This window comes from Emydura macquarii, unplaced genomic scaffold, assembly GCF_026122565.2.
Source record: "Emydura macquarii macquarii isolate MOO-44397 ecotype Brisbane River unplaced genomic scaffold, CSIRO-AGI_Emac_v2 contig_3603, whole genome shotgun sequence".
Lineage (NCBI taxonomy): Eukaryota > Metazoa > Chordata > Testudines > Chelidae > Emydura > Emydura macquarii.
The window spans coordinates 9,330,677-9,474,855 of record NW_027133740.1 but is presented as its reverse complement, the minus strand read 5'-3'; the positions used below and the strand labels follow the sequence as shown (position 1 = coordinate 9,474,855).

The following is a 144,179-nucleotide window of genomic DNA, read 5'->3' as shown; positions in this document are numbered from 1 at the left end:
CCATATGTATTTTAAAGTAGAGTCCAATGTAGTAAATATTTCACTGCGGATCTATTTTGTGATTGTTTTGTAGGAATATGTAAAGCACAGTGTAATGGCCCAAGGATGCTCTGTAACAATAGAGTATGGCAGTAATAGTTTTCTCCAGCACCCTGTATAGAACTGTACTTATCTTCTAACCATTTCTCGTTTCATTGAATTTTTGTTTTTCATGAGAGCTTCTGCTGTTGCCAGCCATCCTCAAATTCAGACCTTGGGCTGGTAAAGCTGACTGAAGAATTGTCTCTTTTCGCCATTTCTTGAATCGGGCAACATCAGAGATGGTATTACTCTTCGTACTTGCCTTCTGCCTTGTTTGTCACCTCCTGTCTTTTTTTGATATTCAGTGGGGAGAAAGCCAATGTATGCTATGAAAGTTTCCCTAACGGGGGACTCCTCATCATACTACCAGAAACATCCCGCTTTATGGGGACACAAATCAGATTAGCAGATATTCGCTGATACTGCCCTCCAAATCTCCCTCTTTCACTGAGATGAGTTTTTCAAAATCTGTTAAAAACAAGGTTGTTCTTTTCTGCCAAGAACAGAATCAGAAGGGAATTCTTCGAAGTAATCTTGTATATGAGCATTTAGGGCTTGAGCCAAAATCTACTGAAGGAAAGACCTCCCATTGACATAGACTTCAGCAGACTTTGGATCAGGCCTTTACAAAATAAGAAGTTCAAATAGGATTGTGTGTCCTGCTGCTATGTTGAAGCCCCAGATCAATAACTAAGCAATACATCTTAGAGTTCTCTATTACCTTCATCTTATTTTCACACCGATGGTAAAAGCTTTCATTTCAACAACCTCCTCAAGGGCTCCAATATTTAATGACCTAAATGTACCTTTAAAACAACAGGATTATTGCAAAACCAGAATTAATTGCACATAACAACCCAATTGTATTTGTAAGATAACTTTTCTCATCTATCTTCATATTATCCCACTTGTGCAGCTGTAATACTCAGAGACAAAAAACATTCAACTCTGTAAACACAGCTGTACAGGTTAAATCCATGATCATTTTTATTTAAAACAACCAGAGAAAGCTCAGGATTGTCAGTCCTTAGCTGAGAATTTAAGGGGGAGGGGAACAACCAGTTTTCACTTGGAAGTGACACTTTTTACAAGTACATTTGGATACTCTCCAATTTTTTCTCTGTAATATGTAGAATCCTTCATAAAATACAGAATGAAAATAGTTTCTCATACCTATTTAAATAAAACCAAAGAAAATGGATCAGGTTTCTAAAGACAATTAACAATGTTAATTGACACCTACTTATTTTAGTTTTATCAGTAGCAAAAATGGGCTCATACTGTGAAATTCCACTTGCGAAAAGATTGTTAATTATTTCTTAAAGATGTAATTCAGTGTAATTTGAAGCAAACTATATTTGCACTTGGTAAAATAACATCATAATTATGTAGCACATTTCAACCAAATCAACCGCGCCCCAACCTGCTTTATGCTGTATAGGCCAAATTTGAAAGTAGCGATGCCTAAAATACTCTTGCAAGAAATGAATGTGCCCCCACCCACAAATCATGTTGCTCATTGAGTTCCTACCACTGCAAATTGGACCTCCACCTAGATTCCTTCTGCAGGAGAACAGGTTGTGTTTGAGTGCAGACAACTATTGTAAGGTGGCCCAAGGGAGAGACTAGAACAGTTATTAACTACCTCTCAGTAGAAAAGCTCAGTTACCTTTGGTTCTGCTCAGGCTTACTCCCCAGGAAAGACCCAGTAAAATTCTGTACTTACAGATGTGGAGAACTACTGCTGCTGAGGTTATGATGTCAAAATGGCTGTTTACCAATTGAATTTTGCATGATCCTCCCATTGAAGAACTTGTATTTCTTTTCTTTGTGAGTTTTGCTTTCTTTGTATTTTTTACCCAATATCGTGTTTTCCCATGGACTGATCCTAGAAAGATACAAGTGACTCTTTTTGGCCAAAATTTAAATGCAAAAACAAAATGATAGGCATCTATTTTGTCTCCTCATTTAGTTTCTATTTCTATCCTTTGCCTGCTATGTTCTCATGCATTCAGAGAGTCACACCTTTAAGACAAGTCCATTGTGTCCAAATATGATGATTAAGTGTCAGGATATACAGCACATATGTATAGCTATATTTGGCTTTTGTTTCAGTAACCATATGCTACATGACTACATATAGTCTCATAGGGCCTTATCAGAAGTCTACTGAAGTCAGTAGAAAGAGTCTCATTGACTTCAATGGGCTTTAGATCAGGCCCATAGGTCATTTTACACACGAATAATAAAATGGCTACTAATCATTCAAGTATGAGGCTTGATGCTTAGCAAAAAAAATCTAATGATTGCAAAACTCTTCGTAGTGAATGAGAGATGTTTTCTTTCACTAAGATATCATGAGAGAAAGCACTTGTAGACCATTTTTCAAGACTCCAGTCCACCCTCCTAAAGAGTCAGCTCTTTTCCTTGTGACTATAATTGGGCAGAGAAAGATAATTGTTTCGTAGAGGACTTCAACATTTGGAACAAACCCCCAACATTTTGAAGTTCTCTGAAAAAGGGAATGGAGTCGCAGCTCTGGGGCCCTGGAAGCCTACACCAGAGCTGTAGACCTGGAGCTCCCGGCTTCCAAGGAACTGGGCGGGTGAGCTAGCAGGAAACTTGGCAGTCGGGTTTTCATTGGAACTTTGGCAAAAATCAAACCATCTCTGTGAAATGATTTGATTCTGCCAAATCAGAACATTTTGAGAAAATAATGTTTTGTTGGAATTTTTTCGACCAGCACTACTTTCCTTCCCAAATCATTGTCATTCTATTAAGAAATATTAAATATGATTAACCTATTACCTGATCTACAACCTCTTTATATTATAGGTCTACAAAGAGAATGTGCTGTAAAGGAGTGTCCCTTTATTGCTTTGGAACCACATCAACATGTCCTAGTAATAATTACTAAGAGCCCCCACTTCTGATGCATCTGGCCTGACTGAAGCTATAATTGCTCCCAAGGCTACACGCTAGTGAAATATTTACAAGAGTACATAAATGCCATTCACCTGGCTTATATGCCTGTAAAGGGGTATTATAATTGGAACAATTCCACCTCTTTGTCTTCAGATGCTTCTGAAAAAAATCAGCTTCCTCCCAAATGAAGTCTACTAGGCCAGCTGTTCTGCACAGGGTGGAAGGATATTCTGGCAGTTCTCCAAGCATACATTTATAACTCTCCTGATATGGCCAGAAAATAGCAAAGTTTCTGAAAATATCAGAATCTGCAATCTTGTTGAGCCCAGAGATTTTGCTGAGGAGCATTTGGAGAATGATTAAGGCAAGATATGTGCTCACATTGCAGTGGTTCAACCGGGATGATTTTTTTTAGCACTTTTTTTCATTTCCTAGGAAAATATTAAAACTTGTGGATATTGGGCATGATTCAGAGGTTACTTACCACAGAGTAAATCAGAAGCTACTGCACTGAAATCACTGGAATTTCTCTGAGATTAGAATGAGATCCATTATATTTAAAGATGCTGCTCACCACAATAAATACTTATCACTTACACCATGTTCTGCACAAACATAATCTTATCTACCAAAAAATGCTGTTAATTTTAATCTATTTTGCTCATGTTTTGTTGACGTTATGTAGCATTTCTAATAATCTCATGTAAGAATATAACCTTTATATACATTTTTAAAAGGTTATAGTTTCATGATATTACATTCAGGAAGTTATTCAAGCCAAAGGAGGACATGGGTACAGTTTAAATTTATTATTAAATTTATTATGTTATTATGCCTTACACAGTCCATGTTACAAGAGTCATTAAAGATTTAAACATTTAGGAGTACACTATATTTTCTCAGAGATTTACGCATAATACTTGTGCATTAAGAACAAATATAAACCCTTAGAATGACAGGTAATAAATTGCACGAATATTATGGTTATGATAGGAGGAACAGTGTCGTCTAAAAATATATTGCTAAAGCAGCATACAATTTGTCAGGAAGTGATCCAATTACACATAGTTTTAAAATACTTATCAAAGTAACACATACCACACTATGGCTCATTTTTGGGGAAGGAATGTGGCCTAGTGAATAAGCAGTGTTTCTCAACCTTTTTGATATCACAGATCAGCTTACCACTTTCCTAAACTGTGTCAGGGATATCTCAGGGACCAGCAAGGAAGCTGCCACAGACTGGTGCCAGTCATCAGACCGGTCATTGAGAAACACTGAAATAGAGCACTTGTACTCAGATCACCTGAGTTCTGCTCCCAGCTCTTCCACTGGCCTGCTGTGGCAGTTTGTCTCTCTTCTCAGTTATAATGTACATAAACAGTAATATAATGGGGAAAATAGAAAGTATAATCAAACTTAACCCCTTTATAAAGCGTTTTGAGATCTACTGATGAAAAGAAAGCTAGGTAGTATTATAACATAGGGATGGTGTGGCATGGCCTGTGGGGCTCCAGGAGGAATTCCGTGCAAAGACATTGCAGCTTTGCCTCTTGAGGAAGTACATGATTTTCTGACAGAAAATGCAGTTTTGCAAAATTAACATTTTCTGTGGGAAAACTTCTATTTTGCCCCCAATTTTTTTTTTTGATTTTCCATCGGTCAACCAACCACAATGAAACATTTTCATTCGGGTAATGCAGAAATGTTTCATTCTGATCAAAAATGAAGAAATGAAACATTTAAAAAATTCCAAATAAAAATGGTTTGGAATTTCTGTTCCACAATAAATAAATACATACATACATAAAAAGAACCAACTTTGTCTTGATTTGGGATGAAAACAAATGTTTCAAAAAATACACCCAAGTACACCACTGCAAACTTCCTTTTGATAAACGACTTACATGTTTACAGAGTCCTCATGGTCTTCCATAACAAATACAGCTTGCTCTGTGAGGTTAGGAGACAGCTCTCCCTCAAAAATGGGGGCTGCGTTTTCCTTTAGAAGATCATCCTCTTCTTCCCTTTGACCCACATTTTCTTTTTTTTCTTTTTTTTGCTCTCCTTTGGGGTGGCAAGGAGCATTTTCAATCTGCCAGCGCTCTTCCTGATAAGATTGAGCAGAGAGTATTATAAAGCCATTCAGAACTAAAAATATTTCTTACTACTTTTTTTTTTTAAACTCCCTTTCATAATAGAAGTGCCCCCCAGATGCAATGTTTTAAGACAGCTATTGATTTTCATCATTTCCTACACACTGATGTGAGCAACTCGTCCCAAGTATCCAGATCTATATTATTACATTACAGTAGCTCATAGAGACTACACCCAAAATCAGACTCTCATTGTGCTAGGCGCTGTACAAACACACAGACACTGCCTTGAAAAACTAACAATTTGAGCTAGTTTGACAAAATTTTCCCCCATCAGAAAATATAATTTAGTTTCTTGTGAGAAAAGCATATACTCTGATTAAATTTTTCACATTGCTGATGAGAAAAATTGAAGACTCATTTCAACATGTCAGATCATTTCTATCAAAAAGTCAGTGTTCTCTTTCAACATTTCTGATTTGAAACTTTTCATTTCACAAAACTTTCTGATATTTTGACTCCTTGTTTTTATTTGGAACAGATACTAATGTCAAAATGTCAATTTTTCCCACAAAAGGGAAAACATCTATTTTCCAAACACCTCTACTAACAAACTAATCAGACACTTGTAACATTTTTAATGCTGTAGGTAATGAAGGAACAAGTGACTGTGATGGGGTGGATAAATCCCATACTGGAGAGTTATGGGCGCAGGTACAACTCTGGGCCCAAGAAGCCCCACCCCACCAGGCCTACTCCAGTTGGAGGAGGGACCTCAAAGGGAGTGTCTTCAGCACAGCAAGGTGACAGGCAGAAAGAGGCAGATCTGCACTCACTGCTGCAGAGGGACTACACCAGAAGGCATCCCCATGGGGATGTCTACTGCACAGAGCCAGGAATCCCTAGCCTGCTGAGACCCCCAGATTGCCAGGGATAGCCACCAGCCACGACGCACCCTGAGGAGATTGCAGAGCAGTAGGAATGAAGGGACTCAGGGGAGAGTGTTGGATCACCGGTAGCAGATTCCTGCTTTACCGGGCTCAAGAGGACCCTGCGTTGGAACCTGGTGGAGTGGGAGGACCCAGGTTCCCCTACCCCTATATTGCTAGGTGGGACTGCTGCCATGGACTCTTACTACTAAGTGGAGAAGCTCGCCCCACTCACAGTGACTAAATGTGATATATTATTAAATCGTTATTTGTTGTTATTAGATCTATGGCGGTTTCCACAACGTTCCATCTATTCTTCTTAGAAGATATGTCTCCATGATTCAGATATTATCTACTGGAGATGAAACATGACTTCAGGACTGGTGGTAGGTAAGAAAAAGTAAGTGGTGACTAGAGCTGGGCAATAAACAGTTTTCCTGCCCCACAAAAGTTTTCCAAATTAGGCAAAACAGGGACTTGAGCCTTGGTCTCCCTAACCATTTTCTCTCTAGCCCATTGACACAAAGCTGCACAGCTTCAAGAGGAGAGATTGAGAGAATCCCGACGTAGAATAGCAAGTAGTCCAATACTTAAGGCAATCACCTGGGTTGCGCAAGACCCAAATTCAAATCCCTGCTACAAATTAGCTATTGGGAGGAGGGGATTATCTTTCTCACTTGTTTTGACCAGAAATTCCACCCGGGCCTTAAAAAGCCTTCCCAACAAAAGTTGTGTCAAAACACAGACATTTCCATGAAATGTTTTATCATTTTCCAACTAAAAATCATTTTGTCAGGAAATTCCTGACCAGCCCCAGTAGTGACTGTAACCAAGCATTTTGAACTTAAATAAAAAAGTGTGGATAACTTCCTAGCTACATGTACGTTTTCATTTTCATTCTGTTTTCCCAAGGTAAGAATTCAAGTAGAAATGCCAAAATCTGAAGAGAAAAACTGTTCAAGATATTTTTGTCTTGTACAGAAATAGCAAACACAGTTAAATTGAATTGCAGACTTCCAGGGGACTGCTCTGACAGTACAGAAGTTGATGTTGAGGACCAGCAGTGAAGCAGTTAATTAAAAAGTCATCTCCCTGGAAGTGAAGCATTCTGTGTCAGCCAGCACTACACCCATAACAGTTGCTAAGAGAAGTATTTCTACCTGGCCAAATATTCCAATTGTTGTACCATACACATCACTAAGAGCAATACTGCAGTCTGAAGAGGAGGAGAGGATGAGTAGGCAACTGCTTCATACACAGGTCTCCAGATAAGTAACACAGTCATCGTGTGGCTGAAATGATCCTATCAAGGGAGGTGGCTGGGTTACCTTATTCTCACTGGAACTAAGGCAGTAGTCCTGGTGAAAAAAAAATGGCAGAGGAAGGGGGATGGTTTGGATCTCTAGATCTTCTGAGCAGGCTCCATGGGTGGCTGTGTGTGACTGAAGGAAGGGAAAACCCTGCCCTTGAAAGGATGATGGGAACAAATCTCCACAAGATATCCTTCCCCCTGGTTTTAAAGAAAAATATGACACTTCTGACAATCAGGCTTTGTATTATTTGTGTAGCTATCGGCACCCCAGGGTCTTATCCAACACCCACTGAAATCCATGGCAAGACTCCCACTGACTTCAATGGGTACCTTAGGCCCCAAGTTTGAAAATGTTGGTCCATCTTTTTCCTTCGTTAGAAAATGGGTAAAACCCAACTTATTTGCATGTATCCTAACAAATTGAAAAACAAAGAGAGAGTCCAATACTTTCCCTGTACCTGTATATGCCATATTTTCACCCATCCAGCTAGATCCCCTGTTATGAGGTATTGGCTCATTTTATCAATGGTCATGATAATGGATCCAACGCCACTGTGGGCTTCAAACTCTGCCATGAGTTGGCTTTTCAGAGTATTCCAAAACCTAACATAGCCAGCACCTCCACCAGCTGGATTATTTAAATATATTCAAATTATTTAAATTTACTGTCAATATGCATTTTGGGCAAATTAATTCAGATGAAAACAAGAATGGATACAAAACAAAAGAACATTCTTTGTTTGAAAGATATTCTAAACATGCTATAGGAGAAATATTGTCAGGTCTTAATTGACGGGAAAGAAGGAAAGGAAACTGTGAAAGCAATAATCAGTTATCACTTTTAATAAAAAGCCTTTCCAAGTACTGTTGTTCAATATGGGCAAAGTAAGTAAAGCCTAGATTCTACTGTGTAGAAATTACTTTACAGTACCTGTCACTGAAATATTCTTTCTAGCTTCTAGGAAGAAAAGCTTTGTAATAGTATTGTTGCACTCCGTGTCAGAGTCACAGAAGTCAGCTACAGACACTGTATGTCTTCTAGAGGATATTCTTCGAGCAGAACTAAGTAAGAGATGTTCCCTAATATAGTCAATAAAAGGAATTTATGTTTATAAGCAGACATCTCAAAATACTTGCCATCTGATTTTTTCCATGTTTATTTATGTTACTTTATGAATTCAAGATGAACCTTTGAAGAGGATGTTCAAACTATTAAGACTATTAATATGAGCCAAATTCTGCCATCCTTACTCTTGGTGAGCAGTATCTTACCCTGCAAGCTGACCTTTGGATTTCAATAGCACTATCCACACAATAAGGTATTACTCAGCAGTAAAAGTGGTGGATTCTGGCTCTATGAGATTTCCAGTTAGTCTCCTCTCTAATAAGCACAAAATATTGTGACTAGCTCATTTTCTATTGCCAGTAGCTGGATCAATGTTTTGCATACATAGTCTGTATTATGAACAAACACCTATCTGAATGGAAATTTTTCCCAATTATGGGGCCAGATCCTCAGAAGGTATGAAATGACACAGCTCTATTCAAGGTTTTGGAGATGTGCCAATTTAGCCTGTCTGAGCATCTGACCCAGGATCTCTGCAGAATGTTTGCTGAACAGCAGAACCATTAAGAGTCACTTAGCTGTAGTATGATCTGCATCGTCTGGACCTGATCTTCAGCTGATTAAATTCAATGTGGCTCCATTGACTTCAATGCAGCTGTGCCAATTTACATCAGTTTAAGATCTGCTCCTCTGAAGTTTAGACCTTTGAAAGTTCAGAAAGCTCTTATTGTTCCTTTGGCATATCTATCAAAGATTTTAAGCATTCTCACTTTGAAATGTTTTGCTCATCACAAAGCAACAGTCCACTAGATGTACCTTGCAGTGGATTACTAATTCCTTTCCTATGGCCCTGCTGAGTAGCATATGTGAAAGTGAGAAATGAATTTCAAGTCATGATATATATGTCAGTATTTATTCCCCCATAAACTTGGAAGAAACTTAAGGAAATCTAAATAAGAACTATAGAAGGTGTTTGCCAAGCCATTTTCCTTATACACAGATGTGCACCACTATAAAATGTACTACAGATTAGAGTGGGGAATAATTATAGATTTCCAACTGGCATGGGCTGAATATATGTTATGCAACTAGTCTGTGCAGACTATCAACCCAATGAAGTTTTCAGGTTCTGAGTAGCCTCAAGGGTAGCGGCCTTTGCAAAACTCAGCTGGTATTATGTATTATCCAACATTGAACAAGGCAAAAATTAAAGGAATACTGCTGCCTGCTGAAGGAATAATATAAAAATCTGTGACAATAAACAGAAGCAATCACCCTGAGAGCTATAGAGAACATGCTAAACTGAAGAAAGCAAGCACAACCTCAAGGCTGCTTTCTGTCAGTCTGACAAAACAAAGGTGTAAATAATCCCCCTAATCTCCACTCAATTATCAGTAATTTAGTGGCACACTTAGTATTATATGCACAGGCAAACAGTATGTACATTTTGCCTAGAGCTTGAAAGCAATGCTGCTTCAATAAGATGCTCACTCACCAGATTTGGATTTCAGAGATCTTTGGGGATCCAGGTACATTTTAAGATAGGCATTTTCTGTACTGTTATTCCAGACAACAATTTCACCACCACAGCTCCCTGCATTAGACAAAGAAAAGACAACACATTGTTAAACTCATGAGCCAAATCTTGATCTTTCAGGCAGCTAGAATTATTTTGTTGCCAACACAGTAATATTTTCATTTTGAATGTGATAGGTCACATTAAAAGAATTAGCAGTGCTTGTATTCTCCTATGGGTCTGTAACCTTTCAAAGTTACATTCTCTCATACAGAAGTTGCTGTAAAGGGGACATTTTTCTGGTTTTATAGAAAAGCAGGCCATGGAGAAACTGACAGGTTTGCCCTGATTTGACAAACTGAGCTGTTTCCCATACATTGGCCCTGATGCTATTCTCATTTCCACTGGTGTAATTCACAGGCAGTCACTGGAGATACATCTGTATGAGATCATTGTAGGGCAGTGTCTACAATTGGGGCTGAGCTAGCAACTCATCGAGCTAGTGCACTAAAAATAGTAACATAGCCACAGTAACATGGGCAGTGGCAAGTGATGACATGGGCTAACTGCGGTCGCTCACATGCGTACCCATGGCCACATTACTATTTTCAGCTCGCTAGCTCATTGAGAGCTAGTGTGAGTTTCTCTACCCAGCTGGGAATCACACCCCTAGCTCCAAATGTAGACATGGCTTAAGTGAGATCAGAAATCAAGCCCGTTGCATTATAGTGCTTATCTCAGGCAGTTGTTAGTGAGATTGGACAAGACTACTTATTAAAATTTGAAATAGTCAGAGCACTGTCTTAATCTCCTTTCCCCAGTGGAAGAATAAAGCGTAAATAAAACAAAATAACCGATATATAGTTTTACCTAATTTTTAAAAAAGCCTTCCTTTTTGTCCATGTATTTTATGTAAGGACGGAGACACGGCACTTTCCTATCACTTCCCAGTAGCTCACTGACTATGTTGTTTGCTCTCAGATACAGTATTGGAAGCTTTTCATTTCCAGTCCACTCATATGATTTCCTTTGTTCATTAACTCAAGATAGGCCATGGAGGAGATGTTTGAATTTGGTTTAGCCTAAGGTTAGTGCTGGTTCAAAGCCAAATTAGAGCTAGTTTGAGATTGGGAGATGCCAAAATCTTGAGAGCTGATATTATATTTTCAGGCAGCCTGGGTTTAAATATTACAAGATTAGCTGCTCTGACAACATTTCTGCCACATACAAACCAATACATAAATAATTAAATAAAATAAAAATAGATCTGTCTCCCAGCTTTTGATCTAACTGATAATTAAACTGTTGGTTTGGACCCAGTAATTTGATTCAGAGCCTTTTCTCAACTCTTTGCACTCAACCATCTTCCCCCCTGGACTGGAAAGGGGTTCATTTAAGGTTCTGGCTTATATCTAGTAGCAATAAGAGCTTTTACCATCTGAGGATTATTTAGTGGCTTGTGACCTCACTCAGATTGTATTCTAGTAAGCAGAAGTCCAAATCACAAAGCTTACACTTTTTAGCCATCTCAGATATTGCCCATGCTAGGGACAGAGGTCTTCAGCCTCCAGGGATATCTATTCAGTATTCTTCACAAGCACCAGCTTCAAGAGGAGCTAAACCCTGCAGCCTCTCTCAGTCCTCATGCAATAAGCATGACTATCAGTGACATTTAAACCTGAGATCTTCAGCACGAGCCCCAGCCACTTGAGTTAAGGAGTAATTCCTTTAGCTGTTTGTAAGTAGCAGGCTGATACTGAGGATAGTCACTGGAGGCAGACAGTCATATAGACTAAACCAGCAAATGACACTTGATAAATTCCCACTGAATTCAGTTGAAGAATACGTCTCTATGCCACCATATTTCAAGAAATTAATATAACTGTGCCCCTTCCTCAAATAAAGGACCCACAACATTCTATTGTATGTAAATTTTGGTAAACTAAACAATTTATTCTCAACATTTTCCTATTATTTAGGTCCTGAACACTCCAATCACCACCTCCACAGAACTACCATTGAATCCAGGATAATGGGCCTCCTTTTATAAGTATTTTCATGCTTTGGTACATGAAAAATATACAGTTTTAATCATTCCGCTCTGAGATGAAAAATATGGGGCTGATTGTCGTCTCGTTTTCTCCAGTGAGAGTCAAATATAACCCAATTGAAATATACTGGCATAAAACAGACGAGAACCAGGCTCAGTGTGCTTTTGCCTGTCTCCTTAAGAAGTTCAAATTTGTTCACATCTTGTAGCTCATATACCTCAGCCAGCAGCATATTAGCTACGCCAGCCCATGCAGTAATAGAGTCGGTCTTGCATAATAATCATGTCCCCAAATCCCAATTTCAGTATGATATATTAGGCAATAAATATTAGGCTACCTGTAAACTAGAGTATGTGGTGGTAAAAATGCAGCACACAGGATGTCATCTTGGTGCTGTACTCCTCCTTTCCATTTTGCAGGCAGGATAAAAAATTGAGTCAAGGTTGCTCAGTCGGAAGACAGTAATTATCCTAATAAAAGAGACATACTTTAAAAAAAAAAAAAAAAAAAAAGTAAAAAGCATAAGTAAACCTAGTCATCTCTGACCACTTCAAAAAATACCATTGATATGTTTTAATATGATCATTTATTCTAATAATATTGAGTGGACTTTTTTAAAAGCTCTGTCCTTATGCTTTCCTTTTGCCACTGAAATTCTTCTGTTTTACAGTTCAAGTATACTACTTTCAGCAGCTATTGTTCTCTCACTCTGCCAAAACAGAATGCTTAATCTGCTCCATCATAGCACATACTGTTCCCTGCAGTGTCAGTATTAAAGGAATATATTCTCTACCCAGAGCTGAGACATGATGAAAACATTTTGCTGATTCTAGAAAGTGTGGAAAAATACAATAAAATAAAATGAAATTTCAAAATCTTCAGGTTGTCAAAAATTCCAAAAAACATTGAATGTCATCTTCTCTCTCAAGACCTCACTTAAAATCTTTCACAGTAAGAATTACACTTCCACATCTTCCAGTTGAAGATGCAGCAAGAACGAATCAAAACTGATGTCCACATTCTAAATGAAGAAATCAGTCCTAAAGTCGGTGAGAATTTTACCATTCATTCCATTGTGGTCAGCATCACACGAAGTGTCACAATTTGCAATAATGCAAAATCCATGCATTTCTTGTTTAGGTCAAGTTTTGTGTGTGGTCACTAGTCTTTGTGACCAAGGTACTATATGTTCTACATCAGTTAATATCAAAATATAATTCACTTCTCCTTCCCGGTGACAGAGCAAATGCTCTTCTTAAGGACCTGTGTTGGCTTTGATTAATACAATAGAGTGTAAGAAGGCCTCCACTAAATCTATTTCACTTAGGTTCACAGATTGGATCTGACCCAGGTGAAGGTTTGTGACAGAGAACTGTACTGGGATGATGACTTCTTGAGTAAAAAAGTTCTTGATGGTGACAGTTTTTCTTGGCCAGACGACTGCAGCTGAAGATAAATGTAGTACAACATCATACCACCTATGGGACAGTGACATAAGATTCATATCACAGCATCATTTCCACCAACTACAGCCCAACTCCAAGGGATTCCACACAGGTAAATCCCTGCACCCACACAGAGCTTGAAGAAAACCAAAGAGGCTTCCCTGGAGGCAAGGCTGCCCTCAGGCAGAGCTCTTTGTGGCTGGTGGGAGGAGATGAGCATGCTCCGTATCTCCAGCTTCTGTTTAGCCACAGTCTGGGAGGGAACAAACTGAACCAGCTAACAAAAGCTCCTGCTCCCAAGCATCACAGTCAGAGGTTCCATTTTGTTAGGTTAGCACCACTGCCTTGTCTATCAGAGGGGCGATGGCGTATTGATCGTCTTTGAAGATAATCAATCGTCTACAAAAAGATTTGAGAAAGGCGATACGAGATATATAATTCAGTTAATCTCTGCCAACCAGAAGTGGAGTGTGGGGGCAGGCATTGTAACAAAAACCTTGTCATTCTCTTCCAGAAAGTGATGATCATCAGAAAAAGACACTGACCTGAAAGTGATGGACTCAACAGGCTGCTAGAAAATAAGCCATGCCACCTTTAACTGAGGTGCAAGTCTTTCAGTCCTGTCTAATTAATAGATAGTAACAACAAGATTTATCTTGATTGCATGAGGCTTTGCGTAGCACCCACCGTAGACATGTTTTATTCTGCTTAAGTATATTTACACAGATTTTTTTTTATTTCCAATGCCAAATAAAATATGCTTTATTTAAGAATGCTGGAATCATTGGCTTCTGGTAGAGAAAACTCACCAATAGGACATTCCTGAGAAAAGGAAACCAACACAGTATCTGCTATGCCCCTGTTGTCTCAGAAGCCTGGACACAGGGAGTCCATTCTCAGAGAGATGCTGACAGGATGCTGGCCATTTAGAGCAAGTGGAAAGCCTAAAAGCCAGAAGGAGCACTAGCCTCTGGAGATCTCAGGTAACAAAGCTGAATACTTGCCTGCTAACCCTTGTAAACAAAGTGGGGACAGCTAGTTGCCAAATGAAAATGATGCAATACTACCTATGCACTAAACTCATTTAGTTCTCTGTGGTCCACTATAAATATCACTACAATTCAGAGTTAGAATTGGATTTGAGTCACTAATGAGCAATGATTGCTTCGCTAGCTTGTGTGAGCAGCATCAGTTTTTGTAAGGTAAATTTATGTTTCTAGACTGAGCCCCAGGACATGAACAATGGGAAGTCTTAATATTAAAAGGCACTTTTCCCTTCTTTATTCAGAACATTGCTGCTGAATATGATGTGTTTGTGGTCATTAGTGTGGATTTTCTTTCTGGCTCTATAGCTGTTAAAAGTCAAAAAAATATATTTGGTTCTTAGAGTTTCAAAGGGGATGTAAAGACACAAAAAACAATTTATTCCATCCTATTCCCAATCCATTAGCATAATTCTACAGTGAACAATTGCTCTATAAATTACCTCCTTAGGTATAGTAGTATCTGTATTATCTGAGTTTTCAAATTTATGGACAGAAAGTTTCCAAATTATGTACTATTATAATTTATCCTAGCATCTGCATACTGTCTGGATGCAGAAAAGAAAATATCTTTTATATTTTTTTAACTTTTCCAGAAGCTTAAGCAACTCTAAAGAATATTTTTCCACTAGCAAAAAGCAAGGGGAATAACACTTTATAAGATCAAGCAAGGCTAAAACTGAGGTTAGTCTGTGCATAAGGCACTAATTTTACAATGGTCTCAATGTGGACAGAACTTAGATTCCAAATGGGATTCAGCTTGACTTTTAAGGATCCATCATTGCGATGCCATTGCAGAATTGGGGCCCTAGTTTGCAAGAGAAACAGCAAGTAATTTCCCCAGCTGTGCTGCATCTTTTAAGCAGCACAGTCTTTCTCCACTGATGGCAACTCAATTTGAGAAAAGATTTAGATCTGGCTGCACAACTACTCAGTGAGATACCATGCTTGGGAAAAATTAGACTTTGATAGATTTTTATCTCCAGAAACTGAGGCAAAGCGTACATTTTAAGAATTTATCTCTTCCCGCATTTTTTAATAATGTATACAGTACCTGTCCCAGCCTGTAACTAATATTGTCCTCTTTAGTACCATGATCTGGGAGATATCAACTGCTTGGTCTCTTCCAACATTGAGTTTATGATGACAGTGTCCATTGAAATCCCAAATCGTCAATTAAAAATAAATAAAGTATCCATAACCTCTCAGCATAGGCAAAGCAGAAAATCATCTGGTATTTTAAGGATCAATGAAGGAATAAATCTGTTGGGTCAGATTTGCCTCCTACCCTGATGTAAAGCAGAAGTAACTGCATTGAAAACAATTCAGTTATGATGTCATAAAACTAGTTTAAGGAAAGAATCACACCCTAGGATATAATAGTAAATAAATAATATATACCAGTATAAACTACCTTTACGCTGATATAACTGCACCCCACACTGGGCTTTAATCAGTCAAGGCCAACACTATAGATCAATACACGTCCAAATTTCAGTGCAGACTCTGGGAGTCATGCTAGGAATGTGTTTATTATTTTTAGCTTCATCTTCCCATATTCCAACCCAAGCAGTCAAGGAAGTAACATGACAAATCAATACAGTACATTTTGTTTTGTTAACCAGAGAGGTTACCTTTTTTGGGAGATGCTCAAATGCCAAATATACCTTGAATGAAATACCTGAGATGGACAAAAACTGGAATAATGGATTAATAATAATTGCAATGCAAAATTGCCCACCACTCTCCTCAAAATCTCCCAGATTTTGGCAGAGTTTGGTTCAGATTCTAGAATTTGTGGCTTTGTCCTATCTCTATAATGGATCAGAAATCCAAACATTCGATTTGGATCTGAACTTTGTGACTGGGGCCCATCTCTACCAAAGACACAAATAAGAAGTAACCAAAGCTGAGAGACAGCATGGCACAGAGCATAGGGCACTGGAGTGGGACCTAGGAGACGCGGATTCTATTGCCGGCTCTCCACTGAATTTCTGCGCTACCTTTGGTAAGTCTTTTCTGTTTCCCCTCCCACTCTTTGTCTTCTCTATTTAGATTGTGTCTCTCCAGAACAGGGTCCTTTCCCATATTTTGTGTTTGCACAGTGCCTAGCACAACAAGGCCCCAATCTCAATTGGGACCTCGAGGAGCTACTGTAATATAATAAATAGTTAAGTCTGACTAATTACGTCAAAATTAGCCAAGTCTGGAGAAATTGTTTCTCAGGTTGATGATTTTCAGCAACTTCAGCCAATAAAATAGGAAGAGCCAGAAATCAGTTTGGCCAACCTATTAAGTTTTTTAAATGGAGTGAATTTAGTGTGCATTAAAGTGAAGAACCAACAGCAGTGGCTTCAAACCTGTCATAATGCTGGCCAGTGTTCTGTCAATACATCTGTATCCTGATCTACAGCATACACCCTTGATATTCAACACAAGAATCTCTCTTTAGGAGAAACTAAAGCACCAGTTATTAAATTTTATGGTGATTTTGTGATGTGGTCAAATTCTCACTGAGATTATGAGGGAGATTTAAAATTCATTTTAATTTTCAGTATACCAAAATTTGAATTGATGTGTCCAGGGCTGAAAGGCTAGTGTTTTAACTAACCTAGCCATCATTTCAAAATAGTTGTTTTACAGTTACAATGCATGGCTACCATAATAGTATTCCCTTGTGTAATGACAAGTGAGTGCTCCAAGAAAAGCAATGGGAATGATTGTCTGCTGATTAAGGCAGTAAGGGCTATGTGCTGCAGAGAGTCAGGGAATGTAATGTAACTACTTGGAAGGAAGGAAGGGAGGTAACAAAGCACTGTTTGTATCTCAAGTGTTAGACAAGCAATTAAATGTAACTGCATTTTCCTAACAGCATTAGGATTTCAACATCTAGTTGCTGAGTTCATCCCATTTCCTCTTTAACAAGGCCAATGGAAAAACCAGCCATCGTTTAGTAGCGAGTGTTTTGGCACATTGTATCTGTGTGGAAAAGACTGCAATGGAAGCAAATAGTTTGAAATGTTTTCTCCTCACACCTTTACTGTTCCATCTGTGCTCCCAGTTAAGAGCCTGGTCTCAGTTGCATCCCGTGTCATAGTGCTGATCTCAGCATTGCCATGGCAACCAGTAAACTGTTTGATTTTCTGCCCAGTGTCTGTCAGCCAGAAGGTAACGGTAGAGCCTATATCTGAGCTGATTACCTAGGGGAAAAGCAGAAATTGAGATGGAATTTAAAATCTCTCTCACCCTCTCAGTCAGTCAGTCTGTCTGTCTGTGTGTATATATATATTCGTTACAATAATCTCATGCATATGTGCACTGCACTTATATAATTAGCAACATCTGAAATGCAAATCAGATAATTTTTTGCATTGATTTTCCCCCATCTTTTCCCTTTCATCTAATTAAAAGCTTTATCATTCCCCCCAGTCAAAGTTTATGGGCAGGTCTGTTCCTTGCATCGACAGCTATTTCCAATTAGCCAAAGGGCAATGATCGGGAAGACAGGTGACCAGCTCCTTCAAGAGACAATATCCCAAGTTACATGAAGGAACTAGAAGTGTTCTCAGCAGGGATGAAACAAGTCACTCTCACGTCCACAGCCCTCCAGCTTGGAATCCTGAAGGCACGCTCGACAGAAGGCTTTGTGCTATGTGGTCAAATAAATCTTCCCTGCTTATTTTCAGGGAACTGATCCACTTAGTAATGGATCTTTAAAACTACATCTATGGAAGGGAAAATAGTTTAGGGAAGCTTTCAGAATACATTAGCCTCAATTTAGAATTCAGTAGTGAGACCAGACATAAATTAGGAAGAAGTCAATTTGAACAAATTATGGTTATTTCTTTTTTGTCTCTTTTGGTGTGTGGCATGTTAAATTGCTCAAGAGAAGCACAAACTCTTACTTCCATTTGCTGTATACTTACTATTGGGTGAAATCTTCAGTCCTTACCTCAGTCATAATTCAAGCAAGATTCCCACTGAAGTCAATGGGAGTTTTGCCTGAAAAAAAGCATTCTGGGATTTACGTTTTTTTTTAAAAAAAACCTTTGATGGTCATCATTAAAGACGTTAAGGTTCACCAACAGTTACCACACTAGTATCGCTGTTATATCCCTATTCTTAAAATAAGAAATAATTAGGGTATCTCAGTCAAGCATGGTAACTGTTAGCAAGTGGTCAATTTTTAAATGGCACCCACTGTATATATACGCACACGGTTTTTTTTAATCCCTTCCATGTGTAAATTAATACACACTAATTGCTGGGATTCAGTCATTCTTCACTCTTTTCAAAATAATTTTCCTCTTGGTTAAAGTCAGATACTCAGAAAGATAGCTGACTATTTCAGCTAGGAAGGAATCCAATTCCTCCCCCAGAAACTGCTAATCAATGAGTTCTTAGCAATCTTAACAACAAAATCAAATTTCTTTCATGATGCAATTCAAATTTCAAGAGGTTCAAAGAAAGGGTCCCACTATCAGACCTGCCAGCACCTGTGGAAATTTTATATCAGCTACTTATTTTTGATCAGAACACCCTCTGACCACAAACACAATGAAGTAGAACTTCTGCACAGCTCATGTTTTCTGACCTTAAATCATTATGGAATTATTCCAAGGCAGGTTTTTTTGTTAGTTCCTAATAGTTTTTATTAGGTAAAATAAATAAATAGATAAATGGATAGATAATGAACTCCCTTGATTGTTTAAAAATATATATATATATATATATATATATATATATATATATATATATAAATCTACTGGTACTTTCCCTTCAAATTTTAGTAATTAAATGAGGCTTTTTTGTTGAGATGCAATATACTGCATACTCATTGCCTTAAATTAATTATGTTGCTCATGTCCTTAAAAGCATCATCCCAAATGAGACCCAGATTGAACTCTTAGTATTACCAAGTCTGCTTTGAATATAATTTCTGCTATTTGCCTATGTTATTCTAAACTCTTACTCTATTATCTAAGGAGACCTAGGCAATTTAAGTAAGGAACATGAGACAAGAGAGTCTAGCAGTTAAGATATAGGACTTGCAGTTAAAAAATGTAAATTCTGTTGCTGGCTTTGACTCTGCCTTACTGTATGACTTTAGGGGTGTCCCGCAACTTCAGTGCCTCAGTTTCCCCATCTGTAGGATGGAGTTAATAATACCTACTTACTTCATGAGGCTTCCTTAGTGCACTGAGATGATTTGATGAAGGACACTGTAGAAGCAGAAAATATTATATTAATATTAGATATGGCCAGAGGAGGCGAGACATTGGATGTGAGGCTCACCAGTCACAATTCAAGACAAAGTCAAGGCCGGGGGTAGGAGGTCAAACTCTCATGAGAGAGTCTTGTGAGATTTCATCCCCCAACTAGACAAATCTAACAGGATCACTTGATCTCAGAAGAGTTTCCTCTTAATCTTGGGAGAATGACTGCAGCCAATTGATTACAGCAATGGTCAATCAGGACCTGCAAGCAGGACCCAGACAGTTTAAGATCTGACCAAGAACCAGAATTTGAATCCAGTTATTTGCATTTGACACCCCGCTTGCCTATCCCTTCCAAAAGCACAAGGTGCTTTGGACTAAAGGCTTTGGTTTTAGTCCATCTCTAATTAGTTGTATTTGTTTTAAGTAATCAGCAGGCTATACACATAACTAGCCAAACACTGATGCACAGGCCAGTAACTTGCACTTGATCTCAGGGAAATGTTATATTTTGCACTACTAACGGACCAGTTTTGCTATATATGCTAGTAACTGCTAAGCACGATGCACTTTTTTTGGCTACTTCTCTGCATATAGGTGTTAAAATAATACATGACATAAGACAATAAAATCATCGCATGAGTGCAGGCCTCAGATGTGTTCTCAAGCAGAATGTGTTTATTTCTAGATCCTTATGACCATGCATCCATGAGTGTTGTTAGACATATTGAGTTTAAGGAGTTCAGTAGGAACTACTTGAGGATGAAGGCCCTGTGATAAGGTCACAGGGCCAGGCAATATCAGGACTAAGGTTAGAATTCAGGAATCCTAAGTTTCCCAGTCTCCTGCTCTATCTAAGGTACTTATATGAACCCCATTATTATAATATCCAGGCATCTCACAATCTTTGACATTTATCCTTACAACACCCCTATGAGACTGGAAAGTGATATTATCCCCATTTTACAGATGGGGAACTGAGACCCAGAGAAACTAAGAGCTGGATGCACAAAAGGCGTTAGATGTTGTGACACTGAGTCCCCAGAAAATCACTGCAATCCACAAAGACAGAATTAGGTGCCTAATCTCCTACAGACTGAATGGGGAGACACAGGCACCTTAGACTGCAATTCACAAAAGTCAGCATGCTAAGCAGAGAGGTGCCTGGCTTACACTAGCCAGTGGAAGATGCAAACCAGAGAGGGGCATGCTAAGTGCCACCCCTCTCATGGAGGCAGGTACTTAAGTTCTGGCAGCAGGGAGGTGCCTAGCTATGCTTGTGATTCACAGCTGGCAACCCTCTTTGGAGTTAGGTGCCTATGCCATTTTAGCAAGAAGCTGGAGGAGGAGTTCCCTTGTAATTTTAGCTCAGTGGTTAGGGTACTCATCTAGGATGTAGGGGAACCCTGATTCAAGTCCCCCTTCCACTGAGGTAGCAAAGGGCTTTGAACTAAGATCTACCATCTCTCCGGTGAGTGCTCTAACCATTGGGATATGGCATGGTCTGATGTGGGGTTCCCTCAGTCTCTCCTGTTGAAGCTGTTGGACTATGGTTAAATAATTAGAGTCATTGGAGCTGGAAGACTGGATTCTGGGTGAGTGCTCTAACCCCCAGTCTAGAGAGTCATTTGCATGCTTGCGCTGCCTCTCTCTCACTGCCCCAAATTACTTTTTACTACAGCTTGAAAGCATAGTAATCCAAGCCATCCTCTGGGACTGTCACTGCACCATAGCAGTATACAGGGGAGGTCACTGCAGGACAAGCTGGTACACTGTAGATTCACAGCCTGGCTTGCCCCACAGTAACCTCTTGTGGAGAAAAGCCCTAGCAGTGGAAGGGGAAACAGAAACACAGATTTGCCCAAGATCTCTTAGCAAGTCTGTGGTAGAACTAGGAGTTGAATCAAGTTTCCTGAGTTCCATGCTGGTGACTCATCCACTTAAACCACACTGCCACCCCTTTCTAGTTGGCATATATCCCTTGCATCGCTCTGTCTATGCTATGGGTATTTAATCTGTAATAATTATTTTGGAATTAGATAAACTTAGAGGGAAAATATATTACCTACCTCAGAGGTTTGTTCTGAGGATAAAAGGTGATCCAGTGCACCAAAACTATGATGTACCAAGTATTATTACCACTCCCAAAGTGAGCATGCATGACCCACACTTTTATGCCTTAGACATACATTTCCCAGAAAGCCTGCATCATAAAGGAATACACCCCCCTTTTCTCCTTTCTCCATTTCTCATGGTTCACAGAAGCTTTCAAAAATTAATTGCTTAACTGAAAACATGTGCTGCTAAATTGGCACAGACTGCTTCTTTCAAAAACATGCACCTTAAGGCTAGGTGGATATATATACTGGGGGCTTGTTTAGCAGCTGGATCCAGCAACTGTGAGCTTCAACAGGGAAATACAAAGACTACTGAAGACCTTTACAAAGCCCTTTGTTAGAACAGGGATCTCCTCTTCCTGCACCTGTCTTTTCTCTGTGGACCTCACCAATCATTATTTCACTCCTCCCATCTTTCCTAGCCCTGCCTTTCTCCTCTAGAATCCTCGTTCCAGTTTCTAGCTGTGCTTTTCTAATGCCTCCTCTCTCTCACACACACACACCCTGATTCCCTAGCTTGCCCAATGCCTAATACCCAGAGAGAATTCTAAGGCACTCCCTTTCTCTAGTGCCAGTGCAGCTGGTATTCCTCACCAGCCAGTAGCGATGTCATGAGACACAAACTATGTAGCTTTGTTTGTGCTGTCGCTACTCAGTATTTTTCTTAATAATAAAAATCTCTTTTTGTAGTATTTTACCGTATCCTAAATGTTTTGGAAACTTAAAACACAAAACACACGCTTCATTCCCCACTGAAGTGCAACTACCTTGAGGGTGAAAACATGGCCTCCTGTTTAACAACACACAGTCACAATGCACAACTGTTTAACAAAGGAAATGAAGAGTATGTCAGCCAATTGAAAACTTGAGAGGAATTTAGGTAGGCAGACTGCAATGAGCATAGTTGGAAGCTGGCCAGGATATGCAGCCTTAAGACCCTACTCTTTCAAAAAGCACCACGAGTTTTCCAATGATTACAAGAGGTCAGGACTTCAGTTTCACATCTTCAAGCAAAGCACCTTTAGCAGCACATTTCTCCCTAACTCCAAGCTGAGGCATCGCTTTAGTACTGGTTCAAGGACCATCCACTGAGTGACCAACACTATTCCTTCCTCACCCAGCCAAATTCTGCTTGGCTTGTGAGGTCTGACTGGATCACAGCACAAGAAGGTATGACAGAGGGCTCCGACTGCCTTAAGATCTCAATCCTGCAATTCACTGGGCATGGTGGACTGCTGAATCCACATGGAGCCCCATAGACTTCCAGCAGGGCTTCACACCTGCACAGCAGTCCACTTCCATGCTACAGATTGCAGGGTCAGGCCATAAGTGATTATCCTGCTTCACTTTAACTCCTAGAGTTTGGAAGGAACTCTGGAGTGCCCATCTCACACATTAGTCTTGCTGATCTAAATACACGCCATATTTTTCAATGAAAGCATTAAAGTGCACCATAAATTATCCAGTGCAGCTGAATTAGACTGGTCACCTGCATAAACTGATTTTGCAATCAAATTTGGCCCCATGAGTCGTATTTTAAAAAGTAATTGTATGCAAAGGACTTTTTGTAAACACGCAAGCTTCTAGTAAAAGAGGAAATCTGCAATACTTCCCTAATGATAATATAATAATCTAGGTTCCCTTAGACTGGGTGGGTTTCTAAAGCTTGAACAAACACACACAATTATTTTTAACATAAATTCAGTGTCTGTTCCACCAAAGTGGGATGTTTTTTATTGTTTAATTTACAGCATGGGTTGTTTCTTTGACAGCATGCAGGAAAGCTGCTTTCCCCCCACCCAGTCAGGCTATTGCTATCATGTTCCTGCTACCATATCATACAAACACTCATTTGTACCAAACAAATGATTACAGTCCAAAACCATGATGATCTGTTAATACCCCATATCATACCATTATATGCTCTGAGATTTGCCTTAGCTGAATCTCATTCTGTAGATATAAAGTGCTGGTTGGGCAGAGCTTAGGAAAATCTGTCACAGAGACATTTCCCTGTATAGTAACCATGGATCTTCATTGAGATGCAGGTAGTGCTCTGATACCAGAGACTGCAGTGCATCATTAAAGTACTGTGAAGACAAACAACACTCTCACTGCATACCAAGTGGTATTACATTTAACTGGATCATTTTATTATGAATACATCCAGGTCTGCCAGTGTAAGCCACTTTGTGTAAAATGTTCTGGCGAAAATGGATCTTCACTAATTACATTTCATGCATATTTCAGAACTATCTCAGGGATACTGTAAGGTGGAATAAGGAGAAATTTTATAACCAAGTTCATTTGCAATTGGCAGTCATACCAGGACTAGCCTACATCAGAGATAACCCTAGAACATTTCACTATAGTGGTTTTATTTTTATCATTGGTGTTCCTTAGAAATGCTGGGTACACTGATATTTCATATCACTTAACACTGAACCTTTATTAGAAACCAAACCACTCTTCAATGTGATGGAAAGCTTAAGGAAGTTTCCAGTTAAATTAAATTGTTGGAATACTAGAACACCCTTTGTTGGAACAGTCCTTTGTTGGAAAGTCATACAAAAATCATAATTAGCTCACTTCAGGTATGAAATAATTTTCTTTCCAAAGTAAATGGTCTTTTGCTCTCCATCTCTAATTTAACTTTCTGAAATAAAATTAAGAAAATCACCTTTTAGTGACACACATTTTCAAGTTCCTTATCAGGAAAATGCAGAAAGGTTCTTTATTTTCCCCCCCTTTATCTGATTAAAGACTGAATTGTAAAGAACACAAGTAACCGGTTTCCCATGACTTGTGACTTTTCTACTGGTCTCCTGCTTCATTTCCAACAACATCAGCTGGTTATTAAATGAGATAAAAAGCCGTCTGTGAGCTTCATTAAAATAAAGGGTGGATTGGAAGTCCAGACTCTTTGGAAATGAGCCAGCAATCCTCTGGATGCACAGTTGATGCTGAATATCCCAGATCCTTAACATCTGTGCATATAATGATGAAGAAATCACACATCTCAATTTTTTTTCTTCAGAATGCATTGCAATGATTACTGTGTGCAGTGATAGGTCTGGCTAGCTTAATTTTCCTTATTAACATCTACCACCAAATACAAGACGAAAGAAGACATCTCTGTTCAGTTTATTCTACCATGGGTTGTCAGGGAGTATTTTGTTTTATTATTATTTGTATTATAACCAAGGTCAGGGCCCTATTGTACCAGTCATTGTACAAATACATGAGACAACCTTTGTGCTGAGGAGTTTTCAGTCTAGACAGACAAGACAGACAAAGGGTGAGGGGGAAACAGAGGCGAAGTGACTTATCCAAGGTTTTACATCACTGTAACTCCTTTGGTTCCTGGTTTATAATGGTGCAGTTGAGAGGAGAATCAGAGCCACTATTATCTAAAAATCTCTGGCAGTTACCCATAGAAAAACAATTAGTGAGTCAGAATAGTCAGAACAAGGTTGAAACATCAACTTAGCTGTGCCTATGTTTTGCTAGTGTCCCCAGGGAGTTGGAAGTGCTACATATGAGCTTCACATCCACTAAAGCAGGTTAGGAGTAGTTACAATAAAAATTTATCTCATAGAACTGTATGAGTGTTGACACAAGAGAATAACTGCTTAGCAGCAAATGTTATGGTCTGTTGTGTATATAAATAAATAGGTATTTTTATGCCATTATTTACCTGGTAGACTGTAAAGGCTCATTATAAATATACAACAGCTATAGCTAATAAGAAATGGTCCATTCTAGAGGAGGAGAACAGGGGACTGTTTTTTAATATTCTTGAAAGCATAAAGCAGCAATATATCAGTAAGTGTATGCAGACAAGTAGTTGCTATGCAAGCTTCTTCAAACAGCATTGCCAATGCACTTTCCTTGGTGTGTCCCACTGACCTGGCTCTTTTTGCACTGGGCCTCTCACCAGAAGCAAAGAGTAACAAATGTGCCAAGTTAAAGCCCCTCTTCAGAGCTATCAGCACTGTACAGTCATTAGAAGTACATCCAAACTCACTGAGCCTAAAGTTCTCATCAATTTAAAAAACCCAAGCACTGGGTGACCCAATTATTTAAATGTGGTCACAGAAGTGGGGCACATCCCAAAACACTACCAGAAAATGAGTAGGCAAAAACATCAAATTTAAAATACAGAGACAAGAAAGAAACAAGTCCACCAGGGGAAGAATGAGTAGCCACGAAGCACTAGGGCCTGGAGGGCTGTCATCTTGACCCATTCTGGTAAATCCTAGTTGGAATCCTTGAATATTCCCATACTGAATCTGTTCCGTGGATATGGAGCTTCTGGTTCCAGGTCTGCGATCAAAGCACAATTCACAAGCCATACATTGATTCAAGTGTTAAAAACACATGACTTTGTGTGGCTTATAACAAGTCCAGTGTATCTCCATGTCTTATTCATTACAAAGCATGATGCAATCAGTGATTCAGAACTCTCTTGTGCTGTCAGAATTCTGCCTTTTAAAATGGTGAATTTTCTCTCTTTGCATCCCACTTACCCCACATAACATCAGAAGGTAGAAGTTTGTTGTGGTTTCTGCTGGCAGTAAACCAGAGTGTGCTCTTGGTAACAGAGGGGCTATGTTGTTTATTGTAAAGACATAGAGACTGTATTACTGTAGAGAACGTATTACCATACATTCATCAAAGTGAAATAGATGTATTGCCAAGAACAACATGCACTGCTCTGTATATAGCATAATGATTTAGCAATTAAAGAAAAAACACAGTTTTAACACTGCAGTTGAAAGAGATACAGTGGTGTTTAGTATTGGTGCTGGCCTTATTTGTTCAGCTCAGGTTTTGATCAGGAGATCCTTTCCTACCTTTATAATGACAAACCTGGATCACAAGCTCAAATTAACATTAGAGAAATGTTGAGTGTGAAAATAAACTAGGGCCTGTCTACATTTAAAACACTGTAGCGTAGACACCACCTACACTGATAGGATAGATAATGCACCTCCCTGAGAGCATAGACCCAACTTCCCATTGACACAGGTAATCCACCTCCCTGAGAGGTGGTAGCTAGGTTGACATAATTCTTTCTTCAATTTAGCACTGTCTATATGGGGGCTTATATCAGCTTAACTACATTGCTCAGGAATGTGGGTTTTTTCACACCTCTGAGTGACATAGTTGGTTTGACCTAATTTTCTAGTGTAGACCAGCCCTACAACACTCATCGTGGACCAGGTTTTAAAGAGAGCTCAGCACCCATAACTGGGGTCATATTTTCAGAACAGCTCAGCTCTCAGTTAGGCACCAAAATAAATGGCCAGATTCTCAAAGCAGTTCAGGATGTTGGGTGTGGAGCTTTTTTGATAATCGAATCATGTCACAATGGGAGCTGCTGCACCATTTCTGAAAATGTTCCAGTTGTGTGTTGAACACTTGAAAATCTGGCCCTGTAGAGCCAATTCTGTTTGCCAAAAGAAGAACTGTGGAATCGGGCCCTGTAGGCAATTTCTATATTTACCTTGTCCTTTGAGAAGCTGAAAAGCTGTTTTCGTTCAGTAATGAACTGAACAGCTATTACACTGGCTGAATGGTCTTGAAGAACTCCAGCAGGTTTTGAGGTGACGTAGGGGTTCCAGAGGCAAACTCGGTGATTGATGCCGGCAGTAGCTGTTCACAATCACAAAGCAAAATAGATTAAAACCAAAAGTACTCTTGAAAAGAGATTTTATTTCAATTAATAATGAAGAAACTGCCATTTCTCTGAAACACACAGTGATAATACCTTTGATAAATGAGAATTTGTTTGTTTAGGTTTCAAGTGAGTATGTGAGAATGGTAGTGACTGCAATAATTAATAATGCAGAACAGTTTCCATTGTAATCCCATCTGTAGTTACTCAGAACTTCCCTACATTTGCACTTTTCAAGCAGAAATTTCTCTTATACCCTTCCCCCCCAGCTGATTTGTCTTCCACATCATACACCAGAAATATAAAACATCATCACATAAATATAAAACACTAGGACTCAGCCATTTGTTTTTGCAAGCAGTAGGCATACAGATGAAGAAAATGCCTATACACGTACACACACACAGTGTACAATCCTAGATCTTTTCTTGGTCCCTTATGCTTTACTATAGAACATAAATTAGTAGTTTTTTTTAAAACATACCAATTAACTTGAGTCGAGAGTGGAAGTCAAAAGCATTAATTCCCTGGACAATGTTGAAGGATGTAGCTGTAAAATGAGGCTTTAATTTTTCTCTCCAAGCCAGCACCAATGTGCTAATATAACTGGTTATACTGAAAATAAAGGCATCTAAAGTGCTACAGGACTCTCGTTGTTTTTGCTGTATAAAGACTAACACGGCTACCCCTCTGGAACTTTTCACCATGGAAAGCACTGAATTTAGCTGTATGATGTGGAAATCTACCAACTTAATGAAAAAAAACTCACACAGATACAGACAGACATCATCTTCCTCTCCAAGTGCAAACAAATGGACATCATACCAAATGGACTAAAAGTGAAAAATCCCTTACAATCAACATATTGTACAGACTATGGTGAGAGATTGTGTCACACACACTCAAAAAACTATGGAACCACCTGATCAGCATTCTGTACAGCAAACAGGAGAAGATCAAGAAAGAACTCTCAATGCTGGATAATCTCATGAAAGGCCAAACTTCCACAGAAACTTCCATGTGATTGATCTTTACAAAAACAAGACGGGCCATTTACAACACTCACTTCGCTTCTCTACAGAGGAAAAAGGATTCTAAACTACCTAAACTTCTACATGCCACAAGAGACCACAACTGCGATACCCTTGACTCATCCAACAATATTGTAAATCTATCCAGCTATACACTTAACCCAGCAGAAGAGTCCGTCTTATCTCGGGGACTCTCTTTCTGCCCCACCACCCCCACACACACGATACAATTCACAAGGAGAAGGAGGCGCGAGCAGATATATTTGCAAGGATCTTTGACCTAATTTTTATTCTTTCTAGGAGTTGATAATGGGGTTTGCCTCCTAGAGGAAACCCCAGTTAATAAATTACTGAGGTATGTCTATACTGACGGTGGCAAAGTCGCCGCCGCCAGATCGTTCTTTCTGGATCAATTGAGCGGTCAGTGTAGGCCCGCTCAATCGATCAGGAAGTTGACTGAGTAAAGCCACCCCCTCAAGTAGCGTAGAGCTGCATGCAGTGAAGACAGTGTGCAGAAGGGAAGCACAGCAGTCGACGGGAGTTACGCAAGTTACTCTGCGTAGTTTGCATAACTCCCGTCGACTGCTGCCGAATCTCCAGGTAAGTGTAGACCAGGGCTAAGTCTGATGCTTCTTGGCCCCATCGTCTAATTCCCTAGAGAAACCAGAGCCAGCAACTCCTTGGGAATATCTAGTTTAAGATTCCAGGAACCCACCTGGAGGCTTCTGTTGGAATCCATGGCCCTGACAACTCCAGCAGTTCCTCAGATTAGCAGGTGCTTGGCCTCTTCTTGCAGGATTGATGTGAAGCCTGAGAGGGGGCTTGTTAAGCCAATTGGCTAGGACATAGAGTTCTATTATCCAAACTACTTCTTCCATGGTGCCAGAGTTATGTTAGTCAACCCAGCTTTGCATATTCAGTGTCAGAATGTCCATCTATTGTTCCAGTGCAGTGGAGTCCAATAGGTCTCCAACTGAAAGAGTTCTGATATGGAACTACTGAGAGGCCCAGTCCATCCTTCAGGCTCCAAGCTATGGTAGGGACTCAGGAAGAAAAGGTCTGACCAGAACTGTACCAGTAGGCCACAGAAGATACCCCTATTCAGCCTCATACTGTCACCTATATAGCCTCGTGCTCTTTGGCCATATAATCTTCCAGAGCTCTCTGGTGGCAGGGTGTTGAACGTCTAACGCAGCAGCTCCTAGAACCACTAATGTTGTTGCATTACCTGCTGCTCTTGTGCTAGTTATTTGATTATATCCCTCTCTCATTCTATTCCTGGCACCCAGCTGTAACAAGACTAAGGCAGAACTTTAAAAGAAGAACTTCACAGGTTTGAGCACAAAGTACCCTGCCTGAGTTGGGGGGCTTATTGCAACTATTCTAGTTTAATCCCAACTGACAACAAACATGATCTGCTGGCCCCATTAAAGTCAATGGGAGCGCTGACACAGACTTCAGTGGGGCCAGAATCACACTGCACCCCACCTTGGTGAAAGTCTCTAGCCAGACAGTCCAGGTAGTTTTCCAAGTAAACTCAGAAAATGCAAAATTCATAAACCATACAAGATCACACCTGTGCTTTCCCCCAAAACTCTCTGCCCCGGCTTCTGGTTCCTGTATGTCAGTCTCTTCCATTTTTTAAGGTGCTTAGTCAAAATGGCCTCAGCTGTACCTAATGAACAAATTAGCCGGTGGTAACCCCCTGAGCTGTCTCTGATGCTGCCTGGATATTAACTCCTCAGTGCCCCAGGCTGTTTATTATTTTGCAGGGCCTGGCCCTAGGGACACTACTAGGGCAGGGGTCCCGGTGGCATCAAAAGACCTGTAAACCCCATCACAAACCTCTTGACATAAAAGGAACAGTTATTAAAAAGAGAACCAGGTTGAAGTTACATGGATACTGGCAACCACTACTGCTTCCCTCTCTTCACCATGAATTCAGGTGCAAAGATGAACTGTGTTCAGCAAAAAGCCTTCAAGAGAAAAATAATTCTCCCAGCATTAGCGATACTCATTACTAATACAGATACAATACCAGTTTCCTGGTTGGATTCCCTAGACATGCAATTAGCAATGGTTTCTAGATGCAAGTGGACCATCAGCTTTTACTGATGAATATAATTACAGCATACAGCATGGGATTTTAGTAAGCTTTCATCATTGTTCAGATTCGGTACCTTGTTTGATCCAGTCTTTATAATGAAGTTTATGCTTTAATGTATAGCAGCATGTGTGATACCCAGAGACCAGCTCCTGCCAACTAATGGTCACTGTTGCTTCTTCACCTTCAGGGGAGCTAGCTGGTTGTTCAAACAAGATCAGAGTGGTGGTAAAGGAAATGGCTTGAACCTGAGGAAAAGAAAGAACGAACTTTTATTTAACACAAAAGATGGGGAGGGAGAATCTCCAGACCCCATACCAAACACAGGCAGGAAGAGGTTAAGAACATTCTCTGCCTGCAGACAGTAAACGCATCACTCATCGGTGAGAAATATCAATTGCCGAGTGACAGCCTCCCCTCACCCACTCAGCAGCTGTAGTTAATGAGGGCAAGCATGAGTATAAAGGGCAGGGAGTGGAAAGGAGGAGATGAACTTGGAATTTCAAGGGACTAACAATAGAATAGTAGCATTAAGATGTCTGAAAGACCAAAATCTCTTGCAAATATGAGGAAGGAAGAGAGAGGCCCTAAAGATAAAGTACTTTTAGACTTGTTTATATTATGTTTATGGATTGTGCCTTTTTTTTTCTCCAGTTGATTTGATTTAAGCCACTGTTGGCTAAGTCAAGGACTGACCAAAGCTGCTCAAAGTGGGGTTTTGTATAAGGTTTTGACAACACGCTAGCAAAATTGAATACAGTATGAAGTCTGTCTTATTATAAATTCATAACTTGCAGATTTGTGTTTTAGTATCATTGCTATGCCTATCTTCTTTAATGAAGCTGCAAGGATTTGCTTATGAGCAGAGATTAAAAGCCATACTATACACATTGAGCTCTATGTGACAAATAAGGGGGTGACAAATCTAAAAATAATTGTCAGGAGTAAGCACATAGGCTGGAAAAAGACTGTTTAGTGTGGTGTAGGGCGTTTGACTATGAGTAATGGGATGCAACTGAGACAACTTATTCTGAATAGTAGGAAAAACTCCTTAATAGTGAGGCTGTGGCTTTAATCTTTCAAACTATGGTGTAGGAATCACATCGTTGGACAAAATAGTAGAAAATGCACTGTCGGGAATAACTTTATGCCATCAGGAGGTCTTTTCTGTCTCTGATCTAAGATTTTATAACATAGCAATAAATCTGTATTCTGCCTTTTCATATGTAATACTATGCATAGTATAATAGTGTGCTACTGGGATTTTTTTCTTTTTAATAGTGTCATTCACGTTAGTGTTCTGTTCAATAACGGGCCTGCTTTCTGACTTTATCAGTCCCTACCTTTTTAGACTGTTAATATCCAAACAAATCCATGGTGAAAATTCCATAACTACCCAACAAAGTATAATGATGATACAATGATATGATTCAGTTGCTAAACAAAGTTTCCTGCTGAGAAATAGGGAACTCTGTGCCAGTCTTTTAGTCTTGTTTATACCATACTTGCCTGTCCAGAGACATCCTCTAATGTTAGAATAGCTTCATTTCCATCACGAGGATTATACCAACAGTCCATACCTATCACTGTTCCCTGCAGGCCATGCAGCCTGTACTGACAAGACAACCCTTGCTTGGAACTCAGATCATAGAAGCAGATCTCTTTGCTGGTAAAAGCAACAGCTATCTGAAGGAAGCAGAACGGGGACAGGGAAGAGTAATGGTGCTAGATTAAACATTTAAAATATCCTTTAACGTAGAACAGGTTATATATAAACTTTAATGAACTGATCAAAATTATAGCAAAACAAGTGTTGCAACAAAAATATTCCAATTTTCTGGGAATATTACAGCCTACATTTAAAACTCCTTTAGGTTCCATTTCTGTATTCTAGCAATCAAATTGGCTGCGAGGAATGTTCATTCCAAAAGTTAATTTTAAATTCAAAATTGCAAGCATTATGATTATGTAAACCTCATGCTAAGAATTACAACCATCCAGTCACAGCAGGTAGCAGAGATGATTCAAACTTCCTCTCAGTAAAACTATGTGCTCAGGCTATTGCCAATCAGCATAAGGTCCTTATATCCCTGCTCTAGCCTGTGCCAGGACTAAGACAGAGAATCAGGGAGCCGAGAGAGTTCCACATTAGGCCGTACCCAGTAGGAGCTGAATGTAGCAGGGGATCTGCCCCCACCGAATGACCTATGGGTTCAATCAAAACAGCTTCAATTTTTGTATATCAAATACTTACCACAAACTGCTTGCAAATGAGCTATGGACCAAGGTTTATTTGCAAAAATGATTTAATGTATCATTTTGACTATAGATTAAATGTGAGAAAGCTGTGATGTGTCATGACAATTCAGGAACTGAACAAAAGGTTACACTTTTCAAGGAAATTGTAAGTTATTCATCCAGCCCTACCCAAGATATAACTAGTTAAAATACATATGAATGTACTGCATGCAAATCTAGTGACCGATTTTCACACTCTCACTGACCCTACCCGTATCTGAGCATTGGATTGGTTATCCCCAGAACACCTGCCTTCATAAATTTCACTAAGCTTTATTAGGGGCTATCATTCTTAGATAAAGTAATCATATGGGCCTTCATTTAATAGAAAGCATGTGACTAGTCTATGGTTAGTGTTCAGGGATATATTGCTTGTCTACACCTACAGCGCAGAAGCAGCACAGCTGCAGCAGTGCCACTATAGTGCTTAGTGAAGATGCTCCCTATGCTATCAGGAGAAGCTCTCCCGTTGACATAGCACTGTCTACCCCAGGATTGCGGTCATTTTCGCTGTTCAGAGTGTGGATTTTCCATATCTCTGAGTGACATAGTTACACCAACATAAGTGTGTAGTGTAGACCAGGACTTGTCTCTCAGTGCTTGAAATACCATAGGTTGAAAGCAACGAGGAAGCATGTGCAATTTTCAGCAAGACTTACAGACAGAGAGGGAATACTAGTGTTTTTGAACAGTGTTCCTTCTGACTGATCTAAGGCACTACAGAGGGAGCGCTTTCAAACTCTCCTTGACATAAGAATGTCAGGTATGGGATGGGCCATAAGAGTGAATGGGATTGGAATAGAGGAGATGTCTGACTCTCTGAAGGTCACAGAAGACACCCCAGGACCTAATGACATGAGTGGAACTTCCTTAAATGGTGTAACCTGGTGGGAGAGGAGATAGATGGAGTTACTGAGAAAGCTGCTGGAAGACGTGGATATTTTACTCCTTATCTACATGTCTGTTTTGTTGCTATGTTTTCCCAAGCTTATGACTGTGTATCTTTCCCTTAATGAAGATTTTCTTGTTTCTACACAGTCTGTGCATGTGTGAGTGTGGAAGTTCTGCCTGCTAAAGCCACCCAGGAAGGTCCATTTAGTTTCCCTGGGTGCTGGTTTGAGTAGGTTTACTTATTCGTCCAGAGTACAGAGTTATTTGTACAGACTCTGAACCCAGAACTTTTGACTGACATTGCCCACTTGACAAAAATGAAACACTCATCATCATTTCTCATGCTATGCCTGTCTAGTGACTAAGCAGAGAACTTCAGTGGTTATCAATGTGATATTTTACAAATACTAACAGACTCTTTAAAAAAAAAGGGGGGAGGGAGGGTTTATATCTTGTTTACATTTGCTAGTGAGACCAGCGTTGTCACCCACAGATCTTTCAGCTTGACAGCTTCTGTAGTGATCTGCAGAGTTCGCTGTAGCTTTAAGTTTTCTCCCCAGACTACCAGCAATCCATTTCTACTTAGTCAGGTAACAGCTGGAGCCTTTCAAAAAGTTTCTTTTTGAATAATATCTTTGTGGGTGGGTAAAAGAAGTTGGAGATTCTTCCACTGGCGGATGACGGATGAGCTTGTTCGCTCGTCTTTCTCATTAAGATCTAAAAGCATGAAAGAGGTCACTTTGTCCCAGTCAATGTCACTATCTCGGGTCACATTTATCTTATCAAACAGATCACCAAATTCTTCTTTAGTACTGGATCTGATCTCTGCAGACGTTTGCTCCATGAACTGTTCTCTACTCATCACCACTGACTCATTTAAACCTGGAGGCTTCAAAAAGTACCAAGTGAGACAACAGTAACTGCACCGGTGCCCCCTTGCTAACAAACTTAAACATGGATTTGCCACCGAGAAAATAGTAGTTTTATTCATGGTATCGAAAGGCACATTTAATCAATAATAATAATTATTTTACAAAACCTGAGCAAAGGAGTGTGTCCCTTCACAAAAGCCTTGTACATATTTTAACAATATAATATCTGTATAACACACCACACTGACAACCTTGGAGTCCAAAGTTCTCTAGACATCTAGCATGAAATTTTCCTTTGTGCAGAGGACCAACCACAAGGCCCATGCACCACTCAATCCTTGTAGCTGTATGCACAGGGGTGATTATCAACCCCCATACCCCCGCTAAAAAGCTGCTGAGACTGGCAACAAAGGTGCTAATTAGTACCAATTATAATGGTGTGTTTTGAATTGTGGACACCTTGCCCAGAAACTCTTCTCATATGAACTATTGAATAGCTGTCAGATGGTAATGATTTTTAGTCACTGGGCTGGATTTGACCTGGTGAGCTTGGCTGGAAGACTCTGCATCTTATTATACTAATCTCCTTAGCCATTCAGTCTACTCTGCATATTTTTTTCTTATTCCATTAATTATCTCATGCTAACAAGTGTACTTATATTTTTTTTAAAAGGAGCTATGAACACAATGCCTCATGCAGACTCACTGTTATAATTAGTAACTGAAAAAAACTAGCAGATGCTGACACTCCAGTTTTTATATTAAGTAAAAAGATTGAAAAAAAAAACCCCCAAAAAAGTAAATTCATGATAACTTTGTGGAAAATCAGGTTTAATTAAGTCTCCATTTACATCCCATTAGCATTTCATTGTTATCTAGCTTGTTTTTCCATGTCTTACATTAATGACACACTATTCTTGCACTGGGATACCTACCATACCTCAGCTGGTTATGCTTTCAGCTTAGGGAAGATTGATTTTAGCAGTTTAGAAGTGAAAAGTTCTATATCCCATTCCCAATCTTGGGAACAATTGCATTTCCCAGCATCAGATATTTACATCTTAATGTAATACTAAAACAGGAGCTAATTTAACCATTTCCCACTGCAATGTGTTTAGCATCAAGATATTGCCATGTAAATGAGACAGCCACCTTCAGGGATATGTTTTGCATGTAACCAATTTGGTCTCAATTCACTGAGATGTTATACATGCCATAAGAAAGAGTTTGCTTCTTTTTTAGCATGGGACTCTCAGAATATCAGCCATCCCTGCAGGGAATCACACTGCTTAGAAATTTAAAGTTGCAGTACGGAAATAGTTACACACACTTTATTTAAAGAGTATTGAATATAAAAAAAATTTTTTAAAAGATTCACTGGAGTCTTTTATTTCAAGATTTTCATTTTAATCCTGATTCTGCAAACTCATAGGCACGTGCTCAATTTTAAGAACATGAGTAGTTACATGAGCTTAAGTGTTTTCAGAATCAGGATAAATTATCTACTGAGGTGCCCCAGTTAAAAGGATTGTTCCATATGCCCTTTATTGATATGCTTTCCTTTTCTTTCCCCCCATCTTTTGATACTGTGCTTCTCTAGTCAATTTCATTCAATTACTAAATATATTTTTAATGAATAAGTACATCAGAATCACTGCCAGCTACTGTGACTAGCTTCTCAAGTAGATTGATATGTTGTTCCAGCACAGACACACCAGTTTATCTTACTCCTCCACTATTTTCACCTTTCAGTGAAGATAGTATGCTAATGAAATATCGTAAGGCGGTAGACTGCATGTAACTAGACTGCAGGTTGATGGAAGGGTGAGGGGTTTATTTTGGTTTGTTTTTTTCCTTCCCACATCAGTGGTTTTACTTGTTTGTTAAAGTTTCAATTATATCATTTTCTGGGTGGGTTTCTGCCTAAGATTCCAGGGTAACACGGTCTTTGAAGTATTCATGGAATCAAACTGTGTGGTTTTTTTCTTAAGGAGAAGCAGTTTGGTCTAGTAAGCGGTGCATGGTCTAGTAGATAGAATCTAGGTTTCTTGAGTCCAAATCCAGTGTTCTCTTTCCCTCTCTGCCAATGACCACAGACAAGTCCCTTTGCCTCTTTCCCCTCCCACCCTCTATCTTTTCTATTTAATTTGTAAACTGTCTGAAAAAAGGACCGTCTCACTGTGTTTGTACAGCACTTAGCACAATGGGACCACAATCTTAGTTTGGACCGTAATATATATTAGTTTGCTACCGTAATATATCTTAACAATCTTAGTAACAATCTTAGTTTGCTACCGTAATATATCTTAACAATCTTAGTAACAATCTTAGTTTGCTACCGTAATATATATTAAAAAATTCTATATATTTGACATTTAACACAGAGCAATTTAACAATCTTTTACATTTAACAATCTTAGTTTGCTACCGTAATATATATTAAAAAATTCTATATATTTTACATTTAGCACAGAGCACAGAGAGATTTTTTTTTCATTTAAACATTGAGAGCTCACATCATATTCTTAAAGAATATGAATAGTTTTTAAAAGAGAGAGATGAGAGAGGAACATAATTGCAGGAAAAGACCATTTTTCTCAAGAAACCTTCATCAGTGGGAGGAGCGAGAAGCTAAAAAGCACCGGCCAAGTCCAGTAGCTGGTGCTTGTACAGAATTCTTATTTAAGTGAATTGGTAAATTCAAGTGAGATCTTCACCCCTGCTCTGGCATCTTTACATCACATAAAAGGTTGGTGCACTCTGAAGGGGCCCTAAGAGCCCCAGTTCCAGGTATGGGTCCTTTTTCTTCTACATGTTGAAGCTAGAGACATTGAATGAATGAATAATTTTATCTATCTAGGCAGTTGGTTGACACCAGAAGGTTCTATCAGCGAAGAAGTCGCACACCAGATCAGTCTTGCATCAATGGCATTTCAGCATCTTCAAAGGCCTCAACTGGGTAGCAGGATGCTGTGTGACAACTAAGATAGGAATGTTCAATGCAGTAGTGATGATTATTGCAATATATGGAGCAGAAATTATGGCCATTATCAACTGAGGAGAGGAAACTAAACAGGTTTCAGTGTCAAAAGTTACAGTGGATCTGTTAGTTTGGTTTTGTCACAAACAAGGCAATACTTAGCTGATCCCAGCAAGTGGCTGTTGAGAACAAGATGACTGAAATGGCAGGGTGATGTCCAACGTGCAGAAGGTATGCTTTTACAGGTTTATAAAGCTGAGGTTGAAGGAAGTAGAGAATGAGGCTGACCACAAATGAGGTTGGAAGATGCAATTTTGAGGGATTTAAGAAGCATAAACCCTCTGTCACCGTTCAGGGCAACTGCATCTCAGTGGCAAGACTACTCACTGCTTTTCTTGGGTGGAGATCCACATCTCTCTCCTTTCTGACCAGGGCTGCACACTTCCATGCCTTCACTATATTAATCCCAGCAGAGACAGGCTGTCCACGCAGCCCTGCTTGCTTTCTCTTCAGAGATGTTAACAGTGTGACTGCCCACAGTTTTAGTTACCAAACAGCTCTTTCTGTGCTCTTTCTATTTTATTCTTAAGGTAAAAGCACTGCAGGGAAAACATATTAAAAATAATAGCAGAACCTACAAAGCTTACCAGACATTGCCAGTAAGCTTACCAGACATCACACCAACTCTTGCATGGGCTTTGGCAGTCCTTCAACACCCCATCTAGGGCTTTCCTTTGCGGTCATGAGTCCAACACAGCTTCAGCTCAGAACAAGCACACTCATAACATGTTTAGTCTATCCTTGATGCAGTTCAGGGGTCTCTGATTTGGAGTTCCCAGAATGAGGTAATTAGTAGACAATGGATTTTCCTCCCCAGGGAATAGCTTCAAAAGGGTGATTTGAAGGGGGTCATTTGCATTTCCTTTGCCCCCTGGTACTTCCTAGGAAATCTACTTCATGGTTATCGTTTCAAAAAGCCCTTTGAAGTTCCCAACTCTTTACACAGATTGCATTAGTCTATCTCCTAGAGAAGATGCATACACACACTAACACAGACCCAGTTGCATTTTTAATACACTGGACTCAGACTAATTCAATAAGCTTTAACTTAACTCACTGAAGTTCAGTCAGGTTGTTGCAGGAAAGTGTCAATCTGTCGTACCCTCCCATACTGACTCTTGCCAAAGGAAGAAGACTTGCAAAGAACTGTTCAAGATGGAAGTCCATTCTACATGCCATCATGGCTACATCATAGCCCTGTGAATTTGCTGCTGCCAGCCGTGGGGGGATTCCCCTGGTGCAGGCACTGCAGAAGATAGCTATAAGGCTGCCTTTTGAGGACCCCTGGGGATATAAGAGTGGGCGCTAGACAGGCATGTCAGTGTGAGATGGGAGGGTTGTGTCAGGTTGGAGTTGCAGAGTACACCTGCTTCTTCCCCTGGGCTGTGAGTTCTGTGCTGGCCCCCTTAGAAGCACAGCACAGAATTTCACCCTGCAGGTGTAAAATTCCTGCAGATTTGAGCCTACATCTTCTTCTCATTAGTCGCTTCATTGACTTCTTCTGGCAACACAGTTCATATGGGAGCCTGTGTCTGCTCGCCAGTTGAAATGAGCTTTCTGTCTTACTCCTAAGTGTCATATAGATGACACCACGTCATTTTTGAATGTTTTCCCTGCTGAAAATGATTTCCCTTTTTGGAAATTACCACTGATACTTATTATGTTAAAGGCTTTTATTCAACACCATCTCTTTAAAAGTTTGGCAGGCTCATTGGCCCTCCAAGTCTTGTCTTTATGGCACCTATAAAATCCTGCCTGTGTGCCTTCCTGGGGAAAGAAGTTTTATTAATATATTTTATTGCAGCAGTGCCTACAGTCCCTGACTGAGACCAGGGCCACACTGCTCTGGGCGTTGTGCAAAACACAGCAGGTGGCAGCCCTTGCTCCAAAAAGCTCACAGCAGAGGTTCTCAAGCTTGTCACGCCATCAGCAGAAGGGGTTATGACAACCCCTAGTGTATGAAGGATGTCATTTTACTCCGCAAAGCGTGACCTGGCATGTATGGTGCATGCGAGATCATGATGCACAGAAAATGCCATTTTGCGCTATAACATGGCATCCTTCATGCAGCGTGACCTTGCAAGTATGGTGCGTGTGAGGCCATTTTGCTATTCAGAATGGCATCCTCCATCCATGCAACGGGGTCCAAGTAGGAAATAATTCATTAAAATGGGGTTGTGCCAACAAAAAGTTTGGGAACCTTTGACTTACAGTCTAAAGAGAGAGAGGAAGCAAGCATCATTAGCTCCTATTTTATGGATGGGGAACTGAGGCACAATGAAATTAAGTTATTTGACCAAGGCCGTGCAGGAATTTTATAGTAGCGAACTCAGATCGTGAGTCCCCGTTCAGTGCCTTAACCACAAGACTATCTATCCTTCCTCTCTGCAAGAGTGTCAGCACCTACTGAAGTTAGTATTCAGATGGTGGCTAGTGTGCTGGGAATCCTTAGGAACTGCCAGAGACAGTCATTCTCTTGTACAGGTGTCATTTTTTAAAAATAATAATAATATGGAGATATAATAACTTTATGGCACACATATCTAGAAGTATGGCAGTGCAGAGCATACATATACATTTATTTTAAAAGTATATAACTTGTGTTCTTAAAGATCTGCATTAAATACATATTCATGTTCTGCACTGCAGTTCTCTCCTAAGTATCTATCCCAGCAATTACATTTTAATGTTAATATTAGTTATAAATTCTAGCAGCCAAAAAAAAGTGCTACTTGGCAATCTATAGCTATCATATCCAATTGTGTCACACATGATGTTATCTGCTTTGACTTCACTGAACGACTTTAAAATAGGAAATAAATCCTGTGATACTACACTGATTAGCTGCCACTATCAAGAAAAGGGCTTTGATTTTTCTCACAAGGAAGAGAGTAGGGGGGGAAAAAATGAACTGCTGTGCTAGGTGCTCAACAGGTGATCTTAGTGTTTTTATATCAGTGTTTGCGGTTTGGCATTTTTTAAAAAAATGCCACGACAATGTCCATCTTGATCTGAATATCGCATATTGACACTGGTAAGGTGGGATTTTCAAAGCTCCTAACTCTGGCTTTATTGAAATCAATGATCTCATTGGCTTTAACAAGAGAAGAGTTAGACTAACACCGGGGTTTATTCAAGGCTCTGTCATTGACTGCAATGAGACTACTCATTTAGGGACTGATCCTACTCCCAATAAAGTCAACAGCAAAATTACCATTGACCTCAGTAGTACAGGATCTGGGTCAAATGGAGCTGGTCCACATTTCTTCTGACATTGAAAAATTACCTTTTATTTTTCAAAAATGAAAACATTTCCAAAAAATCGTCAACTATTTCAGAATGTTTTGTTTTGCTCAACCTCTTTTATGCACATTTTTATCAAAAACGTTACTGCGTTTTCATTTACCAAAATCATTTAGATAATAATTTCTATAATGGTTTTAATAAAGAAATGGTTGAAATATTTCACAAAACATTCTGAAAAAACAAAATCTGGGTCCTGTTTGATCCCTGCAAAGCATTAACAACTTGAAATTGAGACTTTTTTTCAGAAAAATGAGGGGCAAGGGGGCAGGTTTAGCAGTTCTACTTGTTGAGTGTGGTATTACGCAGTGTGAGCATGAGTATTGGATTATCTCTAAGAGATAATCATGGGAGCAATGTATCCTATTGGTCTAGATATGGGACTCTGAGTCTGGAAACCTGGGTTCTAATGCGGACATGGCCAATCAAACTGGGTGCTGTTTTACTAAAAGAAAGCAGTGACACTCAAAGTTTCAGTTTTTGTAAGGTAAGTTTTTAAAATATTTTTTTGTTAATTAGATCATTTAAAACAACATTCCAAATTTCTCATTTCTGGGGTCCACTAATGGTAAAGTTGATTTTTTAAATTTTTTTTTTTTTGGTCCTACTTCACATCGTCAAGTGGGACATGTTAAAATTGCAGCCTCACTGAATGCAGATTCTGAAAGACAGTGAAAGATTTCTAGGCATGTCATCTATGACAGATGTAAATCATGTGGGGTTCCCAAACTCCATTCTAACAGATCAAGTATAAAATACTTATAAAACTAAAGTCCTCCACCTTTTGCTACTGTTGCTGTTGCATTCAACAAAAGAAGTTGGGTTTCCCAATTGAAAAATTTTGAGACCTGTATGGCCTTTTTGCTGTGGGCAAAGAGGTCACCTTCAACAATGTGGCAGTATTTTACAATTGATACCAAAAAATCATTTTAAGTTCCACCTGCATTAAACTATAATGCCAAGCCCATAAAAAGGGTACACAGACACACACACACAGAGTTAGAACATTATTAAAGTTGCAAAGTCAAGCATTCAAAAATTAATAAGAGTCAGAGTTAAGATTGCATGGACGTGGGAAATTTCAGCTACAACAGTTAAAGTTTGACAAAAAGTTATAAGCAACTGAAAGGAGGGTCTTATAATGGAAAGTGTTGTGCAACCTTAACTATTGGGGAATCTACTAGCACCACTTATGTGTGTGCATACTGGAATATGAATTAGAAGCCTGTGCTATCATCCTGTTTTCTCTGAAGTCTGTAGCAATATTCCCATTGATTTTAGTGGGTACTGGGTTTGCATTAGGTATTTTTGTGTATAAAAATTAATGGATTGCACTCATGTCATAGGAATAATACAAACCTGTAATTTTGGAAACAGGGAATAAGGCAAGATAGTAGATAACCTAGAGAATCAAACAAGACTATTTGGGAGGATTCAGATAGGAAGAGAAAATGAATGTAAAGGCTAGTGTTTATATTCATTGTTAAGTAATTTTTCCCTGCAAGTTATTTTGATGAATATGTGTGGCCAGAAGTACTAATAATTGAGTGAATGTATTTGTAAGTATAATTTGTCATAGTAAAAATTTAATTGGGTTGAAATTTGCTTCTGTATCACTCCCAGAAAGTTCTAAGGCATGTTTTTAGATGGATATAAAATTACACAATTAGACTTAACAGAAAATTACAACCCTCTACAAATTGTGTTCCAGAAATGTGATTCAGAGTGACAGATAGTTTGGAGATAAACAGACATGATGGTTCGTTGCAGCTAGACCATACCCATAGTAAAGTCCATGTATTTTAAGCAGGTTAGGTGATGCACCATTCCATTTGTTACCAAAAATTAGGCTCAAAGGACAGTGACTGATAGTCTGGAGAGAAATAGAAATTGTAGTTCTTAGGCTGAACACACACAAAAGAAAACCCAGTGACTGCCACTATGAAAATAAATGGTAGTTTGCAGGTGTATGTTGCACAAAATGAACTCCATCCATTTTAAGCAGTCTCGAAGGCCACAAGAGCAGAACAACTGGAAACAAATACGAAGCCTGTGCTAAAAATGATGCCCCTCAGGTAAAACTATTGCATAGCACAGCACGGCTATAGACAAGAAGGGGATCTAAATGCAGTCCACTCCATCTCCCCTGAACATTAGACCCAAAGGCCACAAATGCTGTTTGCCTTAAAAGTAAAAACCACACTCAGAGGCAACTTCATATCCTGTGAAGCTACAACCAACAATTTTCTATTGCAATCACTAAATAAATGCTCTCTAACCTGTAAAGATGCTTGTACTTGATCCTTGTTTGTCTCTGCATTGCATTTCATATGTGCAATGTATATTCTGCATTGAAGGAAATGGTAGCTGTGCACTGTTTATTTAAAGTGGCATCTTCTTGTGTGTGTCAATATTGGTAATTGGCAAATGAAGAGCAATGACAGACAAATTATTTTAATCCCCATAAAGCATGCAGGGCGATCACTGAGCATGTCCTGTTGGCTCAATGTGCCTGCAGATGAAGCACTAGTGTGAAGTCATCTGTAATACTTGACATCTCAATAAGTGATGATTGGCCAAATAGAGCTTTAGATATCTAATTATTCCATTGTGTCAGGCAGGTGCTTTAAATTGGGTCCAATGAACTATGTGGTTACTATAGCTTTCTCTGCTAATACCTACTGCTTCCATATGTATCATAATATATCTTTGCAGGAAATTACAGCAGCATTGCTTGCATGTTCATGAGAAGTACCTCCAGACAGAAGAGGAATCAACAGGTTGCTCCTCTGCTTCATCCTCAGGCGGTATTATTGCTTGTATTTCATAAAATAAAGTTCTGCTGTGCCAGAAGCAAAAGTAGAAGTCTTGTTCCTACAATCTAATGAAGTGGGCAAAACATATTTCCTCTCTGAAAAGTTTAACTCAGATCAACTGTGGAGTTCTGAGTTAGATATTAAGTGGCAGGAAACATTTCTGTGCAAATGAAATGGGTTCTGGAGCAGTTTACCTGAAAACGTCCGTTATTCACAGCAGTATATAAATGGTAAGTAAGACTCAGTTCATATTTTTTTCTTCTTCAGCACTTAGATTTCAGAGAGACCTATTCAAGTAGGTTTAGAATATTTGCTGCTCTTAGAGAGATATTCAGGTATGAATCTCCTCTCATTTAAACCAGTTTCACCATGGTATATTCCTGCCAACTTCACCAGAGTTACTCCAGATTCACACCATTTTAAGTGAAAGGAGAATTAAACTGTACAAAAAATAAGCATGGGTATTTTCCGTTTTGCTGTGTCACAGAGCTCTCTCTTCTTTGGGCTACTTTGTCACTTTATCCCCCACTCCCCGTAATTATAGTATCTGAGTTCCTTAATGAATTTAGCCTCTCAGAACCAAGAATAACCCTCCGATTTCCCAAATCCCAATCCAGGGCCTTACAGCACAAGCCCACCCATACCTAATTCTGTCTCTGCTTTATGGATGCAGCCCATATTTATTGTGAGGGCTTGTCTACATGATGCAGCAAAGCACTCTACAGCAGTGTGATTTGTAGCATGCTCTAACTGGCCCATATAGATTCTGCTGGCACACTCTAAAAGGTACTGAAAAGAGCACACCAGCAGGGTCTACTCAGGGCAGTTAGAGAGTTCTACAACTCACACCCCTGTAGAGCACACATGTTGACAAGCCCTATGACTCTGCTGTATGAATGCAGCTCCTGTGCAGATTATTGATGACAAGTGCTTTTGACCCAAGAGAACATATTTTAGAATTGAGAAAAGCTATTCTGAGGACAAGAAAACACTGAATCTAAGATGGAACTCTGAACAACTCTATATTTTCCCCACATCAACCTTTTTGTTCCCTCTTAACTCTTCATCTCCTAAATCCCTATGTCTGTCATAATTTTGAACCTGATAGTTTATCAGCACACCCTTAGAAGTATGTCAGTACCACTTCTTAATCAGCTGGGGAGCTGGGAGGTAACCCTCTCTCCAGCTGATTGGCAGGGATATTCCACTGAGAAACTGTGAGCCTGGATGGAGGCTCAAACCTCAGTGCCTTGTATAGCAGTGAAGAGTGTTGTCTTGCTGTCTCAAAGCAATTAGGCCACTCCAAATGTCATCATTTTCCATGGAAATGTTTTGCCTCGTGCACTCCAACAAGAGATCTCATGATTAGAGAGAGACTGAAAAGATAGACTGATGCAATTTACGCAGGCATAATCTGGAGTAACAGTAAATCCTGAGACCACTGTAGTCTGTGGAGATACTCCAATCTTATGCTAGTAAAACTGACATCAGAACCTCCCACAGCCTACAGAGCTCAATTAGATTTAGGAGCAAATGAAGACAGATTAAATGACTGCCATAAATCACAAGATGATTGTGTGACATTTCAGTTCCAAATGGGCAGAAATCTCATGAGATCGGGTATCTTCATATGACTTCCACCATTTACTCATGGTATTTTGGTTGCATTTTAACCAGAAAACAGGCCCCTTCCACTTCCAGATTCAACACAGCCCCAAAACAGGTGGGGTGGATTCTAAGACAGGGATTTAAATCTGAGCCTCAGAATCAGACTGAAACTGGAAGAGGTTCAAGATCATCTAAGTTTCTGATTTTGCCCTATCTCTAATTGCGGTCAGCATTTGTCTGAGTCATCTCTGCCCAGATAAGCAGCATGGCTTCCTGCAGAGCAGTGCTAGGTCAATGGCCCACTGGTTGCTTACAGCTAGATTTGTATTGTGTCATGTTAAATATGTTCAGAGTTTTATTGAAAGCTGCTCCTGGTAAAGTAAGATAAACCTTTCTTGATTGCCTCCATTTTAGGAAGTGAGATTATTGGGAGTGTTGCCCCTTCTTCCCAGATAGCAATCTGTTATTCCTGATTACTTCCCCCCCACACACACACTTGACTAGTATTTCTAACCTTGGATTCACACCCAACGAAGAGAATGTTGTCTGTTTTTAACCTCCTTGTGCAGACACAGACACAAACACACACACTTTTTCTTATACCATGTGGCAATGTAAACATCATTGAAAATGCTTTCTATATGTCAGGGGTGGCCAAACTTACTGATCCTGGTAACTCCCTCCCCGCTGGGCAGAATCCCCTAGCCCCACCACTTTGCTGCAAGGAAGAAGCTCGGAGCTCCCCACCCCAGTCTTGTAGGCAGCGTATTGGGGAGGCACAGCGGGGTCTCCAGGAGCCGCACTTTAACCATAAATGAGCCTCATGCAGCTCACAAGCCAGTCTGCTATATGTCCTTGATAAGTAAAATCCTTTCAATTAGTATTTTAACTGGGAAATTCACTTACCATAAAAATCTCCTGTATTTTCATAAAATCATAAACACTTAGTCTGTTTTTAAGTTGTTCTACAAAACATTTTTCATTACTGCAGTGTCTTCTATTCTGAGGTCAGACACCCAGCACTGGGCTGGGAGTCATTAAATGAAAGATGTGTGTAGCTCATGTTAGATTCACTTTGATTAACCTCTTCTGGCACTTCTGACTCGTACCTTGCTCAGCATTTGTCCTTTAAGAAGATTTTTTTTTTTAAAGTTTATTTTGTAGAAATCCAATAGCTTGAATTCTGAGACAATGTATGTGAAGAGTGAAAGGAGGAAAAGATCAATTTAAATAAACCAATAAAAACAATTTAAACTCTTTGACTTTGAACTTTATTTCATAAAATATCAGACTATTAAAGATACTCTCTAGCACTCTATTTATAAGGTACAATTGACCTGGCTTCCTGTGATTGTAACTAATGCAGAAAGCAAGTTTACAAACATTTCTATTTGATATCTAAAGATGCATTAGAAAGTCAGCTATTGAAAATACATTTTACTTACCTCGTTGTTAATGTGATATTTAATGGTGTGATTATAGTTCCATTATCTTTGCTGAACACATTTGGTAAGCTCTACAATTTTTTTTTTTTTTTTTTTTTTTTTTTTTTTTTTTAACTCTCAAGTAAAGAGTTTAAACTAAAGGAACATTCAGAGTCCTTTGCTTTTCTTATTCTTGGTGCTTACAAATGTTTCCTGGCAACATACACAAAGATAGCTAAGCTTCCTTCCCTCCCCTCCTCTGGTTATTGGTCAAAACGGAGGTGTTTGCCTAAGAGGGCTATTTGCAAGCATAACTAGAAGCACAGTATAGCTATGAATGGCAGTGGCACCCTTTAATCAAATGTACTATAAAACCCTCCTGTAAAAGTGACTTTTTGTATAGTACAGCGTAAGTTTTGTTTTAAGTGAATCAGCCTTTATAAAACACTATACTGCAAATTTGGAGCCCGACCTTGCAAATCCTCACTGTGCCTGGCAGCGAGAGCAATCTCATTGATTTCAGTTGAGTTTCACCAGGTAATAAATGATGCAGCTTGACAAAAACAGTGGGCAGAATTTGACCTTTTATCCAATGTTTGGGTTTAGATCCCAACTATTGCAGGGTAGTACTCAAGAGACCTGTATCAGGATTGGATCCCCATGTGCAAGGTGCTGGGTAAGCACAAAGGTAGACAATGTTCCTCTGCCCTAGAGTGTGCAGTCTATGGGTACGTCTAGACTGCAAAAAAGAAAAACACACAAAAACAAACTGAGGCAGCAGGACATGAGTCAACAGACTCACAAGGCTGATGCTATGGGACTAAAAATAGTGCAGTCAGGCTTAGGCTGGAGCCTGGGGTCTGAGACCCACCCTTCATTGGGTTCCAGAACCCCGGCTCCAGCCTGAACCCAAACATCTACACTGACAAGCAATTTATGCAAGGTGTAAATCAACTATACACAATTTTATATGCATTTTAGATATGTGCATAACTTGATATGGGTTGTTTTTTTTTTTTTTGGGGGGGGGGGGGGGGAGTAGGCATTGTTTGTATGTAATTACATTGACTTTCACCAAAGTGGGTCTTAGTCTGTGTTTCCTTGCAGGCATCAGGCAAAAGTACATCTTTACAAGGTATTTGAAGGAGAAAGTGGTAGGGCTCTTCCTGATTAATTCTGGAATGATGTTCCAGTCATAAGCCTTTTTGCCACAAGAGTATCTAGCTACCTTGGACTGACCCTCCACCAGCCAGCCAGCATTTTAAAGATGCTTTACATCAACAGCATGGCAAAAACACCAGTTAACACAGGAGAGAATCTAGGCCCTTTTTGAGCTTGAGATGCTCAGACAACTCCTTTTGGGAAAACTGTGTTCATGTTTTGTACTGCACCATAGCTGACTAATGAACTTTAAAGTACCACCAAATTAGACTCAAGTAGTCCAGTGTATTGGAACATCTGAAATAGTCACCATAGAGCCTGATGTAACATTTGGAACCTTCTACCCAACACTTATTCTAGGGCTCCTGCATCTCTATGAAAAACAACAATCTGCGTCCCTCACCACTGCCACCAGACCACTTGCACTTACTGAAAAATTTGCTCCCTGTAAAGGTGTGATGCCTGCAACATAGAAACAACTCATCTTTCCTAAGATCACTCTTCTTCATGGAAAAGGGTACATATGAAGCTAATTTTAATGTATAATGGATATACATTTAAGAATGTAATTTGGTGAACAAAGTCAGCTCTGTGTGCACGCATACGTAAATATATAGGTAAAAATAAAGAGTACTGGAATTCAGTGCTCAAACTTGAAATGCTTTGGCCAGTAATAAATAAAATGACATGTGAATTGGTGTTGTGTAAGGTCCTTCCCAAACTAAAATTAGCAGTGTACCTAGTCCTGTTTGCCAACAGTCTCTGCAATTCAAAAACAAAAAAATCTGCTAATTAGCTGTCACTGTTGGGATGTAAAGAAGTGCTCACTAGGATGCTTGTTACGTATTTTAGCTTTTCTTGAAACAAACCAGATTTGACAAATTACCTGTGTAATTTCTCAGCAACATGAATGTAAGCCCATTGCAGCACCTTGCCTTTAATTTTTTTTTTTTTTTTTTTAAACAAACAGCTACTTTTGGGTCCTTTGTTTTGTCTTTGTGATTTTATAAAAAATGAGTAAGATACTAAACTTCCAAAGTTTAACAATTGATCATACATTTCAAAAAAGTTTGTTCTTAGATTGAAAAGGTGAGGAAAGCTCTTTTTTTTTTTTTTTTTAATTAAAAAGGTGTGATTTAAAATGCCACTCACTTAAAGCACCCATATAATTTTCTTTTACTTCTTACATCTAGTGTATATTATTCAATTATAGGGAAACAGGTTACACTTTTGTTCACATACAAATAGACAAACTAACAGATGTAAACTATTTATTGAATATTTGCCACCAATATTGTTAAATACATAGTCTTGCAGTTTTTCGCTTTCAAGTTAAAATATCAGAAACTGAACACCAAATATTTACAATTCTTATAAGGAATGTTACATAATGACACATTAAGGCGTAAATTCTTTTGGCTTATAATTCTGAAAAGAATGATAATAGCAAAGTGATGCAAAATCTTCATCGTGAGATTATGATTAAGCTACAATGTTTTACAAAAATATGGTGTAAGATGGCAATAATCCCATTCAAAATCCTGCATTATGTCCCTTCAAGAGGGATTGATAATTTATACAGTCAAAACTTTAAAATTTACATATAAAGGTATCCTATCCACCATTGAAAAGTACAACTTTCAACATATACAGTTTTCAGGCCACAGTTTTGAAGGTTTGGAGTATCAAGTTGGTTTGATGAATTAGTCGGTTGGCACTTATGAACACATTTATTGCCCTGTTATAAGAAAAGAAACATATTTCAACACCAAGAAGGTAATTTCAGACAAACAGGGACTGCTTCAGAAATACTTTATGCAATAAATTGTAGTACTAAACCTGGAGAATTGTACATGCATCTCGGCACAGCAAAACATCACAATGAAGCACATTCAGATGTTTTGCAGTATAGCAGCTTACATTCAATTTACAGCTGGTGGGTGACTAGATATCACAGTCTTGCATGCCTTACCCATGCAAACAACACTAGCAGTTGATGGGAGGATCTTCAATGCTTGTGGCTCCTGAAAATTTACTTTAAAAACCCAAAGCTAGCCAGAGAAGAGTGGAACAGTGGTCACCGAAGGCCTTATTTTTAGAAGTGGTGAGCCCTCAACTCCAGCTGACATTAACAGGAGTGGATGTTGACTCATTTGCCATTAAATCCCTCATTCCCATACAACAGGACACCTACACTGTGTTGCTTCAGCATTGCTCAGTTATCTTTAATTTAAAAGAAAAAAAAAAAAAAAAAAAAGAGACCAAGAATAAGGTGAATGCAGATGTGATTTTTCATCTCCCTAATCCACAACTGTCAGATTGCTGTCATCTTGTTTGTTTTATTGCTGCACTTTTTTTGGTGCCCTTTTAAAAAAATCCTAGCATTGGCTCTGCCCTGATTTAAGATTATCAGATGAAAGGCACTACAACAGTGTAAATTATTTAGTGTTTCGGTCTGATAGCTTTTCTTAATCATCATCATCATTCCAGGTTTCCAGTTTCCCACACTAATTTTGCCTTTTAACACTTGTGTAACTCTGTTACTTTCAAATGTATTTTAATTATTAATATTATGGTGTATTCCTATACTAGAAGACCCTTACAAAGTTGAAGTAAAATCATTAGCAGATTGCTGCAGTTTATAACTCCTGACTGATTTCTGATTATTATCGGAAGTTTGCTATTTCTCAAGTTTGCTGGGTGTTCGTCACATCCCTAGTAAAGACATAAGAATCCTGCTATTCAGAAGTCCACTTTTAACCCTGAAACTTCAACACTGTACTGCAGTCACCATTTTCAGGCTGGTGACAGGATTTCCCCACAACGTCTGCCAGTGCCACTCTTAATATCAATTCAAAAACAAAGATTCAACCACGTTTAAATACCAAGAATGATTCTCCCTTTCCTCTTAAGGTAGTTGAAACACAGTTCACCACAGGTATAACCATTCAGCTCACCTAAAACATACTGCAGACTCTGCATGAATATTAAAGATTCCATGTACTTGTGTGCATGTGTGTAATAAGAGAAATTTTGGCCAAACATCTCTATAAAATCTAATCAACAGTAGGAATTTGCCCTTATGTCCTTGCCCAAAATTTCTCCTCTTCTCTTACTGGTTTGCTGGCTTCATCTAACTGGTACTATATTTATATTATCTGAAAAGTACTTTGAGACACTGCAATATGAACAAAATTTTCTAAATGTAAACTATTAGGGTCCTGCATCATTGTGGTGGATGTCAGTTCTACCATTAATTTCAAAAGGGAGCAGGATCAGTCCCTCAATGGAACCAGGGGAGGTGACCACTGGTGGTTTGAGGACAATTTTCCTCCTGTAATGGTGCAATGTCTCTACAATGCTCTCAGCTTTGTTCACTTTGAGACAACAGAATGGAAAATGAAAGCTGGCTCTTCCTGCATGAAGATAGAGAAGCAAAACCAGTAGGTTGTAGATTCCATCTGCCTCCAGGAGATATATTGGACTATGAAATCAGATCTTCTTCCAAAACAGTATGTGACAGTCAAATACAATCGCACAAGTGGATTCCAAAACACAAAAGACATAAACCTTGATGGCCTGTTTTTTGGGTGGGTTTTTTTTTTTTTTTTAAGATGGAAAATTGGAGGGCACATAAAAAATGTAGACATCTATATTCAAACTGCCATTCACAAACCACTAGTTATAAACATTAAACATCTGTGCAGATTTTTAATTGGCTTACCTTACTATTGTCCTGTTCTCATAGCTACATATACTATAGAAAGTGAATCACAATATTCAAAATTACACACCTGATTGCTTTGTCTTCATTTTTAAATATTCATGGGTTTATTCTCTCTTTACAGACACATGAAGATAGAAATGAAGATAGACAAATGCCAAGGCCATATGAGGCCAAGTAATTTAACAACACATAAAAGGAAAACAAATTTGTTGTTCTGAAGCTGCATTCAAAAGCATACTTACTTTCCATCTTTAAAATAGGTTTTCAGAGTATCACTGAAACTTTTGGAGTATTTTACAAACTCTTTCTTTTGGTGCTCAAGTGCCTAAAAATATACAAACCGCCATTAAACCAAAAATCTCATTCAGTATCTTCACTGAACAACATACCTATAGTAACTAATCAGCAACAAGCTACAAAGGACTACGGCGCAAAAACAGAAAGAGCAAATTAAAAACAAGCAGATCTGGGAATTCAAACCAATTAGAAAGGGAAAGATAAGTGATAATGAATTTTTAAGCTTCTTGTCAGACATTTCCACAAAATGAAACATTTATACCTTAATGTATCATTTAAAATATTGTAACAGTGACATATCTATACATATTAAAAACCCATGCATATTGGAAGAAACAAACAGGAAAAAAAAGTTTATGGCCTTCGTGACAAATTTGAGTTTATTACTCCTGATCTTTTTCCTTTTCAGTTGTATTTTCCTTCTGTCTTGTCAATGGCTAGCTAAATTCAACTACTCACCCTTTCACTATAAGAACTGAAGATCTTTTATATTTATATTTAATAGTAATAACACAATGCTACATGCAAATCTTAATTCACGTACCCTCCGGTTCTGGTATTGATATTTCTTGAAGACATTATTTACTGTGTCAAGAAGTTCCTTTATCGCACTGGCGATGTCCCTGTTTGGTAATAAAAGGATAATTATAACCTTTTAATATTAGCCTAATTTAATGCTGAATTTTAATCAATTCAAGGAAAAAATCATATCAAACTTATTTCTAAAGTATTGTCTACTTTATAGAATGAATTTTAGACATGATGCAATAAGACCAAATGCAAAGAACTAATTAGATCATATAGTACTTAAATCTAACTTAAGTTTAATGTGCTCTTTATATGCTGAAAGCTAGCATCTACCCAATAATATGGAAACCTATGTTAAACAATACTATATACTTACTTGTTTTAACAGTAAGGACCAAACTGTGTCTTCAGATACACACACACAGCTCCTAGCAACTTGAGGGGTAGTTACATGTGTGGATGTAATAGCAGAATTAGATCCTTAGTGTTTGTTTCAAATATGAAAAAAATAATCCATTATGGACCTTATACTTTGGATATCAATGGGCTCAGAACAGTTAGGGATTCCTTGTAGCTTGCCCAGTCACATAAAAAAAAAAAAATTAAACCAGCTGGAAGAACCAGCTTATTCGCAAAAAGTCCCTTTGAAAGCAATTTGATGACACTAGCTCACACAGAGGACTAATGCGTACAACAGTATCTCGTTTCGCAGGATTTAAAATCAATTTGAAACAAGACCACCTAACATCCCTCTGACTGTACTAAGAGTGGTCAGAAGAGAGTAGTTACTGCATTGTGCCACCTTCTTTATATCAAAACTCTATAACAGTGTGACTATTTTAGAAGCACTATTAGATAAAATGTAAAAAATTATACTTAATATGCAATTTTACTATCATCTTTCCAAAATAAAAAATAATGCATTTTAGGATGTTTATAATCCCATTCCCTAGTCACGGAGCAGAATGCAGAGATCTAGGTACTCTTCTGATAGCCTGTAGCACTCTAGTTCCTTCTTGAGAAATTACTGACATTTGTATCATCAGTGCAGAACAGTGGATCCAAAATTCATTGAAAGTAGCCCAGTAAATCAAGTTTAAGTTTTTGCATGGATATGACATCTTTGTCTGACCCTTTTTGTTTCATGTTTAACATTAGCGGTTTTCAGTTACATAACTGTTCCCTTCAGCTTGTGAATTTCAAGCAAACACAAGCCTGAAGTAGTGTTGGGACATGAACAAATCTTCCTCCCCCCCCCTCCATCTCTTCTCTTTTATAAAAAGCAAAGACACTGCCTCAACCCTTTTATTGAAATTTCAAGCTCTAAAAGTGAACACTGCTATACTGTAAGACAAGTGCTTGGGAAAAAACAAATCAAGCCTCCATAGGTTATGGAAACAGAAATTAAGAATTGTTAACAAACACAATAAGCCAACCCTGTTTATAAAGGCAGGAGTTTTCAGACAGTACAGTACAGTACAGAAGTTGCAGTACAAATGTGGGCATGCATATGCCAATCAGCATCAAGAAAATTTCACACATATACTATAGTAAGTTGTGTTTGTGGGGGGGAGGGAGGGGAATAAACTCCTGATATTTGGATACAATAGTACATTTAACCTGGATACAAGATATTACAGCAACATGTACGGAAAGCCCCAAAACAAAGAAAATTCAGTTCTAAGATGTATTACACAAACCCCTCTAAAAATCTCTTACCAGCCAGTACTGCTTCTCTATGCATTCAAAATCCACATCAAACAGCTAACAAAAGCAAGTAATCAAAACATGAATTGTACAAGTTAGATAGCATTATAATAAAATACTGGGATAACTAATGTAACTATATATTCAAACCATTTTCAAATAAGCTGTACCTTTTGCTAAGTTAATAATGCTTTATGTGCTAAGAGATATTACACTTCATGGACATTAACTAACTAATCCACACAACAGGTGAGGCTTGGTCTACACTGATGGCAGCAGTCGACAGGAGATACACAAGCTACGTTATGTGGCTTGCGTATCTCCCATTGACGTAATTATGTTCACGTAGCACGACGTCTTCACGGCACTGCATCAACAGGAGACACCCTCTCATCGATACAGTCTTACTCCTTTCAGGGAGGTGGATTAATGGAGTCAACCAGAGAGCGCTCTCCAATTCACAGAGCGGGTCTGTGTACACAGACTGAAAACTTGATGCTGATGGGCATATGCATGCCCACATTTGTACTGCAGCTTTTGTACTGTACTGGCTGAAAACTCCTGCCTTTATAAACAGGGTTGGCTTATTGTGTTTATTAACAATTCTAATTTCTGTTTCCATAACCTATGGGGGTTTGATTTGTTCTTCCCAAGCGCTTGTCTTGCAGTATAGCAGTGTTCACTTTTAGAGCTTGAAATCTCAATCAAAGGGTTGAGGCAGTGTCTTTGCTTTTTTATAAGAGAGAGAAGTTGGAGGGGGGAAGGAAGATTTGTTCATGCCCCAACACTACTTCAGGCTTGTGTTTGCTCGAAATTCACAAGCTGAAGGGAACAGTTATGTAACTGAAAACTGCTAATGTTAAGCATGAAACATGTGCACAGACCTGCTCAACTGATGCCACTGCATCGATCCCTGATGCCGGGGCACTGAAGACATACCCTGAGTGTCTTGCCTAAGACCACAGAACAAATCAATGCCATGGTAGTAACGTTTCTAATCTCATGTATTTACAAATTAGCTACATAATCAATCTTATACTGTAAATCACAATACTAATAAATATTTTATTATTACTATGACACAGTTTCTATGCGTAAGTGTAACGATGTGTGATAAATACCTTCAGGATATTCCAACTGAACTACTTTTTAAATATATAAGCAAAATTGGTTGCAGTTTAATTTTTCAGGATCATGGAAACAAAAGTCCTATTTAGCCACAGAACAAGTGCAGCACAAGCAAAAGCAGTGCAAATTATCACAATGCCCCAGTGCTTCTTCCATATACTATATAGAGATGCGATGTATGCTCCCCAACTCCTGCTTACAGTTGGCAATAGATATAGAGAGCCAGGCACCAGTCATGCACTCTGAACAGGCTGGCCCATTCCTCTAGAGGAGCACAGTACTGCCAAAAGCTCGAGGAGCATTAAGAGTACCATATCACATCACTAAAACACATATTGCCTTAATATCCAAGTCAATGCCTCCAGCTCGATCTTCAGAAAAATAGAGAATGCAGCACTCACTTGATTGTCTGAAGGAATCTCACTCTATCATTGATCTCATCTGGAATCTTACTGAGAATCTGTTTAAGTGCTCGTGCCTTTTCATTTAGGTCTTGGAATTCTGGCTCTGGCCTTTCAATCATATACTCTGAGAAGTAAAAAAAAAATATTACAAGAATCTATTAGTTACCCTCATGTATATTTCTAGTTACTCTGTGAATATTGCGGTCATAAAATTCCATCAATACTTCAAAGATGTATTTTAAAAAAGAGCTACTCAGACCGACACTAGACAAGAAATTGCAATGGATTTCTCTATCGGTAGGAGCACAGTCAGTTATAAATGCCTTTACTTACTTTTATCAACTCAGTCAACAAAAACAGAACATTCATTATTTTAATGTGATTTACAAAAAACATAATCCCGGGACAATCCACTGAATGAAATGACTGCATTGTGCTAATCCAGTTCAATATTAAAAAAGATTATCCAATGGAGTGAAACCCTCTCAAAAGTGAATTTCTGGTTCCATTGGGGGGGAAAAACCCACCACCCACCATGTCAGAAATTGCATTTTGCCTCCTGACTTGGGGAAAAGACAGATTTCATGCTATATTGAGTGAATAACATGCACATACAGTCTAATAATTTATATAATTTTCACTGCAAAGGTGAATTATGTCTTTACAATTACAGAGCACAATAAATATGAAAGTTAAATTACTGTGTCCAATAAAATACCCAAGCCACCAAAAGTGCTCATTATAACAGGGTTTTTGCTATATTCAAACAGGATTTTAAAAAATGCTTATTATTATTAGGGTATTCACTACAGCAGGAAGTACAGGATTCACCTGTACTTCCAATATTAAGTCCAGAAACTGTGACAGCCTTTCTATGCTAATTTTCAGATTTCATGTAACATTTGTCTCAGAAAACAGCATCATAAGGTAGGCTTATACCCATCAATATCAGAGAACATGGATGTAAATGCAATTCCCAACTCCCATTCTTATAGATGATAAATACCTTCTACGTCATCTGCTGCCATACGCAGGAGAGATTCTGTAAAGTTCACTTCTACGCTTTTTTTCTCCAGAATTTTCATAATGATGTCTTGTGTGAGACCTGGATTTTCTTTTTCAGCCTATATTACAAAGAACATTTTGATTATGAAATATTTAGGACTTGAGTGACATTTTAAAGCAAAGCTGGATTTCAGTGGGACAATAGACCGAACATGCAAAATCAAATTATTAGGAATTGAGGAAGTTGAATAGGCTCATAACAGCAGACCAGTTTGTAAAGCATTCTTCCATGATGGCATCCATTTTTTTGAGCCACTGCGTTTTTGCATCAGCAATTTTGCTCAGCAAGTCATTCCACCCATTTCCATGGAAAAAGTACTTATGGGTATCTCACACTCTCCCTTTCCCTTTTTGGTTTTACCCTCTGAATAAAAACTGAAAACATTAAAATTATGTTGACATTGAAGGCAAGAAGACATTTTATATACTTCTATTTAATCCCTCTCAACCATATTCTTTTCAGGTTACACAGATACTGTAATTTTCAATTGGTCCACATAACTCTCACATATCACTAATATTACTTCTTCATAGCTTTCAAATGCTTCAATGTTTCTTTTAACAGAGTGTCAGTAACAGAAGATGACACTCTGAGGGTTTCACAAAAGATCTGCATAATCCCATAACTAGTGTTATGTACAGCTATTGCTCCTTCTTGTATTTTAATGATTTTCCACTACTCGTGTTTACTTTAGTCCCTACCACCAACTATTACAATATATCCCCATTATAAAGGGATTGTTATTTAAACACAGAATCCTTAAATTTAAATATTCATTTAATTACACAAAAATACTATTACCCCTTGAGTCTTATTCTATATTTCACGTTGCTACATGAATTAAGATATACTTTAGATTTGTATTTTTGTTCTTTCAAAATCATTACTACATAATATTCAAACATCTTAAAAGAACACAGTCCTAAGAAATTAAGTACACAAAGCAGAACTCCCTAAAAAAGATGAAACAAAAAATGAGATGTTTTTACACTGAACTATTCTAAGTACATAAGATGTTAATTATACTTTTATCCACATAATCAATACATCTTTTCTATATACTGCTAAATGTATAATTTTATTTTGAACTAATTTCTCTCAACTGCAGCCTAGACATGCACTACTTTCTTATTATACGAGTCAACTGTTCTAATATTTTCTTGTCTGACAGTTGGATTTAATGTTTTTGTATATCTGCTAATTTTTCCATTTACCTTACTGATCAGTTTCTCCTCTTAGTCTTTGCATTATACCTTTACTGTAGGATTTTATGCTAGTCACATCATGTTTGTTTCTCTCAACAGCATGTTGCACTATGCAGCGCTGATAGTGAGTCGAAACTTCCGTGCCTGTCCATAACTCCATTCCAATATCAGAATACATAGCTTTGAACCCATATACCAGCTTGGATTTAATTAGAACTCAAGAAAGAATAACTGGAAAGCTTTTAGACTAGAAATAGAGAGGAAAAAGATTATGGGCTGGTCTACACTAGAGAGTGGAGAGTGTACAGACTAAAATGCTCCTCCCACAGATGTAATTCCCCTGCTATGCTGACATAAAACCACCTCAATGAAAGGACAGTTTATGTCATCTTAGTTAGGGCGATGTAATGTCAATGTAGACACTGCTTCCCTTACATCAGCTGTGGGGCTGTCATTCTTATCAACTTGTGTCAAGCTTGGCAAGGAAGTCCCCTGGAGAGTTGAGCAACTGGACTCCGCTCCCAGCTTGGAGCAGGGCGAGAAGCCCAGGCGCTTCTCCACTTCCCCCGGAAGCTGGGGCAGCCTTTTGAAATTGACAAAGCTGCCAGGGTACAACACTGAGCAGGCGGGAACGAGGAAGCCCCGGCTGACTTCTCCCAGCTGGAATGGGGAGGGGGAAGGCTGGGGCTGGTTACCAGTGGGGAGTGGGGCAGCCCATCAGAAGCCTGTGGGATTCCTGGCAGGGAACAGGGATTGGGCTCTCAGATCCCCACACTGCCCCTCTTAGGTTGGTGGAAGTTCTCCTGGTGAGGATGCACTCACCGACCCAAGGAGGCCAGTGTGGATATCAGCCACCATAATAATTATTGCAGTGGCTGTAAGTTGACCTATGTTAAGTCGACTTATTTTTCTAGTCGAGACAAGGCCTAACTGTAATTCTATTTTTCTGAATATATTATCTTGCAAGATTGTCACTCCTACGTCATAAGGGTTTCTTGTTTTGTGTTTTGGTTTGGTTTTTTGGACCTTGAGCGCAGTTGTAATCCTCTGGTTTGCTGGGGAGCACGCAGAACACTTTGGTATTGTAAACCTATTAGGTTAGTTTCAAGAGGAAGCCAAGTCTGCATCAACATTGGCAGTGCTGGCACTCAATCTCAGAACTCAGTAGTCTTAGCTGATGGACTTTAGCTTTGAGGATTTACTCTTCAAAGCATTCTGGCCAGCCTCGGTACTGGACTCACAGTAGTCTCCTGGGGGATATCTCAAAGGGAGCCTGAAGGTATTCCCCCATTTCTTCAGTGTTTGACATGACATCCACAGTCACATGTGGCAAACCTGCACATTAGAATTGATTTAGAGCAAGTCAGCACAAACAAACATGGTCACTAGCTTTTTGACACTGGTCCGTTGTGCAGTGACAAGGTTGGAACCCATGATCATCTTCCTTCCTCGGATGTCTCACTTAAACTAAAGGGGAAAAAAAGCACCAGTATGCTGTACCTCTAAAGGCATTGAGGAAATCACTGAACAAACATATATAGAACAAATGCTTAGACAGATATATGCATTGAGCTGGAAGGTGTTGAGGCGTCTAACAATGTGATGCCAGAGCATCTAGACTCAAGTGCTGATATACACAAAACAATGCTGACACTGGAACATTGCAAAATTTAGTAGAGAACACTGAAGTAATGCTGAGACTCTGATCAAAAAGAAAAAATGAATGTTAGAATGCCAAAAAGTGCCAGGCACTAGACTGGTGACTCCTGGCACCAACAATTTTTTTTTTAAAAAGGTATTAAGTCACCTCATTAAAATTTTTCAAAAATACAATCACCATATCAGACCTGACTGAAAGTCAGGGTTATTGCAGGTAGATAACAATGTTTTATTGGCTAGGATCTCATGAAAACTGGAGAAATGACTGGCTCAAGCCCAGTGTCCTCTAAGGAGCTATTTATACTAGTTCATCCTCTACCCTGCTACTGGTACCCACAGGATCAGAGAACTTTCAAAGCTAGTAAACTTGCAGTCTTGTATTAAAGAGCTAAGTAGCATAAAGAGACCATCAAGATTACATTTATAAATGTATAGTTCTCCCCCAACAATAGAGAATATCCACGCAACTTTGTAAATCCTGCACAGAATGGACTCTTTAAATATGAATTAAATCTGTGTGTGCGTGCGTGCCCGATTACCTTGACTTATCAAATGCTCTTACTTCCACTGTATATCTTTTATGTGATTGCCAATGACAAGGGATGGCTTACAGCATTCTGGACAGCAGAGCACATTCTAAAAACTCTATATCAAGTGAAGTCTCTCACTCTTTAGTTGTATTTTTTGAGGTAATACTTTCATGCTACATTTGCTGCTAACAAGCAATAGCAATGGTATTGTATCAATGTGCTGTACTTCTGTGAGGATGTCTACACTGCACACTAAGCCCAGACTGACTCAAGATCCCCTTCTGTCCACACACAAATCAATCTGACTGCTTATTTATATGGTTTTATAGCACAACATACATATGTAGTTCTCTACAGAAAACACAAAAAGGCCTCACGCAGAAAAGTTTGTAGTTTAATGCCTTCTTTATAATCACTGCAATTTTCCCTCTCCATATACATACTTGTTTAACCAGGAAATTCCATGTCATTCCAAAATACATCTACAGAGCCAGTCAAAGAGCAGCTGAACTTTAATGAAGTCAAACCAAGACCCCAACGAAATGTGTACAGCAATAAGAGTTGTCTCATTGATGAAAATAAGTCTTCAGGCCACTAGATATCTATGTTTCAGAGCAGAAATCAAGTACTATTTATAATCTACGTAGACATCAGTTGCCTGAGACGCAAGTGATGTCATTCACCAACAGTTCCTCCTATATACAACATGATAGGATGACACCAGAAACTGAATCTTAATTTGCTATGTTCAGAAGGAACACTTAGTTTGCAGTAGCTAGTTAAAGAAATATGCCCTTGATTCTAGCATAAATTAATGGTTGTGTACTAATGATCTTAAATGCATTAATCAAACTAAGTCCAACTGCAGAGTTGAAATTTCAAGAAGGCAATTAAATTTAAAAAGTTTAAGTAGATTATAGAACATATTCCTACATTAAATTGCACTGCACTAAGTATTTTTATGGAGAAAACAATGCATTTTTAGTTTATCATAGACTGCAGTACACACTGTAAACAGTTACACTAGAGTTGATCTTAAAAAGTACACTTAGCTTTCATATTATAGAAGCACAACAACAAAAGTCAAGGACCTTTATGTATTTCTGTTCAGTGGATCTTTGGATTTTTTGTTTCTTTCCTTTCTGTATAGAATTTTGTGCAGCTATTATAAAAAAAATCTTTAGTTTTCTTTTTATTTTATATCTGAGGCAAGTAGAAGGGCCAAAGCTACCTTAAATATATAATTCTTACCTGATCAGGGACAATTCCATTTCCCTACTTTTTACCCCTTTTTCTCTCCTAGAGGCAGTTCCCTGTGGTTCTGTCATTACCTTTTATCAATCAGCATGAAAAACTGGGTATCAGTCTAAAATTTTAAAAGTCAGTTTTTGGTCAAAAAATTATAAAGTTGCATGAACATTCTCTATTGTTGTGGGAGAAGCATAAAGAGAACATCTGTAAAGAACTACAGAGTGAGTGAAAACCTGGCCCTTGTTCCAGCCCCTTTATGCCACATAAAAAGGATTGGAGTGGTGTAAACAGCCCTCAAAGTCCCATGCACAGTTGTGGGGAAGATTATCCCAGCACAGCAACAGCAGAAGGCAGCCATAAAATTACTTCCAAAGGACATCACCTCAGTTGGATCCAGTCTGTAGTAGGACAATAATGGGATACTTCACACCAGTAAAATTGAGTTGCATATTTTTACTCCACAAGCTCCTGGGCAGCTCCAGGGAGGCTACTATAACCCAGACAGACCCCACTGCACCCACCAGAACAGCCCAGATTCAGGTGGGTACATAGGTGGTTTAAAGTCACTCCCTAGGCTGTGAATTGTGCTAAACCTCTTAGGATATGTGTACACTAAGCCTGGGTCTGTGGGATCCGGGCTTTTGGACTCAAATATTCCAAGCCCATGCTTTAGCAGCCACACTGCATTGTAAACCTGGCTTTACATTTGCTGGACCCAGGTCTCTCAGCCTTGCTAACATATCCATACTGCACTACACAGTCCTGTGACCTGAGCCCACACTGTAAAATAGACAAGGCTTGGACCTGAGTCACAGCAGAACTTGGGTTCTGACTCATCCCCTAGCAGGTTTCTAGGACTCAGGTCCTGAGTCAGACTGATTTGTGTGGGCAGAACTGGGGCTTGAGTAAGAGCCCAGTCTTAGTGTGCAGTGCAGACATACCCTGAGAGGCACAGCAGAGAATCTCATCCCTACGGCACAGGAAATATGTTTTAATTTTCAACATTGTTTTTTCCATCTTAATTTCAGGCAAGATTTCATCAGTATAATCTATACAAGCAGTAAAGTTGACTATTTTAGAGCTGGAGGCAGGGGTTGCAGATGAGAACCACACACAAAAGGAGGAAAACTCAAGGCGGTTCCTTGTAGCATTTCTACTGAAATGATTGGTCTGTCTTAAGCAATGAACAGAGCATTCAGAACTCACAATCCACCCATCTCCTACTGTAAATTTAAAGTGAAATAGCAGTCAACAATAGGTCTTTACCAATGATGATTTTTACAAGTATCTTCTACTAAGGTTTTTGTATCAATTAGAGGTGCTTAATATCAGTGCATTTAGCAATTACACAACATAACCCCCTCTCTCCCATGTGTTCAGTACAGTACAACACAAACTTTTAAAATCACTTAATCATACAAGTTTGAGACAGCCTAATCCAGCAAGAAAACCATTAGTTTTTCCAAAGAAGTGGAAGCTGGGTACTCTTCTTGTAGGTTATTTGATTCTTACCAAATATAGCTTCTAAAACAAGATGGCACAAATAAAGCAAGAAAGCTGAAAACACATTTAAACTGTGTGTCAAACATTTATAGTGTTTGAGTGAGATATAACTTTTAATTATTCTTTATTAGTTTCTCACCTTAATAAAGGCTGCTCTCAGAGTCTGAGCTGCAGATAGATTTACTCGCTCTAGCTGCAATGAAAGTTTAGAATTATTAGTAACACTAATTTCATCAGAACAAGAAAAGTCTGTAATCACCTTTGAACCTCTGTTTGGCCTTCTCTGCCGTAATGGGAAAGATGGAACAAAAAAGTGGGTTGTCTCATTTGAGGGACAGAGACTTGGACATTTGACCATTAAGGAGAAGGGAATATTTTGATCATTGTTGTCCCAAAATAAGCTTTAAAAACAATGGATAAGGCAGGAGTGCTGATTCTGCACTGTGTGCTCCTGAAGTCAGAGAATCTGATCCAAAGACAGAAGGAGTTTGACCAAAACCTGGACCCCCCAAAACAAGTCTGAACTACCTCCAATATTAGCAGGAAGAGACATGGCCCAGATTGGGGAAAAAGATGTCATAATTAAGAACTAAATTTAATCTTACAATATAGAAGGTTACATTTTAGATTCAAATTATGACCCAAAATGTTTTAATTGAGCCATTATAAAAATACAGCATTCACTCTGTGTAAAGCAAGTTCCTGCCAACCTCAAGGACATCACTTAAGCTGAATCTGGTCCATACTGGGAAGATAATGGGATACTTCAAATCAGTAAAGCTGGGTTGCATACTGTTATTGAAACAATATTAAGTATTAGCACACGTTGCTCTCTTATGAACTTGTATAGTGCAAAAATTCATTCTGAATTGTGAACAGTGATCACAAAGGATTACTTGACAAAATTTAGCATACTCATGAAGACTACACAGTGTATCGTGCAGTAGTAGGAATATTCATAATACTTAATCTTCTAGGGAAAACTAAGCCATGGAAAAGGTTAATTCTTTTCATCTTATTCTAATAAACTTTAAAAGTCAGCAAAAATTACACATGCCAGTAACAAGTTTTTTGTTGTTGTTTGTTTTTTTCAAAGTTTCAATTCATGCATTTGTATTGTCTATATTTATTTCTACCAGTGTTAACATTGTCCTGGGATCATTATTTCCTCAACAAGATAAGCCTTACCCATTAATTGAGACCACAGATTCACAGGACAAATACAGATACTCAGCAGTTTTACATTTTAGACAATTTAATTGTTGAAACGTCTGCTTTCACAGATTTCAAGGCAAATAGGGAGCATTATGATAATCTTGTCTGAACTCCTACATAAAATAGGCCCAAAGAACCTCACCCAATAGCTTCTGCATCACACTTATATCCTCTGTTTGAGCTATAGCATACCTTTAAAAGGTATCTAATTTGATTTAAAGACATCAAATGATGGAGAATCCATCACATTCCCTAGGTAAACTCTTACAAAAAATAATTAGCCTCAAAGTTAAAAATTTGCCTTTTATTTTTAGTTTGAATTTGTATAGCTTTGATGTCCAAACTCATCATGGCTGTTTTTGTTAAATTAAAGGGCCTCTCCTACTCCTGGATCTGTCCTCCTCATGCAGGCATTTGTACACTGTGTTCGCATCACTTCACAACTTTAGATAAATTAAAAAGACTGAATTTATTATGCCTCACTATAAGGCATGTTTTGAGCTCTGATATCATTCTTGTAGCTTTCTGCTGAACCCTTTCCAATTTTTCAGCATCTTTTTTGAAGTGTGGACTCCAGAATTGAACACAGTATTCCAGCAACTGTGTCACTAATGCTACGTACAGAGGTAATGCCACATCCCTATTTCTACTGGATATTCCCCTGGTTATCCTCTTAGCTTAGCATGTTCATTCTCTTAGCTACAATATCACACTGGGAAATCATATGAACTATTGTCAACTATGACCACTACATTCTTTTCAGTATAGCTACATTCCAGGATAGCATCCCATCCTGTAAGACCTATGTTCTTTGTTCCTAGATGTAGGACCCTGAATTTTGCTGTATTAAAACAAATGTTGTTCAAATGGGCTAACCTTGCCAAGCGATCCAGGTTGGTCCATATACCTAAGGATACAGACTCTGACTTTCCGTGACTTCTGGGGCTGCTGCCGAAAAGCGGACTGGTGGGGCTGCCCACTGGAGCAGCAGGGCTGGAGCAGCTGCAAGCCCCTGCACCTCTGTTTTCCCTCCCTCCCCCATGGTAGCTTTAGTAACAGTCATGGACAGGTTTCGGTTTCTGTGAATTTTCATTTATTGCCTGGGACCTGTCCCCGACTTTCACTAAAATACATGAGTTAGAATCTTAACCTTATATATTACTGTTTCTATCTTATTTATCACTCCAATTTTTGTGTCATCTGCCAATTTTACCAGTAATGATTTTATTTTTCCCTCTAGATCATTGATAAAAGCACTGAGTAGTTTTGGCCCAAGAACAGATCATTGCATGACCCCACGAGAAATGCCACACCTTTGAGATGACAATTCCCCATTTAGTTACTTTTTGCAATCTATCAGTTAACCAATTTTCCATCAATTTAACATTGACTCCATTAATTTTGAAAGGTGCTTTGAAAAAAAAAAAATCAGAATGCCACATGAAACTAAGTCAAAGAAGGTACAGTACATCAGACAAATTTGTGATCACATTAATAAATACTAAGTTTATCCAACAAGACCTCTTTTCCATAAAACTATGTTGACTGGCATTATCTATGCTATTACCCTTTATTTTGTACTGATTGTTCCACATCAGCTTTTCCATGATTTTGCCCGGGATCAATGTCAGTCTAACTGGCCTAGTCACCCAGGAATGCCATTTAACCTTTTAAAAATATTGTTATGACTTTAGAGAAGTTTCAGAGGACTGGAAGAAAGTTAATGAACCAAGGTTCATTAAAAATCAACACTAATAATTCAAAGAGCTCCTTGGCCAATTCTTTTAGTACTCTTGGGTGGAATTTCTCTGGTCCTACAGAATTAAATATTTTTAACTTTAATAGTTGCAGTTTAATATCCTCCTTAGTTACTGATGGACCAGAAAGTATGTCTAACTTTGATAATTCAGCACTCATATTACCACATTTCTGGATTAGCCCTGTATTCAGAGTTAAATTTCCCACTCATATAGCATATGCAGATAACCATGGCTGTTAATACAGTGATTTTAAGGCACATCTTGATTATGAAACAATTGAAGTGGTCCATGAAATATCTGATGTTTCTATTCTGATTTTACAAGTGTGTGTCTTTTCATCCACCATTTTACACACACAGTTTTAAAATTTTAATCTGATTAAAAGATCAGTAGTGCATTACAGTGATCAGTGGTGAAACTTATTACTGCTATCTATTTCAGATTCCCACCATTTTAATTTAGTGGAAATCTAACTTTATAAGTAATCAAATCATTTAGGTGTTCAGCTTTGCTCCTACTCCCACAAAATGCATAGATCTCTAGCACAATGAGATTTTTTTTTTTAATTTAAGATTATATTCTGCTGTTAAATCACATCTTTACTTCCGAAATCACAAATTGAGGCATTGAAGGAATTTCCCTAATGAAACAGTATTTTCTAAAATAGGCATTACTTTACAGTGACAGACTGCATTCTACTCTCCTCACTTCTAAAATTCAGGGGAAAGTGGGGTGAGAGAATCGTCTTCCAATTTAAAGTTTATATTTTTTATACTTGCATCCTGACATCTCTTTCAAGGTCCTCCCTTTCTCTTCAAAACTAGAGTTAGGAAAAGCTCAGGGGCAAAAAAGAAAAAAAATTGGTCAAGATTATGTTAAAGGTTGCTGATGGCTTTCAAGTATATGGAGGATGAAGAAATACAAAGAGATGAATGTTGGACTTTAGGACTTGGTAGGAAATCTTGCACATCAAAGCAAATAGTATGTGTTAGTGTGCCACTTGCCTTTTGGTTTCAGGCACCTCAGATTTCCAAAGTGTTAGAACTGAATATTATATTATGAACAAGAGGAAATATCTTACCTCATTAAAAACAGGATACATAACAGCATAAAGTGGCATGGAAACCATAGAAGTGGTCTCTGCTTCATTCTTCATCTCTTCCATTGTCATCCTCATTCAAAGATCCACTTCTCAAGAAAAATGCTATAAAAGCAAAGGCTGCTCATTCACTGAAGTATTTCTTCTTTCTCCTCGTTGTGCAAGAACACTTAAAGGACTTGAAGAATAAATTGCCCTGGAAGGGAGGGGAAAATACACATTATAAATGCTGAACTATTGCCACAATTTTCAGATGAAAAGTTACTACAAAATGTTTCAAGTAGCAGACCTGGTACTGCATGATAATTAGAGAAAAAACATTACATTCACTGAGGAATTCTTTTCTTGTGAATGGAATATCTACTTAATGACGTTCCAAAATTTTAAGTCACTGTAGCCTATCCAAGAATTTGTTTTGATAAGCAAGGCATTACTGGAAACTCAAATTCTCACACAACTTTTCTTGAAAAATGTACTGAAAAGGAGAAAGAATTGCTTCTTCCTGTATTAGGATTCACTTTGGAAGCTCTCACAACTAGTGAGCAGAAACCTAAGATTTCTACTGACAACATAATCCACATATGTAACACACATCCTCTGAAAGTAATATGTACTGTAGACCTGAAATGGCAATACATATTTAAAGATGCACAATTAGTATAAACAGCTATAAAAATAATAGACCATCAAATGTTAATCTATACACCTATCTAGTTTCATTCTCTTCAATAGAGTCCTCACTACAGGATACAAACAACTGTCATTGAAGGCTTCCTCCTACCAGCTCAGTTCTTGATATCACATCTTGCCTTTAAACAAACAGAAATCTTAAGTCTTGTTTCTACCCAGGGTGTGTCAGCAACTATGTTAGGTCAATGGAAAATAGTTGTTCCAGTAACTGAATCTGGTACTTAGAAGCTCTCCACTCTACCCAACCCCTCTAGCTTGAAGAGATCTGCGTATGAGCACTATAATGACAGGGAAATATTTCTACCTCTACTTCATCTGGTTCATGAGAAATCTACATCACAGAAGTAAATGCCTGTACCATATTACTAAAATGTAAGAACTTATCTATGACAAGGTGTTTTATTCAAATATCAAATCCGTAACAAATATTAAAGGTTTTTTTTTTAAATATAGAATTTAATAAGGGAATGAATTCTCCATTTTTCTCACTCATCTGTCTTTTTGTTCCATATTCCAGTTTCTATCAACCACCATAACACAATTTTAAAGTTAATTTGGGCTGCAGATTAAGAATACAGTGTGGATATAATAATAAAGTTTTCTAGGCTGCATATATATCAATATTCCAACACAAAAGCTTGATTACAGAATGAGTGTAAGAATCTGAAATGCTATTCATTACAAAATCGTTGTATTCCTCTTTTATGACCTAACTGCATGCCTTTGTATTATAAAACCTTGATAACATTACATCATGCAACACTTTATATTAAAAAACTATTATTTTTAGGATGAACATCAGCTTAAAAGGTGTTGAATCTCTTCTGTCAGCATAGCTGTCTACACCAGGGGCTTTGTAAACATAACTGTGTCATCTAGGAGATTAGGTGTTTTGTTTTTTTTTTTTGATGCCCCGACCTGCATAACTTAGGCAACAAAACTTTGTAGTGTAGACATGGCCTTAGTGACTGACCTGAGGGAAAGGGTAGTTGGGGAGGAAACAAGAACCACAGTACAGGGCTGACTGGGCAGGAGAGGGGAACAAGAGCCACATTCCGGGGTGAGTGGCTGACTGGGGAAGGGAGGTGGAGCCGCTGGTAACTCTCTCCACAGGAGCGATTCCTGAGTGCTCCTTCAGCACTCCAGCAGCTACTGCTCTTCCTGCCCCTAACCCCCCCAATGGCAGAGGCCGATTACTGCCGGTAACCCAATTTTTAGTGTTCGGACAGCATTGCTGACCAGTCACTGACAGTTCCCACTTTCAACCCGACTTTCTAGTCGAAAACTGGACAGCTGGCAACCCTAGCTCTAGAGCCAATGCATGGAGAGTGTATGGAATAAAGATGGATCTTGATTATATCTGAAGAAAGAGGCCCCTAACACATATCTAGAGGATGAACAGAATAGGTACAGTGAATTTCTAGCGACTGAAACTGAATGTGAAAATAGTAAAAGATTCCAGCTGATGCAAAATGCAGCTGTCTGCCTCTTCCAAGGCTTAAACCAAAATGTGCATTCAAGCCTGTATTCCTGTCCCTCTACTTAGTCTGCTTCCGCTGCCACTTCAAGGACTTGATTCTAACTTTTAAAGCTGTTAATGGACCAGATCTCAGCTACAGTAGAGACTCTCTCTTTATTCATGAGCAACCAAGACAGCTGCATTCCTCTGGGGCAACGCAGATCACAAAGTCCAGAATCAAGCAGGTGAAAAGAAGATAAGGCACTCCCAGTTAAGGGGCTTTAGCTGAGGAACAAACTTCCAGAGGATATTAGATTAACTCAGTGACCATATTCAGCATATGCTGCAAGATGTTCTTGATAGATGCTTTTCCACAGTTACATTTGTACCAATAATCCCAGCCTCCCTTAAAAAAAAATAAAAACATCTCAAGTAGAGCTTCCTATTACCCAAAAAGGAATAATAGCCAAAGAATCTAAGAAGTCACTTGGGGACTTCTTATGCCAATCTAAAAGGACAGGTGCTTAGAATGGAAATGAGAGCCAGTACAAAACCTAGGATAGAAATATAAACAGAAAAGAAAGGGTGAACAAGATAATTAGAGAGCCAAGTGCACACCAGGCACTGCAAAAATATGGGACATTCTTTCTGCTCCAAGGAGTTTAGCTAAGTTAGCTCTCCTGTTCATCTGCTGGTGAAGGTGGAGGAAGTGTATTGACTCAACTGTATGTGAAAGATAAGATGTAATCTTATCTATGGCCCATAGTAGGAGGGTAGACTGAAGGAACATTGAATCTCTGGACCAGTATGGTAGAGAATTAGTAATATGTGGTGGTAGTAGTGGGCTATGGGCTCATAATAAGGGAATTTAAGTAGGTTGGGAAATCTCTGGCACACCCTGGAAACCCACTTCAGTTACAAGCACTACAACCATGAAGCTCATGGAATTTTTTGATTTCCAACAGAGCTCAGGTTCTTTCTTGTTTGAATTTACACAAAACTTAGAATATTGCCTCCCCAGTAGACCTTACTACACAGTATATTCATATTACATATCTAAGCAAACACACATTTACACAAACATCTGTTCTAATCCGTAGTTGAATTTGCCAAAAATTAAACACACAATCAAGCCAGAAGTAAAACCAGCAGGTAATCCTTACTCCAAAACTAGGAAATAACCCACAACAGTAAACATCAAGTCCTAACAATACCCTCTCTCAAACATCTGCCTTTATTGTGCTGCTTCTGCCCCAAAATCCTGGGTAACTAGACAGGCATTACAGCATGCCTTGAAGATGAATAAAATCAGGTTATTCAGACTGCAGGTTTAAAGAGAAAGGGGGAGGGGGAATAGCATGCTCCAGAGTTGAGGGCCCTTCACCAAAAAATGTCTGTCCCAGCTCCCACTCCTTCATACAGAGGTGCTCCAACACAAGCGCCAAACCAACACCTTAAACTCCACCTGAAAACCAAGAATTCAGTGTGTATTACAAAGCTCTGATGTCATGTGTTCCATACAAGACACACCACTTAAGATGAAGGTTGCTGCATTCTGTGCCAGTTTACAATTTTCAGTACATCCTAAAAGGTAGCCCCATGTACTGCACAACTCTGCAACCTTAAAGTGACAAAGGCGTGGGCAGCAGTAGCAATGTCCATGTCCTAACAAAATGGTCCATCTCACAGCTAAGCAAAGATGAGGGAAAATGTCTTCCTAGACATTGTTACTCATTAGTGGATAATCCAGCAATTCCAGTTTGCAAGATCTACTAACAAACAGCATACATCAATCCTCAATAAAAGAGGAGACATCATAATTTTTAATTGACTTCTGACTGCTTCCCTCAAATTACCAGCATTGCTTTTGTCTTATCCCGATTGAACTTCAGTAGCTTACTCTCATACATGCCCCAAACTCATGGAAACATTAGGCTAAGCAGCAGAAATTTAGAGCTGTATGTTGTCAGTGTACTGAAAACACACATGCCATACACCTCCTCAATAATCTTGCCAAACCAGAAGACAGATTAGAACCCTGTGGAATTCTACATGACAGCTCTCTTGCATATGGAAAGTAAGTTGCCCAACATCACCTTTTAGCAAAAAAATGAGGCTATGTCCAATGGACTCCTCATGATCAACTATATCAAAAAGCAGCAAGTATTAATCAGCGTGGAGACCCAATCTTCATCTACCACCAGCAGGAGGTCTACCAGTACCACCAGTGCAGTTTCAGGTCCAGATCATCTCAGGCATCTAGGTACCCAGAATTATTTCAACACAACCTTCCCTATAATAATTTTCCAAAAATGGAAGATTAGACACCAGACAATAATTTAGCAGATTCCCAAAATCAAGTGTTGGTTGTTTGAGAAAAGGTTGCATAAGTTTCCTCAGAGAAGCTACCATCCTACCCTCACTTTAGGAAGGACTGCTAATCTCCAGCAAATTCTTCCTTACCTTCTCTAGACAGAAAAGAGATACAGAATCAAAAGCGGTCACGCTGAGGAAAAATGAACCCCCAACATCCCTAGTACATTAGAGAGTCACTGGCCTAAGCACAAACTAGAGAAAAATTAGCATTTGTCCTATCTAAATCCCATGCTGCATTCATGGAATCAGGCAGTTTGGTTCTTGTCTGTTTTTTTAAAATCTACCGAATAATCAGAAATTTCCTAACAGGAGGGGCTTGATTCAGTCACCAAGTGACGACAGGTGGGCAATGTTTGCAATTTGATGAAAAATAGTAAAATGTGGTTTGTTTTAACCATGTTCCAATTTTATGAGTAACTTGATAATTTTATTTAAGTTTCTAAATTATTAACCAGCTCTGGACAAAATATAAATCACTACACTAAACTATTTTTTGTTTTTGTTTTAGGAAAAATCATGACAAACCTGATGATCAGTTCACTTTTGAAGGATCTTTCCTTCCTGAATGAAAATTTAACTTAGGAAGAACAACTGTTGTTACATTTACCAGACCACTGACTGATGTTATAAACATCAAGAAGAGTTCAATCACTGTAGCTAAAGCTTTGCCAATCTGAGTGGAAAAAAATAAAATAAAAAAAGGAATATGCACTCATTTGTACACATTCTGGCCTCCCCTGCCTCACACACCAAGCAATTTAATTTATCAGGGGACTAAAAGAAGGCTGTCAGAAAGTGAAATAATACCCATTAAAGTTTCAAAATTGGCTTGCCCAAAAACTTTTCAAAAATAAAGATCTCCCTAAGCACAGGCTACACTTGAGAAACTGTAAGGCAATAAACTATTTCCAAAAAGTTGTACATGTGTCACAAAACCAACAAAAATCAGGTTTATTATAACTTTACTGCCATTATTATAGAGATATATCTCCAAAATGTTATATTTATATAACAAACATATGTACAAAGCAATTATAATTGTGTTTACTTTTAATTAAAATGCAGCAGCATATTGGAAATTAGGTATACTTCACAGTTGTGAATGTGGCTGGGTGACACTATTTAAGAATTTGTGCAAACAATTTACAGCAAACATGAAAATCTGTCATTGAAACCCAAACCAGTCAACTTCATTAAAACTGTTCTGAATGCCATCAGTTTTGCAATTCATTCCCATCTCACTATAATAATAATTCACTATTTCAAAATAATGTTCTTTAATGTGAGATTAGCACCTCAGACAGCCAAAAAGCAGATATGTTAAAAATGGGCTATATGTTTATATCTACCTATCACTTACACAACTAAGCCATTTTAGGTTGGGCTCCAATTTCTGTAGCTAGCCAAATTAAAATTATTACACGACATTACATAATTATTAGCAAAGATCATACCACCACTATTTAGTAAAGCAACAAATTATCAGCATGGGTGCAATGCAACCACTGCAATGACCATGGTGAAAGTGACAATATGAATAAGTTTCTCTATCAAGTTCTCTCTCCCTATGCAGTCTCAGGAATCTGAACATTAAATAACAGGACAGGAACAATAGTTTTATCAGAAGCTTCTAGAAATTAAAATGCAGCATAAAAAAAACTATAAAGTAAACTAACCTTAATGATATAAACAACCCACCAAGTAAATTGATACTGTCAAGCTGAGACAAGGTGGATGAGGTAATATATGTTATTGGACCAAATTTTGTTGGCGAAAGAGACAGGCTTTCAAGCCACACAGAGCTTTTCTTCAGGTAAGCATATTTCCTGTGATACTAAAGCAACACACAGAGACTTGGCCCAGACACCTCTCCCTCCCTGATACTGTTAGTCTGGAGGAAGGAAGTCAACAAGCCTTGATACTCAGATGTGCTGTTTAAAGAGACACTGTCAGATTACAAACTCTGTTTTAAAATTTCCTTAAATTCTTGTTTAATTATTAAACTGACAAAAATGCATCAGCATTTATGCTGTTTACTCTTTGCATTTTATTCAACCTGACTAACAAATCAGTCAGTTTCACTTTCTGCTTCTCATGCACTCTACTGCACTGTTAGGGTTACAAGACTACAAAAGGGAAGCTATGAATGATTCCCATCATTAGATCTTGTAAATATTTTATAAAACCTAAATTTGTGAATCAAACCAAAACCCCCTTCTAAAATATTACATGCCAAAGATACACCAAAGAGACATCCAGGCCAAGATTTTCACAGGTGAGGGAGAGTGCCCAACTTGCCATTCAGCAACTACTAAATCCGAAAATCTGGCCCCCTTAAGGAGATCTCAAAGGGGGAGAGAAAAAAAAATAGGCACCCAGAATCACCATGCCCCTTGGCACTCCTTGGCCTCCAGAGGACAGAGGTGAAGCCTTGAGATGGGGCCGAGCAGGGGAGGCCTCCCAGGGCTCGGATCTGGCCGTATACCTGCCCGCTGACCCCCTCGATCTACTGCTGTTTACCAGGGTGGGGAGAAGCCCGCCCCGCCACCCCATCCCGGGGACCCCAGCCCCCTCCCCCTTCCCCTTCCCAGGGCACTACCAGCCCCTCCCTCCCACTGCGTCTCCCGAACCGCCAGGCCTCAAATACCGCCCTCTCCCCCACCGGAGACCCGCAGCCCCAATGAGTGAGGCCCTCAGCCGGGGCCCGGATTGTCCAAGGTGTTCTACGCCCCTAAAGCAGCGTAGCCTCGACGGAATCCCTAGGCCCTGCGCAAACATACTAGTGACCCTATCCAGCCCGTGGGCGCTGAGCGCCTCCTCCTCCCCACCCTCCGGGAACGGGGCACACACGACCCGGTACCTTACCTTACCTCCCCCCCTCCCCTCGAAGACTTTAAAGCTCTTGAGTGGGCTACGCTGCCGCGCCGGAAGTGCCTGCCGAGAAGGAAGCGTCCACCGCTGTTACCACACACCAGGCGTTGTCCGGAACTCCGGAACCAGCCCACAGTCGCATAGGCCCCTGGGACCTGTAGTCCCGTTCTACACGACTACAACTCCCATAAGGCAATGCGCGGAGCAGCAACGGCGGGGGGAGCGGGAAGAGTTGGAAGAGGAGGGGTAGAGAGCTAGCCCAATCGCAGCGCCGGTCCGGAAGAGGGGCGTGTCCCCGAAAGGGGCGGGGGAGGTGTGAGAGGCTAGGCAGGCGTCGGCGGACGCTCCAGAAACAATCATTGAACAGCGGCTGCTCCAGCACAGGCGCGAGCCTTCGTCTAGCGGAGCCGGGGCGTTTGCATCTGCAGCAGGAGCGCTCCAAGCGGGGTAAGCGCCATCAGTGACTTGGCCGTGCGGGCAGCCAGGGTGCATGTAGTGGGGCTCTGCGCCCTGTGAAATCATTTCGTGCCCGTCCCCCTGTTTTATTGTAGGTTCGGGGTGGGCACGTCAATGGACTTTGCGTTCCTTGCAAAGGGTCCGTTTGAAAGTCTCCCCCTGTCTATTGCTGCACGTTGTTATTTGTTTGTTTGTTGCAATGTGTGTGTGTGAGTGTGAGTGAGTGAGTGAATGAGTGTGTGTGTGAGAGAGAGAGAGAGAGAGAGAGAGAGACGCTGGAACCCAGCTCGCTTGTCACTGATTTAGAACATCTCCCTCCGTTTCGCACAGCGTGGCAGAGCAAGCCCTGTGAAATCAATTCCTGGCTTTGGCGGTGAGTGTTACCTCGTCTCTTGCTGTGTTTGTTCCCCTGCCCCTTCAGTGTGTGTTTGTTTGTTTTAAATCTTCTGTGTTGTTAAAATGTTATTTCCCTTCATGCCCCAGTCGCTGTTTTGACACAGGATATTTCCACATCCTTGTAGATGTGTAAATATCTGAGTCCTGTCTTTGTTGTACTTACCTGATGACTTTGTCAGTTTACTCCCTGTAAACTGGGACCAACATCTGTTGTTGTTGTTCGATGCAATTCAGAGTGTTAGCTTTGCTGTAGAAAATAATATTTAGAACTCTAAAGATTTCAGAAGTTTAAGATAAATCAAAAGTTTGAATTACAAATCTTTCACTTTAAAGTTATTTCAGAACGAGTGTAGGAGTAATCATTTTAAATAGGTGCATATTTGTGTGTGTGTAAATAAATAAATTGAGACCTCACAAGTGTCCACTATTTGGAGAAAGACTTATTTAATTTGAATACATTTTGAAGTGCCTTTCTCTTTACAGCATAGGATTTTTGCAGTGTGTTTCGCTAAAACATGTAACACACCATATTTGAAATCTCCTTCCTTCAAAGTCTTACACATCTTGACAGCTCAGTAAAATAAATAGCAACCTCTGGCAGTGTAAATTTACCAGCCTACTAATACAATAATTATCCCAAGGTTTAAAAAATGATGTAAAAATTAAGTTTTATTTCTAATTCCATTTATTATGAATAAAAATGAAAATATAATAATAATGTAAAGCATTTTGCAATCTTTAAATGAAAGGTTCTGTATCACTGTTTTAAGTCTATCCATTTCCCTGTTTAAACAATGGTAACATATGTTAGTTGCTAAGAGTTAAGTGTTACAGAAAAGCTTTAGAACTTTAAATAGCATCTAAAAATCAAGAAATACATTTTTAAATACCTGGCTTTAAAAATATAAATTCAGGTCGCTTAAATTTGTTACATCAGTATAGAGAGTTTTTCTAAGAATATTGTATAGAGTGATATATAAATATGTAAGTACTACACAGATGTGTAGGAAAAGTGCCAAGAGCTAAATGAATCAGTATGTTATGATTAAACATACCAACCATTGTTTATAAGTTGCTATAATAAAATGGTACTGTTGTAGAAAGCCATGTATACCAGTGGTTCTCAACCTTTCCAGACTACTGTACCCCTTTCAGGAGTCTGATTTGTCTTGCGTGCCCCAAGTTTCACCTCATTTAAAAATGACTTGCTTACAAAATCAGATATAAAAATACAAAAGTGTCACAGCACTCTTACTGAGAAATTGCTTATTTTCTCATTTTTACCATATAATTATAAAATTGATTGGAATATAAATATTGTACTTACATTTCAGTGTAATACTTAAGCCTGATTTTGACTTGTGAACCGTGTCTGAAGCCTGAGCCCCTGGCATTGCGGCTGAAGCATGTAACTTAGCTTTGTGGGGGCCCCAGGCAGTTTCCCTGCCTGCCATCCCCTAATACTGGCTCTGCACTTGTCACCCCCTAAATCCTTCCTGTGACCCCAATGGGGACTGCAACCCCCAGGTTGAACACTGATCTAGATGAGTTGATGTACCCCCTGAAAGACCTCTGAGTACCCCCAGGGGTACATGTACCCCTGGTTGAGTACCACTGATGTATATCTTTTGAGTCTTGTAGCTGTGCAGTGTGGGAACAGAGACCTCTTACTCTTTGCTATTTGGGACAGCACCATAACATGGAATCACCATCCATCATCTGTTAAGTCCCAATAACTTAATGCATAAAGAGAGCCAGAATACCCAGGATGCTCCATTTGAAAACCCCCCACAATAGTCCCCTCATTCCACCCTGCTTTGTATTATTATTAATCTATTGTTGTGCAATCCATCAAACATCCACTAATTCACATCACTCACTATTGGCAGGGGAGATCTAGAATTTGTGTAGTGTACAAAAATGTTAATATCATTAATTGCTTTTAACATCCCAAAGACTTTTTGTTTTAATAATTGTGATATGACGTGTCTGTAAATCCTGTGAAAAATAAAACTACTGCTTGGATAAGGTTTTTTTTTTTTTTTTTTTTTTGCTTTGAGGGTGACTAGGGGGTGTGAAACAGACTCTGTCTCTATGTCTCTTGTGCACGTGTAAGGAAATTAAAGTAAGTATATTTTTTAATGAAGCTGTGTAATAATACACACTGTTGTTTAACAAGGCACATAACAGAATATTCTGTTAATTATCTGATTCTCTTCCTTCAAATTATTTAACCACAGATCTAACTTTCCAATATGAGAGTCTATGGTCAGAGGGAAATACATTTTCCATTCTCTTATCCGTTCCACGTTTTTCAAAACTATCTTTTGTGGTTTTGTGGAGGATAAGAGGGAGTTTGTGGCTTTTTTTTTTTTTTTTTTTTTTAAAGCTACTATAGATGATTGCCTTGTTATAATGCAAGTCATACAAAGTGTTTAGGCCGCTTTTCCAGTATAGGTTATAGATGGTCAGATATGTAATAGTGCTAAGTGATTTTGCCCAAGGCACAGCTATTTCCACTGTGTCCTTTCCAACCTACATTGGAAAAATAAAAGAAACAAATTTTGTAGATAAATGGTTGAAAAAGCTACATTCAGATTGGCCTCAGGTCAGTAAAGGACAGCCATATTATTTCCTCTGCCCCCTCTTTCTCCTCGCTCCAAGGGGGAAATATGGAAACAATGAGAACTGACAAAATGTAGCGTCTTTACCTCACCTTACTAGTGTAGAAAATATTTCTACCAGCCACCTCGAAAGGTTACTTTAGTCATGATGGAAAGTATGTCTTGCTAAAGCTCAGAAAGCTGCAAGTAAGAGTGCAGCAAGTATCATTAATGTAAAAACGGTCTGTCTTTTTTTCCTGTTAGTTTTAATCTTAATGACGCTGGCTAAAATTAAAATGATGTGAAGAGAATCAGACTTACAAAACAATCTCAAGATGCAGGAAAAATCTTGCTTTAAAAAAACCAAAACAAAAACATTTACATGAAGATTTGAGTAAAATCCCAAATCTCCATGTAAAACAAGGGTGGTGGAGGTGGTGAGGGGATTACTTAAGAACTGATTTTCCGGTCACTCTGAATTAAATTAGAAATATCTCTCTTGAAGTCAGTAGAGATACACTGACAAAGAAGAGGAAAATAGTCAGTAATGTTGACAGTATCTTTTCTGGTCAATCTATCAGGCTTAGATATTTAAGATCTGCACTTTATCAGTATTAAGTAACTACGTATATCAAGAGCACAGGCTTGGAATGTTTTATGATGTAACTGAGGGAGAAAGAGGGGAAACCCCAATCTTTTTATATAAACAATGGTTTAAGGGATAAGGAATTAAGCCTATGCTATGTTTTGTATCCTAACTTGTATTTTTTACCTTAATTCTAGCTTGGTGCTCAAAACCCAGTCTTTGATCATACAAGGGATATGTTTGAGTGTGCATTATCGATTTAAAGTGAAGATAGATATCCAGGCTTTTTACACTTATGTAAACCATTACCAAGGATGAAATCAGATCAATTTTATATGGATTTTTAACTTGTGTTATCAGGAAGGAAAAGGCTTGTTTGAGTAATGACTGAGCAGTAATAAAGAAGGGAATGTTTTCCTTCCCAATGGGAACAGTGCTTAGATCTGATTTTTAGTCTCAGAAATTCTGGCTAATTGTGTGGTATATTGCCATTTATATACTCTTACAATTTATGGCTATGCTAGTTCTAAATTATAATCTTGGGGTGCTTCTCAAAGTGGCTTGCAATTTTTGAGTGTCTCTCACACATAGGTAGGTAGGTATATATTATCTATAGTACTACACCAGGCCAGGCCCGCTGACCGAGGGGTCGGCAAAGGGGGCAATTGCCCAGGGGCCTGGTGATCTTAAGGAAGCCCGGCGATTTTAAAAGGGGCTTGGGCTATGGGTGGTGGAGTGATAGCTTCCCCTCAGGGAGGCTAGCTCCCCATCATGCCTCTTCCACCCGTGGTCCCCGCCCACAGTCCACTGCCACTCCGCCCCAGGCCCTACCCCAACCCCACTTGGCCTGCTTGCCGCTGTGTCCTTCCCCATCAACCCCTCCCACTTGGCCCCCTCCCTTCTTCCAGACCCTGTTTTCCATGCGTGGCCTCCCCGCAGTTGAATCCCCCCCCTGCTCACTCCCCTGCTGTCACTCGCTGCGTGCGTCCTGCCTCTCCTCTCCCTTTGGTTCCCCCCGTGTCCCTCCTTCTCCCCCTCCCAGCTCATTACCCCCAGATATTGCTCCCTGCTTGGGAGAGGTGGAAGTGTGTTAGAGAGGAGGGGGACCGAGCGATGGTGGGGGGAGGAGGCGGGGCTTGGGGCGGATTGGGGGCGGGGCTGTGGGTGAAAGAGTTGGGGTGGGACTGTTCTGCACTGGGGCCTGGAGTTCCTATCAGTGGGCCTGCACCAGGCAGGTAAGTGACTTGCCTAAGGTGACACAGAAAATCTGGTAGAGCTAGGCCATCCATCCTCTGTGTTCACCTTATCTCCTGAGGTTCAGCCTGTTTCATCCTGTGGTCCATTTTAACATATGTGAGTAAGTCATTCACTTCCCATATATGGGGAGTACCTGTGAATGTGAAGTGGCATATTTTCCGACCTCATTTACTCACGATAGATCCCACGTCCCTTATTGGTTCAATGACTATAGTCAAAATATTACTTAGTGGGAGTATTACTTTCCTAGAGGAAAATCTTAGCTGTGGGAATTCTGACTTTGGCGTCAGCTCTTGCATGAAAGTGGCTGTCTATGACTAACGCCTCCTTTAAGGTGTTGGGCTGCTCCGCATTCTGTTGGAGACCATTGCTCTTCAGGGTTGGGCCCTGTTACTACCATAAAACTAAGCCTATGCCCACTTATTATAGCATTGTGCTAGTGATGTTATTGAGAAGGCACTCATTATAAGCCTTTATTTAGAGGCCCTTAATAGCTTATTGAAAAGTGCTTAAATGTCTTGTGCTTATTTTTAGCCAAAACTAAATTTGGGCGGGTGTGTGGAGGGCTGGAGGTAACCTGCCAATATACTGTTTAGCCACTTCTGATTTATCCTGATGTGAAAAATGTTACTATTAGCTTTTCAAACATTTTGTTCACACGTGACTAAAGTGTCACCTTCTCAAAATTTCAAATTTGCTAGGGAATTGCTCCTCGCATTTAAATAAATGTCTCTGGCATGTTTGAAAAACTTGCTGGAGAAAAGAGCGTTTGATAATCCATGAATTGCATGGGTGATACATTTTTGTTCTATTAACTTTGTAACAACACACTTATGGGTGAAATTCATTTTTGCATGGCCTTCTACAGTTTCTCCCCAAGGAGCAGTGCTCTGTGCTTAAGATCTTACCAAAAAACTAGATATAAAAATAGACACTAAATATGGACTTAGAAGCCTAACATTAGGCACCTATTTTTGAAAATCTGGGGTTAAATATTCACACACAGTATCTGGTACTTTGCACATCCAAATAAACTCAATAGAACATATTCAATATGAATTATCATATTTTATATGATCTGTGTAAATAATATAAACATGTTTATTGTGTAGCAGATTGCATATGTATATGATACTGTATATTGTCAGTGGTGACTCTCTTCTTTTCTTTTTAACTTCTTTATACAAAAAAAATAAATGTCAAAAACCTTTTAATAAAACATTATATTTGAGAATTCTTGTATTACCTACCATGGTGAAAGAAATACTGAACAGCCACCTCATACCTTGAACACTACACAGTGCCTCCTATGCACTGAATGTGACAGGGATGCTGTGGAAAAGATAGTATGATCACGTAATTCAAGATGGCATCATACTGCATGTGCCCAATAAGGCAGAATTGAGGGAGCACAGGCAACCTTAATTCTGGCACTTCCTAACTCTTGAGTGCTTGACTTTGCAACCTTAACAGATTGTTCTTTCAGCATAGCTTGTTTGTTTGTTTTATGTAACTTCCTAAGTATTTAAAAAAACAAAACAAATTATGTTGTTCAACTGTTGCTGCTAGGCCCCCTAAAGTAAATACCAGTAGTAACAAATGTAAGGTTCTATGCCCAATGAAAAGGAAATTAATGGCAGAGATATAATTGAATAACTGCATCAACCACATTAAGGAGATTGTTTAGCTCCTCCTATACTCTGTGTGTGTGCATTACTGTTTCCACACCTTCTCTGTGAGAACTGTAATGTAGGTTTTAGAATGGAGGTGTCCAAAAAGAGTGTTTTGCAGCAATGCAAAATACTATAAAAATGCAAGTGAGTTGAATTACAGTTCCTGTAGGAAATTTACATTATGGTTCCTGACTTGGATAACATTTTTTGGGGGCGGGGTGGGAGGAAGGGGAGGAGTTAATAAGACAACCTATACAACTTGTACTCACTCCACTGACTTTATTCAGCAGTGCTAAAATCAATAAAGCTACACTACATTGCAGTGCTTTAAAAGCAAAATATTTCTTCTCTCTTTGGTGGATTAGAGTGATAAAGTGCATGCGCACGCACACATACACACACTTGTATTATACTCCACATCCTGTCACTCATTTCATCCCAGACAAAATCAAAGCAGAGCCACTTGTGCCCAAAATTGTCTGGTCATTCAGTGTTGAAAAGTACCCAGCCATGGTATTTGGCAGAGTGACCGTTCCAATAGCTATATTCTCTGTTTTCAGTGATTCTGCATATCTTCATTATCAGACTTATGCACATATGATAATCACCTTTGTGAAGTGATTAACTAACATTTCAACTGTCATGTCACATCACCATAGATCTTTATTTCATAAATTTATTAAAGCTACAGAATATAGCCAATATTAAAATAATGAAAATTGAATTTAAGATTTCCATTTCGATGCTCTTAATCTGTATGAATTGTTGCAAGATTGCAAACAGACAGATTCTCTTTCAAAGAGAGGAAAAGCTTTTTTTCATTTCATATCAATGACTCTTAGGAAGTTAATACATTAAGTGCAGTTTTTTTTTTTGTTTTTTTTGTTTTTTTTTTTTAGTCAATAGGGTATTAACTTACTAGAACATTATTTAAAAAATCTAACTTTTTATAAGAAATATTTTCCATTTTTAAAATCATTCCTTTGGAGAGAAATTCTTTTAAAAGCTGCTGTTGATTAGAATTCAAACTAGAAGAAAGGTAAACAATATAGTTATACCTTAGATATTTTATCCAAATACTAAAATGTTAAATAAAAACTAACATGGGGAGGAGAGAGAAATTCAGGTCTGTGGTGATGCTGTCTTTTACTCATGCAATTGTTCATTTAAATGTAAGAGTTACACAGGACATTCACTGAACAAGAACCCAGTACTACAAAGTGCTGAGAATCCCATGTGAGTTGTTGAGATCTCTCTATTCTTCATGAACTTGAAAAAGGCAAAGGGCATTATTTCCTTCCAGGAAGATCTTGGCTCTTCCCAAGTGTTCTCTCAATTCTCACAATGCAGTCTAATATGTGAAGTAGAGTTCCTTAGATATAAAAGTGTGAACTCTCCCTTACCGGGCTTTGCCTTGACAAGAACACTTGAGGGACCTTAGTTTCCTTAGCCCTTCCATGTTATCCACTTTCCTTCCATGAATTTAATCCACACACACACCCACAACTTTCATGTTACCATATCTCCATCTAACAGGGAAAATTTAAACTCCAATTGACTTGCCATTAAATGAACTTTGAGTTGTTTTGCTTCAATAACCTTGACAAAGGGAACTGAATTCTTCATTACAGTGTATTGGCTTGTGCACCAGCACTTCAACAATGCAAGATGACTTAAGCTGCTTAGAAGTAACTAACTAGCTCCCCCATTTGCTCATGAGAGTCTAATCCTGCTACTTGTACTCATGTGGTATAGAACCCAATCCCACAAGCAGTACCGCTGGAAGCAAGGAGTGAAGTAATATACCATATAAGAAAGGCAGAATTTGGCCCTTCATCTTTGGACTAGCTCTGTGTTGACTATTTCTTTGCGGAACATGGCTTCCTTTAGCTAAATTCATCTAAATTATCCTTAAACTTAAAGATGCCCTGTGGGACTTGCTCGCTGTCTCACAATTACATCTGCTTCTGCACATCTGCCACATTTCTCAATACAATAGCAAAAATTGCATCTTCCAGCAACATTCATGTCCATGTCTGAGGATTTTATGGTGATGCTTCCTACCCCAGCTTGCCCAGTGAGGACTTTGGTTGTATTTATATTTCTAACTACAACTTATATATTTTTAATTGGCTCAATAAATCTATTCTTGTAGAGTGCTTTTTTTCCCCCTCTGTCCACATTAAAGCAGTTATTGGAGCATTTAATTATTGTATACTTCACATAGCAATTTAAGATCACTAAAGCAGTTAATATTTTTTCTTTTCCTCAGACATCTTCAGTCTTCCAAATTAAAGCACCTTCTCCAGTTCTCTATACTATTATGAAATATTAATCAATCAAAACCCAAGGCAGGCTGAGCAACTTACTATAATAGCAAATCTTCAACATAAGATCACATTGCTCTAAATGAAAGATTCATAGTAGTCTACCAAAATGATCAGCTACGTATAAAGCTAAGATATTCTTTGCTGTCAACCTGAGAAGTCTTGTGATAGATGATGTAGAAAAATCCAAGTTTATTTTACTTTAAATGTGCTAGTTTATTGTCGTCTTACTTTCTGATTTATTCAAAAGGTGAAGGGGGGGAGAGGGAAACATCAGAGTTTGCCAAGTGGGCAAGAAGAAAAAAATCCTTGGAATAAGAGGCTTCTAAGGAGATATTGTAAACAATAAAGAGAAAAACAGTAAAGGGAAATAAACTGCAGGGAGATATGCTCTTTAAAAACAGACTGTAGGTAGAGCTGGATGAAATTTTTTGGATGAACCTTTTCCACCCTTCTCCCCCAAAATAGGAGATTTGGGTGACTGAAAATTTTTGCAAATACGTGTTGATGTCTCCAAAAATTTTGGTTTTTTTTAAAAAAAAATTCAAAATCTTTGTTTCAAAAAGTCAAAACAAAACATTTTTGTGATTCACTTTTGTGATTCAAAATGTCTGTCAAAATTTACTTCATTTTTATATAAATGTATAAAAATAGAAGGTTAATAAATCAGAACTAAACATTTCATTTTGGGTTGAATTGAAGTATTCTGTTTGACCCAAACTAATTTTCTTTTTGTTTTTTGTTTTGTTTGTTTGCTGGCATTGCAGCCCTACCCCTGAAAAACAATGTTATTCATACAGCTCTGATTGTGTAACTAGCTTATACTGGCTTTCAAAGCCATGCATAGTATAATAGTCACTGACAGAAAACTTAGTTAACACTGTTAAGGTTGCCAGAATGTGAGTTCAGTGAAGCTAAAAGTTCTGAAAACAAGGAAATTCAAAGTACATACTAATGCAACCTTAACTCTACCCCTCTATAGCTAGCAATAATCAATAACACACTCCAGTTGTGTTAGATGTAGCTGTACTGAATGGTGCAGGGATCAGTTGGAGCTATTTGGCAGATTGAAATCTAGGAGGGCCCTATCCTTGGAGAAAGGGGTCTTGAGCCTCGGGGGAGGGGGTATCAGATCAAAGGAAGGAGGCACATGTGGTATGTGTACCTTGACTAATCCAGTATGTCTCCTCTCATCACTGTGTTCTGTAGGTTGGCAGTAATGGGACATGGGTGGGAACTGGGGAGGGTCTTCTTGATATGGGATGGTGGGATATGAGAGTGGTCTTTGACTTTAATGATGAGTATGTAAAAGTCTAGTGTGTTAGATGAAATCCTGTGTCTAAGGGTGATGAGGTTGGGAAAGGTGGTAAAGGAATTATAAAACTTAGCAGGTGATGTATTTTTTCCGCCCTGTGGAATTGGTTAAGGGTTTGTAGAACAGGTGCAGATAGCTCCTGTTCAGTACAGCTCACCTAAATACAAGTTCTGCCATAGCAAAGAGAACCTATTAAAATCTGTTCTACAGTGGTCATGTGCCCTATTCCCTGAGTGTTCTGCACTGCCTGCAAAGGCAGAGTGCAAGTATGTGTGTGACAGGTATTTTTGGGTCATTGCTCAAAGAGGGCAGAGTTAAGGTTAAGTTGGTGTGAACCTTAACACTGCATTTCTTGGATTTTAGAGGTCTGAGTTTTGCTGAATTCAATGTTATGGAATGGCACAAGATACTACTGGGCAATCTTAAGTCTGCATTGATTTAGTTTTTTGGTCAGCGGATATATGAAATGCACCTTCTATTATTCACATGACTCTGAAAACCATTATAAAATAGTTACAATTAGAGACAGATGAGAGAAAGAGGTAGAGGTACCATTTGAAGATTTTTATTGAAGCTTTTGATAAGGTATCAGGAAATGTTAAATTTGTGGATTGCTTTAAATACAGACAGTAAAATCCTAGTGTCATTGATTTCAGTAGCACAAGATCAACTGAATTTAGGGGGACCAGGATTTCACCCAGGCTACGGCTACACTGACGGCGGCAAAGTCACCGCCATCAGATCGATTTCTCTGGATCGACTGAGCGGTCACTGAAGACCTGCTCAGTCGATCCAGAAATCGATGTACTAAGACCACCTTCACAAGTGGCCCAGTGCAGTGAAGACGGCGCGCAGAAGAGAAGCAGAGAAGTCGACGAGAGTTACGCACGTTTTTTGCGTAGCTTGCGTAACTCCCGTCGACTGCCACCGAATCTCGGAGATAAGTGTAGACAGGATCCCAGTCACCAGAACTCTGTCATTGACCTGAATATAGAATTTAACTTTCCAAAAGTCATGGAAGCACTCTACAGAAAAAGGTGATGTGTGAGACGCACTATAGCTCAGTGCTGCAATCCATCTTGAATTATTTGGAAGAAGGAACAAGCAACATAAGATCCAAATCTGCAGGTAGGAACATGGGAATTGTCCTACTAGTGTGGTTGCCATGTCCATCTAATTCAGTATCCCATCTAACAGTGACCCGTATCAAATGTTTCAGAAGAAGATTTAAGAGTCCTGCAGTAGACAGATACGGAATAATTTGCCCCACATATTTAATCTGATGCTGGGCGGTAATGTTTAGAGGCTGGTTTATACTCTGAAGCTTTGAGGCTTTGGAAAGGGATATTTATTTTTACTATTATTATATAACTCAGGACATTCTTGATATCCATGTAATTCCAGTATCTTTTTGAATCTCGCTAAGTTATTGGCCTCAATGCCTTACTACTGTGGTAATGAGTTCCACAGTATGATTAGATGTATGTGAAAAAAATATATCCGTTTTGAATTTGGCACTTTTTCAATTTAATTAAATGTTCCCTTTTTTGAGTGTTATAAGGCAGGGAGATCAGACATTCCTGATGTACCTTCAGTGAGCACAAGAAAGAATAATCCAGAGGCTAGGGTACTTTGAGGGACCTCAAAGACTTGGGTTTAGTTCCTAGCTTAGCCACACACTTCCTTTGTGACCTTTGGAAAGTCATGTAATCTACTCTGTGCCTGAGTTTCACTACCTATAAAATGAGGATAACACTTACCTACCTCATATGGGTATTATGAGGATAAAACTCATAAATCATAATATATTAGATGGCCACAATACTCATCAAATGTGTTAACTGTTTTAGTCCCCTGAAGCAGGATAATATAATTACCAGTGCTAGAAACATTATTCATATTAGGTTCTCTCATGAACTGTAATTAACTAGTTCTTCGTACCACCATTTTTAAATAAATGTTTTGTAAAACTTTTAGGAACTTTGAGTGTAATGGCTTGACATAACATTATTGCACCTGAAATGGAGTAGCTATTAACTGAACAGCCTAGATTAGTGTAAGTACAAACAATACTCTCCACAATTCTAATCAAAATGATATACAAGGTAAGTATCTTTTCATGGCACCTGTAAATGTAATATGTAACAGAGAGGCTAAAGGAGAACATCAGAACTCCAGAAGAAAAGAAATTGTGTTCTTTTCTTTTTACTTAGAAAATAAGCACAAGACTGAAATTTTGCCTGGTTGATTTTTGTTTCATTCATACAGAAATTGATGGTGTTGAGTGGAATTGAAATAAGTCTATGCAATTTAGCTTGATGTTTTCTGGAAGCAAGTAATTGTTCCATCATTTAAGTTTTGTGAAGTTATTGAGACAACATAAGACAGACATGCTCACATGAAATTTAAATTAGTTTTTCATGCTTCAGTAGAGTAGATGTTAAGTCAAGTCACCCAACAAAATGTATATTTCTTAAACAGCAATTTAAGACAGTTTTAGGGAGATCACTTGAGGAAATGCACTCTTGTTGTACAAGGCTGTTTCACTTACATGGAATTATGGGGACCAATGAAGACTTTTTTCTCTTAAATTGCTATTAATCTTTTTTTTTTATTTGACCAGGTTGAAACACTTTATTATTGAAGTCTGACTGTCTCTGAGTTTGCACAAAGCATAATTAGTTAAGACCTGTTCCACTTTTCCCCCTAGAATCAAAGTATAATGTTCAATGGGCTCAAGTGCATAAATAATCCATCACTGTGAATCATTAATTTACAAGATCAGCTGTGGTAATTGATGTCGTCTTGCTAGCTATGAAAATGTTCTGGGAAATCATCTATTTTTCTTGCTGGTGCATTTATAATTCATTTATTTATTTTATAATTCTTTGTGCATAGAGTAGAATTGGGCTGTATCCTGTGAACCAGATTTTCTTGAGGTTAAACATCTGAATAGGAACAATTTTGTTTAAGTAAACTTCTCCTGACTCTTTGCATCAAAGGAGGCATTGGAGGAAATAAATACATATCATATTCTGAAACTATGTAATTCAAGTTAGTTTAACCTCTTCCTCTTTTGGCACATATAATGGATGATGATGCATGTTGTTTGCATTAGTTAGAAATAAAATTAGAAGTCACAAATACATTTATTAAAAGGCAATGGTTAATTCGCATATGATTAATATTAAATATTAAGTGTTTCTATTTGGAAAACCATGGCATTAACATAGTACGGTAATAAGCAGTGATGTGATCAGTCATGTAAAACACACTAATACTCACTGTATACAAATTAAACTGATGTTTAGCCTTTTTTGTTTTGTTCTAATATATTACATAATTACTTAATGATACAGTTTAACATTTTTGAGAATCTGTTGAGCTTTCATATAAGACTAATGTTATATTTTGCTGAAGAGCATAAACTGTGAGGAAGTATAATTTGCCACATAACATTTGAAATGGCTTCATAAATTGATTATAATCTCCAAAGCAGTTATGGCTACATGGATGGAAAAGTGATTCTTAGTAACATTGTGCCTCTTTCTGAAGGATTTTCACCATTATCAATGGATTTTAAACTACTAGGGTTTACTTAGTCTGCAGCCATACCACCATGGGTTGTGACCTTCCCAGCTATCTTAAAATAAGCAAGGTAAGGCTGGGTCAGTATTTGGATGGGAGCTCTCAACACAGCCCCCAGGAAGTGATGTTGGTGGGAGTCTTGCCTCTGAACTGGTGCTGAATCAGTGCCCCAAAATAAAGGCACAGTGCTGCTTTTGGAGAGAAGAGGCATCTGTATTTTGGTTGAGATGTAAACCTAAGGATCTAACTCTTTGTTGGCATTAAAGATCCCCTGGCACTCCAGTAAGTGTGGGGTTTTTTTAATCCCCATGGCTTGGATGTTATATTCTGTCAATATTTACTCCTATATCTAAAGTTCCCTGGCATTTTCTACTGGAGAAGTTATTCTTCGCTTATTCATTTAAAAAACAAACAAAAACATTGTGTAGTGTATTGTTGCAGAATGACTGCCATGTTCCTCCTCAAAGAAAGTTTTATTTTGGTAGTTCTTGTTTATATGGCAACATTTTCAGCAATGAGCATTCACTTTCGTGTGTGTGTGTGTTTGAGTAGCACATGTGAAAATATAGCAAGTACTAGGAGCTAGTTCCAAGGCCAACTGAAGTCAGTAGGAGCCTTTCTATTAACTTTAATGGGCTATGTATGGAGTCCTAGAGGAATAAGTGATACTGCAATGTTATCTGATTTGGAAAGGAGAAAACTGGATGCGTTTTTAATGTATAAGTTTAGTGTCAAGGAAAGAAAGGAAGCAAAGTGGTTCATTGGGATACCACAAATGACTTCCAGCACAAATTCTTGAAAATGTATTGATTGTGCAAATAAGTATGTGTTAATGCATGAATGTAACCAAAACCCAAATTATACGGTGACAGGCACTTTTGAAGTAATTATAGGCAGCCAGCTATCTGAAAGCAAAAAAAAGTTAAATCTGTACATAATGGACTCCTCTGGACAAGCATAGAAAGTCTGGTGAAAATAAATCTATCGACTTTAGGGTTATGTGTATCAGGGCTTTTTTTTGTTTGTTTATGGGGTACTTCTTGTTTTTGTTATGTTGTTGTTTTTAAAGCAATACTATAAACCCCATATCCTTTTATGTTGTAATAAATTTGGAATGATGGAAGCTCAGGAGTTTATTAATATGTCCATACTGTGGACATCCCAACCAGTTTTTAAACAGCAAGTTCCAAAAATGGCTGATGGATGAAAATCCTCTCAACAATATAGATATTTTCCATCATATTGCCAAATAAAAAATTAGTAGATGGTATCTGGGCTTGAAAAATTTGGCTCCTACTAGTCTGAAGATTAAGCCTATGGGCCAGGATGGAAAATCTCTGCACACTGCCCCATACAGGTACCTCATCTTCTGGTACTCTTACTTGTGCTGAATGTCTTAATTCATGGATGGTCTCATTACCTTCAATGGGACGTCTTGCAGAATAAGTTTCTACTTAGTATGAATAAACTTTAATGGCACCTGGCCCTAAAACAATAAAGCAGCTTTTTGTAGTAAACTTAATTGTAACATGATAGTTCGATCAACTATTTACTTAGCATATTTTAAATGTAATTTACTATTAAGGCTGATCAAATAAAACAGTCAAATTTTTTCTGCTATTTGATTTTATTTTTACCACTATATGATGACTACATCTTATACCAGCTACATACCTGGTCTATCATTGCATCATAGTATTTGTCAAATAAATTATCTGATGCATATCTGTAAAATTAATCAAATAAAATAGTTAATCAACTCTACTTGCTGTTGGCATACATTCCTTCACTTGCCAGTTCTCTTCTCTTTCCTAAAGTAGTCTTGTGCTGGATCTCTTCTTGAGTTCTTTTTGGTGTCTATTTTCTTCCTCCCCTCCCTCCACAAATATTACATTGTGTTCCCTTTTTCCTTTCCTATATTTTTGTCTCTTTCCTGCATACGGTATCTTTCCTTAACTTATCCTTTAAGGATTAGATTTTTCAGAAGCACCTGATTGATTTAGAAGCCCGTGCCCCTTAACTTTCAATTCTTCTTAGGCACTTTTGAAAATCCTAGCTATAATCTCCTTCCCTGCGCTCACTCCCAGATCCATCCACCCTTCACATGAGGCTTGGAAATTCTTCCAGACACCTAAAGGTCTAAATCTACTAGACAGTCAGACAAACAGATACAAAGGAGGAAGAAAGGAAGAGGATCTAATTTTTCAGGTATAACCCCCATATCAGAAGCTTTGTTGCTAATTCTCATAACTCTCTCACAAGTCTTGTGATATTTTGTATTTTTACAGCCCCAGCTCCTGGAGTCAGGTGACTATATTAGAATCTGAGGTTTTTCATTTTTTCAAAACAGTTTTGAGCCCCCATGGTTGTAAAGAAAAGCTTGATTAATGCAAACCTTGAAGACTTAAAAATCAAAAGGCAAATAAAAAGAATCTTACATTTATTATTTTTAAAAATATTTATTTTTTAACCTAATTTCATGACTTTTGGGCACATGACTTGTGAATTTGGAATACATGAAGTTTTTGGCATTACTGGAAAGGGCAGTCCCTCTCCCAGCCCAAACTACCGGGAAAAAGATTCCTATCATGATTATTTGCATATCAGCCTCTGGCTAATAAAGGTCAGTAAATTTGAATCTTTCCCAAAGTCTCTGTGGCTACTGAAAAGGAGTAGGAGTGTGGTTTTTGTTGTCTCTCTCTCTCACTCCTGAAAAAAATTAATGATTAAAAAATAAGTTAAAAATTTAATTCTTATCTTCAGTGAAATCCTCTTTCAACATTTCCAGTTGCCTAAATATATTCCAGAATTCAACACTGCAAATATCAGAAGTCTCAGTGCAGTCCATATGTGACTGATAGTTGTATCTGGATGCATGAATTGTATGTTAATGAGTTCATATAATCTTCAAATATGCTGGATACCTTTTTATCTGAATAAAACGTATTACTGTTGTGTACCTGTTCTGTCTGTAGTGCCTGTAGGCTTGCCCAGTTATCCCTTCAGGCTCAGTTAATCACAATGAGCATTTTTGATTTTCAATGGGAGATTCAATGTAGAATACTGAATGGAGTCATGTTTATAGAGTGGTGGTAAGTTGGACAAAAGAGAATGGGCCAGGTCCTCATCTGGAGTAAATTGGCATAGCTCCTTTGAAATTCAATGGCATCACATCAGTTTACACCAGCTGAAGGTCCGGCTCGGTGTAATGATTGTGTATGCAATATTAGAAATAGGTATACTACTAAAAGGCCAGATTTTCAAATGTGCTCAGCCGCCATAATTAGGGCTGGATATTTCTGAAGTGTCTAGCTCCTGTTAGGTACCAAAATGAAATAGCTAGTTCTTCAAATGCTTAGTAGCTCCCATTGTTCTCCCTGGAGATCTTGGGTGCTGAGCCCTTTTAGTAGTCTGGCCCTAAATGTTAGGGAGAAGGGTGTATATGGGAACACAAAGAGGCCTATATTTATATAATGAATTGGCATTTGAACTAGATTCACACACGCTTTACCATTTTGGTCTGACTTCAGAAAGGTGAATCAATATGTGGCCTGTTTCAGTGGTGAAGAAGCGGTAAAAGCATTTACCACTAAAGGAAGATGGGGCCCTGGATATATACGTGCTTTGTTTGGACATATGACAGACTTGTCTTTCAGGATCCAAATTCCTCTCTGGCTTATTGCACTACAAAGAGTGACGGAAGGCCATGTTGGATGAAAAGTGCCCGGGGGCAAAGCAGCCACAACTTTAGGAGTTGTCCAGAATAGCTCCAAAAGTGGCAAGATTGATGAAAAGGGGGGATTTTATTATCTGTATTAGTGCCTAGAGGCCTCAACCAGATTGGGAGGCCCCATTATGCTAGGCAAGGTAATACCTTATAGTAATGCTTGGAGTAGGGACCATCAGTCTAACAGGGATAGCTAAAGTGACCAGGCTTCAGATGAACTGCTTTGATATAGGTAATGTTTCTGTATTTTATTCTGAAAGGTAGCATTTCAGGGCAGAAATCATGCCTTTAGTCGTATCTAACTAGATCTCTTTCCTGTTATCCTGTTTTCTTTTATCTTGTCATACTTTCTCTCTTGATGATAGATTTTATTGGAAAATTATTTGAAACTACAATTGGATATGGAATATTAAGTGGAAGGAATTGCTGATGAGCATGCCAGAGGGAAACTGAGCTCAGAGATTAACAGAGGGTGGGAATAATGAATGGCATAAACACAGAGTCCTAGGCAGAGTGAGTTGTAATCCCCCTCCCTGTAGTGTTCAGTGAATGGCAGTGATGAAGGTCACTGTAGATACAGAGAGACAAGTGACCCAAGGGGCACAAGGTGTGGTTACCTGCTAGCATTTGTAATGTTTTGGGCTGATTACTTAGTAGCGTAGTCAGTGAAGATACTACATTGGCACAGCTGCACCAGATTTTTAGTTTGTTTCAGATAGATACAAGGAAAATATATGCTGCATAAGTGCAGAATAAAGATTTTCTAACACAAACATTAAAAGAGGTGTTTAGTATTAGAAGCATGTAAGGTTAGAGATCAGCTGTGACTCTTCATGCATATAATTGCAGCTGTGATAAAAAGTGAATTTTCAAGTCTCATTTTATTAGTAATTCCTCTTTTGTAGTTGAGTTTTTAAATCCTCTATAGTCCTTGCAGTGCCACTCCTGATACATAATAATCATTGCTGTAATTCAGATGATTATTGGAAATAGACCACCTCAGGCTGCTGCAGCATGAGTTTAAATCTTACCTATTCTAGCAAGCAAAAGAATGAAATATATTAATGGTTGCTATAACAGTAGTAATATTTGTTTTTTGTTGGCTCCCGTCAGTGAGTCAGTGTCTGTATAAAATAAGCCACATCACTCTCACAAAGTATAACTGCATATGCTATTAACAAAGCAGTGCCTGCACTTTTATCCCTGTTACCTGTATAGATATGTTATTGAGAGTTTAAATTACTAGAAAGGTTATATGTCCCTTGGATCTTGTACCTAATCAACTCATTTGTTACCATATTAAACAAAAATGAAAGTGAAACATCAAATGTTTAAGTGCACAACTACATGCCACCAAACAGGATTGAACGCTTGATACAGATGAATTGCTTCCATCCTTACACAGAAAGTTCTTGGCTAGAGTGAAGTAGCCTTTAAGCAGCTATAGCTCTTTTTCTTTTCTTTACTTTTTTCTTTTCTATGAAAAAAAAAATCTTTCGATCTACCTTAGAGTTGGGTAGTTTGAGTAGGTATAAGAGATAAGTTAAACATTCCCAGCTTTTCAGAACAATTTTTGATCTCTGTCTACCCTGTCTCTTTGCATAAGTGAAGGACACCACACTATCCTATTATTTTAAACATAAAGTGTAGTAAGGATTTTGTCTGATGCTCTGGGACCCAGGTGCACAGTACTCACAGAACCTGCATGGCCAGACCCATGGTCCAGATAGCCCATGAAAGGCTGTGGGCGGATGTCTTACTCCCACTTATGTACATGCACAGAGGTGTAGGTCAAGGCACAATCAAGCTACTTTATTATTTCTGTGGGGTGCCAAGTTAGTCCATCAAAGGAATGGATTAGTATTGTTAGTAGGAGATATATTTTTCACACTGGTAGGTGGTTCAGAAACTATGGCACATAGTCCAAAATTTAACAGTCTTACCATCCCCTAACATTACTCACCACTAGGAATTTTAGAGGTATTGTAACCTCCAGTGGGATACTCTTGTGGCTACATAAGAGGCAAGGGCTGGGGCCCTCTAACTGCAGAGGTGTGCTGAGGTATGGAGACTTCAAGATGTCAGTGTGAGGATCTGCACACTCCCATCAGTAAGCTGGCTCACTCTCAAGTTGTGGTGCCATCATTGGATCTTGTACTGCTCAGCAATGTTCCTCCCCGCTGAGAAGGGAAGAAGATGCCAAAAAAGTAGGCGTTTAAAGCTGCTCAGAGCATAGGAAATCTGCTAGCAATATCGCTGATTCTCTAGGGGATAATACTGTGAGAATTGGCTGCAGCCTTTTCTGCATGATACCCATGCTATCTTGTATCCACATGGAGACACTTTGGGGGTTAATTGGGAATGATGTCATTTTTGGCTTAGTTTCCCTCCCTCTGCTATTTTTGTGAACTTTCAGACAGCAATTTGGCCTCCTTGATTCTCTTAGGCCATGCAGTGGTAGAGATCTTGAGGACCTAGGGAACATGTGAAGTAGGCTCAGAGTATTGTAGTAAAGTACAGTAAACTGGGATGAAGGAGAATTAAAGCCAGGAGTGCAAACAAGCTCAAGGGATATCTGGATTTGTCTTTTGGTGCAGGAAGGAATTGAGGAACATGATGAGGAAGATGTGTAGATTATGATACCACAAAAAGGAGCCTATGTGCAAGGACCCAAATCAGTCCATATGTACAACCCCTGACCTTTGTAGAGAGACCCACTGGAATCAGTGACTTTGTACTGATCTATTTTGCAGGATTAGATTTTCAAGATGGATGACCATTTCCTTTTCCTAAAACACTTTGTGGGGGTTAGGAAGAGTCTCTCTTACTCCAAGTCTGTGCTGAGTACTGTAGCACAGGTAACTTCAATTCTGGCCCTGTCTGCAGGCTTCCCCAAACCTCACTGCGTATCAGGTATGCCTTTTAATCCTTTTCCTTAGGGTTCCTGTAAGTTAAGTTGGCTCATAATGGCCCTCGCTGGGTCCCTATGCTGGCACAGAACACACTGCTCTCTGGCTACACTCTCTCTCTCATATGCTAGGAGCTATGAGGGTGGGGCTGAGCAAATAGTGGATTTGTTCGGTTCAGGGGGCTGAATTGAAAAACATCTTTTTCTTTTCCAAAGTTTTCATCAAAACAACTCCCTACCCAAGTTCCTTTCTGAGAAGTAATTCATGTTATTTTTCTTTAAACAAGGTCGTTATTACACAGCTCCATGGATGTAAACTAGGTTTAATTTCTGCCAGTCAGGAAAGCTTGTAGCCAAAACTGCAAGAATTATGCAGTGTACAGGATCCCTTTAATGACATGGTTTGGTTATTTGCTATAAATTATTGTAACATTCAGATTTTAAAAGAATCATAGATGTCCTTTATAACAAAACGTTTTAACTAATGTCTGCTTCAAAAACAAACCTAGCATCAAAATCTGTCCTCAAATATACCCATTTAGTCACAAATGAGATTTCATGGCAGTAAGTGAAGGTAGAACTTGGCTCGTTGTCCTTAGGGTAGGGTATGTTCATTAATGTGAACTATTCTAGCTGTTACAAGTTGTCAGATCTGACCCAGTACAGACTTCTTTGTTTTAAAGGTGCCAGTTGTCCCACATAAATAAAATGTGGTGGGGAGTTTCACTTAGAGAATAGAGAATTCCTGGAACAGCAGCAATTGTGCTGAACCTTTTATCAGGAAGACTTGAATAGAGATGCACGTCAAGGCCCTGGCCACCCCAATACACAGCCTGAATACCGGGGTCTGTACTGGATTGCTGACTCCATTGGCGAGCCAAGCGGGAGAAATCTGCCCCAGCAGTGCTCCCAAGTCAGGATAAACAAACCCTTCAGAGCAAAGACAGAATTGTTCTCATCTTATGGATACAATTCTTCTACATATTTGCAAGGTAAAGAAACCTAAATGTTCAATGAGAACAAATCCTGGCACCTTCCTCCATGACTGAAGAAGTTGCAGCGGTCCCGCACAGCTGTTGCACGTGATCTCCACTGTGGGCAAAGGATCTGCACAGCAGTGGATCATTTCCTTTACCCACACCCATTGCACACTGGAATGCAAAGGGCAGTGTGGAATGCTCTGCAAGGGACACATGTTCCCTTTTGGCCCCCTACTTCAGAACAGCACATGGGAGCCTCGCCAGCTGGGAAGAAGTGTTCCTCAGGAGAGATCTGAATGAGGAAAGTATGGTGTTTTGGCAAACAGGGATAGCAAGGAAGTTCTGTGAATTAAGGGTCATTGTGGGAAATGAGGCCTGGAAATGGACATAAGGGAGGCTGAAATTATTGGCAGGGCAGGAAGGGTGTAATGCTAAGTAAGGTCTGAAAGGAAAACAGAGGTGGAGTTGATTTTAAAATGAAACCTCTTTGGGAACAGAGGGCTCTGATATTTTCTTAGCTGAAATTAAATAGTAAGAGATATGTCAGTGAGTAATCAACATCCTCTGCATCAAAAGTGGTGCATAGTCTTAGGAAGTTTCTTTCGTTGTCTTTGAACTTTTCCATTATATGAAATTACAGTATGTAAGATTTCAGCCTTGCTATGTGTTTCACATCCAGTTTGTTGTTCAACAGTCCTAAGAATTAACTTGTTTTATATCAAAAACAGAGAGAGAGACTTGAAAAATGTGGTTAACTACTCACTGTAGTTCCTTTATCTCTGTATAGTTCAGATTTGTAATGAATGCACCTACATGGACTGAATGTAATTCCTTTTCTAAAATCTCCTTTTAGAAATAAATATCTTTCCAGTTATTTTTTTTCTTCTGTTTTTCTGTTAGATGGTTTTTGGAAGATTTTCCAGAAGTCCAGCTTTATGGGCAAGCTCGTTTCAAACCTGCAGCCATGTTGGTCAATTGGTTGGGCTTAGCATCTCTGCCAGATTAGCTCTTTCAGCAGGCTTTGGTAGCACAATCATTTATAGCTGTTGGCCAACTTCAGAACCACTGCCAGTACAGCTCTATTAACCGGATAGTGATAGATTCAGGACTCTGCCAGTACAAGTCTCTTGGCTGTCTGGCTTCACAACATCTGCCAGTATAGAAGCTGCCAAGACTAGCTCAGTCCCTTCAGAAGCTTTGTTGGCCTGTTGATGTGCCTTGTAGTTAGAGCGACCCTGTTTTTAATACAGGTCTGTTGATCAGCTGTCAGCATTGTGGCTATTGTGACTGTTGATTCATGTAATTGCTTCCAAGAGTAATTGCAGTCTGTCTGGGAGCTCACCAATTGCTGCGGCTCCTGCAGTCTTTCATCTTGTATGCAGTAATTGCCTGTAAAACTGAAAAATGTTAGAGAAGCAAGGTTTGTTAGTTATTTTATAACAAATATTTTGTAATGATAAACTGCCATTCCTAACGCATCAAGTGTGACATCTCCTCCTTGTAATGCTAATGATTTCTTTTGATGCCATCCTTAAGGAATCAGTTGATTTTATTTATTTATTGTTTTTATGAGATTTAAAGGTCTGATCCTGGTCTAAATTACACCAGCTTAAATCAAGAGTAACTCCATTGACTTCAGTGAAGTTATACTGGTGTAAATGCAATCAGAATCTGGCTCTAAATCTTTGATAAAATAGGGCTTTGTACAAATAGGTAAACTGTTTCAGACACAAATTTTCATCCAGTACATGAAGTAATATACACTTATTTTCCCCTTTGAAGTTTGAAAATTTTAGTTAGCTTTTTCTCTACATTTTGCACTTCCTGCCTACTCGTTTGATTTAGGTCTCCAAATAGGTACGAAGGGCCTGATCCTGTTTCCATTGAAGGCCCTTAGGGAGGAAACACTCTAAAGAATTTAATAGAGAATTGTTCTTTTTTTCTTTGAAATTTGTGAACCAGCCTGTAATAATCTATTGCAGATCCAGTTCTCTGTTGTTTTCTGACATGGTTTCAAGGATATCATTCTTCATTATACTATACAGGGTTTTAGAATTATTCCTATAAGGCTTTTCCACAAGCAAATCAATAGCACTTTTACTAATGTCTTCAATGAGAGACAGATAAGTCCCCAAATAATAACTTTAGGGTACTATCAGCCTAGTCCACATTCACATGACCTATCTAGAGGTGAGGGGGTCCCTGTTCTATTCCCAGTCTTCTTGAGCCTCCGATTAATTGAGCTCTTCGGTCTTCCAGTTCTTGATATTAAATGAGCTTATAGCTGATTTTGAACACATAATGGCTGAAGTGTACCCATGAATTGCTCACTACACTACTAGCATGTGGTGCATCACCGTGAAGCACTTTGGGACACCTTTTAAAATATGTGAGTATGAATGGAGCATTAAGATTGTGTTCAAAGTTTGTCAGCTGTAAATGCCTTTACAAATAAGAGACGCACTAACAGAAGATGGTCCAATAAAAGATATCACCTCACACATCTTGTAAGACACAAGCTTTTGAGTTTACGCAGAGCTCTTCTTCAGGTCTTATTTGATACTTCTATATTCTGCTGATACTGTGATATCAGAAGGCATTTATAGCAATTTCAGTAGCATAAGTGATAGCTTTCATCACTTATAAAAGCATGCTTCAGTACATGCGATAATGTCGCCTTTAGACTTAAACTGCAGTGATTCCATCTGGCAGCTGCATATGGTGAAACTTAGCTACTGTCCTCTTAATTAAATTACAATTGGGAACTAGCTTCTGGGATCACACTGATCTACCAAATTTCACAGGAGAACACAAAATATGTGACTTATTTAATTGAGGGAATTTGCGGTATAACTGAGAGCAGAGGGGAAGCTATTCTTAACTTGTGGGGTTTCTATAAAAGTAAAAATTGAGAAATCAGTGCCGCCTCTGATGGAAAATGATTTGACCCAGTGTTATTCAACCCCTCACATGGCAAAATCTGAAGGCGGGGAAAGGATTCCATGTCTCCTTTGAGGAGTCTTCCCCAGATTAACTCATTATGGGGAGGGTACTGCCCCTACCAGTTGAAAAAGCAAGGGGTGGCTTTTTCCAGTTCTGTCATATTTGTGTGTATCTTGGGGTAAGCACTGGGGCTGCCATCTCTGAGGTACAAAAAAGAACATCTGGGCTGATCCTGAGTCCATAATACAAGACAGCTTGTAGATAGTATGCTGAACACCCTTCTAGATTTCCCAGGACAACTAATCTTTAAGAAGGGATGATCCTAGGCAAATCTGGACAGTTGGCAACCTAAGGACGCTCTGGAGGTGAAGGCCCCACCTCTTGTCGCTATGCAGCTTTCTCCTTCTCCAATTTGGCAAAGTTTTAGTGGAACCTCCTAGGACTCCCCCTTCTTAAAGTACTGTTGCACAGTTTGAAGAGGGTTCTGTGGCATAGATAAGACAGCCTCAGCTTTACTTCACTGTAAGATCACCAAGTTCCTCACAAATGTTTACGCTGAGGCTTTCAAAAGTAAGTAGTGATTTTCAGTGTCTCTGTTTTGGGTGCTCAACTTGAGACCCCCGTAAGATGCTCAGTACTAGAACTGGTCAGGAACCAGAATTTCCATTCTGTGGGGAATTCCAACATATCGAACATTTTTAGTGCCACTTTGGAACAAAAAAACACATTTCAGGAACTTTCTGGAAAATGAAAATTGAATTTTTTTTAATTAAGACCATCAAAACATTTCATTTCAATAGCATTGAAATACTTCATTTCATTTTGACTTTATATTAACAATTTATATATGCATGCTATAATATGTTAACATAAAGGGCAAAATGAAACATTTAGACTTTTTTCCTTGTCAAAAAAAATTATTGAAATTGACACTGCACCCAAAATGTTTAGATTTTGATGAAACTGTCCATTTTTTTCCAACCAGTTCTACTCAGTCCCTCTAAAATCTGGGTCCTTCGAAGGTGTTTCAAGTTGGGCACCCAAAATCACTAGTCACTTCAAAAAGTCTTGAGCTTAGTGAATTTAGATCAACACTTTGAAACTTGGGTTAAATTAAAGCTAGGAACTCAAACAAAAGTAGTCTCATTCTTAGCCGTGCTGAGCCCTCACAATCCTTATTGAAGCCCACACAGGTTGTGTCTCAGCTCTCCTTGTTGGATACCCTTACGGGGCTACTGTGTTTGTACCCACATGCTGGTCCAGTGTGCGTCAGAGGTTCACTTTGATTGGGATAGACTCAAAACATAGACTTCTTCAGCCTCCAGGCTCACTCTATAGGCATAGGCTCTGTCTGATAGCTCTTCTCAGAGATGTGGCTCTGCAGTCCCACTGCTCTATTCCAGTGCTGAACACCCCTTTCCCTGTCCGAAAAAAAGTTCCCAGTAGCTTAAATACACCTTTTCCCAGAGCACCACCTTTGTATTCATTCTGGTATATAGTTTATCCCTTGAGAGACAAATGATAACTGAAACAAGTAGACCCAGACTTTGCAGAAGGATTTCTAAAATGATCACTCTTACGTCAGGCAGCACAGGAGATCCACAGATCCATGCAAAACAAGATGTCTGTTTGCAATTGTCTGCCTCAGTTTCCTCACCAGTTTTGTGTGGGTTGTTTTTGTTTTTGTTTTTTTTTGGGGGGGGGAGAGGGGAGGGTTGGAGGGAAGTGTAGGATCTGATCTTTAGGAAGTTCAGGATTTTGACCCTTGTCTGGCCCTTTGGTTCTGGTCATTTTTTTATAAAAATGGCTAATTACAGAACCTCCCTTCTAGAGATTTCTGGTCCCCCGTCACGTGATCTCTCTGGTCAGCCTCAAGCCCAATCTGGTGATCAAAGTCAGTTGTCAGGGGGTCTCTAGGTTGGGCACCATCAACCTGGAGTCTAAATTTGAAAAACTGGCATGCACTGGGCAGTAGCCAGCTCTTTGTCCAAGGATTCTTCCATTTGAATAGACAATCAGTGGGGTTTAACAACCTCCATTGTTAGCTCTCTGTTAGGTACAAGAATTTCTCAGGACACCTTGTGTGCATTTCAGTTCCATATGGAGGCTACAGAGCCCAGGTGAAGGCACAGTACGGTCTTATAATCAAAATGGTGTTCTGGAAGCAAAATGGAGGTTGTAGTTTGAAATAGATACAGAGTTTCTAATATCAAACAGCATTCATAGACTGTGCATAGACAGGTTCCCTGAACCAACACAACCACAGAAGTTGGCTGCTGTGAAAAAGAGGCCACTTCTGTTTAAGTGCCTAAACATGGATTTAGGAGCCTACTGTAACTTTAGGCTATCCAAATTTGTATATTTTGGACACAGCCTATCAACACTCCTGTGGAGGAGGAGGAGTATTGTTGGATTAATTATTAGAATTGAGAGAATATGAAACTTGATTAAACTTGCTGATTTGCTTAAACTGATTGATTTGCCTAACAGCTTTTTGGATTGGGGACCAAATGCTAACTACTGTGGAGGTTTAAGCCCCATTTTGGAAGATGATTTAAAAAAAAAAGCCTTGCAATTTATTTTTCTTTAAATGGCACTTTCCATTCATCACTAGCAGATGTATAACTGAGGGAATGACACATCCTGAAATAGCATGCCTGATTAGAGCCCTGCATGGATACAAATATGTGGATCTGCAAGAATAAACTTCTATCCGACCTGCAATTGGCACTCTCTCTTTTAGATGTATCCGCATCCACACTGCCTATCAGCTGTTTGTCGCCGCCTGTCAGTTGATCAGCTCTTCAGCCCCATATGGCACCTGGGGGCTAGCAGCTGCTCCAGCCCTGCCCCACAAGTCACAGAGGCCCCGGAAGGTCAATCTGTGACCTCCGTGACCATCCAGTCCGCAAAAAATGGTCCGCAGATATAAAGTGAATATCCATGGATTTGCAGGGCTCTATGCCTTATACCCCCCCCTCCCCCCCCAAAAAAAAAACAAAACAAAAAAAAAAAAAAACCCTCAAACCTTGTGATAACATTTTTGGGGAGATCTTTAGAAAGGCTTTCTTTTTGTTTCAGTTCCATGTGCATTGGCTCTAATGGCTAATGTCTCATAGTCTCTGAAAGAACTTTGTCATTTTTTATACTTCTATGTATACAGAGCAGCAAACAAAATGAAATTGACCTCAGAGTTTCCTGCTTCAGAAGGCAGTGACTCTGTGAATCAACAGTTGATAAAATGTCATAACTTTATTAGTAAGGTTTGTGGAGATTGAAACATGAATTCAATTGCACATTGCTAAATTAGCAAATATACTCACTCAAAGAAGTTTGGTGATTGACATCTGACCATAGCAACTCTGTGACAAGATCATAAGCTCATATAACTATATTAAACTTACCTGAATACTCTGTTCTTACAGTGCAGCAAGTCAAATGAATTTGTATACCATGAACCAGTGACTCTCAGGCTATGTGTAATCAGAATATAACAAGCATTAAAATGCTACTGATGGAACACAGTGATAATGCCTACATGGATGAGCAATTTTGCAGGGTTGTCATGGCAAACTTTGGGGACAGCCATGGTAACAATATCACAAATTATGGAAAGCTTTGAGCAGGAGGGATCACCACATTCATCACTTTTGTAGTAACCAAACAATCTTACAGATCTTTTCATACAACTCTTGCAGTGTTCAGAATAGGGGTATCTCACAACTTTATTGATAACTGTTTACTGTCCCTTTCCCTCAGACCTAGTCCTCCTGGTTGCCCGACACTTCTAATTTTTGTTTAAAAATCTGGCCTTTAAAGGTTGGCTTTAGCACTACCTCCATTTTTTCCCCTTTTTGCCTGATTGCTTTGACCTGCCATAGTATATGATTATTAACATTTATTGCGGTATGCCTACAGACCAACTGAAATCAAGGCCCTATTATTTTAGGTTAGGGGTTCTCAAACTAGTTCTTTTTTGAACCCTGTTATAGTCTTGGCCTTCACAACATCCTCTAACAAATAGTTCCACGGGTTGTTTGTGTGTTTTGTGAAGAAATGCTTCCTTTTGTTTTGTTTGAAATTTGCTGCCTATTTATTTCATTTGGTGACCCCTAGTTCTTGTGTTATGAGAAGGAGTAAATAACTCTTCCTTATTTATTTTTCCACGCTAGTCATGATTTTATAGACCTCTATCATATCCCTCCTTAGTTGTCTTTTTTTCCAATCTGAAAAGTTCCAGTACTACTTCTCTCTCCTCATACGGAAGGTGTTCCGTACCTCTAATCAGTTTTAGTTGCCCATTTCTTTACCTTTTCCCATTCCAATATATCTTTTTTGAGATGGGGTGACCAGATCTGCACACAGTATTCAAGATGTGGGCGTACCATGGATTTATATAAAGGCAATATGATAAGACAGAAAATATCTCCCTTTCCTAATGATTCCCAACATTCTGTTAGCTTTTTTAATTACTGCTGCACATTGAGTGGATGTTTTCAGAGAACTATCCACGATGACTCCAAGATCTTTCTTGAGTAGTAACAGCTAATTTAGACCCCATCATTTTATATGTATAATTGGGATTATGTTTCCCAATGTGCATTACTTTGCATTTATCAACACTGAATTTCATCTGCCACTTCGTTGCCCCATTACCCAGTTTTGTGAGATCGTTTTGTAAGGCTTCGCAGTCTGCTTTGGACTTAACTATCTTGAGTAGTTTTGCATCATCTGTAAATTTTGACACCTCACTGTTTATCCCATTTCCAGATGATTTATGAATATGTTGAACAGTTCTGGTACCAGTACAGACCCCTGGGGGTTACCACTATTTACATCTCTCCATTCTGAAAACTGGCCATTTATTCCTACCCTTTGTTTCCTATTTTTAACCAGTTACCAATCCAGGAGAGTACCTTTCCTCTTATCCCATGACCGCTTACTTTGCTTTAGAGCCTTTGGTGAGGGACCTTGCCAAAGGCTTTCTGAAAATCTAAGTTCACTATATCCAGTACATCACCCTTTTCCACATGTTTGTTGACCTCCTCAAGGAATTCTAGATTGGTGAGGCATGATTTCCCTTTACAAAAAACATATTGACTCTTCCCCCAACAAATCATGTTCATCTATGTATCTGATCATTCTGTTCTTTACTATAGTTTCAACCAATTTGCCTGGTGCTGAAGTTAGGCTTACCAGCCTGTAATTGCCGGGATTGCCTCTGGAGTCTTTTTTTTAAATTGACATCACATTCGCTATCCTCTAGTCATCTGGTACAGAAGTTGATTTAAATGATAGGTTACATACTACAGTTCTACAATTTCACATTTGAGTTCCTTCAGAACCCTTGGGTGGATACTATCTGGTCCTGGTGACTTATTACTGTTTAATTTATCAGTTTGTTCCAAAACTTCCTCCAATGACTCCTCAGTCTGGGACATTTCCTCAGATTTATCCCCTAAAAAGAATGGCTCTCCCTCCCATTCTCAGCTGTGAAGACCGATGCACGTATTCTCAGTTCTTCCAGAGTGCTGTGTCTGAAGCAAGCCCAAATGTGTCTACAGGCTCCTACTTTGTGCTGAGTATCTCTGTATTCCCTCCAACATAGCCATGACAACCACCAACAATGCATAATGCTGCTAACAGCCCCCAGTGGCAGGTGTATGCCCAGTCTCTCTTCCGCTTGATTGTTCAATAAGGTATGTCTACACTGCAGTTAGACACCCACAGCTGGCCCATGCCAGATAAGGGGGGGAAGTTCTCTGAACCCAGGCTCCAGCCCGAGCCTGAATGTCTACATTGCAATTAAACATCCCCTAGACCCGAGCCCCATCAGACTGAGTCAGCTGACCCAAGCCAGCCGCAGCTGTGCTACAGATCTTTTATTCCGGTGTTGATGTACCTTGGGTTATGATTGCGCTGCAATATAAGCCGAAGGTTAACAGACCCTAGGTTTGTTAACCTAGGGCTTGAATGTCTACACTCATTTGTATAACACTATCTTAGCAATTGTTGAACCTTCGGTCCCAACCTGAAACTCCAATGTCTACACTGCATTATGTGGGCCTGAGTCCAACCACCCATATCCAAGACTTGCTACTGCCTTGCCAAAATGTGGCCACTCTAGCCTTTTGTTCATGGTACAGTATAGGAAAACTTGATTGTTCACCAAACTTGACTGTCCAGAGGGCAAAGGAAGTTGGCCTGTGGGATTGTGGGATACTTCTGGCAAACTCCCAGGGCACAAGTCCAGTGGGACTGTGTCTACACTGCAAAGCAATAGGACTTGAACCGTGAATCCTGGCTTGACTCAGATTTTGAACCTCCACCCCCGTGGGATGCTGGGTCTGTGGATCCAAGCCATTGGTTACCATGATTTGTGTGTAATGGAAGAGAGGCTTGAGCCTCTGTTCAAACCCTGGTCTTATACTGTTTTACATAGCAAACGAAAAAGCCACCACCACAAGTACATCTCCACTAAAATCCTTTCTAACAACCTTTTTTGACAGTGTAGATGTCCCTATGTTTGGGTAGCAAGTTAATTGAGGACTTCTTATAGTACTTCTGTCAAAATTCTGCATCTGTCCCCTTATTTATTCCTCTCTGAATAAGAGAACACAGTCAGTTCTGTCGCCTGCACCCACACACCACCTCTAGCGGTTGCTGTTGTGCAGATCAGAAATGAAAAGCTGCTGGTGCTTCCTGTGACCCACTCCTCCAGTGTTGTTTTGCTTACACGTAGCTAAGTGCGATCTGTAAAATGACCATTCTTAGTCTAGTCTTTGTGTGCCAAGGAGCTGAAGCAACGGATCACTGTTTCATTCTGGGAAGCTAATTTCTTTGAAAAGTCATTAGGATAATTTTGTTTATAAAATCAATAAATGTACTGAATGTGTGACCAGGCAAACAAAGGACTGCCACAGTTAATGATTCTATAATATCGCTAATGGAGTGGTCCTTGGGAATAAAATAAAATATGTGGCTCACATTTTGTGTTGCCAGTGAACCCTTCTGAAGGTATGGTCTTGTACTGTGTCCATTTCAGGAAAGATGTGGACTAATTGGAGAGGGTCCAGAGGAGAGCAACAAAAGTGATTAAGGATCTAGAAAACATGACCTATGAGGAAAGATTGAAAACATTGTTTTGTCTGGAGAACATGAAGGGGGATATAACAGTTTTCAAGTACATAAAATGTTGTTAGAAGGAGGAGGGTGAAAATTGTTCTCATTAACCTCTGAGGATAGGGCAAGAAGCAATTGGCTTAAATTGCAGCAAGGGAAGGTTAGGTTAGACATTAGGAAAAACTTTCTCACTGTTAAGGCAATTTGTTCGAGTGCTTAATTACCCTGGGGAGATTGTGGAATCTCTGCCATTGGAGATTTTTAAGAACAGGTTAAACAAACACCTGTCATCAGGAATGGTTTAGTGATTGCTTAGTCCTGCCTTGGCCAAGATGTGGATGACCTATTGAGGTCCCTTCCAGCTCTACACTTGTATGATTTAGTGTGTTTTGGGGAGGGATGGAGATCTTAATATGCTGGTCTGTGTAGAGAGAATTTTGTGCTAGGATACGGAGCCGACAGGAAGCACCTTTGCTGTAACTCTGCGAGTAATTACACTTGAGCTGTGTTGCTTTTGGGAACTGAGGGCTTGATACTGTGTAGTGCTCATGTGACAGCCATCATCTTGTCCAACACACTAGGAATTGAACCAGGGAGCTTCAGAGTTAAAAAGTGTGAACTGCTACAGCTTGAACCCTGGAGCCAGGGCTGTCTAGTTGTGACTGTAGCAAATCCATATCATGCACAGGGAGGGACTGTAATACACATTAACCAGTAGTGCTTGCAACTTCAGACAACTCTGTCATGGTTCAAGTTTATAACATCCCAATGAGGCAAATAAGTACTTAATCATTTCCATTTCGCAGGTTTTGGGGGAAGGAGAAGGAAGACTGGGACACAGGGATGTGAAGTGACTTGCTCTTTGGCCAACAAAGTAACCACTGGCAGAATTTGAGGTTTTCTGGGGCACATTGTTCATACCCCTAGGTCATTCCCTGCTGTCTCAGACTTAAAGATGAAAGTGCTTCATCCTTAGTACTGGATCTTCTAGTAGTCTATTCAATCATCTTGTGCATGGTGCCTTGCAGGAATAGCAGTGGGTACATTAGAAACACCTAACATAGATGCAAAAAATGGTATTGTAGTGGCTTATTGGAAAAATATTAAGTGAAAACCTGCACTGAAAGATGGTACTATCAAAATTGTTTAATTGAATATCTTCTCTGCATGTTTCTGCTCTTTTTAAAAATGTTTCTTTAAGACTTTTTTAAATCCTTTTTGCTCAAGTCTCAGACCCTTCTAACTCCTCTGCTGCTGTGTTTTACTGAAATTCATGAAATCCAGGCCATCCTGGACAGCTGGCATCATGTTTGCCAAACCTGTGGTTTGACAGTGGTAAAGGGAAGATTTAATTTTTGCAGAGAGCTGGAAATCTCCAGTGAAAGAGGGAAAGAAACGTTTGGACAGGGTTAAGAATAATTTACAGAAGGGGCTGAGTGTTTGACATGTCCAGAGGCAACATAGCCCTGTGGATAGGGCACTGGACAGAAACTCAGAAGATGTCGGGTCTGTTTCCAGCTTGCCATTGCTTTGCTGTGAGACCTGAGGCAACTCACATCACCTTTCTATGTCTGTTTCCACTCCTATCCTTGTCTATTTAAACTGTTAAGTTTTGTGGGAAAGAGACTGTCTCTTACCATGATTGTACAGCACCTAGCACAATGGGGTCCTGGTCTTGGGTGCTATCATAATACAAATAATATGTTAATCCAAGTATGTGCTAACACTTTTTGGTCACTGTGAATGTGCAGAGTTGAACTACCCTATGGTAATTAACAGAAAAATCGCCACAGGTAATTGTTTCGTAGTGTTAGGTAAATATCAAAGTGAAGTCAAGTCATTTATGAAAAGTAAACAGGAAGGAGAAAATAAGACATTTATTTTCATAGTGGGTGACACTTATGCTGTGATTTTTCTAGTATAGTGACTTAATTTCTGGTGCAACAAGAGACATAAGGTTGCATTATCAGGGTCTGTGGTAACATTTAGTGAGGTAGCTGCAGGTGGTCACTCCACCCATCAACATCTGGATTATTGGAAGTAAAAGGAATTCAGAGTCTGAAGTTCTGTTTCCAGCCTCAAGAAGAGTTTTGTGGAGCCAGAAGTTTCTCATTCATAAACCGAAGTTGGTCCAATAAAAGATATCACCTTACCCACCTTGTCACTCTCATATCCTCGGACCAACAAGGCTACAAAACCACTGCAAACTTCATGGATCACATCACTTGAAATACTGAGGCCATGCCACTTGTTACTCACCTTCTGTGCTTCCTGGCTCATCTGGTAAAGAAGTCTCTCTGGCTTCTTCCACTGAAAGCAGGTTCCAACTCCAACCCTTCAGAAAAGTAGGTGATGGAGCCTGCTTTGGAACTGAAATGATAAAATCTTGTGTGTAAATTGATTAAAATAATTTAACACCTCTTTCTGTAATGTCCATAAACTCAATTAAAGGAGAACAGACAGCAATCTCAAAAAAGACACTCTATTATTATGGAAAAGGCTTACATATTTTAACAGGTTCTAAGAAGGTTCTATAGAAACTACTCTTACATTCGGTTGGCTTTTAGAGTGATACACGTTCTAGAATCTTGAGCCATCCTATAGAATTCTATAATAGGGATATAATTCTCTGTTAAATTTTATTGGATGGCCCAAAATACTTACAGAAATGTGATAATTTTCTATTAAATATTACAGTTTTTTTTCAGAAGAACTTTTTAAAGGAGAAAAATGTATTTGGAGTGAATAAGAAGAGGATGATATTGTTTCCCTGGTTTATAATGCTGACTATATGCATAAAGTAAGAAAATATTAGGGCTGGTCAAGTATGTTCAAAATATATGTTTGCAAATATATTCAAATATAAAAGGAGTGAGTTTGTTTCACTATGGTTTATGGGATCCTACTGGTTTTTTGTATATTCATATAACTGCTGAGTATTTGAGAATGTTCACTGAAATTTCACAAATCATTAGTCCTCTGAAAATTCTCTATTCTCCAGTGTGGATTTGTAATGAGGGGGCTGATCTCCCATTGAGATGGACAGGGAGACACCCGTCCCCACCCTATGGAGATTTGAAGCTTCTGTTAATGCAGAGATTAATAGGCACTAGAGTCACCTAATATTGGTGGCTCAAAGGAAAAAGTGTATCTAAAAAGGCCGATGATTCTCATGGTAATTGTCTCATTTCCCAGACATAGATTAGAATATGTTAAGTGAAGGAAATGAAGCTGAAATTATATTTATGGATACAATACAGTGTATTCAGGACTGCCTTCTAATTCAATATAAATCCAGTCCAGCAAGGTGCTGAGTGTTTAACAGTTGAAATCAGTGGGTGTTAAGAATGCATTGTTCAGTGTAGGAGGTACTCGTCAGTTCAGTGTTTCGGACCCTTCGCATAAAAGGACAAGGGATACATAACACTAGAGAGGAGCATAGCCTAAAACAAAGAATAAGAGAGCTAATGGTATAAGAAAGCAGCAATCCCAGTTATATGACTGAAATGATAATCAAGAGTCAGATCCTCAGGTGGTATGTCAGTCAACATTAAAATCAATGTAATTTATGCTGATTTACACTGCCTGCTGATATGGCCCCAAATCTCAGGTTGAACAGATAAAAGAACTTGAAAAATGGTAAATTTGTATTATATTACCTGACAAGCGATGCCAGCTGAAATCTTCAGAGCAGTCTGGCTGGTTATGCAAAACTTCACTCACTAATCTGTGAAACATTAAATTAACATTCAGTACTTTAGACAGTACTTGTTGTTCACCATTGTTTTTAAAGGCATATGAGAAATGTCACTTAGTGATATGGTTCTGGCCCATTTGCATGTGAAACCCCAATTCAGCAAAGCACTTAAGCATGTGCTTAATATTAAGCATTGATGTCAATGGGCCATGAGCACAAGCTTAAAGTTAAGCATGTGCTTAAGTGCTTTGCTTTTCTTAATTGGGGGCCTGAATCAGTTTGACATCAATTTTAAACTTTTTATTTCTCACAATTTTGTGTGCCAGTATGTGGTTAAAAAAGCAAATCTCCATATCTAAATTAAGAAGGGGATAAAAATCTAAATATCAGTTTAAAAGGTCCAGTTTGATCCCTAAAAGGAAAGATAGCCTGGACCAATTACAAAACTGACTATCCTTTTCACATATTAAATTAAATATAGTCATCCAGTTTTTGCTTTAAATATAAATAAGGAAGCATCTTAACTATCGGAACTAAATGAAATCGCACGATTCTCTTCATAGAATCTGCTGTACTTAATTTACAAAAAAAAAATGACATTCTGAGTAGCAAAACAATTAAAATATTTTAAAAGTTTAAGATCTCATGTCTGGGGATTTTTATGCAAGGAAAAGGGGTGGTGTTGGATATGTGCTGCATAAATCTGATTAAAAATACTAGTATTTATTTTAAATGGTCCAAACTAGCCATTGAGGTTTGTTCTCTATAAGATGTGTGCATCTCCATTCTGCTATTGCAACAGCCTATCTGGCTTTAGCACATACGGCAGTCTGTTGATCAGAGCGTTTGAATAGCTATCCCCACAACCAGAAATAATTGGAAAGCTTTTTTGAAATGACAGATTAGATAATGCAGTTACCCCTTTCAGTTTTCAAAGCAAGCTGGCATGAGTTAAAACTACAGCCTTGACATGCCAAAGCACTTAAGCACATGCTTAAGTCCACCCCTATTCAGCAAAGCATATGAAGTTTTCGTTTAAATCATTATATGGCAGGCTCAGAAAAATGGGGTTTGCTTTGGGCCCATCCTTGGAGAAGAAAGATGGACTTCTGTTTTAAGGCTTTGGCCTGGGACTCGGAAGATCTGGGTTAAATTCCTGGCTCTGCAGGTTTATTGTATGACTTTGGACAAATTACTTAATCTCTTTATGCCTCAGTTCCCCATCTGTAAAATGAAAATGTACTTCCTTCCTCCCACCCTTTGTCCTGGCTATTTAGATAATAAATCCTTCATGATGGAAGGAGTTTCTCTTACAAAATGTTTGTACAGAGCCTAGCACAATGGGGCCTTGATGTTGTTTGGAGTCTCTAAGTGCTCTTGTAATAATATAAGCGCATGCACATTGAGAAGGAAGCCTAAAATGTCCCAAGTGGCAAAAACAGTAGTGTTCAATCTGTTGTGATTTCAATGTTAAGCATGAAAAAGATTAAATTCCTAAAATTGTTGAGTAGCAAATGGGCAGGTAAGAAATCCTTAGTGTCATTAAGGAAGGTAGTGGGAAGCTAGTGACAGGTAAAGTTGATATTAGTTTGTACCAGAATGAATTAATTGCCTCAGTGTTCATGAAAGAAATAGTGACGGTCATGCCTCAAAGACTGGGAGACAGTTTCTTAAGGGAGACAAAGAAATGTTAGATGGTTTTACGATTATGCTAAAGTAGATAGCTATAAGCAACAGTCAAAGCTGACAGGCCCAGATGATTATTTTAAATCATTCTAAAGCAAAAACTAATGAAAGAAGAGAGCCTGCAGTGGAGATTTTTGATATCTTGCTAAAGAGTGGGAAGATGATTGATCAACAAGAAGGGATTAAGAGACAAACAAGTAAATTCAGTTTTGAGGAAATTTATTGGAAACTATGGGGACCAGGTCCATACAAATATGTAAGCAAAAATGAATATGGATCCATAAAACAATATCTGGCTAATATGCATGAGCTCCTTTAGTGCATCAGAAAGACCCTATTTTTGTGAATGTTGTTGTATGGACACCACAGCAGTTAAAACGTTAGTGTTTCGGTTTTTCACTGAAAAAGCAAAGCAAAAACCGCATCTGTGGCATTATGTGGCTAAGGATGAGAGAGATCGCTAAGTAATGGCTTCATCAGATTTGTTGCCAAAACACACACATCTGATTAATTCTTGTGTTTCCTCATCTATGAAATGGGGGAGGTAATGCTTAATTGCTTACCACTCTGGGGTGTTGTGAGATTTAATTGGACAATGTTTGTTCAGTGCTTTGAAGATGAAATGCACTATATAAATGTTAAGTAATATTATATTAAGGTCACAGGCTGCAGGAGCCTAGTGTCCTGAAATAGTTAAGCAAAATGCTTGGTAGTGTTGCAACCCCCACGTGTTCAGAAATCATGAGTCAGACCCCACAAGAATCATGAGGAGACTTTTTTTGTGTGTGTTTTTCTTCTGGCTTTTGAGCCTTTTGGCATCATGTTTCCAAGCTTTTCTCTGCAACCATGAGCGCTAGAAACCTGAACTTTTTTTTAATGAAAACTGCCATTCTCACATAATCACATGACTCTAAGAGTTGAGGATTTAAGAAAAACATCATGAGACTCGTGATAAAATTATGAAAGTTGGCAGCACTGTTCCTTGCTGAAGTATTTTCAGCCAGGCCTGCAGGTACCTTGACGGAGAGAGCTGAGTACCAGAAGTTGTTCTACTGAGTTCCTCTTCCCTCCTTTTGTGAAACCCTCCACAAAGGATCATCCAGCCAAAAGATGGATTAACTGAACCCTCATCTAAAGATCACCAGGTAGATGTTTACTCTGGCTGCCAAAACTAGCCCCTTATTAGTTGGTTTGCTACCAACAAGGATCTTATTTCATTCACTCACCAATATCCTCTTTTCCCACCAACCTTTTAAATTATTTTCCTTTCCAAGTCTCATTCTAGAAGGTTGACACATGCTTTGTGACCAAGCACCCTCCTAGTACATTTCTGTTATTGTGTGTATCAGTGGGTTCACTTTAAGCAGTTTCAGTAGGAGACCACATATCTTCATCAGATTGGGCATTGGGATGCAGAAGTGAACAGACTCAGTGTAATTGGAGGGTGTAGAGAAAGCTCAGCAATACACAAAGATAGGATGCCTTTTGATCTTCCAGCTGAAGAACAAGTTTCTTTGTTGCAGAACTGCAGAAACTCATTAACTCCACAGCTATTGCCTGAATGGCCACAATTTCAGCTAAGTAAATGGGACCTTGACTAGGTGGACAAAGACAAAGTCTTGCATATAACTTCATTTTTATTACACATACTATTGGCAAAACCAGTTTGAAAGGAAAGCTGTTGCTAGACTTCAAAAACAATTTTTTTTGTCCAACTTTTTTTTTTTTTTTTTTTTTTTTTTTTTTTTTTTGTTCCTCTTTCTTCCTCAGAAGGAAATATTCTGGCTGCTCTACTGCAGGTGACTTTTGAAACTAGCTGTTGATGAGGCATAAATATTGTAATTATCTATTTTAATGATCTGCTACAGAAATCAATTTGGACCACATATGTACTAGCTTCCCCCTCCCTAATAAATAAGTTGCATGTTAAAATTCTTTGTGTTTTTTTTTTTTTTTTTTTTTCCCAACCATGGTACAAAACAATATAATTAGCTTTACTGTGGTGTGTCCTTGCTCCATTCCCACCTCCAACCTCTTGAATGGAGCCTGTTATTTCTTAAATACAGTTTATTCATCCTCTCTAAAATTTATCTTACAGACCTGAAACTCTCAAGACATGTACTTCCTTGGACTGTTGTCTTTGCTTGTTTTGCAAAGTAAAGCCTTCAGCACAAATTTTCCTGATGAAACTATTGCAGAGTTTTCCGTGAACATTTATAATCAGCTTCGGGCCACCAAGGAAGATGAGAATATTCTCTTCTCTCCTCTGAGCATTGCTATTGCCCTGGGGATGGTGGAGATTGGAGCTCATGGGTCCACCTTGAAAGAAATTCGACATTCCTTGGGATATGACAGCTTGAAAAATGGTAAGGTTTTCTAATTGTGTTTCTCTGTATATTTTTGTTGTAAGGAAGAGATGGAGTCTATTGAACAATCATGGGAACATTAAGGGTTTGGCTCATGGATTTGCTGTTTAATCAGTAGGTTTCATGACATCCTGTCTTATAATTTGAGCATGTTGAAGCATCTTCTAATGGACTCAGCATAGAACTGTAAACTCCTGAAACCTAACCTCAGTCTTGAGTGCTCAAGATTCAGGAGTCAAGTCGCTTCAATTCTTCACTTTGTTTCTGGAAAATAGTGATAGCATCCACCTAAAAAGCCTTGCAAATATTTATGGGAATGATCATTTTGTTAATGCCTGTAAAGCAATTTGAAGACAAACGCAATAGAATTAGAATACAGTATTGTTAAGGAGAAAGTATGAAAACCTGTTAGTCGTTGTGCTTGAAAAGTAATAGAATTTCTTGAAACTGTAATTTTTAAACAATTTGTGTAATGGCTAATGTAAATAATTTTAGTATAACTATTTTGTGATTCCTTGATGGAACTAGATGACCAAATTTAGAATAATAAAATAAATCTTAACAGCTGATATAATGAGGTAAATATTTAGCATCATTAGATGAGAAACTCCCATTTAAAATCTGTAACAGATGGGCAGATAATGTCTATTTGTATGAATTACTTCTTGTCAATTGAAATATAAACCTAGAAAATGTTCCTAAATTATACATTTTGTGTGTAACTACCTGTTGTTTTTAATAATATAGGATCAAACTCTACCCCAGTTACTTCTACATACCTTCAATAATATTGTGTGGACATACTTCAGGGCAAATTTTGTTCATAGGTAATGGTGGTGGTGTTTTTTAGTGAATCTACTGGGTATTTCCACTTTACCTCATGTCTCTGGCTATATGCAACTCACCCCATGACATGACTGTAGCTAGAGGCTGCCAAGTCAAACAATCATAATGATTCTGGGAGGCACTGTATGTAGGTGCTTGCTTGGAAACCTGTGAGTGAAATTTTTGGCTTTTATTAAGATCCATTGGACTTGCAGGGCCTCCAAGAAGCAACATTTTGAGTGTGGCCTAGGAAATAAGGTGGTGTTCTGGAGGTACATGCATATACTTCTACTGGTCCTGCAATAGCCCCTTTGCACAGTCTCCTACACTGATAATGCCTGCAGATTATATTTGCTGTCTAGTTCTACAACTTTGTCTCTAAGGGATTAAAAAACTGACAATTACACTCAGATATTTGAAAGAGTAGTCCAGTTAGTGGAAACAAGGCCATGCTCGGTTCTCAGGCACCTACTTTGTGTACACTAATATCAACTTCTGTTTCAACTTCATATAGACTGCACTGCAGCAGTTATCTTTAAAAATCAACCAGAAGCTTCAGCTAATGTCAAAAGCAGCAGGCTGCTTGAATCTTTGTTCAGCACATGTTAAACTCACTAGGCTCATTCTCCATGTGCTTTATTGGCTTCTGATTTGACTCCCAGAGCAATTCAGGTTGCTGGGATTTTTAATCTATGAAACCTGTCACTGTTGGAGTTCCTGGTTACCTAAGATACTGTTTTTTCTTCCCTGTGCAGTGTCCTGGCAACTGAAATTAACTGAAGTAATTTTAAAGTCCTTAGACCTCAGCTTTGCAGATGGAGAGTTCTGAGTGGAAGGTCTTAGCATTGAAATTCATTTTTTGCCCCACTGGGGCCCAAGACTATTAACATTTAGGACACAATACAAGTCCCCTTAAGCATCTGGGAGGGAAATACATGCAAGAATAATTATTTTTTCTCAGCGTAGATAAGAATAACTCATTTTGATGCTGGGACAAATGAAAGCACTACAATTGTCATGGTTGTGTGTGGGGATGAGGGGATGGTTTGCTAATGCTGTTTACTGTGGGCAGTAGAAACCCAAGTGAGGCATTGCACCAGTGGCCTGCCATGCGGATTAATTCACATCTTCAGGATCGTAAATGGAACAGTCTACAACATGCACCTTATAGTCAGTGTAATAGTCCATCTTGGTCATTGAGTTTTGATTTGTTTAATCCAAATCTTTTTTTTAAAAAAAAAAAAACCTAAAAGATAAACTTTCTGTACTGGAGGCTAAAATAAATAAATGAGTAGTGAGGAGAATATGCAATATTTCCTCAATATGTTTGCCTCACTTAAAAAAACAAACAAACCCTAATTTTAATCTTTTTCAGGTGAAGAATTGTCCTTCTTGAAGGATCTTTCTGATATGGCAACTACTGAGGAAAGTCAATATGTGATGACAGTTGCCAACTCCCTCTTTGTGCAGAATGGATTTCACATCAGTGACAAATTTTTGCAGTTGGTGAAAAAATACTTTAAAGCTGAAGTAGAAAATGTAGACTTCAGTCAAAGTGCAGCTGTAGCCAACCACATCAATAAGTGGGTGGAGAATCATACAAATAGTAAGTCCCTGTGATTCTTTTATTTCTCTATCAGTGTAGATGATGTTGTGTCACCCTGAAGCAGATCAGTTCTGGTTGACCTTTTCTGGCCTGACATCTCTCTGATTTAAGATTAAGGTATCTTTCTTTCTTAGAATTCAGCTTTTATCATCGCTAACCACACAATAGTATCCTCACTGTTGTTTTCTCTGACCCATAGCAGAGGAAATAACTGTAGTATCTATTGGCAAATAATGACACTTTCATAGCAACCACTGTGATTTGATTCTCTGTTTTCTGCATTTTAATATAAATGTATTCATTAATGAAAATAAATTGTTTTTTATACTTTCGAAAAGTGTTGGTTGCTACATAAAAAAAATATGTTTAAGATGATTGGCCTGTGCTTATGTCAATGGAATTTGTGGGTGCTCATTACCTCTCAAGATCAGGCCCAGATATATTAAGGAATATAAAGTCAATTTTGGTAGACGTGACTAGATTTTGTCATTGGATCTTCCCATGCAGCCTCTTCTTGACTTCAGTGTAACCAAACACAGAATTTGACCAGTAATAAGACTATCACTACTAAGGTAAACAAAGATCTCTAGTAGGAGAAAACAGTAAATGCAGATTGCTAAAGCAAATGTATCCACTCAGATCTACTTTGGTATTCCCTGTATGGTATGCCCATTGATTGTTTGTTTGGTTCCACACATACTTGATTCTCCAAGTATAGAAGCAGTTGCATCATTGTAAACCTAAAGGTAAGATCAAAATCTCTCTAGGAATTTCTGCCACACACACGTCACCATGATAGTTGAGCAGCGGAGAATCTAGCTTTAGATTTGTAATGGGAAGAAATGATGTAATGCTTTATTTAACATGTAAATTTATGGCACAAATGGGAAAAGTCCTCAGTGTTAAGGCTCTTGCTCCAGTTTGAATTCATCCTGTGTTTCCAAGGTATCAGGAAATGTGTTGCACTTATGAGGCAAAATTCTGCCTTGTTGTCTGGAGACACAGAAACGGAGGGGACAAAGTGGCACCAGCCATGCAGCAGGTCACATATTGCTGGTATAGGTTAATGTACAGTTGGGTGCACCTTTCTGTTTTTTAGTAGGTGCAGTGTAAGCCCGTCTAATGTCTGTTGCACAAACATCCTTTGTGCAGTCTGCAATCCACTGGGGCCATGGTGCACTGGCAAAGGCAATAGTGGTCCCTCAGCTTAGTGTGTCTGTAGCACCTCTGTAGCTCTTGCTCTCTCTCTCATTAGCACAACAGTGCCATAAGGATGGCCAAGATCTCATCTGTGGCTTGTTAAACACACTTCTCTCAAAGCTTTGAATAATATGTGCTCAACGAGGTACAAAAGTAGTGAGACATAATTGTTTTCGGTTTCTATATCGTGTGGAATATTCCTAATATACAGTAATGCATGTTACCAAGAACTGGCTAGAAAATGGCAATGAAAATTAAATTTCAAACAAGAAAAGGAAAGACTGAACATTTTTTATTTTTACTATGCACAAATCAGCTTTTATGTTGGAATTGTGCATTTGTGTGTGTGCGTGCTCTTGACTATGATCAACTTTCTGCCTGAAGGGACATTGCCCTGAATAAAATGAAGTATAAACAAAAACACAGTCACTCCCAGGACAGCATGAACCAGATTCTGCCCTCTGATGCACAAGTGTGATATCAATTGACCAGCCCTGTGGAGCTCTGCACATGCACCAGAGGCAGAATTTGACTCTCAACATAGTCACGCACAAATCAGAAATAGAGAAGTAATAACCAGATTTTTTCTTTACACATTGTATAGCATGTTGGTCACAAATGGGAGTAAGAAATCCATCTGGGATAAATTATTAAATTCAGTGACTAGATTTGTCACTGTCCTTACAGAGTTATAAACTCAAAATTATTTTACTGAAAGCAAGCTACATCAGGTAACAGACAATGCACTCTGATTGGAATAATTTTTTTAGGAGCGTGAGCATAGCAGCTGCTATGCTCAGCTGACAAGCCTCTCATGACTAGCGCAGATATAAGATGCCTTTTCTTTTCTTTCCATGAGCAAATGTCAGTGGCTCAAATGCTGAGGACTTACTCAGTCCTTACCTTGGAGACAGTGGGATTTCACTTGATTGAAAACTGAGCCCCTGACCAGGGCAACCACCTAGGGCACAAAGCTGCAGGAGTGGAAAAGTGATGGAAAATAAACAGTAGGGGGCGCACATATGTTTGCTTAACTCAAGGTGCTAAAAGGTCTAGTTACGGCTTTCCCCACTGGTGCTGTTAGTGATGTTCAAGGCCCCAATCAGTGGGACTTCTCATGTTCTTAAAGTTAAGCACATCCTTAAGTGCTTCTTCAGATTGGGGCCAAAGTCCATAAAAGTTGTCCCCAGGAGCAAAATAGTGAACTGTATTGTAACAACAGGAGAAACATTCTTCATGTGACCCATATTTCCTCTTAATCAAGGTGTCAGTGTGGGTTATATTTTAAAAGTAGTGTTCAGAAGCAAGTGACTAATAGACACTTGACAGGAGGATTTACATACTTACACAGTGATTTAGGTTTTGAAAATACTGAAAATTTAATTTGGGATTTACTGAGAAAATATGAATTGGAAATTATATGTTAGTGCTGCTTTTGATTTTCTTGCATTTTGCGAGCTGGATAAGTTTTGATTGACTATTCCGTTTTACATGCAGTTTGAAGCACTCTTTCTTTTCCTTTTTCTCTGACAGACATGATCAAAGATTTTGTGTCATCAAGAGATTTCAGTGCTCTAACTCATTTGGCCCTCATCAATGCGGTCTACTTCAAGGGAAACTGGAAGTCGCAATTCAGACCTGAAAACACAAGAACTTTCTCTTTCACTAAAGATGATGAAAGTGAAGTGCAGATTCCAATGATGTACCAACAGGGAGAATTTTACTATGGTAAGCTTGGGCCTGGACAGGTGACTTAATTAAAATTAACTGCACTAACTCATTGTAGCAATAATATGACACCATATATTCAACCATGCAAAATTCGGCACATGTTTCTGACTGCCAAACTATATGCAGTTACCTGATTTAGCATTCCCTTGTTGGATATTTCTTGCAGCCTTGGCAGAATTTATTATTTTATTTTATTTCAACAGATAAGATTGAAGATTATTTTTAAGCATTTTTTCTTAATCAATTTAAATTTTCACAGTTGCTGGAAATTAGGGGGGAAGCTAAATAATAATTAATGACAATAGACATAGAGCTTCAATATGTTAAAGCTTTATAATGGTTAAAGCAAATTGTCAACATCACGTGTGAAATATACAAAGTAAATATCCTTAAATCAAACTCTACTTAGTTCTCAAGCAGCTATATTCTTTCTTTATCCTTAACTCTGTAAATTTCAGTTCTAACCACTTTAAAATTATTAAATGATTTTTGTTTAAGAAATTTGATTTTCATATGATGATCTAATGAAAGGCGTTCTATTTTATCCTATTCAAAGGCAGCTCTTAAAGTTACTAAGCTTTAAAGAAATTGAATTTTTATTTTACTGATTTATTGCTTCAGATTTCTAAATGTAACTGTGAGTGCCTGTCTTGTGCTCTAGATACCTATTTCATAAATTATAATGAGCATATGATTGCTTATAAATATATCTACCTCAGACTGAGAAAAAAAGAGTGCCCAGAAGGATAACAAATCCGTGTTCTGGCAGACCAAGCAGGGAGCAAGTTAAGTAAGTCATTTTTCTCCACATGAAGATGTAACTACACTTACAGACAGAAAATGCTAGACAAATAAATGTGAACAACGTATAGCTGAATTGTTTTGATAATGACACTGTGGTAATAGGAGGAGGATTGGTCAAGTGATAAGAGGTATCATCAAAAGCTGAGTTATATGTCAGTTTTATTGGCAGGGTTTTTTTTCTGAATCATATTCTAACATACTTGATGGATCTTTTCTTTTTTAATTTGAATCTACATTTTTATAGGTCAGTTTTACAAAATGAAAATTTACCAGCTCAGTATCTCTACTGCTACTATATAGTATCTTAGAAACACTTTACAGACCTTAATTGAACATCACAAGGCATCAAGAAAAGTGTAATAATTGAGACAAAAGCAAAAATTTTCAAAAGCACTTTTAGGCTACATCTACACTACAGACCGCTTACGATCACCCACTTCATGCCCTTACTGAGATAGCTATGCCAGCACAAATCTGTAGTGTAGGCTTGGCTTATGACCCATTTTAAAACGTGATTTAGGCATTTGGGAGCCTAAGTCTCATTGAGAGTTTACTTAGGCTCTTTTTTTGAAATTTTTACCCAAAATGCATATACTGTTAACACAACAGGTCAAGGTTAAGATGAGTTTGGTAATTAAAGGTTTATTGTTTTGCCTTCTTCTGAATATGGTGTACATATTTTGTTATGTTTAATTTACATCTGATAGATTACTAGTATTGCATTGTGTGCATTCTCTCTCCTCCTTCCCCCCCTCCCCCCCAAGTTTTGTTTAGTAAAGAGACAGTTTAAAGGAAATGCTTATAATGGTATTCTATTCCTTTTTTGTAGGGGAGTTTAGTGATGGTTCTAATGAAGCTGGAGGTATCTATCAAGTTTTGGAAATACCATATGAAGGCGATGAGATAAGTATGATGATCGTTCTTTCCAGACAGGAAGTTCCACTAGTCACACTGGAGCCATTGGTCAAAGCCCAGTTGATTGAGGAATGGGCTAACTCTGTGAAAAAACAAAAAGTGGAGGTTTATCTACCAAGGTGAGGATATATTTCCAAGTACACATTTCCTAGTTAAAACTAGGGAAATAAGATTTTCCATTCAAGCTGCGATTTGGAATAAAGGGATGGATAAAACCTGAGGATCTTAGTTAGCAGCCACAATTCAGGTTTCTTTTAGGCTAATGAAAGCCCCTCTTGACAATCAGTGCAAATTGGTGTGTATTGGGCAGTAGATGAACCTCTCTCTCTCTCTCTCTCGCTCTCTCTCTCTTTTTTTTTTTTTCTCTTGCAAGAATTCCATAAGGAAATTATCCCTCGTGAACGATGGCTCACTTCACACTGCACAAAATAACACTGCAGACAAGTTAAATTTAAACACTAGCCAAAAAATATTGCAACTCTAAGAATTAACAAATACTAAAATGTTTCACTTAGGTACTAATTTCTATTCACTGCTAATTTAATGGGTGCTAAATAGTATGCATCTATGCAGATAAAAATGCTTGACTGTCCGAATGTAATGCAAATCAACTTGTGTCTATTTCTGAAGTTATAATAAATGCTGTATTTTCCCCCATAGGAACAATATGTGATATTTTGCAGAATGACAGACATTACTACCAGAGAAGGTGGGGGGTCAGACTTTCAAACCTGGGTGCAATCACTTGTGTCCTTTGCATCCGTGGGCACCTAACTTACCTGCATACACGTGTGTATTCAGATGAAATATTGTAGATAGGCACATCCCCACTTAAATATGGTATTGGTCCTATATATGAGAAGTAGGTGGCTATTAATAGTACTCAAAATCATGATTTTTTCACATATAGGGTGTTTGAGCCAGTAGGTTAGGTGCATACTATTGCACATAAGCAAATATGAACACCTGGACCACAGTGTCCTTTGTCACCCATAACTTCATCCAAATGATAATATGGAGATCTGACATATTTTTAATGGGGTGCATTTGTATGTACTATGCTTGCTGTGTCACTATCTGACTATACACGGTGGTAGAGAAGTAGCGGGGCAGTAACAAATGCTTTTGACCATTACAACACTGTTTTCTGTTTTCAGGATGGCTTGAGATTTGTCATGTGCTCTGCGGGGGGGTTTGCCTAGAAATTTCAAATCTGTACTCCGTGAGAGACCAGGGAAGGAATCCTTGGAGACTTTCCATTAGAATTACCACCAAGAGGCCATTTTATTTTGATATAATTTGATCCAAATTGAAGCCTTTCTTACTGTCAGCACTGATTTATGGTTGAAAGATTGATTTACACTGGTTATTTGGAGCAATGACAGATCTGTTTCATCAGATACAAATCTCTTGTCAGGCTTTACTGTGGCTGTCAGTTGCAGTGGTAACCCTTACAGACTTGCCAGTTACCTCAGATAACAAAGTATTTGCAGATATGTAACCTTAACGTTTGTAGTATGCAAGCTTATTCTGTAATAAGTATAGGAACATACAGGAATCCCTCAACATTTGCTATTTTCCCTTTGGGCCTGATGCAAAGTCCATTGATGTCAATGGCAAAATGCCTATTGACTTCAGAGGAGCTTAGACAGTGGTGATGGAAGAATTTTGATAGTAGGGGTGCTAAGAGCCATTGAACCAAACTGTAAACCCTGTATGTAATGGAAACCACTTCAAGCTAAGGGGTGCAACAGCACCTCTTCACCCCTAGTTCCAGCACCTGTTGGTTTAGATCAAGCCATTGTATTTATTTTCTTTAGGTGACATTGGCAACTTTTCAATGTATAGGAAGAACTTCCCTCAGTAGTAGATGCAGTTTTTGAAATGCTCTTTAACCATTTTAATTTCTCAGTTTAGACTAGCTGAACTTTCATTTTATCTGTATATCTAAGAATATATATTCTATCATTTATATTTCTTATGTAATGGCTCTTTAGGCCACTCTACAAACTGAACAATTGGGGAAAAAAATAAAGTGGCAAAGGACTGGTTTGAAAACAGGGAACAGATGGTGGTAGAGGACATCTGAAGTGCATTATGGTCCAGTGGTTTTAAGGAAGTGTTAACTTTGCCACCATTCTGTTGTTGCTGAACAAAGACATAAATTGGTAGTTATGGCTCTTTATTTCAATAAAGCTTAATTGAAATGGTGTATGTATGACCCAACCACTAGTTTGTGCTGAGAAGGATAATTTATAACTAATTTATTTTAAACAAATGAAAACTCTCTTAACCTAAACCTCGCACCAATGTGAAGGTCCTTTTCAACAAGATTTCATGCAGGCCTAGGAGCATGCTCTGGATTCTGGACAATCCCCTGCACTCTGGAGAGGCACCAGGGGGCCTGCACAGCATCCAAGGTGTATCTACTTGGACTGGGCCCACTACACTGTTCTTCAGCTGGATTGGTGTTGGCAGGGCCCTCCAGAGCAATGCACCTTCTCAGAACTACCGTTCCAGACTGCCTGCAGACTTGGCAGGTGTCACTGCATCTGTTAAACTGTCACATTTTTTTCAAGCTTTTCTTTGCAATCATGAGTTCTAGAAACTTTTAAAATTTAAACAGAGACCCTAGACAAGTGCCAATAGCATCTAGGTTTTAATCCAGCCGTGCGGGGTTATGTGTATTTCTCCATTCCTGTTGTTCCTCCTCCTCTGGCAAACTGTTCCTCTTGGACTAGTTTTCATGCCCCTTCATGTGGAGGAGCCCCTCCCAACCAGCTGGGTAATACACTGGAAGAATAGCTGTAACCCCAGTTCACAGCTTCTAACCAGCAATCTTAAAGCATTTTGTAAATGTTAATGAATTAAGGATAATCAAATTGGGTGCCATTAATCTCCCTCTGTATTCTCAGATTATTAAAAAAAAACCAAAAAAAACCTGAGTTTGAAATTCAATATAAAGATACTGTAATTCCCTTATTAAATTGCAGAGATTAATTGTGCACTCCCAGCATGCTAGATTTCCATTAGGATTCAAGGGTGATCTGCAGGATTTTATCAGTGCACTAAATAAACACTTCATAAATATTTTATGCTGTGACTGAAAAAGGCATTTTAAGAAATGTGGCCTGCAGACTCTGTCCACTGAGAAATTGAAAGCAGCAGTGGAATAGAATTAAATTTTCATACCCCGAAAGATGCTATCCAATTATAAAGTGAACATTTTTAAAACTTACACATTTGTAATAGGGCCTGAACAACGAGCCAAAGCAGAATTAATCACAACTTTTCCAATTTCTGTCTGCGCTATCTGTGTGCAAATGAAACTGTGTATTACTTCTCTTAATAGCAAAAGGGAGAATTGTACAGGACTGTCAAATTATGCTTTCTCATTTTTCATTTTCAAATAATTGTTTCCAACTTAACCCAGGCTAAAGCGATCAACATTTTAATCCACTTTTGCATAGAAGTGAAACAGACCATGAAACTAATTTACAAAAATGTCTCCCAAACATAATTTATTTGAAAAGAACAGAAGGGAGAACTACTGGCTAATAACAGGAGCGATCTGAGTTGCTCTTAGAGTGTCTAACTATGCCTGGACTTTTAAAATGACTATCCTTTATTTATTTTTATTTACTTGCCATGCTTTTAAAATACACTTCAAACAGTTCAAAGAGTTTCACGTGCCACAGTTTGTTTATTTAAAAAGGGGTGGGGGAGAAAGCTTTTCCTTCCTGCTCATTCTTTCCTGGGCCCTTCTGCTTTTTCTGGCATTTGTCAGTTCTGGTTCTTCTTGTAACATGATCATGGTAGAGATGTACAAAATTCTGAGTACCTCTGAATGACGTGAGAAAGGGCTGTGGTAGAGAATGCCTATGGCCTCCTCTTGATAGACAATGACTGGAAGGAGGCTGGTTCAGTCATACTAGCTCAAATGAGTTAGTTTTAACACCATTGAAAAGCCATTTTAAAATGGAGATTAATATGTCTGAAGCCATGTTTAACTGACCATATAGAAGCCTAGGCTCCCCCATTAGACCAAAACTCTCTTCAGTTGCTGAGAGCCTATACTGGCCATATAAGAAGGTGTGAATTTCACCCTGTGACCTTAACAAATGGCCTTTTTCATTTGGTTTGGTTTTTTGTTTGCTTTGCTTTATGTTCTGCATAAAGGCATGTGCTCTGACCAGTTTGAGAACCTAGATTTTCAACTTCCTCTTACAAACTAAGTAACTTTTGAAATTATAACCTCTGCAAAATGTAGACCCCGTTCTGTTTGATTCTAGGCACCCACAACTCCCATTGGGTTCAGTGGGAATTCAGCACCTCCCAGGATGCACTCAGCATCTTGTGGGACTTGGCCCTCTCTCCTTTCTTTTGTGTTCTTTCTGAACCATAGGAGGTTTTGGAAGAATCATATTAATTAATTCTCTACATAAATTCTAAACTAAGGACACTGTTCTGCCAAGGGCATAAATGCCTCCTCTAAATCTGACTGTTGTATAACTTTAATCATCTTCCTCCATAACTCTTTGAAAACTGGCATGTATTAGAAAGCTGGATCAGATCAGCGAAGTTTAGGTATTTGTGTTTTGCTATCCCTAGATGATATGGTGCCTGCTCTAAAGCCCATTGAGATCAAGAGAAACATGGTCATTTACTTTAGCGAGCTCTTGCTCAAGCCCTCAGTTCTAGGTAGGAAGTGAAGGGACGGACTAGGTAAACCTAATACAAATATAACTGCCATGCTAATGCTTACCCCCACTCTCTCATACTTAGCTAATCTCCTCACCCTTGTTGTGTTGCTTCTTAGCCCCCTGCTAACATCTGCTCTTTTTATATTCTCCAAAGAGATTAAAATGTGAATACATATATATCAAAGCTACTGTAATAGAGGAAATAATCACCCAATGTGTAGCAGATGTAGAAATTCCCCTTTAGATGAATGTACTATATAGTCAGACCAGTTCTTCGAGTGCTTGCTCATGTCCATTCAGAATTAGGCGGGCACGCTGCATGCACCAGTGTTGGAAATTTTTCCCCTAGCAGTATCCGTAGGGCTGGCTCTAGCACCTTCTGCAGCAACGCTTGTATGCTCTCGTATGCGTCCCTCCCTCTCAGTTCCTTCTTACTGTCTGTGACGGTGCTGGAACACTCTCTTGCTCCTGCAAGCTATAGTATTCCTAGTGGTTCTTTGTTTTATCTAGTGTATATAGTTGTTTCAGAATTTTTTATCTGGTAGTTAGTAGTTGGTTAATTAGTTGTTTACCCAGGGTTGGGGCATGCCCCGGTCCCCAGGCTTTAAACCCAGCACTTCATGCAAGAAGCCTATTCCATTGAGCAACCCGCACCAGAGCTGTTTGAAGTGCCTGGGGGAAGCTCACCTTCACGAAAAGTGTAAGACCTGTAAAGGGTTCTGCCCTTGAACCAACAAGGACCAGGACTTTAGACTCAAGGCCCTTCTCATGGAGTTGGCATTCAGACCAGTGTCAGACTCTGCACCCAGTAAGGCAGAATTGACTAGAAGTGCTCCCTCAGGTACGGTTCCCGCAGGGCACCGTTCGACATCGCCAACACTGAAGAAGAAAAAGGAGCATACCGAGAGAGCCAAAGTTGGCTAAGAAGAGCTCGGGCACTCTCCGTTGCGATCGCTGACCAGATGAAGGGATGTCCGGTGTCGTCCCAGCAGATCTCGTCCTGGATTACGGCCTGTATTCAGACCTGCTATGAGCAAGCGTGGGTCATGCTCCTGGCTTCCCTGTTCACCCACTCCACAAGGGCACAGGTGTCTTCAGTGACCTTTCTGGCGAGTGTACCCATTCAGGACATATGTAGAGCTGCTACGTGGTCCTCGATACATACTTTTATGTCCCATTATGCCATCACACAGAAAGCGCAGGGCGACGCTGGGTTTGGCAGAGTGGTACTGCAATCATCACGTCTATAAACTCCTGCCCGCCTCCGGAGGCACTGCTAGTAAGCCACCTAATTCTGAATGGACATGAGCAAGCACTCGAAGAAGAAAGAACGGTTACCTACCTCATAACTGTTCTTCGAGATATATTGCTCGTGTCCATTCCACAACCCATCCTTCCTTCCCCTCTGTCGGAGTTCTGGCAAGAAAGAACTGAGGGGGGAGGGAGGAAGTGCCCTATATATGAGCACATACGTGCGCTGCTGCAGAGGATGCTAGAGCTGACCCTACAGATACCACTAGGGGAAAAATTTCCAGCACCGGTGCATGCGGCACGCACACACCTAATTCTGAATGGACATGAGCAACACATCTCGAACAACAACAGTTATGAGGTAAGTAACCGTTCTTTCTCTCACCTCTTAACCTGTGGTGTTATGGCAACATAACATAACAAACATTACTGGGTTGTCTGGGTTTTTTTTAAGTGGATCAAGTTCACAAGTTAACGCACTCTCTCAGGGAACAGATAACTGACATTTTTCACCCTCATGGAATCATGAGGTCATGTAACAGTTTTTTCCAGTGTGTTACACACACACACTTTTTCATTCAAGCTCAGCTATTCCTGTCTTTCTCCATCTCTTGTCTGGTTTTTTTGTCAATGCAGAAGAGTCCAATTTTCCACTTGCTGTTTACATTACTCTCTCTCTGGTTTCTCAGGATGTTGATAGACTAGATCTGGATGTAATGTAGATTTTCTTTTAGTCAAATTCCACTTAAGTTTCAGGTGCTGTCAAATAACTGCAATTCTTCAGTGACTGTGACTTCTATCTGATGGGTATGAAAATTTGATTTGCCCTATTCATAGCATTTGAAACTGCACAGTAAGTCTCCTTTTGTCTGGTTGCCTAGTATAGGACTGGACAGTAGATTCTTTGAGCCCATGGGAATATGCAATTCTTCTGCTCTGCATGATGCACGCAGATACTGCCTGTACATTATGGAGGAAACTACCTCGTTATGGCTGAATATCATGTAATGCAGCATTCCCAAAATATGGTGTGTCCCAAAGGACTAGCTTGGGGCTAGGATGGAACAACCCTCTGAGTTGTTCTCTGGACTATCCGCTTTAATTAAATAATAATCATAATTAAATCTATAGCTGTTATAGCTGCAAAGAAATCCTTGAAAATGTGACCTGAGTAATTGATACAGGGATGTCCCCCTGAGTTTGCAGAGAGTCTGAAGTGTGAACAGACTCATTACTTTCAGGGGCAGCTCATTCACAATTCTGATATTTTAATTGTAAATTCACTACTTAACAAAGCATGTAAAAAGGAAAGGAGATATCATATTAGGAAGATCTACAAAATGTAGGGTTTTTAACAACACATGGAAAAGTTGAATGGGATGTGATTAGTGTCACTTTCCTTAAAGGGCCAACTTGGTTTTCAAAGTTCAAGAAACATTTAGTGTTTTTCAGTCCATATCTAAGAGTGCACATTTTTCTGATCAAAAAAAGAGAGATTCCTCTTATGGGCTTTCTGGTGAACTTCATCCACCCACTATTTGCCTTGTCAGAGGTCTGAATCAGAATATAGCCTATGTCAAATATACAATCAATACCATCTTTTATATAGTTCTTTAGTAATATGACAGATAAACGTTGCTTTTTTTTTTCCTCCTTCCCCCAGTTTTGGGGTTTAGAGATTTTTCAGAAATAACTCCCACATCTCTTCCCAGCTTAGTATGCAAAAGTATCTTTTCATGTATCTGATTGCATTCTCTTTTTTTTCTAGTTTGTTTTTCATTTATCTGACAAGCATGTTTGCTGACTAGTAGTCCAGAGATGTAAACCCACTTAAATCCCATTTATATCTCCTAGTAATCTTTCTGCAGTTGAAAGAAGTTTTCTTTTGCAGCGTTTGTTTGTTTGCAACCTGTAGGTTGTTTTTCAAACCCATTGCCTTTAGTTGTTAACCAACAGTATCGAGGTTCATCAGATGTTTCTTGCAAATCTGGTGTAATCTTTAATATCAGCTACCTATAGCAAACTAATCATATCTATACAAGAAAAGTTTCATCTGTTTACTCACTGTACTTTCCTCTAATTGTGGAACATGCATGAAAAGTAAAGTGTATAGTTACGTTTATTCTCTGTCAGAATTGGTGGTGGGAGCCATTTAGCTGCTTTGACACTATCAGTATGAGATTGGTAGGCAGCTTGATTGTAGTGGTTACTCTTTTAAAAATGCCAGTTGCTTTACATAATGCATATATATATATATATATCTAACTAAACTGATACCAAACAATGCCATCCCCTGTGCATGTGGATTAGGGAGCATCCTTGGGCCCTTAATTTTGAAATTTTTCTCCATTGTAACGTGGCAATAAATATTCCTCAGCACATTCATCACTGTGTGAGGTTCCCATGCACCATTTAAACCCATTAAGTCTTGCAGTGAGGGCCAAGCACTATTTAACTCTTTCTTAGCGTTCTCGTTGAGGTCAGTGGAGTAACTCTAGATTTACACTGGCATAACTGAGAGCAGAATCTGGCCCACTGTTTCACAGCCTTGAGTCAGTGAGGGCTTTGAATGAATACAGACTTGAGGATTTGGCCCTTAATGCAAGACTAAAGTAGTTCAAAGGGCCTCACATGGGCCGATTATATGGGGCTTGATTCTCCCATTTAATTCCCATTTAATTGCTGTGGGCAAAGTGGGTGCTGCTTCCTTTCAAAGAACAAAGCTAGTTACGGACACTTTTCCCTTCCTGAAATGATGTTGGCTGCCTTTGGTTCATCTGTAACTATGCCTTACATTTTATTCATCAAGAGCGTGCAGTGTTCTGACAAGCTGCCTGGAGTGGAATTTGCTAGAATGCCAGAGGGGACTTTCCCAACTAATGACATTGTATTCGTCACTTGCTGGTCCTCGGGTCCCCTGCCAAAGCAATGAACTCTTTAAGGACTGCTTCTCCTGTTTTCATTTCAAACAGGAACATCCAGTAAGCTGCTTGGGCCCAGTGCTTTAATTCTTTTGCGGTCACCAGTAAATTGCATCTGCTTCTCTGCTATCCCTATAAATCATATTTTCATTTAGACAAATTCTTCCTTGATAAAGAACGTTAACATCTCTTTAACTAAATTTGTTGATTCATATTAACTTATGTTGTCACTTTTTACCTCCTACGTTTTTGTTGCATGGATATAAATGGTGTTTTCCATTTTCTTCTTCTTCTTTTAGATTTTTCTTGACAACGGGAAAATCCAGCTAACCTCTATCCTTTCATTCTTCCTTACCTCTAGATTTTTTTTTGTTTTTGGCTCCCAGTTTTTGCACGTGCCCTGGCATTCATTTAGATCATCTCCACAGTTCATCAACTGCTTAATGCTGGGTCAGGATTCTGTGCAGCACCTCCCATTGCTCACAACAATGATCAAATCAAAAGGATCACTGCTGCCAGAGGGTTGACATATGTTGCATTACAGATGGTTTAATATGGAATAAGTCTGATTGTTAAAGAAGATTTTTATTACAAGAAATGGCACAATAGTTTTTCTATTGGGGTCAGGAGCATATGAGAGAGATTTTACAAAGAACTGCAGTCTAAATGCAACAGTCTCTAGCCATGTGGCTTGCTGAAGAAATTGTGAAATGAAACCACTCTGTCCTATGTGCTTTCTCTTTGTGACCCTACAGTTACTATCATAGTCAATGTCAGAATAATTGAAATCCTTTATGATTAATGTTCTGGTCATTTTACAAAGCCTTTATTACATGCACATTTCCTATTATGCCTGCTCATCTATCAATAGACCTCTGTGACATTTCTAATCCAGCCGAGGGTAACGCTCTCATTACTTTGATAAACTCCCTTACTACAGGGTTTCCTAGGATAGGACCCAATACTGCACCATTAAAACCAATGAGAGTTTTGCCACTGACTTCCTTGCAGGCAGGACCAGAATTAATTTTTGTGGCCGTGTTAGTTTTTATTTTGAGAAAATAAATAAAGACCAGTCTTCTTTTCCTAATTTTTCTTTTTGCCAACAGCTGTTTGTGAAATTTCTGCACTCCTTTGCATCACTTACTGTTTCATTATCTAGATTAAACTCAATCACGTTCTGTTTGATATTAGCTAGCTTTCTTTTTCTCCTGCAAATATGCAATAATTTTCTCTCTCTAAGCAAACTACATTTAAGTTTTTTTGTGGGCAAGGATTTTGTGTATACCTTACATATGTAATACTGTTAGCATATTTTGGATGCTACTGCAATACAAATAGCGGTAATAGAATATTCTAGCCATGAATGTCGGTTAGCAATAAATATATGTATTTATAGGCATTTCTATAGCATGCATCACCGTAATATAATCTGAGTACTAAATTTGCAGCTTTTTTATTTAACTTGGTGTTTCAACCTCCATTAACTACAATTTATAAACATGTTAATAAAAATAAATACTACTAATACATCCAGGGATTTTGCAATTCTCTGTTATACTCCCCAGGTTCATAGCAGAACAGGAAGTTGATCTAAAAGATGTTTTGAAGGGTCTTGGAATCACAGAAATATTCAGCAGAAATGCTGATCTCACTGCAATGTCTGGTAAGAGCCTTTTGTTTCCAGTCTTTTACAATACAGAATGAAGTCTCAACATTGAGAGAGAACCAAAAAGGGCTGCTAAATTTTTGCCAATAAGATAGTACTAGGATTTTGTGATCCTGCAGAATTCTTGCAGTATCTGACAGTATGCTTTTATCATTAGGATTGTGAACTTTCCAAGAGCAGTTTTAAAAATGGTGAAGCTTGTAAAGTAATAAATATCTGTGGGTTTTACCTTTGCTTAAGAACCCTTACCCTAGTGTTTTGTAATTAACGATGCTTCTATTGCTCTGGTAAAGAGAAAAAGGTATTATGCGAAAGGTGGAAGCCTCTGGCACAATGAACAATGTTGAAACTTATTATAAAACAATACACACGACTTGAGTGGTTCAGTGGACTTGGTTTTTTATCTCATAGCTTGGATTCAAACAACAAGTGAGTTGTCATCTCTTACCTCAGGGGCCATTTGTCCACAGCATTAAGCTATCGTGCAGTTAATCTTCTGTTCAAGAGAAGCACTGCAAAGGAAAAGGTTTTAAGATTAAGGCACATAGGCACAAATAACTACGTCCACTGCATTTCTGTTCAAGCCAGTTGTCAGCGCTTCACTTTCATAACTACCTAAAGCCATTACATTTAGAAATTCATTTCAAACAGAGCCAGCAAAAAGAGTTGAATTTGGAGGCATGAAGTAGATTTTAAGGCAGAATCTTACAATACAGAGTGAGCACGTCACTCCAACAGGGGTTTCTAGAGGCATAGTTATCCTGTTTTCTATAGGAGAATGGGCCAGGTCAAGCCCCTACTGCACACTTTTCCAGTTACTCAAGACTAGAGGAGATTGTGAGGAACTTCACTGTGACCTGACTATCACTGCATTCACAAGGATGCAAAGTGCGAAGACAGACATGAAATTTGCTAACAAGGATAAGCTTACTAGAAGGAATAATTCCTGGACTCCTAAACTGGGATTTTCAAAGGAGCCTACGGAAGCTTGATGCCAAATTCCACTTGGTTTCCATGGGATTTGGGCTTCTAACTGTTTTAGCTCCTTTAAAAATCCCAGCCTAAATTAACTAGCCACTGGGAAAAATGACCAGAACATCATAGTGGACAATTCAGTTAAAACCCCCATTCAATATTGAGAGGTCATAAAGGCAAATCAAATAGGGTGCATAAACAGGAGAGAAAATACTGATGATACAGTAATGTCATTATACAAATCATGCTTTTTTAAATAGTCAATTCTGGTCTCTCAATCTCAGAAATATAGCAGAAAGAGAAAGGAGCCAGAGACTGGGTGACAAATTATTATTATTCTCTATGGAGAGAAATTGAAAAGACTGGGATTGTTTTATTTAGAGAAGAGATTAATATAATGGGATGTGGTAGAGGCAAATAAAATGATGAACGGTATAGGGAAGGGAAAACTGTAACTAGGTATAACTCTTCTCACAGTACAAGAACAAAGGGACAGCCAGTGAGTGGAGCTGAAAGGCAACAAATTTAAAACTAATATAAATAAATACTTTTCTTTTAATGCAAAATTCATCCCCGGAGCTCATTGCCATTGGCATATCATTGAGGTCAAGCGCTTAGGATTCAAAAATGGAATAGATGTTTATGTGCTGTGGCGAGGGAGGCCTGTTCTGCCCCTCCGTGGGTCCTGCACCCTTTTCGGCTAAGCTGGTGGTATGGCTGGGTGGGATCGGGGGGGCCCGGTCCCATCCTCTATCCCGGGCCCCAACTCAGGGACCCTGTAAGAAATAGCCTCAAACAGCTTAGTCTATGAGAGTTACTGCCTTCCCTGGGTCGCCTGTCCTTGGCCCCACTGCTTGTAGTCCGCTTAAGGAACTGGGACAAGGGTTCCCTTCCTCGCCGTGGGTCTCTGTTTGGATAAGGTCACCCCACCTTAACTCCGTTACTCAGTTGTCTGGGCAGCCGGGTCCTCCTTCAGGCCTCTGTGCCTATGATCCTTGGCCCTGCCCAGGCGGACTTCTCCTTAACTCTGGCACCTTTTGTGTTGTGGTAGTAACCACAATTGCTCCAAGCTCTGGCACTGCGCTGCTCCTCCTCTTAACTCCCTTTCAGCTGCCTCTATCTGCCTGACAGGGAGGCTTTTAACTGCTGGGGCAAGCTCCTTAATTGGCCTCAGCTGACCTAATTGCCTTGGAGTAACCCCAGCTGAATCACCCAGGGAACAAAGATTTGTTGATCCTGGGGCTAGTGTGTGTGTGTGTGTGTGTGTGTGTGTGTGTGTGTGTGTGTGTGTGTGTACGTACACTCTCCAATAGCCATCAGGTCTGGCCCTGTCACAGTAGATAATGAAAAGTATCCACAGTTAGGCATAAAACCTCATGCTTCAGGGTATAAGCCAGATACTAACTGACATGGGTTAGGAAGAAACTTATTCTGTGAGGAAGTTAGTCCATAGTTATGAGATTCCCTGCACCTTCCTCTGAAGCATCCAACCCTGGTTTATTGTTAAAAGCAGCATGCACTAGACAAGATGGACCCTTGACCCAATCCCCTGTGTCAGTTCCTATGCTGTATAATCTCTATTCTCTGGGCAGCACTTTTAAGGTCCAGATCCTGCTATCACTTGCAACCAGGCACGTTATAATAGGACTACACCCTGCAGTAAGTGTTATTACTATTAACAAGTGTTCTCAAGATCAGGCCCTACCTGCCCAACACCCATTAAGGATACAATGATAGGGCCCAGTCCTGCAAGGTGCTGAGCACCCTCAGCAGCCACAGACTTCATTGGATACTAAAGTTGCTCAGAACTAGGCACGATCAAGAGTTTTGGATTTAAAAAATAAATTTTGCCACTGGTTTTCAAAGGAGAAGGATCAAACCCTTGATATTTCAATTAGCATCTTCACTAAGGCAAGATTCAGTGGGCATTTCTTAATTTGTCTTTGTCAGCCATTAAGCATGACAAGGTGAGTGAGTTATTACCTTTTATTGGACCAACTTTCAAGCTTACACAGGTAGTACCTCACTCGTCTTGTCTCTATAATATCCTGGGATCAGCATGCAACACTCCCTATAGCTATCACGCGTAAGCATTCCTTGAGTTTTAAGACAACAATGAGCATGTCAATGGTATTTTTCTTACTCAAAGAGTTTCTCTTTGTAAATACATTGGTCACCTCAAGTATTTAATCAAACTGTGAAATGATCCTCAACTAGGATATCAGAAATTACACTATCTGGAATGAAAAGGTACAGGCTAGGCCAACCAGTTTATAGAAGGAAACTGTTATAATAGTGGTTTGTAAAAGAGAGACTTCTACCTAGGTAGATAATTAGAAGTATTCATCAGAATATTTCCATTATACTTTACCAACTGTTTTTGCATATATAGCACTTACTGCTGAGAATTTACTTGTGCCATATGACAGAGTGGGAGTAGCTTAACACTGGCTCAGCACTCTCAACTTCCTAAGGGTCTCCACGTGGGCTGAACAGGGAAATAATTAATTCTGATTAGGGTGATTAACCAGTCAGTAAGGGGATTCAGCTACTGACTGTTAAATGGACAACAGGGAGGGAGGGGGGAAAGGCCTGGATGAGAAGGCAAAGAAGCTCAGAGAGATGAGACTTTTCTGCCCCCCACCCACTTTGTGTCTCAGGGGTATGCTGAAGCTTGGGAATAGGTATATGGCAATAGGAGATGAAGCTGCATGAGACGTTGTAAATAAAATGAACTTTGCTGAACTTTATGTAAGGGTGTGTGAAGACTGCTTGCAAAGAGAAATCTAGAGTGAAGGAGCACGCCCTGCGACATGCCAAAACACTGAAGTTCATTCTGTAGAAAATTCATTTTATATAAATCTGAATACTTTCCTATGAGTGGTAGCTTTACATGAAGGCTAGATTTCACCACTTGCCCTCTGGATTAGCGGTGCAAATAAGCCATGTAAGACAAACAAATGGTAAAGTGCAAAAAGTAATGTTTACACGTGAACACATCACATTATATTTTTGAGATGATCTTTCTACTAATAGCTGTTATGTGGATACCAAAAGAAGTGAGATTTGTGCTTAGTCCATAAAATAAGCAGATGCTTTGTGGCAGATGTGCAAAAAACATACAGTGGAGGCTTTCTCCCTGCTTTCAGGACAAAAGCAGCATTTCTGAAAGCTTTAGAACAGAAGCCTAAAGTTTGTACAGTACTTAACAGTCTCCTGTATGTCTGACCACATATGGTCCCATAGGAAAGCAGTTGGGGCTTTTAATGAAGAGGTGCTGAGTAGCTGAACTGTGAACGCTAGTTCATTTCAGAGCCAACATAGCTTATCTTAAGTTAGTGAGACCTACTGGGTCACATGATAGACAGGGCTCAGTTTCTCTCAGTTGTTTACATTAGCATTGGAACCATTATCTTTTGTTATGAGAGAGAGTTGACGTAAATGAAGATCAAATACAAGAATATTCCCACAGGCTTTTCTTATGGTGATGATTCAGTGTGTTCAATTAATGATCTGATAGCAAGTATTGTGTACTAAGGTCTATGTCATGGAAGGCTTCGGAAATAAGAGAAGGTTATTGAATTGATTGGCTTCTTAGGTTAGATTGTGCAAGCTGATTTATCTCCCTGTTATGAATATTCTGTTTCTTTCCTGTCTCTCAATTTTGTTCTCTTAAGTCAATGTGAATATGAGATTTCATAGTGCATGCACTTGTGTGAATATATGTACAATCAGTGTAGAATTAATCCAATGTGTATATACAACTTCTGTAATACATTGTATTGCTGGAATGTGGTGGAAAAAATGGTTAAAGATAGTATTACCTAGAAGTGTAAGAGCCTGCTGCCTGGTGCTTATAGGGTCTGGTCCTGCTGCCACTGAGGTCGATGGCAAACATCCCAATGACTTCAGTAGGAACAGAATCAGATCCATATTGAATTGCTGGAACGGGGAGAGAGCAAACGAGAGAGAAAGCAAGAGCCCATTTCCACTGAGGTCAGTTACAAAAATCCCACTGGCATCACTAGGTAATAAGCTGAACCTTCGGTGATCACTGGTGGCAATTATATTGCAATACAATCTGACATTTAATTTTTAAAGTCAGGATAGAGAGAAAATATTCATGAAAAATTTGGGATTGACTGTGCAGGAGTTATGTAGCATCTTTCAGGACTAGTCCCAAATGAAGAAACAAATAACTACTCTCTGCTTGTAATCCTGTCCCCTCCAACTCTTGGTCTGCACTCTGCCTTGTCTAGTTACTTTAAGCTCTTCGGGCTATGGACTGTCTCCTATTCTGGGCTTTTATGGCATCTAGCACAACGAAGGCTCGGTTTCAGTCTGAGTCCTTAGGTGCTACTGTAATACAAATAATAGTTAAACAAGGAAAAGGCTGTTTAAAACCAAGATGGGGGAGGAAGCCATCGCAGTTGAATCTGTGATTGTTCTTCCCCACCAGGTATTGGAGGTGGATAATGAAGCTTTTTAAAAGCTTCACTTTTTACTAACCCACTTTAAAATATCTCCTTTATTTTCTTCCACTCCCCCCAGATAACAAAGAGCTGTACCTTGCGAAAGCAATTCACAAGTCGTTCCTAGAAGTTAATGAAGAAGGCTCCGAAGCTGCTGTTGCCTCAGGTACCTGACTCTGAAAACCTGAACTAAATTATAAGTCTGGCTATCCTATATTAATTAATATTTTTAAATGCCTTGGTGCAGAGCCAAAAAGCTGAGCACAATACATCACGAGGACACAGCATGGCAAGTATCCTGCCTTCCCAGAGATAATGCTGGAAACTGAAAATGCCAGCATTTTCTTAATATGAGTGTGTCATAAACAGTGTCTCAAGTGCTCCGTGGAAAATTTTGCTCCTTTCTCCCATTTCCTTTCTAATGAGAGGTGGGAGGGTACATGCTACATTTTTGAGGATAGGTTTTCTTTCTGGGACTTGAATCTTGGCAATTTGGAACGGTTGTGGTTATTTTTTCCCCTCGTGTGATTTGCTAATTGAGAAGGACTGTGTGTTTTCTCCAAAGTGATTACAACTAGCTCAGAGAAGAACTTTGCATTTTAATAAGCACATAAACAGGGATATGAGCTGGGATGCAATAACTGGAAAGGGTAGCTTGCTAGCAGTGATGGTTCAAGGGCCAAATAATCAAAGTACTTGGTTGTCACAGGCAAGTTTTGACTCGCCCTCTTTCAAATGGTACTTTATTTTCCAGCTTTCATTATTCTGTGACTTTTCTCCATAAAAGCAGCACCCTTGGTAGTGAATCCCAGTGACTCTTTTGAGCTTGGCATTTAACATTTATATGGGCAGAGATTATTGGCATGCATGGGTTTTTTATTGCCAATGCAGTAAAAATGAAAAAGTTAATAAAAACACTTGGAAGTAATAAAGCCCTGGCGAAAACCTTAGATTTCCAAATACAATAAAATACCTAAGGGCCAAGTACGCCCGTCTCCTCATATATTTTGCTTTTAACTCGATTCTTTAAGATACAGGAAACAACAGAGGGGCTAATTTAAAAATTGTCAGGTCACCACACACCCTTAACTCTTCTTCTAACCCAAGCCTTTTCTACACTAGCGCTTATGCTGGTAAAACTGTTGTCATTTAGGGGTGTGAAATAAACACCCCCATGAGCAATATAAGTTTTGCCAGCATAAGCCCACGAGTGGCCTGAGCTGTGTTGGTGGGAGAGGTCTCCTGCCAACATAGCTACCGCTGCTCCTTTAGGTGGTTTTATTGTGTCAGCTAGAGAGCTCTCTCCTGTCGAAATAATGCAGCTATACAAACGCTTTTCCAGCGCCACAGCTGTACTTATACTGCTGCACCGCTGTAAGTTTTAAGTGTGGACTAGCCCTAATAAGGAGTTACTGTGAGGACCAGAGGCAGGCTTAGAGCTCCGTCTAGCACACCTTCATTACCCAGAGATTCTGCCTTTTTGTAAGTTATAAGCTATTCCATCCGCCACTGCCCGTTGTTAATCATTCTCGGAGCATAAAGAGACGTAATTACTTTGGAAGTCTGTTTCATTTTAGATTAGATTGTTCATGCTATTTCTTAGTGACAGTGCAGCCATGTAGGCTTTAATTTCTATTCATGGGCTTTACAAGTATTACTCGTGAAGAACTTAACATGCTGTATAGAAGGAGAATATGGAGAAAGATAAAGTAATATCTAACAAGCTGCTTGTGTTTGTTCTCCGCCCTTTAGGAATGATTGCCATTAGTAGAATGGCAGTGCTGTACCCCCAGGTTATAGTCGATCATCCATTTTTCTTTCTGGTCAGGAACAGGAGAACAGGTAAGTGGATGCTGTTTCTGAGCTGCTTTTTCATTGTTTGCAGTGAATCCCCATCAGACCCCTGCAGCGGAGGCTTCTGTTTTGGATCAATAAACTGGTCTCATAGTGTGGTGTGGTTTTTTTGGGTTTTTTTTTTTTTTTTTTTTTTCCCCCCTTTACTTTCTGCTCCGCAAAGCTTTATGTTGAGGGATTTTTTTAAACTAATCTCTCACAACAAACATTCCTTTAACACTCCTCCCAACCTCACCTCCGCATAGGAATAGCCTGAAAAATATTATTGCTCCTTTTTGGTAAGTGATCGTAGAGAAAATTCACCACTTTACTGAGGGTTGAGGCGAAATTGTCACTGTAATCTTAAATTGTAGCTTTACATCTGACTTCATCAAGGGGCAACAGTCCTGACTCCCCTTACGCAGTCAGCATTCTTGGAATACTTGCCCCAGTACCCAGTAATTTCCAGAATGGACAGATATTGCAGTTATGAATAATTCTCTGGTGCCACTGGTATATTCTGTGGCAGGCAAGCACAAGAACAGCACTCCCTAGCAATATGGGCTCCGATGAAGCAATGTATTCGTTTTGTATTTGTAATTCGTTCTTGATAATGTCATGAATGTTATTGGTTAACAAATAGCATGCAACTATGTGACCACACAGGAGCTGGAGCTGTCTATTAGGACATCTCACCTAGTATGGAGCAAAATTCAGTAGCTTGAGTTCATCAGGGTTTACTGCATTTGAGATCGGTCTGGCCCATTATGTGCAAGATATGCTTTATTATTATTTAACATTCATAATATAGTAGTGCCTACTGTTGGGGCCTCATTGTGCGAGGTGCTGTACAAACATGAACAGTCTTTGTCATAAACCTTGCACTTGATGCAAGCCTCTGGAGTGTGTTGATGTGTATTGTCAGGGCAGTGGAGAAGTTTTCATTGCTTCTGCCTGTGCTGTACCTGTTCTTAGTACAAACAGAGGAACATATTCTCCAAGGCTATGAATCCATCACCTCTCATGGATACTGAACTCATATGTGTGTGTACGTGCACACGAAGTTTATAAACATTGCACCGTATAAAATCCGTATCTTTATCAGATGATGAATAAATCCCCAATAACTTCAAATCATGGAGAATGTTTTAGAAATGTGTCCTTTTGAGTGGTTCTGATTTGTGTGTTCTCTCATTTGGTTCAGGTACTATCTTGTTCATGGGGAGAGTCATGCACCCAGAAGCAATGAATACAAGTGGGCATGACTTTGAAGAACTTTAACTAATAACACCACACACTAAAAAGGAGGAAATAAGCACACTAAGTTTGCAATTGATATATTTAAGTTTTGCAGTGTTTTACAATGTACCTTAAGACACGGTTTAAAGTACTTCCATATTTAACATGGTAAAAGTTACAAGCCACGTTTATGGAGGAAAGCTTTCAGTATTAAAATAAGGCTCTGTTACTGTCATTGTGATTGCTGTGCCAGTCCTTAAAATAAAATTGTATACATGTCACAGCTGTGTTTCTTATTTTAGTGAATTGTAATGCAAAAGTTGGTTGATTTGTAAGTACTGTATTTGTTACACCTCAAAGCTAACATGATCAGTAAAACTGGACTAGAATGTCTACAGTTTTAAACAATACCAGTGGCAAAACTTGATAAATTATTCACCCAGTTCTATTAATTATTTGAAAAATTTAGTGTCTCTTGAAATTTTTTCAAACAGATTGTGATATCTTGTAATTCATTCATTATTTGAATGCTCTTATGCAAATCTTTTTAACTCCTTGGATTGATTGTGAACTGTTCTGAAAGTATGTGGTATTCACTGTGCTGCTTCGTTGTGATTGTTCAGATAAGACTTGTGGGTTGAAATCCTGGCCCCCTTGATGTCAGTAATAAAACTCCCACTGACTTCAATGGGGCCAGGATTTCATGCATGGAGACTTTTATTCAGTTGGGCTACTGTGCCAGCCCTTCTTCCATGGAGACTTCGACATGTAAATTTAAAATGCTGTTTTTGTGAATACTCCTGCATGTGACTTTGAAATTCACTTTCCACGAATGCTGATGCCAGTAAAAATCAATCGCATGAATGTTTGTGAATAGTGAGCACAGAACACGTGTGCACATAGCTGAATTGAAATCATTTAGATAGTCACATAAATATTTGTGGACATTTCCCCTCTCATCTTCCTTCCCTACCCTTATTTGCCTGGATCTATTAACTAATTCTAGCTCTACAGCTCTCTCATGGTAGTGAACAACAAGGGCACGTCTACAAAAAAAGGCTCTTTCACATAATCCTAAAATGTGTGAAAATGATGTTCAGTTCATGAAATAAATATCTAATGAAATGTAATCCTCTTTCTTCCTAAACTTCTTATTGAGAATAAAGTGCCAGATGGAATAGAATGATACATGCAACTATCTAAATATTAGGTGGGATAATAGATGCCACCCCCACTCACAGGAGGAAGGAGGAAGCCCCCGCCAGTGCCAGACACTGACATATAATTATCACTTCCCACTTTGTGCAAAATATGAAATTAACTATAATTACTAACAAAGGTGAAAAGGAAAAGGAGAGAAGGTGGGAGGGCTGGATTTCAATCTATGGCAAAAAATACAATCTGCGGATAATAATTGGTGTGGTTCCTTCTTCCAGTCAACAGGAGTTTTGCTTTTGAATTCATTGAGAGCAAGATAAGGCATAATTTCTGGAAAAGTTATTGTCTGAGCCTTAGGTAGAATCACTCATAGGGCTTCTTGGTATGTTTTCAGTTTAAACCAAGCCCTCACAGCCCTCACATTTTTATGATTAATTTCTTTCTTCCAGATAATTTGGCTCATGATGGTTTTTAGCTTTGTGAAATTGGCCCTTTTAAAGAACCAAGTGTGTATATATATATATAATATACTTGGTCTGGACTTGATTCTGTTTGCACATTATAAATGTGATCAAGTCATGATCACTTAAGCTACCATTAATTTTTAGTTCTATGATCAGTTCCTCTTTATCTGTCAAGATGAAAGCAAATATAGAATTTCCTCATGTTGGATGCAACACTTTTTGAGTTAGGAAATTGTCATCTATGATATTTAGAAACTCCAAGGGTATTTTAGTACTGGCTCCATAAAACCTCCAGCATATGTCACTCAAATTGAAGTCCCCCATAATCACTCAGCTTTTTTTCCTACACTTTATCGGTAGATGCATAAGGAGCCAGTCCTCCTTTTCCCCAGTATAGTATGGTGGTCTGTAATACTCCATCTCTGCTTTATCTGTTAGGACGTTGGTCCATAAGAATTCAGAATAATTTTCATTTTTATGTATGTTATGCTTTTTTCATATAACAAAAAAATAAGATAATTGTACCTTTTGTTGGTGACTAAGAAGAGACTGCTTTAAAAAGATAGCTTTCCAGGCTAATGGCCAAATCCAGCTCTGGTGTAAGTAGACACAACTCCAGTGACATCAGTGTCTGGATAACAACTGAATTTTGCCCTAGATGTACACCTCTACCATTTACAGGAAAGTACTTGTTATTTTTTTGAAAATTATTGTAATGCAAATTTATGCATGCTACAGATGTGCAAAGTAAATATGATCTTTTTGTTACTGAGCCTGTGGCAGACAAGAAAATGGCTAATAGTTTGTATCTCAAAGGCTGTGGTTAACGTTTGGCACGTCAAGGTATTTTTATCAAAAATCTGAAATATGATTTTTCTTTCAGTACCAACATCTAGTGCCACAATCTAGGAAAACTAACAATCAAATATCACTCAAAATATTGGCATTATGAGCTAATAAAAAAACTCTAGCATTTTACGATCTCAAAGCACTTTACAAATACTAATTCACTATTAGATGTTCTTAGTAATACTGCTTTTAAACTATAATATTGCTGGCACTTTCACAGTGCATTTCTATCATTGTACTCAAACTTGTTGATGTCACCATAAATTCTGTAGGTTGGCTCAGGTATAATGAGAACATTAACATTCTGAGTTTGTTTGCATTAAGTGTGTTAATATGCCACTTACGTTGTTATAGTGTTAATAATGGACCATATGTTCTCAGGTCTGGCAAAAGCCCACCGAAGCTGCTCTAAGGTTTAGGTTCCAGATCTGAAAGATGCAGCAAGGCATAGGGCTGGGAGGATGCCTGCTCTCCATGACATTATCCCCGCTTCATTTTGGGAGTCAAGCCAGTGCATGTTAATGCCGACTCATTCGGCTTTAACTTGCCTAGGGTCCTTCTCTGTGATATTGATCACTCCCATAAAGAAAGAGTAGCAGGAGTAGCCTTGTATTATAGCCAGGGAACCAAGGCTGCTGGGTACAGCACTCAAGGTGTCTCATGCCTATGGTAGAGGCCCTGAAATCCAGGTCAACCTTAGGTTATCTGCAGGTGTGAGGGACCTGATTCTTGCCCCCAATGAGAGAATGAGGCAGAAATTCACTTTCCTAACCACTATATGAGAATAACCTGAATAGGGGAACGTGGAAGTCTATTCCTAATATGAACAGCAGTGCACAGCAAAGAAGAGCAAACATCCCATTCATAAGAACATAAGCATGGCCATACTGAGTCAGACCAATGGTCCATCTAGGCCAGAATCCTGTCCTCTGACTGCGGCTAGTGCCAGATGCTTCAGAGGGAATGAACAAAACAGGGCAATTATTAAATGTCCCATCCCGTGTTGTCCAGTCCCAGCTTCTGGCAGTCAGAGGTTTATGGACACCAAGAATAGGGAGTTGGGTGCTTTGGTACTTAGGCTGCTTTGGCAGAGAAAAAACAGCTGTTCTGTTTCTTGAAAAAAAATGGGTTCATTCCTAGCTGTGTGGCTGAAAATCACATTAATAAAGTTGTTATCCACACGTGTTAGGCTATAGAACAAGTTACAGCTCAGCAAGAGCATCTTTTGGATAGCATATTTTTTAGATAGTGCTAACATGCTGTGTATCGTTGCCAAGATGTTGGGATACATGTGATTGCAGTTCAATCTGCTTTTGATTTTGGCACACTTTCAACATTTTCTTCTAATTTCTTTCCTTTCGAAAAAGTATCATTTCTTTCTTCAACCCTAAGAAGCGGGGGAAATATCTAGTAACTCGTGGACTGAATATTGCC

At 39.0% G+C, this 144,179-nt stretch overlaps 3 protein-coding genes and 1 long non-coding RNA gene across 6 annotated transcripts in view; 2 read left to right on the top strand and 2 right to left on the bottom strand.

Annotated features, from left to right (window-relative positions):
* Nucleotides 1–34,757, bottom strand: part of WDR49 (WD repeat domain 49) — a 38,221-nt gene extending 3,464 nt beyond the window's left edge. The window contains 16 exon segments of the mRNA XM_067536543.1: nt 803–887; nt 1,860–1,969; nt 4,914–5,116; nt 7,192–7,389; nt 7,802–7,971; nt 8,251–8,423; nt 12,314–12,420; nt 12,422–12,446; nt 15,519–15,635; nt 17,501–17,666; nt 24,553–24,784; nt 27,307–27,455; nt 27,962–28,113; nt 30,673–30,860; nt 32,122–32,300; nt 34,255–34,757. Coding sequence (XP_067392644.1) covers nt 805–887; nt 1,860–1,969; nt 4,914–5,116; nt 7,192–7,389; nt 7,802–7,971; nt 8,251–8,423; nt 12,314–12,420; nt 12,422–12,446; nt 15,519–15,635; nt 17,501–17,666; nt 24,553–24,784; nt 27,307–27,455; nt 27,962–28,113; nt 30,673–30,860; nt 32,122–32,300; nt 34,255–34,663 — 2,661 coding nt within the window. The 5' untranslated portion in view covers nt 34,664–34,757 and the 3' untranslated portion in view covers nt 803–804.
* On the top strand, nt 31,128–43,867 carry LOC137145664 (uncharacterized). Its single transcript, XR_010917710.1, has 3 exons — nt 31,128–31,210; nt 41,392–41,503; nt 43,732–43,867. It is a non-coding gene; the product is annotated as an uncharacterized lncRNA (long non-coding RNA).
* Nucleotides 43,868–49,282: 5,415 nt separating this feature from the next.
* Nucleotides 49,283–74,581, bottom strand: PDCD10 (programmed cell death 10). Its single transcript, XM_067536661.1, has 8 exons — nt 74,495–74,581; nt 67,087–67,300; nt 63,170–63,223; nt 56,823–56,940; nt 55,814–55,940; nt 52,594–52,672; nt 51,995–52,077; nt 49,283–49,763 (listed from the first exon to the last, which is right to left on the bottom strand). The coding sequence occupies exons 2-8, from the start codon at nt 67,180–67,182 to the stop codon at nt 49,682–49,684; spliced, it is 639 nt and encodes a 212-aa protein (XP_067392762.1). The 5' UTR covers nt 67,183–67,300; nt 74,495–74,581; the 3' UTR covers nt 49,283–49,681.
* Nucleotides 74,582–74,798: 217 nt separating this feature from the next.
* Nucleotides 74,799–141,404, top strand: SERPINI1 (serpin family I member 1). Of its 3 annotated transcripts, XM_067536660.1 has the most exons (10): nt 74,808–74,947; nt 75,287–75,329; nt 113,863–114,130; nt 116,331–116,561; nt 119,295–119,489; nt 121,126–121,330; nt 131,655–131,752; nt 137,282–137,368; nt 138,955–139,044; nt 140,240–141,404. In XM_067536660.1, exons 3-10 carry the CDS (start codon nt 113,881–113,883, stop codon nt 140,314–140,316), a joined length of 1,233 nt encoding a protein of 410 aa, XP_067392761.1. In that variant the 5' UTR covers nt 74,808–74,947; nt 75,287–75,329; nt 113,863–113,880; the 3' UTR covers nt 140,317–141,404. The 3 variants fall into 3 exon arrangements, with proteins under 3 accessions (XP_067392759.1, XP_067392761.1, XP_067392760.1); XM_067536658.1 differs by lacking the exon at nt 75,287–75,329 and having other exon boundaries at nt 74,799–74,947; XM_067536659.1 differs by lacking the exons at nt 74,808–74,947; nt 75,287–75,329 and adding an exon at nt 90,804–90,909.
* Nucleotides 141,405–144,179: the final 2,775 nt, after the last annotated feature.

Bases quoted from the DNA above. Each gene is read 5' to 3' on its own strand.
- SERPINI1 (XM_067536658.1), top strand. From the start codon at position 113,881: ATGTACTTCCTTGGACTGTTGTCTTTGCTTGTTTTGCAAAGTAAAGCC. The intron at 119,490-121,125 runs GTAAGCTTGGGC...CCTTTTTTGTAG, and splicing joins ACAGGGAGAATTTTACTATG to GGGAGTTTAGTGATGGTTCT. The intron at 139,045-140,239 runs GTAAGTGGATGC...CATTTGGTTCAG, and splicing joins GGTCAGGAACAGGAGAACAG to GTACTATCTTGTTCATGGGG.
- PDCD10 (XM_067536661.1), bottom strand. From the start codon at position 67,182: ATGAGGATGACAATGGAAGAGATGAAGAATGAAGCAGAGACCACTTCT. The intron at 56,941-63,169 runs GTGAGAAACTAA...TTTGTAATATAG, and splicing joins TGAGAGCAGCCTTTATTAAG to GCTGAAAAAGAAAATCCAGG. The intron at 55,941-56,822 runs GTATTTATCATC...TTTACTTCTCAG, and splicing joins GGCAGCAGATGACGTAGAAG to AGTATATGATTGAAAGGCCA.